Source organism: Lacerta agilis, chromosome 12 (assembly GCF_009819535.1).
Source record: "Lacerta agilis isolate rLacAgi1 chromosome 12, rLacAgi1.pri, whole genome shotgun sequence".
Classification (NCBI taxonomy): domain Eukaryota; kingdom Metazoa; phylum Chordata; class Lepidosauria; order Squamata; family Lacertidae; genus Lacerta; species Lacerta agilis.
In genome coordinates, this window is record NC_046323.1 from 55,861,989 (window position 1) to 56,000,203 (window position 138,215).

The following is a 138,215-nucleotide window of genomic DNA, read 5'->3' on the forward strand; positions in this document are numbered from 1 at the left end:
CTTGGGCTTGCCAGTCAGAAAGTTGGTGGTTCAAATCTATCTGACAGTGGTGAGCTCCAATTGCTCTGTGCATACTAATGCAAGTAGACAAAGAGGTACCATTGCGGCAGGAAGATAAACTGTGTCTCTGTGCACTCTGGCTTCTGTCATGGTGTTGCGTTGCTCCAGAAGCGGTTTAGTCATGCTGGCCACATGACCTGGAAAAGCTGTCTGCAGACAAAATCCAGTGAGATGAGCGCCGCACCCCATTGTTGCCTTTGACTGGACCAAACTGTCCAGGGGTCCTTTACCTTTACCTTTTTATACACTTACTAAGTTTTGGGAGAAAGTACTGGATTGTATAATTATGGCTGATCAGAAGAAACTGAATTTCAGCGGAGAATATTCTTGTGAACTATATGCAAGTTAAAGTGACAATGAAAATGGTGGCCAAGCGACTGATATTGATGAACTGGAAGAACAAAGACATGATCTCCTTTAATCAGTGGATTGATAATATGATTTGTTGTTGTTGTTTAGTCATTTAGTCGTGTCTGACTCTTCGTGACCCCATGGACCAGAGCATGCCAAGCACTTGCAATTTATGAATGGACTGCTTACAGATGTAGACTACTTGTAAATGACAATATTTGGAACAAATTAATATAACATGTAGTAGGCTAAATATATTTACATTAGTATTATGATAATATCAGGTTTATGGGTTAGGCTATACATATAACCCCCCCTTTTAAAAAACAACATACAAGTTGTCTCAGGGGTGGCCTGGAATTACCAATGGATGTGGCTCACTATTCACGAACTTTAGGCTCCGCCCCTTGAATGCTCCACCTGGACAGTTAAAGCCTGTGCTGCCTCTGCAATCACTGGCTTCCTCTAGGACAGTCGTCCCCAAAGTGAGTGACACCACCCCCTGAAGGGTTTGGTTCCTGGGGGGCACTAAGCGGCAAAGGGGTGGCAGAGTACACAACTCCCAGATTCTGAAAAGCTGGTACCACATGATCAAGTTCATTGGTTTGTCATGAATTTATTAAACTACATATATTTAATTGGATTTTGAATAAATGTATAACTTGCCGTTTAGTATTTTCTTGTGTTTTTATCTTTCTTAGTGTGTTGGGCAAACAGCTTTTCTGAATAATGCTTTTATATGGTAGGGGGCACTGGGGATGAATGGGGGGGCAGCGGCCCAAAAATGTTTGGGTACTGCTATCTATAGCAATATGTCAGCAAGTTTGGAAAACTCAGCAGTGGCCAGAGGATTGGAGACGATCAGTCTACATCCCAATCCCAAAGAAGGGCAGTGCCAAAGAATGCTCCAACTACCGCACAATTGCACTCATTTCACATGCTAGCAAGGTTATGCTTAAAATTCTACAAGGCAGGCTTAAGCAGTATGTGGACAGAGAACTACCAGAAGTGCAAGCTGGATTTTGAAGGGGCAGAGGAACCAGAGACCAAATTGTGAACATGCGCTGGATTATGGAGATAGTTAGAGAGTTCCAGAAAAACATCTACTTCTGCTTCATTGACTATGCAAAAGCATTTGACTGTGTCGACCACAGCAAACTATGGCAAGTTCTTAAAGAAATGGGAGTGCCGGGTCATCTCATTTGCTCCTGAGAAATCTCTATGTGGGACAAGAAGCTACAGTTAGAACTGGATATGGAACAACTGATTGGTTCAAAATTGGGAAAGGAGTACGACAAGGCTGTATATTGTCTCCCTGCTTATTTAACTTATATGCAGAATTCATCATGTGAAAGGCTGGACTGGATGAATCCCAAGCCGGAATTAAGATTGCTGGAAGAAATATCAACAACCTCAGATACGCTGATGACACAACCTTGATGGCAGAAAGTGAGGAGGAATTAAAGAACATTTTAATGAGGGTGAAAGAGGAGAGCGCAAAATATGGTCTGAAGCTCAACAACAACAAAAAAAAACTAAGATCATGGCCACTGGTCCCATCACCTCCTGGCAAAAACAAGGGGAAGAAATGGAGGCAGTGAGAGATTTCACTTTCTTGGGTTCCATGATCACTGCAGATGGTGACAGCAGTCACGAAATTAGAAGACGCCTGCTTCTTGGGAGAAAAGCAATGACAAACCTAGACAGCATCTTAAAAAGCAAAGACATCACCTTGCCGACAAAGGTACGTATAGTTAAAGCTATGGTTTTCCCAGTAGTAATGTATGGAAGTGAGAGCTGGACCATAAAGAAGATTGATTGCCAAAGAATTGATGCTTTTGAATTCTGGTGCTGGAGGAGACTCTTGAGAGTCCCATGGACTGCAAGAAGATCAAATATTCCATTCTTAAAGAAATCAGTCCTGAGTGCTCACTAGAAGGACAGATCCTGAAGTTGAGGCTCCAGTACTTTGGCCACCTCATGAGAAGAGAAGACTCCCTAGAAAAGACCCTGATGTTGGGAAAGATGGAGGACACAAGGAGAAGGGGACGACAGAGGATGAGATGGTTGGACAGTGTTCTCAAAGCTACTAACATGAGTTTGGCCAAACTGCGGGAGGCAGTGGAGGATAGGGGTGCCTGGCGTCCATGGGGTCACGAAGAGTCGGACACGACTGAACAACAACAACAATCTAGGACCTGGCGCTTCAGGCTGTAGACCAGTGGATTCCAGTGGCAGGTGTCTTCCTGGGCTTCAAAGAAGGAGGTGCAGATTCCAGAGACTCTGGTTTCACCTGGGACGGGCCATTGACAGCTAAACCACAACTAGGAGGAAACCTCCCTCCTGCCAGCTCCCCAATCTCCTCTCCCTAAACTTAAGGATGTGTGGAGCCCCAACAACCCCCCACCCCCATTTTTGTACAGTGCCCTCTCTTTCTAACTACCAGTAAACTAGCTCACTCCTAGAAATGACTAGACTCCCCTTCTTTTTTTGCAGCCCTCTCTGCTTCCCTTGCGAAATTCCCCCTCTGTCCACTCCCATCATCCTTTACAGTATCCCAGATGAGCGGCAGGGGCCTCCGTGTCTTCCCAGCCGGTGGAAAGGGGGGCGGGGGCCGGATCAGGCAGCAGCAAAGGCTTCTCCGCCTGCCTGCCTCCTCCCTTTCTGCTCAGGTCCCCTGTTAAGCCTCACGCACATCCCCAGCTGACCAAGGCCCTCTCCAAAGCACCGCAGCCAGGATCAGGCCCCCAGAAGACTCGAAGGAAGGAAGGAAGGAAGCGGGTGGGACAGGGACGCTGCCTTGAATGGGTGAGACACCCCCTTCAACACACACACCCCGTTCAACTCGCCATGCCCGCAGCCTTGCGGATCAGAAGGCAAGGATGGGCATGACAGGAGATGCAGCCCCTGCAAGCTTTTCCTGCTGTTTCAGGCCAAGGGAGAGACCAGTTCAGATCCCTCAAAATACAGCATCTCTGGGACGGGGGTGCAATGCGCGGTGCTCTTCTTGCGCTTCTGCTCTGGAGGAAGAAAACGCAGGGGGGGGGCGAGCTTGGGGCCCTCGGCTTACCAAGGGTTAAAAGGAACTGAGCTGAATTCCTAGAGAGGAGGGGACAGAATGGTGGGGTGGGACAGGTCTTCCAGAACAAAAGCCCCTCCCTCCCAAATCACTTCCTGCAAGTGGCGGGGGGGGGGGGCGGCGATGTTTTGTCTGTCTCCTTTGCAAGCGCTGCCTCAGTGGCTCCTGCAATCTGGTGAGTCTGCTCTCTTTGCTCCCTTTGGGTGGATGGGGGAGAAATCCCAGGGCTGCAGGCGAGGATGCATGGGGGCCGTGTTCAGATCATGCGCGGGGGGGTGGGGGGCAAAATCAGCGAGTGGAGGGTCCTGCACCTCCTCCTTGGTCTCTGCAAAGCCAGGGGGCGGGTGATTTGGCAGGAGGTCTGCAATTCTGTTCTTCCTTTGTAACAATGGATGCTCAGAAAATAGTGGCTAGCAAATAAACGGCGTTTAGATTTATGCAGGAGTCACAATTGTTAATAGAGGTTGCAGCCAGACGGAAACATTCAGAAATAAGATATGCGCCAAAAATAAAAGACGTTTTGTCTTTTTCCTGCGCAAGCGCTGCCTCGGCGAGTCTCCTCTCTCTTCCCCGTGTCGGGGGAGAATGGACATCTTTCCTTGTTATTGGTTTATCACAAAAATAGCGCAATAAATTTATGGGAATATCTACAATGCATGCTTCATTATTAATTGTGAGACAGTGTCTGAGTTGTTGGTTCGTGAACAGGTTTGAGCAAAAGCAGAAGGAGGGCAAACAGGACAGGGCACTTAACAGATCACATTGAGCATCGCAAACACCTCGTCAGGAGCCCCTGGCCGGGTTGTGCGTAGATGAAGTGTGGTGAAATAGTCCTTTTTCCTAGTTACCAGTGGAAAAATATATAAAGTGTTGGTCTGTTGATGAACGTGGGAGGGGCTTCCAAGCAAGGATAATGATTTATGTTTCCATTAAAATCAACCCGATGGAGCCAAACGCTCAAAAAACTGCTTGAGGCTTTATTTAGTTGTTTATTTTCCATGCTTGAGGCTGCAGGTTGTTATTATTATTCTTGTCTGTTGTTATTATTACTATTGTTACCATTGTTACATTTGTTACCCAGAGCAGCTTACAACCATTTTTAAATATTTTTAAAGGTCAAAACAAAACAACGATCAGAGGAATAGGCAACATGTCTCTGTTGTCAGAGGCCATGGGAAAGAGGGGAAGGTGCCTCTGTGGGGAGGGAATCCCCCAGTGGAGGATCTGCCCCCAGGGTGCCCTCTCTTGGGCCACTCCCACAAGACTCTGAGGGGGGTGGAACTACCAAGATGAGGACCAGGATGTTAAATTCACTTGGCATGCATGTCTATGCCATGGTAAAGCTAAAATACATAAGAGTTATTTGAATCGGATTGCGCTGTGGGTTAAACCACAGATCCTAGAGCTTGCTGATCAGAAGGCTGGCGGTTCGAATACCCGCGACGGGGTGAGCTCCCGTTGCTCGGTCCCTGCTCCTGCCAACCTAGCAGTTCGAAAGCACGTCAAAGTGCAAGTAGATAAATAGGTTCCACTCTGGCGGGAAGGTAAACGGCGTTTCCGTGCGCTGCTCTGGTTCGCCAGAAGCGGCTTAATCATGCTGGCCACATGACCCAGAAGCTGTACGCCGGCTCCCTTGGCCAGTAACGCAAAATGAGCGCCGCAACCCCAGAGTCGTCTGCAACTGGACCTAATGGTCAGGGGTCCCTTTACCTTTAGTGAGGAAGAATTTCTATGGGACAAATATTAAAAACCTGCTTGAAAAGAAGACAGCACTTTGTCTCTCACCTGCTGAAACAATATCCTTGAAAAGACATAACATGGTCAACACAGAGAGACATTTTGAACGTTACAGAGCAAGAAAGAAGAAACTTGAAGATGTTAGCTCTGTGGTGACAGACTGGTTTTACTGTTATCAACTAAATGGAATCCTTAATGTGGATAAGAAATATGGTTTCATGACTCCGAAGTTCACAGTTTGAAAGGGAACTTAGAGATATTACAGGAAAAAATAATGTGCAGAATGTATAAATTATTGTTGGAGTGGGAAACAAAGGATGAGTTGGTTAAATTTGCTATGATATCCTGGGCAAGAGATAAATGACATGACATAGAATTGAGGGGGGGGATATGGAAAAAGGACCCAGCCAATAACCTGGCCGCTGCATTGTATTGTGCTTTTAATATTTAATATTTGGTTGGGATCCGTCCAGAGGGTCTGGGGAAACCCAGCCAGATGGGCGGGGTGTAAATAAAAAATTCTTCTTATTATATTATACCCCTGTGAGCACTTTGAATTGGACCTGTATATGAACGGACCACCAATGCAGCTGTTTTAAAACAGGAATTAAATGTGTTCTCAGGGGTTGTAATGGGAGGGATTCAATGAGGAGGAGGAGACCCATGGATGCTCCTTGGGAGAAAAAGAGGGGGAAAGGAATTCCCTTCATGAAGAAAGGGAACCCAGCCAACAATACGGCTTCTACAATTTGGAGCAGATTCTGAACCATCTTCAAGGGCAGTGCCACATAGAAGACACGGCAATAATCCCATGTCATCCTGGGGATGGAATACCCTGGCCACGTCATCTCTGTCCCAAGGCAAAGTAGCCGGAGCTGGAAATGGTCCCTTACAATCCCAGTAGGAATGTGAGCCCTTCTTTTACTCACTTTTTTGTGCTTTCCTTTGGCCCTCAGGGGGTGGCTAGATAGGTATCTGGCCCTCAGAGGAAAGAAAAAGGGATCCCACCCCAGGAGTCTCCCTTGAGAATTTTTTCACAGATTCCAGATGCTAGAAAATGAGACAGAAGCAGGAAGGAGATGGGCCCTGAAGTGGGGATGGGACAGAGAGCAACACTTGAGGACCCCAGGGATGGTTGGTATCCGTCTTGTCTCTGGAGACAATGGAAGAGTGTGCCTTTGAGGGCGAGATCAAACTGTACCAGCTGTGGCTCCAGAGCCTAATGTCAAAATTACACTCCTAGAAATGCCTCACTAGTCAGTCACAGTTCTGACTTCATTCTTTGACTAATAAACACTGAAAGGCAGGAGCAACCGGGCGGATTCATTCAACGACATTTCCTGTTTCCTGCACATTTTGTAGGGCTAGATGCTGGCTTCTCCTTTTCCTTTTTTGAAAAGGAAGTTCAGAGTCTGGGCTATGTTTCAGTCCAGCCCTGGTTCCTAGCAAGATTCACCCACACTTTCTCAGGGAGCCTGTTTATTCTCTTGACAGTGTATCTGTTTCATATCAGAACAATATTTGCTTTGTAGGATTTGCAAACGCCTCTACTTACTTAGGACAGACGGAACTGGGCAGAAGAACAAGGGAATCCTTCTGATCTCTTGGAGGCTTCCTGAGAGCCCAGATGCATGAGCAAGACTCAGCTGGCCCTGAAGAAGGAAGAGGCCATGCCATCAACACTGGGAGCAGTGGTGGAATCTGGGAAAGCTCCATGCAGAAGATTCTGGGTGAGGAGGATACCCTCGGCTCAGATATGCAGAGAAAAAAGTTCAGGGAGATGTGCTACCAGGAGGCGAAAGGACCCCGAGAGGTTTGCAGCCGACTCTATGACATTGACTGTCATTGGCTGAAGCCAGAAAGGCACACAAAAGCTGAGATGCTGGACCTGGTGATCTTGGAGCAGTTCCTGGCTGTCCTTCCCCTGGAGATGGAGAGCTGGGTGCGGGAATGTGGAGCAGAGACCAGTTCCCAGGCGGTGGCCCTGGCCGAAGGTTTCCTCCTGAGTCAGGCAGAGGAGAGGAAGCAGGCAGAGCAGCAGGTGAGAGAGAGTATCCCAAAATTCCCTCTTAATCCCCCAATCTTTTTTGGAAAGCACCCAAGGAATGATATGTGATACCACTAAAGCTTTTGCCTCTCCCATTCTTTTTCTAATCTTTCTCTCTATTCTCTTTCTTCAATCCTTGTTGCTCTTTCAGGAAACGATTATCTTTGCAGAAATGGGCCTGGATTCCTCTGAGGCAGAGAGGACTGCGTTGGACACCGAAGAGAGGCCAATGGGTAAGGAGGAAGGAGTTTTTTTCTCCATTTGGTTATGTTCTGTGGATTTGGAAACTAATCCGAGGGTTATTTTCATCTTTTGGGGTAGGATACCTGGGGCCAAGATCTCAAACGAGGGACATGTATTTTTACTTATCTAAAATACAAATGTTAAAAGGCACACAGTAGGTGAGACTTTTTCTAAGGCCCATCTGTAGTTAGAGATGCACTGCTTCACCTCTTAGAAAAGCATGTGCTAATGGCCTGCCTCTTGAATTTTGTAGCGGTAGCGGGCCGACATTCTGTCGTTAACTCACGATTTGGGTCCGTGCGCTTCCTCCTGTGCATATGTTTCATAGTTCTTAGCAGAGCAACACAGCTTAGTCCCTGATAATAAGGCTTCTGGAGTCTGTAGTTTTTGTTCTACAAACTACTTTATTACAAACTATATACAGATCAGCCTGGAGCACACTCTTCTTGCATGGTGCTCACAGAAAAGCGAAACCGAAAGTGTGATACAGACAATAGCATCAGTTCAACAGATGCACATATCCAGTTGTGAGACGTCATATCCTTTCCAGGTTTAACCCTGTGTTAACCTGATACTACAACACTGCCACTTACCATTTTTTCTTAAAGGTGACAGAATGATGCCAGGAAGACCTTTTCATCCATCTTTGCATGGAGGCAGAGGAGAAGCAGCATCTATGGAACCAGATCAGGTAGGGAGAAGGAGCATTGCAGTCAAAGAGGCTGTGAGAAGGGGCAACCAGGCAGAAAACAACAGAGAAATGTGTAGTAGATAATTTGTATGTTGTCTAAAAAGGGAACTTTCCCTTTTTATTTTAGGCTCCAGTGTGCTTTGAAGATGTAGCTGTCCATTTCACAGACGAGGAGTGGGCGTTGCTGGATCCTGACCAGAGAGTTCTGCATAAGGCAGTCATGGAGGAGAATCGTGGGATCATGGACTCTCTCAGTAAGGCTGTCTTTTGGATTACAATCTCTTTTGAAATTCAGTATGGATCTCTATGAGATGAACCTCAAGTATTTTGATGGAGCTAAACAAAAACACCCACAGCATCTGGGGTTCTGACAGCCTCATAGTGAACTGTGAATGGAACGTTATTTACTGTTTTGTATGTGAATATTCTTCCTCCACTTTTGCTTTTTAAATTAATGATCTGGCTGGTTTGAACTGTTTAGGTTTTGAAATTCAGGCTTCAGAGACGTTCGGGAAGTTGAAGTACCTTCTGTCAGTTTTTGATTTACCAAAGATATGACTGATGTTGGAATCATAGAATCTTAGAGTCATTGGGGCAAGATCTACTGAGAAGTGTTGCTGTGAAGCCTGACACTACTGAGCAGCCTGTTTCTTCTCATAAAGAGTTAACTTCACTTACTCCATGCAATTTATTGCTGCCCCACTCCTGACACTCAGGTTCCCACAAATATGTTCATTAATGCCTGTCAACAGCAGTGAAGCCTGTTGTAAGACCTTCCTTTAAATTCCCTTCAGTTCTTCCTCTGTCCCAAGCATTACTTAGCATTGTTCAATAATCGAGTGCTGCCTTTCTTCCTAAAGCTGTTATCCATTTCTCTCTTGTTACAGATGGTGATGTTTCGGAAATGAAGAACAATGGAGACCATGACAAAATCTACACAATGGAGAAGCGATACACATATATGGAGTTTATAGAGAACTTCAGTCAGCGCTCCCATTCCACTCCCCTCCAAAGAAATCTCTGTGGGAAGAAATCCTATCAGTGCTTGGAATGTGGGAAGAGCTTCAGTCGGAAGGATAGTCTCACTCTTCATCAAAGAATTCATACGCAGGAGAAACCATATCAGTGCTTGGAATGTGGAAGGGGCTTCAGTCAGAGCACAGGTCTCAGGTCCCATAAAAGAATTCATACTGGAGAGAAACCATATCAGTGTTTGGAATGTGGAAAGAGCTTCAGTCAGAGGGTCCATCTCACATCCCATCAAACAACTCACACAGCGGAAAAGGCATTTCACTGTTTGGAATGTGGAAAGAGCTTCACCCGGAAGGAAAATCTGACTTTCCATCAAAGAATTCATACAGGGGAAAAACCGTATAAGTGCTTGGAATGTGGAAGGAGCTTCAGTTGGAAGACTAGTCTGACTTTACATCAAAGAACTCATACAGGGGAGAAACCATATCAGTGCTTGGAATGTGGAAAGAGCTTCACTCAGAAGGAAATTCTCACTTCCCATCAAAGAACTCATAAAGGGGAGAAACCGTATCAATGCTTGGAATGTGGAAAAAGCTTCAGTCGGAAATCCTATCTCAGTTCCCATCAAGTAACTCACAGTGAGGAGAAACCATATAAGTGCTTTGAATGTGGAAAGAGCTTCACTCAGGTTGTCAACCTTAAAGCGCATCAAATAATTCATACAGGGGAGACGCCATTTCAGTGCTTGGAATGTGGGAAGAGCTTCACCAAGAAATTAAATCTCACTTTCCATCAAAGAATTCATACAGGGGAGAAGCCATTTCAGTGCTTGGAATGTGAGAAGAGATTCAGTCAGAGAGCCGGTCTCATGTCCCATCAAAGAATCCATACAGGTGAGAAGCCGTTTCAGTGCTTGGAATGTGGAAAGAGCTTTAGTCACAGTGCTAGCCTTAAGAACCATGAAAGAATTCATACAGGGGAGAAGGCATTTCAGTGCTTGGAATGTGGGAAGAGCTTCACCATTAAATTATCTCTCACTTCCCATCAAAGAATTCATACAGGGGAAAAGCCATTTAAGTGCTTGGAATGTGGGAAAAGCTTCAGTCGGAAGTCACATCTCAATTCCCATAAAAGAACTCATAGCAAAGAGAAACCTTATTCGTGCATGGAATGCGGTAAGAGCTTCACCCAGAAGGGAAGTCTCACTTCCCATGAAAGAACTCATACAGGGGAGAAACCGTATCAGTGCTTTGAATGTAAAGAAAGGTTCAGTCACAGCGCCAAGCTCTCAGTCCATCAAAGGATTCATACAGGGGACAAATGATACCAGTGCTCTGAATGTGGAAAGAGCTTCAGTCAGAGTGCCGTTCTTAAGGTGCATCAAAGAATTCATTTAAAAAAGAATGTGGGAAAAGCTTCACCCATAAAGTAACTCTCACTTCCCATCAAATAATTCATACAGGGGAGAAACCATTTCAGTGTTTGGAATGTGGGAAGAACTTCACATAGAAATTAACTCTCACATTCCATCAAAGAACTCATACAGGTGAGAACCCTATCGGTGCTTGGAATGTGGAAAGAGCTTCAGTCGGTACTCCCAACTCAGTTCCCATCAAAGAACTCACAGCAAGGACAAACAATATCAGTGCATGGAATGTGGAAAGAGCTTTGCCTGGAAGGAAAGTCTCACTCCCCATCAAAGAATTCATACGGGGGAGAAACCATATCAGTGCTTGGAATGTGGAAAGAGCTTCACCCAGAAGTCTGACTTCTCATCAAAGAATGCACACCAGTAGTAGTAGTAGTCATTTTATCACGATTAATGACCAGTATCAAGATAAATATGCCAATTACAAAATTGAAAAGCTTAGAACAAAATAAAATAATATAAAATCACATACACATAAAAAGTAGCTCTTGTTTGTCATTTATCTGTCAGAAAGGTGTTTATTCTGAAACGGACACTTTAATCAGCAGGTTTACGGAGACACTCAGAAAGGAGATTCACTGGAGAATAAAACCTTTTCTACCCAACGTTTTGAGAGCCAGATATAAGGTGCAGAAAATGAGCTCTAAATCACGAGAGATTACAAGGTAGTGGAATGAAAGAACAACATCACTTGCTGTCAAAGTTGCAGAACAGTGAATCACAGGAAGGAGCAATGGAGAACTTCTGAAACTACAGTGGTATATTAGCTCTGCCCAAGGCATGACGGAGAGCAGCAACAGCTGGGAAAAAGATAGATATAATATTTTACAAGGACAGGAAGGAACAGAGACAGAATAACTGACACACACAGGAGGAATAAGGACATAGTTGTAACATTTCACTTATAACTTTTTAAATCGTATAATGAATTAACACAAATGGATGTTGATTATATTGCACTTATTGTAAAAGAGATTGTTATTTCAACTGGAGTGTAATTGAGATGAATAAGAATTTGGAAATCAGAAATAAAGTAGATCATCAAACCATCAATTCTAGTATGCAGGAGGTCACCTAAATTATGTAATTTGGCATTTGAATGATTGGGATTGGTAATTGCATTATAATTTGTCACTGTTATAATGAGGCTTTCATTCAATTAGTGTAATAAATATAATTATTGTAAAAAATATGCATACATGACAGATAGTCATCCAATCTCTTGCTTAAAAACCGGCAAGGAAGGAGAGTCCACCATCAGAATGTTCTGCCTGCTGTTTAGTCTGAACCTATTTCCTTGTAACTTGAAGCCATTGGTTTGGATCCTACCCTCTGGAGCAGCAAGCTTGCTCCATCTTCCATGTGACCCTTGATTGTCTTGGTCACCCTCCTCTGAACATGTAGTAGCTTGTCAATATCCTTCTTAAATTGTGTTGCACAAAACTGGACACAGAAATCTAGTTGGAGTCTGACCAAGTTAGAAAGGAGCATGACTATTTCTTCCCTCATTATGGGGAGTATACTTCTGTTGATGTAGCCTAGAATAAAAGGTAAAGGACCCCTGACAGTTAAGTCCAGTCGCAAACGACTCTGGGGTTGCAGCGCTCATCTTGCTTTACTGGCAGAGGGAGGTGTTTGTCCGCAGACAGCTTTTCCAGGTCATGTGGCCACCATGACTAAGCCGCTTCTGGCGAAACCAGAGCAGCGCAAGGAACAATGTTTACCTTCCCGCCGGAGCGGTACCTATTTATCTACTGCGCTTTGACATGCTTTTGAACTGCTAGGTTGGCAGGAGCTGGGACCAAGCAATGGGATTTCACCCCATCGTGGGGATTCGAAATGTTGACCTTCTGATCAGCAAGCCCTAGGCTCAGTGGTTTAGACCACAGTGCCACCCGTGTCCCTTGCAGCCTAGAATAGGATTAGCTATTTTTGCAGCTGCATCACACTGCTGAAGAGAAGTGAGAGTGAATGAATGAAAAACCTTGTGAGTGGTACATGGGTATTCTTTTATTTTATTTTATTTTTACAAAAATTTTATTGGTTTTCCACACAGTAAAAGACAATACAACAAAACAAATACAACAACACATACAACAATCAAAAAAGAATAAAAAAACAAATACAAACCACCACTAGAACACCAGTATTTCTTTTTCTTGGTTAGAAAAATAATAATTCTTGTTTTAAATCTACACAGGGTGACTTCCCCCGTTTTCTCTCCTTTGGTTCCAATTCTAATTTACTTTAATAACTTCTCATCTCTAAAATTTAAATCATCCAAAATATCTAAACAGACTTCTTAATATTCATTTTTACTTCATAATACAACCTATTACTTCTTAGCTCAAATCTTGCATCTTATTTTACTTAAACTGCTGCTGATAAACAATTCACATATCTCTTCACTAGTTCAAAATCTTAAATTCTTAACACACTGACTTCAGGGTACCATGGTGAGCCATCCTAATTATATTTTAAATATTCTCACCCTATCCCTCTTCTAACCATTTTTCTTTGCCATCTCGGGATCACCCCCCAGACATTCCTCCATCTCCCTCCCACATCATTGTCCAGAATGTCCTCTTTTTCTTTAAAACCAAAGGTCCAGACGCAGTCCATAAACATCCTTGCAGGGAACTCCAGGGAACACAAATCATCACCTTCCAGCATCTCCATTTCAGAATTCCAGTCATCTTCTAGTTGTAGTTTCACAAGTCTTTTCCCCTTCATTCCTGGGCTCTCACCCCAGAAATTGGATATAAATTGTGTTCTAACCCTGGGTCTCTCACACCAACAGGATTTTCCATGTTCTCGGAGTTGCATAGTCACTGTACTTTGTTTCTCAAAAAATTCCTCAAGTTCCCTAGCAAGGTTTTCTTCCAGTTTGGCAAAGTTCTCAAGAGTCTTTCCTGTAGCATATAACGTTTCCTCGACATCCTGCTTCAACAAATTTAATTTCTGGTTTAACATTTCTAACTTCAAAAAAATAATCCTTTGTTCATGGGTCAGTCCCGAGTCTAAAGCCAGTTTGAAAGCGAAACCAAGCATGGTAGAAGTAGGCAGAGGGTATCAAGTTTCAGTACTTTTCCATCTTTAACCATAAGTTTCAGCCGCCATTTCCCCCCGAGTCAGGGTGAAAAGATTGTAATCCATCAACTTCAAAGAAGAAATATTTCCAACAATTTAGTTCCCCTAAAAGGGGTTTAGCCAGTCTCACTTGTCAAAAGCTCCATAGAAACTTTGTATCCGCTACTGCAGCAGCAGCTAGAAACAATGTTATTTTCTTCATTCAACAAAGGGAGGAACGGGCTTCCTTTTTAACATTCCTCCCGGAGTGCCAATTGTTAAAAAAATTAAATCCAATTAACTCCGTACTCACGGCCTATGGGTTTCTTCTTTTTTTCTTCCAAATCAGGTAGAACGACACGCTCAGTGCGGGCGGCAGCCGCCGCTTCGCCAGCCCGGTTGGGGCATACCTCCACAGCCCGGCGCCGTTGTCCCTTCACTCCCGCGCCCCTTTTACAAGGGGAACGGGAGAAGGGTTCAGCGCCATAGTGAGCTCGCTGGAGAGCCCGTGCCGCGGGACGCTCGACCCGCGGTTTGGCGGAGCCCGCTGTGCGGTAGCGGAGCTCCTACCCCCAGGGCAGGCCAGGGTCGTCTCGCTGCCGAAACGACCCTCAACCGCCCGCAATGGCATCCTCGCCGGACGTCCGAGTGGTACATGGGTATTCTGTCCATGGGAAATTGACCACTGCACCGGCAAGAGGACTTCAATAGTGCCCAGATCCTCAGCTGTCAGGATGGGGTGGGCAGGCAGGATCAGTACCATGGAGAGGGACAAAGGAGTCAGCTTCAATACCCCAGCTAGCAACCCTGCAGCAGAGGCAGAGCAGTTATCTCAGCAGTGGCCTGGAGTTACCAATGAATCTAGCTTGCTATTGGCTGACTTGAGGCCCCACCACCTGAATGCCATACTTGGGCAGTTAAAGGGCTGGTACCTCTGCAACCACTGGCTTCCCCTTGGTCCCTAAAGTGGGTGATACCGCCCCATGAAGGTTTTTTTCCTGGAGGGTGCTAAGAGGCAAAGGTGTGACAGTGCACACAACTTTAACTGCATGATCAAGTTCATTGGTTTTGTGTTGTAGTAATTAAACTATGTATTAAAGAAGAAGAAGAGTTTGGATTTGATATCCCGCTTTTCACTACCCGAAGGAGTCTCAAAGCGGCTAACATTCTCCTTTCCCTTCCTCCCCCACAACAAACACTCTGTGAGGTGAGTGGGGCTGAGATACTTCAGAGAAGTGTGACTAGCCCAAGGTCACCCAGCAGCTGCATGTGGAGGAGTGGAGACGCGAACCCAGTTCCCCAGATAACGAGTCTACCGCTCTTAACCACTACACCACACTGGCTCTTTGCAGCTTTGCTGGTTTACTTAAGACAAGACTTTGTGATTAATATGCAAGTTTTGAAAAGGGACTTAAAAGGGAGTAAGTCTAGAAGTAGTTTAAGCTCAAACTTCAGGTGTTGCTAGACTTCAAATCCCATCAGGCTCAGCCAAGTGTGGCCAATGGATGAGAGTGATGGGAGCTGTAGTTCAGCTTTAAGCAATAAGCTCTTATTTTCATTGGGTGTTGTTGGGTTGTTGTTGCTCCTTTAAAACATACAGAAAACCCATTCTAACCTGCAGTGGTACTATATATATTTGTAACTAACTCACACTAACAAGACATTACCAGATGATTGTTTTTAACTGCAATTTTTAAAACCAGGAATTATTAGGGGAGGCACGGCATGCCCACTCCAAATAATCTTCTCTAGCTTCACTTCTCTTCCTTCACTCAAAGTCCCTCCAATGATCTGCTTGAGGAGGAATCTGCAAATTATTTCCAAATTTTGTTTTAGGAGGCATCTGTTGACAATATATTGACAAATGTACATTTGATTTTGAATAAATATGCAGCTGTTACCATTTAGAATTTATTGTGTTGCTATCTTCATTAGTGGGTTGTGCAAACAGCTTTTCTGAATAATGCTTTTATATGGTAGGGGGCACTGGGGAGGAGTGGGGGGCAGTGGCCCAAAAATGTTTGGTAATCTAGGACCTGGAGTTTCCGGCTCTGAGCATCTCACCCCAGGGTGTCTCAATTCATCTGAGGAGCCTGTAAACCAGTGGATTAGAGTGGCAGAGGTGTCTTCCTGGGCTTCAAGGGAGGAGATTACAGTGAAGCATTAGAGCATGAAAAGGCTTTAAAGAATCATGAGTCATTCGTTGCCTTCTAAATACTGTTTTTGGGTAAGATAGGGAAAATAAAATTTAAAAAAAGCAATTCGATAATCTGAATATATGTTATAATGTGTGTGTGTGTGTGTGTGTGTGTGTGTGTTAATACAACCAAAGTTCACTTTGAATCACATGGAGAGCTCTTTCCCCACTAGGTGGTCAACTCCTCGCCCTCAGGAAAATACAGCTGACCAGGCAGCTGGGGATACAGAAGAGAGAAAGCGAAGTAGAGGTCAATTGGTATTTATTTGGAGGGGGAGAGGCAGAAACCAGTATAAGCCCAGAAAGAAAGAAAGACAGATAACCACAACTAGGAGGAAACCTCCCCCCTCCCAAATCTGCTCTCCCTAAGGATGCGTGGGGATACCAGCAGCCCCGCCCCATTTTTGTACAGTGCGCTCTCTTTCTAACTATCCAGTAAGCTAGCTCACTCACAGAAATGACTAGACTCCCCTTCTTTTTTTTTGCAGCCCTCTCTGCTTCCCTTGCCAAATTCCCCCCTCTGCCCACTCCCATCATCCTTTACAATGTCCCAGATGAGCGGCAGGGGCCGACTTGTCTTCCCAGCTGGTGGAAACGGGGGTGGGGGCGGATCAGGCAGCAGGAAAAGGCTTCTTCGCCTGCCTGCCTCCTCCCTTTCTGCTCAGGTCCCCTGTTAAGCCTCACGCACATCCCCAGCTGACCAAGGCCCTCTCCAAAGCACCGCAGCCAGGATCAGGCCCCCAGAAGACTCGAAGGAAGGAAGGGGGTACATGGGACAGGGACGCTGCCTTGAATGGGTGGGACACCCCCTCTTCAACTCGCCACGATCCATGAACGTGGCTCCACGTGGGATCTGGTTCGTTCTTGTTTGGTTTTGGCTACAGCCAAGCGCGTCGCAGCCAATCAGGAGACAAGGATGGGGATGAAAGGAGATGCAGCTCGAGGAGGGGGACACGCCCCCCTGCAAGCTTTTCCTGCTGTTTCAGACCCAGCGAGAGACCCGCTCAGACCCCTCAAAATACAGCATCTCTAGGTTTGGGTTTGGGTTTGTGTGCGTGTGCGTGCGTGCGTGCGTGCTCCTCCTGCGCTCCTGCTCTGGAGGAAGAAAACGCAGAGAAAGCGGGGTGGGGTGAGCTTCGGACCTTTGGCTTGCCAAGCGTTAAAAGGAACTGAGCCGAATTGCTAGAGAGGAGAGGAAAGAATGGTGGGGTAGGATAGGTCACTTCCTGCAAGCGGGGCGTGGATGTTTTGTCTGTCTCCTTTGCAAGCGCTGCCTCGGTGGCTCCTCCTGCAACTGGTGAGTCTCCTCTCTTTCCTCCCTTTGGGTGCAGTGGGGAGAAAGGGGGTCCCAGGGCTGCAGGCGGGAATGCATGGGGGCCGTGTTCAGATCATGCAGGGGGGCAGAATCAGCGAGTGGGGGGTCCTGCACCCCCCCTTGTTCTCTGCAAAGCCAGGGGGCGGGCGATTTTGCAGGAGGTCTGCAACCCTGTTCTTCCTTTAGAGCAGTGTTTTTCAACCTTTTTTGGGCAAAGGCACACTTGTTTCATGAAAAAAATCACGAGGCACACCACCATTAGAAAATGTTAAAAAAATTAACTCTGTGCCTATATTGACTATATATAAAGTAATTTTTCCATTTTTCCCACGGCACACCAGGCAACATCTCGCGGCACACTAGTGTGCCGCGGAACAGTGGTTGAAAAACACTGCTTTAGAGCAAACGCTGCTCGCTGCTTTGTGGAGAAACAATCGCTTTCATCCACCCAGACCTTGAGTTTGCCGTAATAGCGGACGAGCCTCGTGGGGCGTCCAGAGCACAGTCTGGTCCTGTTGTGTTGGATGAGTTTCAGTTCGTGAGGCTGGAGGATGTGGACTAGGTGCTCGGATCAGTCAGCGCCACAACTTGCACTCTTACGCCCCCTTGGATGATAAGAAATAGCAGGGAGGAGGAGACAGCTGGCTGGGCCAGGGAGGTGGTCAGTGCCTCCCTGCATGAGTGGGTGGTCCCTTCCTGCTTGAAGGAGGCAGGGGTAAATCCACTCCTTAAGAAACCTTCCCTGGATTCAGAGAACCTAACCAACTCACGGCCAGTTCAGTTGCTAATCTCCCTTTCCTGAGCAAGGTTCTTGAGTAAGTGGTCACTGACCAGATCCAGGCGCTTTTGGAAGAAACTGATTTTCTGCATCCATTTCAATGATCTGCATGCAAGCGAACCTTCCCTTGTCCTTCAGTTAGAAGGAAAGCTTTCAGACAGGAGTCTTATCCAGACTCCTGGCTGACCCACGTGTGCCTGTTCAGACATGCAGCCTCTCAGGTGTCCAAATGATCAGGAGAACCACCGGAGGTCTCCCCATCCAAGGAATCCAAGGCAGCAGGAGAGGCCCTGCTGGGAAGGGAGGGAACCTTGGGAGGGATGGGGGTGAAAGGGGCAGCCCCCCCCCCAGTAGTGAGAGTTACTGGGAGACACTCTTCCCACCAGCTATAATTCCCTGAGTTCCCTGGCAAGGAGGACGGGTTGCCTGGCCACTCCAAGGGGGTGTCTCCTAGCAACGCTCAGCACCCTTTACAAACTATGGCTCCTGGGAGTCTATGGACTCTTTAAAGGGGTCTCATCCTGCTTTACAGATGCAGTGCAGAGGGGGACCTGGGAGTGTGTGTTGTCTTTTTGGAATAACGTAATTGAGTTTCATAACAAGGATCATGGGAATAATAAAGGATACTAATAAATTGACCCAGTCTTCTCTTATGATTGGTATATCACAAAAATAGCACACCAAGTTTATGGGAATATCTACAACATATAGTTCATTATTAGAGGTCAGACAGTGTTCTGGGTTCCTGGTTCATGAAATGTTTAAGCAAAAGCAGAAAAAGGGCAAACAGGACAGAGCAGTTAACAGATAACATTGAACATCGCACAGCCAAATGCCTAGTCAGTAGCAACTGTGGTTGTGCTTAGATTAAGTGTGGGGAAACAGTCCCTTTTCCTTTTTTGTTACCAGTGGAAAAGAATATAAAGTGTTGGTCTATTGATGAACATGGGGGGGGGGGGCTTTGAAGCAAAGATAATGATTTATGTTTAAATTAAAGTCAACCAGATGGAGCCAAATGCTCAAAACTCTCTAAATTCCAGCCTCTCCATGGCTGTTTCTTGAGGCTCTGGGTTTAACTTGAGGCTATTTTATCTCATGATTGAGGCTTTATGTGTTGTCCTGGGTGTTATTTTGATTACTTTCTTACTGCTACTGCATTTCTAAGATTATATTACACCATGGGTAGGCAAACTAAGGCCCGGGGAGGGCTGGATCTGGCCCAATTGCCTTCTCAATCCGACCCACAGACGGTCCGGGAATCAACGTGTTTTTACATGTTTAGAATGTGTCCTTTTATTTAAAATGCATCTCTGGGTTATGTGTGGGGCATAGAAATTCATTCCCCCCCCCTCAAAATATACGGCCCCCCACAAGGTCTGAGGGACAGTGGACCGGCCCCCTGCTGAAAAAGTTTGCTGACCCCTATATTAGGATTTATCTTTTTTTCCATGTGTAGCGGATTTACCCCACTAACTGCCCCCCATTCCGTGGCGTAGCGAGGTGGGGGCGATGGGGTTGGCGTGCCCCCCGCCCCGCCCAAGCCCCCCCGGCGGGCCCCGAGCAAGCCGGGGTGCGAGGCCGCTCCGCCCCAGGGCCCGCCCACCAGCGCCGCTATGGAGCGGCACAGTACACATGCGACACATGCGCCATGCGTGGTACGCAGCAATGCGCCGCTGCCATGCCCCCGGGTTTGCTGCCCCGGGTGACCAAGCGGCTTCCTCTGCCACTGCCCCCATTAAATATAGCAGACCCACCTCATGGTACGCCAATCACACCCTCCGCCTCTTTCCCCCCATGCTCCTTCTCCCCACCTCATCTGGTTCCACAGCCGCGACTTCTCCTCCGCCACCAAGAAAAGATGGATGAGGCGGTCTTGCCAGAATCACTCCGCCATCTGTGAGACAGAAAGGTGAATGAGAAGTCAGGAGCGCATGCTTCTGCCAGAGGTGAAGCTATGCGTGTTGAACTAGAGATGGGCCACAGAAAAAGCCTCACGTGCCGAGGGCATTTGGACATTGGTAGCCATTTCAGATTTTAGTTATGTAAAAATTGATGTACCCTGCTTAGGGCTCTTGGATCCCACCAATGACCATCAACTAATAATGCGGCAGACTCACCCCACTAACTGCCCCCCATTAAGTATAGTGGACCCACGGCTTGGCAGGCCAGTGACATGAATTTCTGCAATTTAGCACAGGCTACCTTGCGAGGATCTTGTGTGAGGGAAAACTTAGTGATTTAGAGTCTTAGGAAATTGCTGAACAAACAAGAACTTCTTTCTTTACAAAAAGAAGTGGTTTGTGAAATAAATTGGGGTCAGGAGGTGCGTTCTTTCAAATAAAAGTTAGCTTATTACTTAAACTAAATATAAAGATAGAAAATTCTTTCCAGTAGCACCTTAGAGACCAACTGAGTTTGTTCTTGATATGAGCTTTCATGTGCATGCACACTTCTTCAGAGTATATTTTGAAGGGGGGGAAATGAATTTTGGTATCTGAAGAAGTGTGCATGCACACAAAAGCTCATACCAAGAACAAACTCAGTTGGTCTCTAAGGTGCTACTGGAAAGAATTTTCTATTTTGTTTCGACTATGGCAGACCAACATGGCTACCCACCTGTAACTAAATATAAAGATGTCACTGTAGTATATGCCCAGCTTTTCTTAAACTTCTGTTGCTAAAAGCTTACATGTTGCACTTCAGTTGGAAGTTCAGGTTTCTACCATAGGAGATGAAATAATTAACTCTGTTTCTGTCCATTTACTTAGTTATGACCTGGGTTACAGTTAAATACTTTTAATACAGCACAGCTTCCTTCTCAGCCTAATACTTTGGTTCCTGAGCGAGGGGCATTTTTCGTCCTTCCCCCTCTCTCTTAGCCACTCCTGAGGGATTTCCCACAGACTCAGGGGATCCTCTCAGGCCTTGTTCTTGGTTTGGGGGTCTCCTTTTCCTAGGACGTCTCTCCCCTCCTGCCTGGAAGGAGACCCTGGTTTAGTCCATCTTCCCACAGCTTCTCCCTCTCCTTCCTCCTCAGACTCGGCTCTCCAGATTAAATCCTGCCTCCAGATTAAATCCCAGACCCTCCACTGGGTCGTCTTCCTATCTAAGCTGTGAGGCTCCTTCTGGCTAGAGAGATTCTCCTCTCAGATCAGAGCCAGTTCTCCCTCAGACAGAGCCTCTCTGAATATTAATAATAATAATAGTCTTGGATCAGAGCCAGTTCTCCCTCAGACAGAGCCTCTCTGAAAAATAATAATTACTATTATTATTATTATATAATAATAATAAAATCCCCACCTCCCCTCTCAGATCTGGCCCTGCCCAACTCTCTCCCTCAGAAAGGGCTCCTTGGATTTTCCCTCCAAAAGGGCTGGTAGCCAATCAGAAAGAGAGAGAGGCTCCCGCCCTCTGGTGGAACCTCGGAGGCACTGCAGCCCCACACTCAGCTCTGGCTCTGAGGGAAAATACCTCCTGGGAGAACCTGGGTTGAAGCAAAAGGAGAAAACGAGGAATAAGAAAGGATACAGATAAATTGACGGAGTCTTTTCTTGTCATTTGTATATCACAATTAGTTTACGGGAATATCTACAACATATGGCTCATTATTAGAGGTCAGTGCCTGAGATGGAGCCAAATGCTCAAAACTGCAGATTCCAACAGGTCCCCGTCCCCCCTCAGGATTTGACATCTTTCCGCAGGGCCTGCAAGACGGAGCTGTTTTGCCAGGCCTTTGGTTGGGGCTCAGCCTGACTCCTTCTCTTTTTGTATAAGAACTAATAGGAAAGAGGCCTCACAGCATTCTCACAGGCCCATACGAGATCAGCGTAAACAGTTGGGCCGATGAGCACTTACTGTTCCCAACCCTAAACCTGCGGAAAGCCATCTAATTAGACTTTAATTTGATTTTGACCTGTTTTTAGGAGGTAATTTATATACCAAAGTTATATATCTGATGTTAGCCGCCCTGAGCCCAACTTCGGCAGGGAGGGCGGGGTATAAAATTATTATTATTACCGGTGTTATTATTATTATTATTATTATTATTATTATTATTATTATTATTATTAATTCTAGAATGTCTTGTGTAACTTGAGGCTTTCCCCCCATGCTTGAGCCTTTATGTTGTTATTATTATTCTTTGATGGTATTATTACTACTACCGGTATTACCAATGCTTCAGAGCAGACTGCAACCATTTTAAAATATTTTTAAACGTTAAAACAAATAATAATCCCAAGAATAGGCATGTCTCCGTTGTCAGAGGCCTTGGGAAAGGGGGGAAGGTGCCTCTGTGGGGAGGGAATGCCCCAAGGGGGGATCTGCCCCAGGATGCCCTCTCTTGGCTGATTCATTTGACAGACATTCCCAATGTTTCCTGCACATTTTGCATAGTAACTTCCCTTCCAGTAGGGCTAGACACTGACTTCTCCTTTTCCTTTTTTGAAAAAGAAAGTTCAGAGTCTGGGCTGTGTTGCAGTCCAGCCCTGCTTCCTAACAAGATTCAGGGAACCTTTTCCTTTCCCTGGCTGTGTATCGATGTCATAACAGAACAATGTATTTGCTTTGTAGGATTTGCAAACGCCTCTACTTAGGACAGACAGAACTTGGCAGTAGGACCAAGAACTTTCTTCCGATCTCTTGGAGGCTTCCTGAGAGCCCAGATGGATGAGCAAGACTCAGCTGGCCCTGAAGCAGGAAGAGGCCATACCATCAACACTGGGAGCAGTGGTGGAATCTGGGAAAACTCTCTGCAGAAGATCCTGGGTGAGGAGGACACCTTCAGCTCAGAAGTGCAGAGACAAAATTTCTGGCAGTTCTGCTACCAGGAGGCCAAAGGACCTCGAGAGGTTTGCGGCCGACTCCACCACCTTGACTGTCGGTGGCTGAAGCCAGAAAAGCACACAAAAGCTGAGATGCTGGACCTGGTGATCTTGGAGCAGTTCCTGGCTGTCCTTCCACCAGAGATGGAGAGCTGGGTGAGGGAATGTGGAGCAGAGACCAGCTCTCAGGCGGTGGCCCTCGCTGAAGGATTCCTCCTGAGTCAGGCAGAGGAGAGGAAGCAGGCAGAGCAGCAGGTGAGAGAGACTTTCCTCTGGGTGCTCCCAAAGGGCTTCGAACGTGAGAGAATGTACCCTAAAATTCTGTCTTAATATCACAATTTTTTTGGGAAAGCCTCCAAAGGAATGATATCTGATACCCCTAAAGCTTTTGCCCCTGCCATTTCTTTTCTAATCTTTCTCCCCATTCTCTGTTTTCAATCCCTTTTGCCCTTTCAGGGAAAGATTATCTTTGCAGAAATGGGCCTGGATTCATCTGAGGCAGAGAGGACTCTGTTGGACACCAAAGAGAGGCCAATGGGTAAGGAGGAAGGAGTTTTTTCCCATTTGGCCACACATTCTGTAGATTTTGCCACTAATCTGTGGGTCCCCCCCCAACATTTTGGGGAGGACATGTATTTTTACATAGCTAAGATAACAAAGTCAAAACGCACTCAGTAGGTGAGACTTTTTAAAAGGCCCATCTGTAGTTAGAGATGCACTGCTTCACCTCTAAGACAAGCATGTGATAATGGCCGGCCACTTACCTTTGTCTCTCACAGGTAACAGAATGATGCCAGGGAGACCTCCTCATTCATCTTTGGATGAAGCAGCAGCTATGGAACCGGATCAGGTAGGGAGAAGGAACATTGGGGGGGAAAGAGGCTGTGAGATGAGGCAGCCAGGTTTCTGTTGCTCTTGATTTCTGTCACAACTGCCCTTAACAAAGGCTGTAAATGCCATTCCAGGAGGCTTACCGGTATGTCCTGAGAATGACGAACCACCTCACCTTAACTAGGCTCCTGAATGTTGCTGGTATTACCGGTAATTACCAGCAGCTTCAGTTTCATTTCTAAGTTTATCATTTAATAGGCTTCTAAGCAGTTGACAAATCATAAAAAAACAGTGGCCAGGACTCCCCTAACCAACCCCACCAGTTGCACTAAACGGCTTTCCCCCTCCTTCCCCTTCCTGTGACATTGTGAAGGTTCCCCCTCCTCCAGAACAGTAGACGGGGAGAGTAAAGAGGGGAACTGGAATGTTTGAGCAGACAGAATGATCTGAAGAACACCATTTGGAGTTCCACCCATTCCCCCAAATATGAATACCAGTAATTAAAATACACAATAAAACAGTTTTGTTAAAAAGTTAAAATATGCATCCATGATTAAAATGTACAGTAAAACAATTCCATTAAAACAAAGCAGCAATGAACTGGCAGAAAACAACAGAGCAATGTGTAGTAGATAATCTGTATGTTGTCTAAGAAGGGGACTTTCCCTTTTTATTTTAGGGTCCTGTGTGCTCTGAAGATGTAGCTGTTCATTTCACAGATGAGGAGTGGGCGTTGCTTGATCCTGACCAGAGAGCTCTGCATAAGGAAGTCATGGAGGAGAATTGTGGAATTATGGACTCTCTTGGTAAGACTCCCTGTTGGCTCATGATACCTGTTTTGAAATTCAATGCGTATCTCTGTGTGACTAACCTGCGATATTTTGTTGGAGCTAAACAATAACACCACCAAGAGCATCTGGGATTCTGATACGCCCACAGTGAATTGTAAATAATAATAATAATTTATTATTTATACCCCGTCCGTCTGGCTGGGTTTCCAAGAAATAGAGAGTTATCCTCCAGTTTTGCCCTTTTAAACCTGGTTGGTCTGAACTGCCTAGTCCTTTTGAAATTCAGGCTTCAGAGATCTTATGGAAGTAGAAGTAGCTTCTGTCACTTTTTTCTGTTTCTGTTTTTGCTTCTGTCGGTTTTTGGTTGACCAAAGAGATGACAAACATTGGATATGGTGCAAATTCCATTATTTGGCCAGAAAAGCTAGGCCTTTCAAATCTCAGTCTCATGGACTGACTGGATGCAGAGCAATGGTGGGAGGAAGCAGCAGGGGGAGTTTGTGGCAGAGAGAAGTCCAGAAGCAGAAGCTGAGGAAGAGAGTTAGGCTGGTGAAGAAGCCAGGGTGTCTCCTTCCCTTGCTGTGACAAGCTTCCCTCCCCCCCTCATCTTCCTAAACCAGAAGAGGTATGAAGGGGGAGGAGCAGAGACAATTCCACTGGCAGTCTCAGATCACTTGGGAAGGATCCAGGAGAAGAGTTGCCTTAGTTAGTTGTGGGAAGGCAGGGACCTTCAGTTCCCATAACGTGTCTCATAGGGGCAAGGTCAGTTTCTGTAAGTTTATGGTTGACCAAAGAGATGACTGATGTTTGAATCATAGAATATTAGACTCTTAGAGGCATGGGGGCAAGACCTACTGGGAAGTCTAGCTGTGCTTGTGAGGCCGGACACTACTGAGCAAGCTGTTTCTTCTCATAAAGAGTTAACTTCACTTACTCCATGCAATTTATTGTTGACCCATTCCTGACACTCAGGTTTCCATGAATATGTTCATTAATGGCTGTCAACAAAAGCAGTGAAGCCTGTTATAAGACCTTTCTTTTAATTCCCCACAGTTCTTCCTCTGCCCCAAGCATTAATTAGCATTATTCAATAATCAAGGGTTGCGTTTCTCCCTGAGGCTGTGATCCGTTCCTCTCTTTGTTGCAGATGGTGATGAATTGGAAATGAAGAACAAGGGAGACCATGACAATGTCTACACAACAGAGACGGGAAATAAATATTCTGAGTGTGAAGGCAACTTCAGTCAATGGTCCCATTCCACTTCCTCGAAAAGAAATCCCTTTGGGAAGAAATTTTATCAGTGCTTGGAATGTGGAAAGAGCTTTAGTCATAGGGCTAATTTCACAGCCCATCAAAGAATCCACACAGGGGAGAAACCATATCAATGCTTGGAATGTGGTAAGAACTTCGCTTGGAAGGAAAGTCTCACTTCTCACCAAAGAATTCATACAAGGGAGAAACCCTATCAATGCTTGGAATGTGGAAAGAGCTTTACCTGGAAGGAAACACTAACTTCGCATCAAAGAATTCATACAGGGGAGAAACCATATCAGTGCTTGGAATGTGGAAAGAGCTTCAGTCGTAACTCCCAACTCATTTCCCATCAAAGAACACACAGTGGAGAGAAGCCATATCACTGCTTGGAATGTGGGAAGAGCTTCAGTCAGAGTGCCATTCTTAGGGTGCATCAAAGAATTCATACAGGAGAGAAGCCATTTCAGTGTTTGGAATGTGGAAAGAGCTTCACCCAGAAGTTAAATCTCAGTTTCCATCGAAGAATTCATACAGGGGAGAAACCATTTCAGTGCTTGGAATGTGGAAAGACCTTCAGTCGGAACTCCCATCTTAATTCCCATAAAAGAACGCATAGTGAGGAGAAACCATATCAGTGCATAGAATGTGGAAAGAGCTTCGCCTGGAAGGAAAGTCTCACTTCCCATGAAAGAATTCATACAGGGGAGAAACCATTTCAGTGCTTGGAATGTAGAAAGAGCTTCACCCAGAAGGAAAGTCTCGCAGCCCATCAAAGAATTCATACAATTGAGAATCCTTATCAGTGCATTGAATGTGGAAAGAGCTTCAGTCAGAATTCCAACCTCATGTCCCATCAAAGAATTCATACAGGGGAGAAGCCTTATAAGTGCTTGGAATGTGGAAAGAACTTCAGTCAGAACACCCATCTCACAGCTCATCAAAGAATTCATACAGGGGAGAAACCATATCAGTGCTTGGAATGTGGAAAGAGCTTCAATCAGAGGTCCAATCTCACAGCGCATGAAAGAATTCATACAGGGGAGAAACCATATCACTGCTTGCAATGTGGAAAGAGCTTCAGTCAGCAAGTCAATCTCACTTCACATCAAAGAATGCATACCAGGACAATCATAGAAAAATAGAATTCTATAGTTTGAAGGGGCTCCAAGGGCCATCTAGTCCAACCTCCTGCAATGTTGTAATTTCAACTGAACATGCAAGACATATAGCCATCCAACCTCTATTTAAGAACCTGCAGAGAAGGAGAATGCACCGTCGATTCCACTGTCAAACAGCTCCTACTGTCAGAAGGTTCTACCTGAAATTTACTCAGAACCTCCTTTTTTTGTAACTTGAAGCCATTGATTATTGTCCTACCCTCCAGAGCAGGAGAATATGAGCTTGCCCCATCTTCAATGTGGCAGCTGTTTCAATATTTCAAGATATTAGCAAACGTCCTGCTGGGGCAAGTTGTGAGACTGACCCCCCAAGGTAGGGACGAAGCCTGGGTGCACTCCTGGCTACTCGAGTCCAGTGGCACATTGATATGCGATTGTTCCCCAGTGTGAAGAACAACACACACAAGCCATTAAGGCTAAACTATTTTATTGTAGATAAGATGCAGAGCATGTCTCTGCTTGCCAGCTTAGTAAGTCAGAGCTGTGCATAAGGCATCTAGCATCTCTCTCTCTTGAGCCAGAACTGAAAGTGAAAGTAAAGATATTGTCAGGGAAAGGGGCAACTCAGGAGGAACAGGGAGAGAGAGAGGAGCAGGATAATGTTTCCTCCAGAGAAGGGGGGTCGCTCGGTTACAGAGAGCAGCCACCGATAATTTCCACTGATTCATCTTCCAGCTCAAGCCCACGTCAGGAATTGTCCCCGGAAGAGGGAGAGGTGCTAGTCTATAGGAGGGAAGGGCAAAGACCAAGAGCAGTCAGTCTCAGACAGGAGGAGGAGACAATGGGGGGGGGGAGGCGACGCAGACGACAATTCAAAGTTCCCAGCCGTTTTCTGTGTTGGCGGGCAAGACAGAGCCCGCCACTCCAAGAAACTGAAAGTAACTGACCAGACGTATATCAGAGACTCTGTAACTACATAATGAAAATAAATAGTTTTAGCTTACCGGAGAGCCTGTCGTTTCTCATGAGCAACATCTAAAGAGGGATGCGATCCCCTGACAGATATACAGTAAGTAACATTACATGGTTGAGAGAAAGACAAAACAGCTGTCTTATGGGAAAAACACAAGTCATATCAGCCTCGCTGCTGCTTTTGCAGCTCGGTCTGTACCAATATCCTAACAGCTATCAGACCTTCTCTCAATCTCCTCTTTTCTAGGCTTAACATACTGAATTCAGCCATTCCTCATAAGACTGTGTTTTTCTGAGCCTTGATCATCTTGGTCACCCTCCTCTGCACATGTTCCAGCTTGTCAATATCCTTCTTAACTTGTGGTGCCCAAAACCGGACACACAATTCTAGGTGGAGTCTGACCAAGTTAGATTAGAGCATGACTTCCTTCTATCCAGGCACTATACTTCTGTTGATGCAGCCTAGAATATCATTTTCTTTTTGCTGGTGCTGCATCTCACTGCTGAATAAGAGAAGTGAGAGTGGAAGAATGAGAAGCCTTGGAGTGGCACATGGGTGTTCTATCCATGGGAAACTGATCACTGCACCAGCTAGAGGACTTCCATAGCACCCAGATCCCCAGTTCTCAGGAAGGGGATCAGCAACATGGAGAAGGACCAAGGAGTGATCAAGACCACAGCTAGCGACCCTGCCACGGAAGCAGAACATACAAGTTGTCTCAGCAGTGGCCTGGCATTAGCCACGGATCTGGCTCGCTATTCACTGACTTGAGGTTCCACTTCCTGAATGCCACACCTGGGCAGTTAAAGGGCCAGTGACTCCTCATTGCTTTTCCCCTATCACCTTCCACCTTAGTTATGTCACACATTCATCACTTTATACAAGTTATATAGTAAGTTTAAAGTCTGAAGTTAATTCGTTAAAAGTAATGGAAATCCAATGAAATTTTTAGGAAGGAAAGGAATGTGTCTGATCATGGCTCTTTCAGACCTTGCCTACTGTGCAAAGCTAAAATTTACATTCATTGCTCCACCTACTTTTATCTCTGGTCCTGCCCATCACTCACATGTGGCCCCTGGAAGGTTCCTCAGAAGGGAATGTGGCTCTTGGGCTGGAAGAGAAAAGGCTAGGCAGGCTAGCTAGCTGTCTGGCCATTAACCCCCTACTGCCAATGAAGTTATGAAGACTGAATCAGAATGCTGGTCCATGCAGCCCAATGGTGTCTACTATGGCAGGAAGCAGCTCTCCAGGGTCTTGGGCAAAGAGAGGTCTACCCCAGCACTGTCCCATGATGCTCTTCACTGGAGGCGCAGGGGGGACCTACCATCTGGAGAAGCAGAAAACGAGCTTGCTCCATCTTCCATGCGACAACCCTTTAAGGTGAGTCTCATATCACCTCTCAGCTTTCTTTTCTCCAGGCCAAACCTCCTCAGCTCCTTCAACTGTTCCTCACAAGGGTCCGAACTAGCAGTGACTTGCCAGAAATGAGAACATAAGAACCTAAGGGGAGCTTGCCAGTGGCCTATGTAGACCAGCACCACGTCCTCGCAGTGTCCAACTAGATGTCCAGAATGGGAAACCCGCAAGCGGAACACAAGCGCACCCTTCCCTCCTGTGGTTTCCAGCAAATGGTATTCAGAAGCATCATTGCCACTGACTGTTTGGCCCCAGGAAAGTCCTCCTTCACACAGCACAGAGTTAAACCATGGAACTGTCTTGCCCAGAAAACCCAGCCAGATGGGTGGGGTATAAATAATAAATTATTATTATTACTAGTGGTTTAAACCCGTTAAATTAATGGGCGCTAGGACATATGTGGAGGAGGTGCAGCAAAGTTTTTGTTTTTTAAGACAGGCATGGTACCTTCTCCCCAAATAGAAGAGCAGCCTTCCACACACACAGTGTCCCTCCGCCACCTAAAAGCAAATGCCCGTTTTGCCGAGGACGTGTCTCTGTGTTCCCCTCAGCGCGGCCGCCGCCAGCGGTCTCGCCTCAGCCAGCCTCCCTCCCTCGCTGCCGGCTCTCCTCCTCCTCCGCCAGCTGCCTGGGCGAGACCTGGAAAGAGGAGGAGGAGGGCGGCAGCAGCAGCAGCAGCAACAGCGGGAGGGTGTCAGTTGCTGGTCCAGAGAGAAGAGTTTTTAAAGGCTCCTCTTGCCCGCTTTTTTACCTCAGGGGGGAGGAGATGAAGGAGCCGCTGCGCTTCCCGAGGTCTTTAAAAAAAGGAATAAAAACCACTTGCACGCAGACTTGCAGTTCGGCTCTCTCTCTCTCTCTCTCTCTCTCTCTCTCTCTCTCTCTCTCTCTCCCCCCCCCCCCCCCAGTTTCCCCTGCAATTGATTTTTCACGCAAACATCCCGGCTGGCGGGGAGGGAGAGCCTGCGCCTCGAGACTGGACTGAGGCAAGCAGGTCCAGGTGGCGCTGCCGCCGTGTTGTTTGCGTGAGGGGTTGAGGAGGCTGCACGGCGGCGGTGGAGGGTGTCCGCTTGCCTCCCTCTCTGGAGTCGCCACGGCTTTCGGAGATGCGGGTTATGGGGAGGAGAGAGAGCGGGAGCGATGTGGCTGCTGCTGCGACAGCCTGCCTTGACTTAGACCCGGTGGGGAGGGAGCAGCCGCTGGGGTGTGCGCGAGAGCGGGACTGCGAACCAGGCTCATGCGGGGTAGGTGAGGGGCCGAGTGGGAGGAGGAGGACGACGACGACGACAACAGCCGGGAGCCTTTTATTGGCTGTCGCGCGCGCCGCACTCTTCAGCCTCCGGAGCGTCGGAGCTCTACGGGGCGGGCTGTTCTGCGCCGCTCCCAGGCCGCTAGTCCTTGGGGCCCTGAGTCAGACGGCGGCTGCAGCAGCTGTGCCAGCGCAACGTCCCTCTTCGTCCTCCGGAGCATCGGCGCTCCGCGGGGTGGCCTGCTCTGGGCCGCTCCCGGGCCGCTAGGCCTCGGGGCTCTGATTGTAGCGGCGAGAGCAGCAGCGTGGCCTCCCTTCTCGGCCTCCCCTTGTCCTCTGGAGCGCCGGAGTTCTGATTCAACCGCTTCAACTGCCGCCACTGCTCCTGGCCCGATCTCTCTGCTCCAATCCCTGTGTCCGTGGGGCACATGCGCAGTAGCGCAAACCCAGAGACACAGCGCCTGGTCGCAGAGACACTTGGGTTTTATATATATAGATATGGTTATACGGTTTTATGGACTCTGTTCTGAAACCATATGCCATCAGTGCTCCCAGCTACATACGTTACACCACAGATTTTCTGAGGAAAATACAATCTTTGAATATTCTTCCTAACAATACTATTCTAGTCACTATGGATGTGGAATCTCTGTATGCCAACATCCCACACAACGATGGTTTACAAGCTATAAGGGACAACATTTCAGATAAAACCACAGCGGACTTTGCTACCAAACTCTGTCATTTTGTCCTTGTCACTTGTCACTTTTCCCCAGGATGATGAGGAACCATTCATGAGTCCTCTCTGGGTTTGGTCAGTCGACCAGATACATATCCATCATATTAGTTGAATTGCAACTAATCACCAAACTTAAAACCATGGAGAGACCTGGTCTGAACAAAGACATTGGATTCTTATCTCATTATACATGACAAAGCTATCTTTAGCCATCTCACCCCTTGCTTTTTCCTTTAAGACTAATTGCAGTTGTTAACAGTCATCAACAGGTTTTCCACACCCATCAGCCAATCACCCATTCCCACCACCCTTCTGAGTAATACCCCTCCTCACTCTCTCACTATTTGCAGGTGAAACTCGAAAAATTAGAATATCGTGGAAAGCTTCATTTCTTTCAGTAATTCAACTTAAAAGGTGAAACTAATATATGAGATAGACTCATGACATGGAAAGCGAGATATGTCAAGCCTTTATTTGTTATAATTGTGATGATTATGGCATACAGCTGATGAGAACCCCAAATTAACGATTTCAACTTTGGGGTTTTCATCAGCTGTGTGCCATAATCATCACAATTATAACAAGCAAAGGCTTGACATATCTTGCTTTGCATGTCATGAGTCTACCTCATATATTAAACTCCAGTAGCTAATGAAAACAATTGCTTACATAAACGGACTTTTCCACGATATTCTAATTTTTCGAGTTTCACCTGTATAAGTTTCAACCTGTAACATGTTGAGATATGTAAATTTTCTTAATAGGAAGATTGCTTAAAAGAGAGGCCTGCCCTCAACCCTCCAACCAGCCCTTTCAGTGGCATGGCCCCCCCTGCCCCCCCCGGTACCACCTGTTGGGGCCTTGCCTTCTGTAGGACACCTGGCTACAGCAAAACCACAAAACCAGCTGGGGAAGGTATGTTTGTTTTATGGTATGTATTTTTGTGGCTTTATATTGTAAACCGTGAAGGGCCGTATAGAAATTTAATAAATAATAATGATAATGTCATCCGGACGCCTCCCCTTCCATATATGCAATTGCCGACCACCCATCTCCAAACAGTGCGTGATTCCTGGGGTTCCAGGCTCTGACTCAAAGTCTGTGTCAGCAGAGACTATGGTGTCTTCAGGTTTATTTGCACATATAGACTCGCAGCACCCCAGTAGGTCTTGCTTTTCCCACTGCCACAATCCCGGATTCTAGCAAGAATTCAGCATGGATGTGTCTCTAGTTGCCGCCTGCCCCAAGCCCATCTCACCCACACAACTCTGGCCTTTGTCATTCTCACCACCAACCAGGTGAGAGGGGGGCACCCATTTGCCCTCTCACACAGAGAAACATCCTTTGTTATAGAAGTGGCAGTACTTAGGACCATTACTGTAACTCAGCAGGGGACTTGCCTGTCTCCTTCAACAATGGAGTCTTCCATTAGAATTTCACCCTTGCTAGACCCAGGACCCAGGAATCAGAAGGCACTCTGGTGTGATACAGACACCACTACCCCACCTCCTAATAATATGGTTTAAAACGAACAGGAATAACTTTTAAAAATTGCCCAGTAGCACCTTACAGACCAAATAAGTTTGTTCTGGGTATGAGCTTTCATGTGCATGCACACTTCTTTAGAAGAAGAAGTGAAGAAGTGTGCATGCACATGAAAGCTCCTACCAAGAACAAACACAGTTGGTCTCTAAGGTGCTACTGAAAAGAATTTTCTATTTTGTTTCGACTATGGCAGAAAAACACGGCTACCCACCTGTTTAAAAGTTTCCAGCATCAGCCTGGGGCCGAGCAGTCAGAAGTCTGGCTGTGCAGCTGCTAGTGGTGGCAGCAATGGGAGAAATGCTTGGCAAGGCCACAATCCCCTTGCTGTGAGATCACCATGCCCCATATATGACCGCTTGATCACTTCGATCTGCAGAACTTGCACAGTTACAACTCCCACATCATACTTCTGCATTTGTAACAAACCAATATTTTAGTGCGGCAGCAGCTACACTTTGAAACTCCCTGGCAGTGAGGTGCTCTTTTCAGCTCCCGCCAACAGCTTTAGAAAAGCCTAACCAGATATCTAGATTGCTGGGGTGTGTTCTAATTTGCTTTTAGTTTATCGCTGATTTTTTTGGGGGGGCGGAGTAATGCATTAAATAGTTGTTGTTAACTGTCTTTACTGATAATTTTATTGTTGTTGTTGTTGTTGTTGTTCAGTCGTTCAGTCGTGTCCGACTCTTCGTGACCCCATGGACCAGAGCACGCCAGGCACGCCTATCCTTCACTGCCTCCCGCAGTTTGGCCAAACTCATGCCAGTCGCTTCGACAACTCTGTCCAACCATCTCGTCCTCTGTCGTCCCCTTCTCCTTGTGCCCTCCATCTTTCCCAACATCAGGGTCTTTTCCAGGGAGTCTTCTCTTCTCATGAGATGGCCAAAGTACTGGAGCCTCAACTTCAGGATCTGTCCTTCCAGTGAGCACTCGGGGCTGATTTCTTTGAGAATGGATAGGTTTGATGTTCTTGCAGTCCATGGGACTCTCAAGAGTCTCCTCCAGCACCATAATTCAAAAGCATCAATTCTTCGGCGATCAGCCTTCTTGATGGTCCAGCTTTCACTTCCGTACATTACTACTGGGAAAACCATAGCTTTAACTATACGGACCTTTGTCGGCAAGGTGATGTCTTTGCTTTTTAAGATGCTGTCTAGGTTTGTCATTGCTTTTCTCCCAAGAAGCAGGCGTCTTCTAATTTCATGACTGCTGTCACCATCTGCAGTGATCATGGAACCCAAGAAAGTGAAATCTCTCACTGCCTCCATTTCTTCCCCTTCTATTTGCCTATAATTTTATTGTTTTATTCTTTTCTAACCGCTTTGAGCTTTCTTTCTTTTTTTACAGTCAAGTGCTGTATACATTTTAATGAAATAAATAGATAGATAAATAAATAAGCGTGTTGACGTTTTCAGAGTTTTTGAATTCCCTGTTTCAGCGAACCCAGATGTGTGGCTGCTGGCTGCAAATGCACAGCCATGTGGGCAGTGTGTGTGTGAGGGGGGGGGGGAGGGAGAGAGAGAGAGAGGTCCCTCCCGCCATCTCCCCATATCTCTCTCTGGGGCCGAACCTATTTTCCTTGGGTGGTTGGGAAAATTCAGGGCTCCTCAGAGCCACTTTTCTTTCAGTCCACTTGGGGAGATGCTGAGGGCGAAGCAGGGAGACCTCCTGGCAGCAGGAGGGAGGCAGCCAGGCTGCGCCATGGAGCCGAGCTGAAGCCGCTCCATCCGCGCGCAGCAGCCCCTTCGCTTGCGCACAGAGAGAGCAGCGAGGAGCGGGCCTTGGCATCCACGGCGTAACCTGAGCCTTCCGGGGCCGGCGCGCGCCGCAGGCAGCAGGTGAGTGATGCTGGACATGCACCTGGTGCCGCCTCCGGACTGAAGATTTGATGAAATGCCTCTATTATGATCCGGAGATCCATGGAGGAGAGCAAGCGGGCGATACCTGATCCCCATCACTCCTGGAGAGCCCGATTGCTGGAGCTTTTCATAATCTCCACAGCCAGACGCCTCTCTCGAAAGGCAGCTTCAGGGGCAGGAGCCATGGGACGAGGGGGCCCAGCAGGGCTCAGAGATGGGTAACAAGCAGACCATCTTCACTCCGGAGCAGCTGGACGCCTATCAGGTAAGAGCACCTGCGGACGCAGCGCGGGAGCTTCCTTGCGTGCGCGCTCAGCAGAGCTTTGCTAATGCCTGGGCAGGAAGCGGGAGCGGCTGCTTTTCCAAGCCAACATGCAGACAAGCCAGTGTGGGCAGGAAATGCAACAGGAGTGCGAATGCCATGTGCGAACGCAGCCCTGCGACGAGTGTGTCCGTGCAGGAGCAGTAGATGGAGTCAAAGCAGCAGCAGCAGCAGCAGCAACCTGCCTTTTTCCTGGATTCAAAGGGCTTATTTTTACGGCTAATGTCTGTACAGCACGGGGGTGGGGAGTGGGAGAGGATTTTTACGAGATGATCAGAAATCACTCCAGGGCGGGGGTCTCCAGCCTTTGCAGACCCCCCCCTTCTGTGCCTGATTTCATATTTCTTTTCTGTTTCAGGATGCAACGTTCTTCACACGGAAAGAAATTCTCAGGTGAGATGCGTTTCGCTACAGAATCCCAATATCTGCGTGCGTCAGAATTATCCATTGTTAAAAGGGGGGGCAGCTGAAGCAGAGCTGCCTCTCCCCGCCTTTCCCCAAGCTGAGGCAGGAGCTGCCTTTCACAGATGCCCATATGCGATAAAATGCGCCTGGCCCCCATCGCCCTTCAGCTCCGCATTCTGGAAATCCCCTCTGCTGAGCTGAAGGGGGCTTGAGGTGGCAGGATCAGTTTCGGGTCCCTGCAGAAGAGAAGCCTAAATCAGGGGGTGCCAAGTGGCTTTTTAAGACTCTCGCTCAACAAAACTGAGCCATTGGGCAATCCAGTGTGTGAGACAGAAGAAGGTGCTAGAACTCCCTTGGGATTCATAGTTTCCTTCTTAGTACGTTTATTCAGTTTCTTACTTTGAGATTTCCAAATGAGAAAGCGGAAAGGAGCTGACCACAAGACACTCGAAATACTTCCAAATAAACTCCAAACCATATGGTTCCTGTGGTTTCTGTAGCTTCCCCCAGCTGAGACTCTCCAGAGATAATGTGGTTGAGTGGTTAGAGTTTGAGACTGGCCCCTTGGGAGAAGCGAGTTCACATCCAGCTACCAGCCCCCATCTCCCTATCAATCTAGCCCACCTCACAGGGGTGTAATGAAGCTAGAATAGGACGAGAGCCATGGGCACAGCCTTGAGCTCCCCCAAAGAAATGCAGGGAATAAACAAATAAGTGCCCGGGAAGGGAGACCTAAGGCCCACAGGGCAGGGGGAGCGTCCAGCCCAGGAGAAATGCGCCCCCTCCTCTCTGCCATTTGCTGTGTGACATGGAGCAAGGGACACAGCCTGAGTGAAAGGGGCATTGATGAAACCTAAGTATGGGCATGTTTTCATGTCTGGAATGGAAGCCAAGACCATAATTGTATCATGAATAAGGCATTCATTATTGATAGGCAGCCCTTTTGAAACTTCTGCCTCTTTGTTCTCTGCCACTTTCTCTGATGACAGCCCATTGCAGAGTAAACAAAGGAAGCAAAAAGGAGGCAGAGGAGGAGGAGACCCCCCACTCCTGCTCCCACTTTTTAGACTTCCCCTCTAGTGAGCTCTTTCTGCTGCAGTGCTCTGCATGCAAATCCAAGAGGAAATCCTGTGCTTCTGAGCAGGCGGGGGCAAAGATCAAGCTGCCAGCTTAGTTAGGATTTATATCCTGCCTTTTTAAATGTATGTTTCGAGGCAACCAACAACTAGGTTGGAACAACAAAGCAGTAAAAAACCCAACATGCCAAAAGCAAACACAAGAAGCACATTTAGACAAAACCTTTTAGGAAATGGAAACGGGTAGATGCCCTTTAAAACCGACGGAGCACAAAATCACTTAGGCCTCCCGTGCCAATGCACGTTTACTTGGAAACGTTGGAAATATTGGTGCTACTGCATCCAATGGCGTCTGGGGATCTGGACCTAAGTAAATAAGCCAAGGATCGCAGCAGCATTCCCTGTAGTGAATTGGTGGGGTGATGATGCAGGGAGGAAGTACCTGAATGTACAGAATTATCAGCAAAACACACACAAAGACAACCACCCCAAAACAAACCCAACTGTGCCCCCTTCTCTTCTCTCGCACACAGACCTGCGTGGCAGTCTGAGTCCTCCTAACATTTTTAGATTCTTAACATAGCCTTGACCGGTTCTTCCTCTCCCTGTTGTTGTTTATTTAAATTTCTTTTGTGGGAGGAGGACACCCCCTGCCTGCTCCTTCCTCTAGGCAGCAGCTGAGAAGAAGACTTCTTGGCTTTGCTGACCCCTCCTTGCCTCCTGGCATTTACATTGGACTGTAAATAACAGAGCAGCAAAGGAGGTCCCTTCAGAGCTGCTTGGCCAAATGCTCTCTTTCTTTTGCCTCGCTTGGTGGGATGGCCAGAGATGCAAGCTGTCCTGATATTTGGAACAGGACAAGTCATCTTGGATGACGCCTTGCATTGGTGATTGGCTCCTGCCAGTCCATCCACATCCTCCCTCCACGACTTGGTCCTGGATCCCACAGGTGAGAAAGACTCCTTTCCTTGCTTGCAGGTTGTTTGACAGGTACCGTGACCTGGCCCCTCAGCTGGTCCCGCTCGATTACACGAAGAAGCCCAACGTGAAGCTCCCTTACGAACTCATTGGCAGCATGCCTGAGCTGAAGGTACAGGAGGAGGCAGGCAGGGGCTCCGGGGTTCAGTTCCCAGGGAAGACTATGTGGGCAGAGGCTGCCTGGCACCAGCTGTCTCACCTGCCCACGAAGTGAGGCTGCCGCAGGGGGAATGGGAGCTGGCCCTGAAGCCGGGCTGGTTCCCTTCTCACCCCCATCTCCTTCCTCAGGACAACCCCTTCCGGCAGCGCATCGCTGAGGTCTTCTCCGAGGATGGGGAGGGCAACATGACCTTAGACGACTTCCTGGATATGTTCTCGGTGATGAGTGAAATGGCTCCTCGGGACCTCAAGGCTTATTACGCCTTCAAAATCTACGGTGAGATCAGGGGGATATCTGCTATGAAAGTAATCATGTTAATCTCCTAATCCCAGAGGATCCCAGAAGCGACTTTAGTCTACCTTGCTTAAAGCTAGACCCAATTTGAGTTGCATTGATTTGAGTCAAATTGATTATTTATTTTATTTATTTAAATTTATTTATTTATTTCAACAATCCCAAAGTTTGAGAGTCAGTGATCTGTCATGGAACACCCCCATTGAATAGAATAACAGTGGTTCTCCAGTCCTCATTGCTGGTTGCAAAGGGCCCCCCCCATGAGAATTCAAGCTTCAGGCCGAGTGGCAGCCACAGGGAAGGGGTCCTGGGAGTTGGGCGTGGGCTCTTTTCAGAGGAGCATTGCCACACAAGTTCACTGGCTGGCTGCCAGTCACTCCAGCAATGGGAAAGGGAGAGAAGCGGCTCTTTGGGGCAGCCCTGGCCGGATGCTCTTCAAGGCAAGAGGCTTGGTGTAGTACAGGGGTCAGCAAACTTTTTCAGCAGGGGGCCGGTCCACTGTCCCTCAGACCTTGTGGGGGGCCAGACTATATTTTGAAGGGGGGGAAAAGGAACGAATTCCTATGCCCCACAAATAACCCAGAGATGCCTTTTAAATAAAAGCACACATTCTACTCATGTAAAAACACCAGGCAGGCCCCACAAATAACCTAGAGATGCCAGAGATGTAAAAACACACTGATTCCCGGACCGTCCGCGGGCCACATTTAGAAGGCGATTGGGCCGCATCCGGCCCCCTGGCCTTAGTTTGGGGACCCCGGTGTAGTAGCTGCAGGGCAGGAGAAGAGGCCAGAGGGGCAGAGATCAAGTGACAGGGGAAACTGCACCTCCTGAATTTATGCCTGCCATGATCTATCAAAAGTGGGCAGTGGGAATCTCACTGAAAAGCAGAGGATCCACCGTGTGTGTGTGTGTGTGTGTGTGTGTGTGTGTGTGTGTGAGAGAGAGAGAGAGAGAGAGAGAGAGAGAGAGAGAGCTGCCAGACAGGCCCTTTGCTGCTGCTGCATCCTCTCTGGCAGTGGTTTCTGGTGCTCCACAAACCAGAGGGCAGGTGCTTGAAGGCGCCAACACTGGCACCCCCACCACAGCCCCCATAGGCAGGCCTCCCCCCACCCTGCCTCCCTGCCATGGCTCTGGCACTACTCTCCCCACCAAAGCAGGGAGGTGACCCTCTGAGGGGATCATGTGCAAGTTCAGAGGCAGTGAAGCTTTTCCCTGCTCCGGCCCCGAGGTCCCCAAGCACTCCTCTTATCTGCAGATTTCAACGATGACGACTACATCTGCAAATCCGACCTGGAGAAGACGGTGAACAAGCTGACCCGCAAAGAGTTGACCCCGGAGGAGGTGTCCCTGGTGTGCAACAAGGTGATGGAGGAAGCCGACTTGGACAACGATGGCAAGCTGTCCCTGGAAGACTTCCAGCACATGATCGTTCGAGCGCCTGACTTCCTCAGGTAATGGAAACTGCCCGGCCGTGGCCTTCCTTCCCTCTCTGGGCTGCCGGGCTCAGGAACAAGGGGCACCGTGGAGGGGGGGGGACTTTTCTCAAAGCAGAGGGTGCCAAGAAAGCCAAGCAAGGTGAGAGTAGCCTGAGGTTGCCCTTCAGAGTAAGTCCCATCCATCCCCGTCCTGCCCATCTCTTGCAGAGCGATGAAGCAGGTTCCTCGCGAGGTGTGCTGGGCTTTTGCTCTTGGACACAGTCTGCTGAGCTCAGCCTGGGCATCCTTCTCCCCCCGGGACAGATTCACGCAGCCCGTCATCGCCCAGCCTGCCCTGGCTGTGCTGCCAAGTGTCTCAGCCAGGAGAGCCACATTTCCCCCTAAGCTAGTCGGAGTCTCTCTCAGCCACGAGGAGGCCTGGAGTTCCGCTTCCACCTGCTGTAGTTTGCATGTTAAACTCCCCATCTTCGCTGGTGTCCTTTTCTGACCATGGGTCACCAATGCTGAAGGATTATTCTTGTTTTTCAACAGCACTTTTCATATCAGAATCTGACCCAAACTCCAGAGACCCACCGAGAGCCGGAAACCCTCTTGCTTCTGCCGCCTCTTCCGGAGCTGGATCAGAGGATGAGGCCTGGAGCTCCCTCCCTAGGGCTCCTGCCAGGGGGGTTGGGGTGGAGCAGAGCTTCCTTTGGCCTCTTGCTGTAAACTTAACACATGGAGGTGTATCTTTCCAACTTGATATAACAATGCCGCTGGGTTTCTGTTTCCCCCCTAATCTGACATACAGAAAGGCAGGCAGCCTTGAATGAAAAGTCAACACTATGGACATTGGAAGAACCCTGTTGCTGGGTCAGACCCCCCCCCCCACTCTAGTGTGTGGCTTCCCTTGTGGCTGGCCAGGTCCCTCTGGGGAGCCCACAAGGAGACCTGAGCTCCACAGCCCACTCCCACCGGTGGCCCTGAGCAACTGGTATTCAGGGGCAAAATGCGTCTGATGCAGACACCCTCCAAGTGTCCCTGTTTTCCAGGGACAGTCCTGCAATTACAGAAGCCGCTCCACAGTTTCTGACTTGATCCTGGAATGTCCTGCTTTTCCTTATCCTCCCCTCAACGTGGTGGAGAGATCAGACTGCGCCCCCTCCTGTCCTTTTTGGAAACAGGAGCCATTGTGCTGTGTGTGTGTGTGTGTGTGTGTGTGTGAAGGTGCAAAAACAGAGTCCTGTTTCTACCGAAAATAAAATGAAGGAAACTTTGAAGCTGGCATAGCAAGCCCTTCCTATAATCCACTTCCCTTTCACATTCCTGTTCAGTAGAATTGGGTGAGTCCAGCAGCTGTGTTTTTCAAGCAAGGACCTTCTGGCCTGGTTGGCTACCTCAGCGGTCAAGGGGAGCTGGTCAAGCCTGTCAAGGGAGAGTCCACTAACAAGAGGCAGCCCCAGCCAATGGAGCAACTCCAGCCTGGCCTACCTCACAGGGCAATTTTGAGTGAGGAGACAAGGAGTTCCTGGGAGAAAAACTGGTCTGTAAATGCAAGAAACGCATAGACACCGTTATTAAAATGTGCTCAGTGGAAAGAGATTTTGTCTGCAACTACGAAGATAGTAGATGATATTATGATTAGCAGCAGTAGTGTTAGTAATTAAAAAATTATCTGCGTACATAATAAATCTATTTTAGCAGTTTCTTAACCAGTCTAATACACATTCATGATAATTCTTATTAAGATAAAACCTTTCTTATCTCTTTTTTTTTTAAAGAAATTTATTAAAGATTTTCCAAAATAGAAAAGAAATAAAAACATTCCACAAACAACTACACAACAACAAAACAATACAAAGAAACAAAAAAAAACAGAAAAAGGACAAAAAAGAAAATACTATATCAAAACAAAGTTGCATCCATACATATTAAACTTATAAAATCTTGATGAACTTCCCCCTACTCTCTCTTCTGCGTTCATTTCGAATATACTGTAGTAACTTTGTAACCTCTTTAAAACCTTCTTTAACAAACTTATCTACCTCATATTTAATATCTTCTAGTCACACTTTTATCTCAAAATTAAAACATCATAATTTACAATACTACCTACTTACATCCTACTTCACCTTAACAACTTATTACTATCGCCTATTTCTTTCATCTAATTCCCATTAAATCTCTATTTTTTCTCGTTTCTTTAGATAGTCTTTGAATTTCTTCCATTCTTCTTGCACCTTCTCCTCCCTCTGGTCACGGAGTTTCGCTGTCAGTTCCGCGAGTTCCATATATTCAATCATCTTAACTTGCCAATCTTCCACTGTTGGTAAATCTTCTGTTTTCCAGTTTTTAGCCATCAAAATTCTTGCCGCTGTTGTGGCATACATAAAGAAAGTTCTATCCTTGCTAGGTATCACCTGATTAACCATGCCCAACAGGAAGGCCTCTGGTTTCTTTAAAAAAGTGTTTTTCAACACTTTCTTTAGTTCATTATAAATTTTTTCCCAGAAATCCTTTACTTTTGGGCATGTCCACCACATGTGGTAGAAGGTACCTTCAGTCTGTTTACATTTCCAGCATTGATTACTAACATTATGATACATCTTTGCTAATTTTACTGGTGTTAAATACCATCTATACATCATTTTCATCATATTCTCTCTTAATACATTGCATGCAGTAAACTTAGTACCTTCCCTCCACAACCTTTCCCAATCCTCCATCATTATATTATGTCCAACATCTTTAGCCCAGTCAATCATCACCGATTTCACCATTTCATCTTTTGTATGCCACTCTAGCAACAGTTTGTACATCCTGGAAAGATTCTTTGTATTTGGTTCTATTAGTTCAGTTTCCAACTTAGATCTCTCTGTCTGAAAGCCTTGTTTCTTATCCAATTTAAAGACTTCATTTAATTGATAATACTGCAACCAGTCGGTCAGACCTTCCTTCAGTTGCTCGTAACTTTTCAGCTTAAAGTTCTGACCCTCCTGTTCCAGTATATCAGAATATTTCAACCACCTTGCAGACATGTTAGGTCTTTTAACCGCCTTAGCTTCCACTGGAGATAACCATCTCGGAGTTTTCCTTTCTAACAAGTCCTTATTTCGAATCCAAACCTTATACAAGGAGTTTCTAATGATATGATTTTTAAACGCGTTATGGGCCTTAACCTTGTCATACCATAAATAAGCATGCCAGCCAAAAACATTATCATGTCCTTCCAGATCCAAAACATCTGTATCTTCTAACTTAATCCAGTCTTTCAACCAGCAAAATGCTGCAGCTTCATAATAAATTCTTAGATCCGGCAGGGAAAATCCACCTCTTTCTTTCGAGTCCGTTAATATCTTATATTTTATTCTGGGTTTCTTTCCCTGCCAGATAAATTTTGATAAGTCCTTTTGCCATCTTTTAAAACAATCCAACTTATCTATAATCGGAAGTACTTGGAAAAGGAACAATATCTTAGGCAATATATTCATCTTTATGGCTGCTATCCTGCCCATCAAAGATAATTTTAATCTTGTCCATGTATCCAGCTCTCTTTTAATCTCGTTCCACAATTTCTCGTAATTGTCCTTGAAAAGGTTCAGATTCCTTGATGTCAAAATTACTCCTAAGTATTTTACCTTTTTAACGAAACTTAATCCAGTTTGTTCTTGTAATTTCTGTATCTGCAACGAAGACATATTCTTTGACAATACCTTAGTCTTTAATTTGTTTAGCTTAAATCCTGCTACTTTTCCAAATAAGTCAATTATCTCTAATGCTTTGGGCACACTGGTTTCAGGATCCTGTAAGGATAATACTAAATCATCCGCAAAGGCTCTCAGTTTGTATTCCTTCTCTCCCACCCTAATTCCTTTTATTTGTTTCTCTGTTCTGATCATATTCAAGAGGACCTCCAGGACCGTAATAAAGAGCAACGGAGATATAGGGCACCCTTGTCTCGTTCCCTTTTCAATTCTAATTTCTTCGCATATCACGTTATTTACAATAATTTTAGCTTTCTGTTCTTTATAAATGGCGTTGATGCCATTCATAAATTTATCTCCAACCTTCATCCTTTCCAAGTTCTTTTTCATGAACGTCCAAGATATGTTATCAAAGGCCTTCTCCGCGTCAATAAACATCAACACTGCTTCCATATTTATCTTTTTCTCTAATCTCTCTAATATATTCACAATATTTCTTGTATTGCTGCCTATATGTCTTCCAGGTAAAAAACCCGCTTGATCCTTGTGAATATATTCTTTCAGCACTCTCTTCAACCTCGTGGCCATGACATTAGCAAAAATTTTATAATCCACATTCAGAAGCGATATGGGTCGGTAATTCTTCATTAAAGTTTTATCAGAGTCAGGTTTCAAAATTAACGTGATATACGCTTCTCTCCATGAGTCGGGTGCCCTACCTCCTTCTAAAAGTCCATTGCAAACTTCTTTCAATGGTTGAATTAACCAATCTTTTAATATCTTGTAATACTTTGCAGTTAATCCATCCGGTCCTGGGGCTTTTCCTAGTTGCATATTATTAATTGCATCGGAAATCTCTTGTACTGTAATAGGGTGGTTGAGTATATTAATTTTGTCTTCTGGGACTGCTCGCAAGCCATTCTTTTCTAAGAACTGTTCAATTAATTCCTCTTTAATATTTTCCTCTTTATACAATTGTTTGAAGAATTTCTGGAAACATTTTCTAATCTCCTCTGGATTCTCCACTTCCTTATCGTTAACCTTCAAATTAGTGATGGTATTCATTCTTTGCCTTTTCTTAAGTTGCCATGCTAACATTTTTCCACATTTATTGGCTGATTCGAAAGTTTTTTGTTTCATCATTTTAATTTTCCACTCAATTTCCTGATTCAGAATTTTTGCATATTGGGTCTGCAACAATTTTATCTCTTTTTGGATTTGCTGATTTTTGGGATGTCCTCTCAACTTCTTTTCTTTATCTTTAATTTGATCTAAAAGTTTTTCTTTCTCCTGATTCTGTTTCCTTTTCTTCATTGCTTTTTCTCTTATGAGGACCCCTCTCATTACCGCTTTACTTGCATCCCACACGACCCTAGTTTCTACTTGAGCATTCAAATTTATTTGAAAATATTCTTTAATCTTTTTAACAACTTCTTCCACTACTTTTGTATCTCTCAACAAACCATCGTCCATTCTCCATCTGAAAGAATCCTTTGGATATAGTTTTAAATCCAATTGCACTGCATTATGATCTGAACAGGTCTTTGGGCAGATTTCCGCCCTTTGAATTTTGGGTGTCAACTCTCTCGAAATCCAGATGTAATCCAGCCGTGACCACGACTGTTGTGGTTCAGAAAAGTACGTTGCCTCTGTTACTGTTGGATTTTTCACTCTCCATGAATCTATCAAGTCCAAATTGTCCACCATGTCAAACAAAGTCCTAGGCAGTTTCCCTTCATTTGTAATTTTAGATCTTTGTGATCTGTCCATCAAAGTGGAGACTGCTCCATTGAAATCTCCAAGACAAATAATTTTATAGTCCAAATAGTCCAGCAATATATCATGAATCTTTTTATAAAACGTTGACTTCCCCTCATTTGGTGCGTACAGTCCCAGAATTAAAAATTTGTCACCTTGTGCGTTGATTTCAATTGCAATATATCTTCCTTCTTCATCCTTGAATAACTGCTTTGGGTTGAATTTTTCTCTTGCATATATTACTACTCCTCTCTTCTTAACTTTATCTGATGAAATGAATTCTTGGCCTAGCTTTTTATTTTGTAGGATCCTTCTGTGGTGCCGAACCACATGGGTCTCCTGCAAACAAATTATATCCAAATTTTTCTTTTCCAATGCATGATACACTCTGTGTCTCTTCGGCCTCTGGTTCAAACCGTGGACATTCCATGTCAGCACTTTCATTGCCATCTTACTTTCCAGTTCCACCTGTAGCTCCTTCTAGCTCTTCTTCTGACGAGGATGTCGCTTCGTCTTCTTCTAGTTCCTTGTCTTCTGGTCTCGCTGGGATTGAAGCCGCAGGGCCACTTGAAGCAACCTTGAAGTCGTCTGAGTAACGGTCCAGAAATTTCTTCTTGTCCTCAAATGATCGAATTCTCACTCTTCTATCTCTGTATTTAAATGTTAGGCCCTGCGGGAATTCCCAGCTGAAAGGTATCTTCTTCAATCGTAGAGCTGTTGACAAGTCGTTGTAGTTAAGCCTCAGGTTCAAAAAGTACCTTGGGACGTCTTTATAAATTATTACTTTCTTCTGCTGTACCACTAGGTTATTCTTGTAATGAAAGTCTAGGATCTGGTCTCTCTGGTGTCTGTTCTGGAGTATCACCATACAATCATTCACTCTTTTAGGGTTTTTCTTTCCCTTGACTCAAAATCTGTAAGCCTTCACGATGAATGACTGTAGGTCGTCTTCCTTCAGCTGCCAAAATGCCGATAATTCTTTCACAATAAAGTCCTTTAAGCTTCCCTCCTCGAGCTCCGGAAGATTTCTCAATCTCAGGTTAGCCTCTCTTTCCTTCAATTGCAAAAACGCCAGAGATTCTTGGACGTCTCTTTGTTGTGCCTCAACTCTCTCCACCTTTTCAAAATCCAGATTCTTGATTTTAGTTTCCACAATAGAAATTTTTTCTTTAAATTCCTCAGATTCCTTTTTCAATACTTTGACTTCTTTATTAATTGACTGAATTGCCACTCTATTCTCCTTCACCGTCTTTTCAATTGATTTAATTGAAGAGTCTAATTTTTCCGAAGATTCCTTTATCTCAGATTTTAAATTCTCTGACAGATCTTTAATTTTGTTTTCTAATGTATCTGAGACTGCCTGCAGCTTCTCATTAACTTTGTCAAAAGCAGCAAGCATTTGCTCCTCCAGACTTTTTGTTGTTGAGCCTTTTCGTTTCTTCTCCCCCTCCTCGTCCTTTAGCTTTAATTTAGTTCTTGTACTAGCTGACACCGGGGGGGTGGAGGTAGGCTCATGCATTTCTAAAGTTGGCTGCTGGATTCAAGGTCACTCTCACAGAAACAGTTCCAGTTGACCAGTTCCCAAACAATTCCTCAAAATAAACACCAGGTGGCCAGAGTCAAATTACTGCCAGAGAACAAAGAGACATTCAGAGCAATCCTGCTCTTTGTCAACAGGAGTCCTCACACAGTTTCGGTTTCCACAGAAGCTTCTCCACTCCAACTTTCCAAAAGTTTTTTAAACTACAGCCAAGTCACCAAAAAGTATTCCAAAGTCACAAAATAATCCAAAGAAGAGGAATCCAGCCCGATCGTTACTTAAAATCAAATTCCAGTGTGTCTTTTAGCAGTATTAGCCAACCTGTATCAGTCAACCCTCAAACAGAAAGGTCCTTTGGAAACAATCAAAAACAAAGTATCCATTCACTCTGTCGCCCGCTTACTGACCCGGCACTCCGTACTCCAGAGGGTGAAGCGGCTCAATTATAAATCCATCGTAAAGAAATCCACCATAAAATAGCGATATCGCAAGAAATTCCCCCCGAAATGGGGTTTTCTCAGTCAAAGGAATTTAGCTCCGTAACTTTAAAGCAAGTTCGAATGGCTCAAGCTCATTCCCGTTACTTTCTTGGTCGCGTTCCGAGGGAGAAAGGCTTCCTCATTTTATTTTCTCCCCGCAAGCCAAATTTCCAATTTAGGTCCAAATCAAAAGCAGTACTTACGGAGGTCTTTTTTGTGCCAAATTGAGGAAGGGTCGATCGCTCGCGAGTTGCAGTCACGCCGCTTCGTGTCTCCGGGTAGAAGATGGCTCCTCAGCGCCGTACCGTTGCCCAGCTCGCTCAGTCTTCCTCCTTTACAAGAGGTTCCTGAGAGCTGGGGCGGCACTTTCTGGCGCCCGCTAGAACCCTCGGCTTCTGAACTCCCTTTCCGAAGTTTTCGGAGCCCGCAATGCGGTTGCGGTCGCTCCACGTCCCGAAAAACACCGGCGCTGCCGCGGAACAGAGGCAGCACCCGACCGCTCGCTACGGCGATCAAACCGGAAGCCGTCAAGGGGAGCTGGTCAAGCCTGTCAAGGGAGAGTCCACTAACAAGAGGCAGCCCCAGCCAATGTAGCAACTCCAGCCTGGCCTACCTCACAGGGCAATTTTGAGTGAGGAGACAAGGAGTTCCTGGGAGAAAAACTGGTCTGTAAATGCAAGAAACGCATATACACCATTATTTAAATGTGCTCAGTGGAAAGAGATTTTGTCTGCAACTACGAAGATAGTAGATGATATTATGATTAGCAGCAGTAGTGTTAGTAATTAAAAAATTATCTGCGTACATAATAAATCTATTTTAGCAGTTTCTTAACCAGTCTAATACACATTCATGATAATTCTTATTAAGATAAAACCTTTCTTATCTCTATCTCTAATTCCCAAGGGAAGTCCTATAATAAGATTAGAAATAAGGTTACAAAAAATTAGATGAATTTTTTCTTTTTTGTATTGTTTTTTGATTGTCTTTTTGTTTTTCTTTTTGTAGTGTAGTCTTGTTGTTGTGTTTTTTCCTATTATGTGTTTTGTAAAATCCAATAAATTTTCTTTAAATAAAAAAAAGTAATTAAAAAATTAAATGCCCATCTTCACCAGCAGTTTACAATGATTCAAAACTCAAGCCAAGGTTGCAGGTTTGATCCCCGTATGGGACAGCTGCCTATTCCTGCACTGCAGGGGGTTGGGCTAGATGATCCTCAGGGTCCCTTCCCACTCTACAGCTCTAGGATTCTCTATGAAATTACAAGCCAGAGGTCCTGAAAATGCACATCTCAGGGGTCAGAGGCCAGGGCGGAGAGGACCGCGACCAAGTTACCGCTGGGGACAAGCACTCCTAGCCACTTGGAACTCTAGTGGCAAATGCGGATCCAGGAGTTTTCCCCAAGCTATGATCCTGCTCCTTCCAGGGAAGAGCAACCCCACCCAGAACAGGCTTGCGTTCCCACCTCCTGGACTTGAGAACTTGGAGCCCATCACAAGACTGTCAAGATCCAGCTGCCATTCGTTGGTCCACATCCGGCCACCTGAGCTCGTGCTGGCCGGCTACAAGCCCAGATACCTGCATCCTGAACCATCGCCAGGGTCATGTCAGAAACGGCACTTAATTAATGGGTGAACCTGCACCCACTTTTACAGCAGAGATCGGTGGCCAGAGTTACATAAAACCCAAGAGGATTGGAATGAGGTGGGTGGAGGGAGGGCAACAGCCGTGGATTCCCTGCCAGCCACCAGATGCCAGCCTCCCACTTATCTGTATAAGGGGGGGTTAGTGAACAAAAATTAAAAATCTTGGGGATGAATGTTGGAAGAAATGATTGCAGCATAGGACTGGGGGATAGGGGCGGAAACAAGGATAAATCTTCAAACAGTGATGGAGTTAGGAAGGGGAGGCATATCATAGAATCGTAGAGTTGGAAGGGGACACCAAGGGTCATCTAGTCCAGCCCCCTGCAATGCATATGTTGCAGTTGTGTATATATTTGCCTAGATAATTGCACCCCACTTTTCATGTCACAAAGTGGCTCATAGTACAACAACAGCAGGATTTTAAAGCACCCCCCCAAAAACCCGGGAAGAATAAAAAGGTAAAGGAGCAAAGGACAGGGAATCCCCGGCAAATACTTGACAGCCGCTGCGGAATCAACAGGAGAGTCTCCTCTGGCTGCCGGCAAAGTGGAAGGAAAGAGAGTGGGGGGCTCAGCGAGCTCTTGGGGTAGACAGGGGGTCCCTGAGGATTGGCGTGCTGGCGCAGAAAAAAACACCTCTTCACGTGGCCACAGATGGGACCTCCTCAGCCTCTGTGATGGCAATGAATAAAGATCCAGGTTTTAACAAGGGGCGGGAGGTTGGTGGTGCTACCCATTTACATTTATGGACTTTAGCACTAGAAATAAACTGCTGGGGGGGGGGGTCAGAGACGAGGGAAGCTCTCTTTCCCCAGCATAGCAGGGACCTGTGTTTGGGGTTTCCTGTGTGTTGATTTCCCCCATTTCCGTTTGCTTTCCAACGCCTGTTTCTTATGTGTGGAGCAAGAGACTTTGCTTTCGGGAATCCCTATTCCCACGTGCGTTGTGTTTCTTGGATATATTTATAATTAAAGTGAAGTGAAACAAAGCCAAGCGAACGTGGCCGCCGAGAACTTCTCCGGGGTCTCTCGGGGACACCCTGCCTGCCTCCCAAATGCCAGGGCAGAGCAGCGAAAGTAGGAGCGCCCTCTCGGCCGGCCTGCGGGAAGGGGAGCCAGCGCGGAGCAGGCCCTGCACCTTCGCAGTTGCCTCAGGTCTGCTGCTGCTGCTGTTGACATCTGGGCAAGAGAGAGGCGTGCCTGGCTGGCAGCGCGAAGGAATGTGACCCGCTGCGGCGTCTTCCCTCCTGTAAACATTTCCTCAAGAAACTTTGAGCTGCTCGGATCTCTTCTCCCTCCCGAGGGAAAGATCTGCAAGGAGCCTCCCCACCCGGGAGGACAGCGTGAGGGGGAGATAAAACGCCCCAAGCAAAGCATGAGGCCGATTTGCAGGACAGCCTCCTCCTCCCTCGTCGTCTTCTGCAGCCTTGCTTTACTGGGAGCAGGTAAGTTCAAGGGTAGTTCGCCTCTGTCTCGCGTCTAATCCGAAACAGGACAGTTCCAGCAGGTGGACCACCAGATTATGAAACTGCAGGCTGGGTGGGCGAACTGAGTGCGCAGCCGGATCCTGATGCTACTGACATTCAAACCACGGCAAAGGAGTCGAGCTTGTTCTCGTTGTTCCCTTTCGGCAGCCGGATTCTTCCCTCTGTTTTGCTTCCTTGTGTTTTCCTCTGTTCCTGGGACAATCCAGAGCAGGGATGGAATGAGAGGCTCCTCCGTCTGTCCCAAGGGCGGAAGACCCCCCCCCACCCCCGCTCCTGCCCCGGGGGGCTCTTGGGCTCTTCAGCATCAGCTCAGGGACCTCCCCAGGCAGGCAGGCAGCCAGAGAGGGAGGGTGGCAGCCACGGAGCGTTGGCACGGCCAGATTCAGAGGGGCGGCAGCAGCCAGGGAAGAGGGGGTGTTCCCATGGACTCGGGTGGTCGTGGTGGGGAAATGTGTGGTGGCAAAAGCAAGAGGCAGCAGCCCTGGGAGGAAGGGGCTGCCGCAGTGGGCAGGGTGGGAGTATGAAACATTCAGCCAGTAGTGCCCAGCCATGCAAAGGACCCCAGCTCTGGCAGAGAGGAAAGGGTTAAAACTGTCTCCTGTCAGAAGCGTCTTCCCAGCCGGCCAAGTGGCGAAAGAAAGGGAAGCACAACCTGGACCCACACGCTGGCCGAATGAGCCTAAATGGGGGGGCTTGCTGAGCCAGCCGGGGGAGAGGAGAAGCCATATGTGAGAGGAGTCATGGTAGAGGCAAACCCCGCCCCCCAGCTGTGATTCCTTCCTGCATTCCTGGGGTTTGGACTGGATGACACTTTGGGTCCCTTCTGACTCTACAATTGTATTACTCAGTGGAACAAGATCGAAAATTCTTTCTAGTAGCACCTTAGAGACCAACTGAGTTTGTTCCTGGTATGAGCTTTCGTGTGCATGCACACTTCTTCAGATACAAGGTCCAGGAGGGGGATCCAGGAGAACGGCTTGGAAGAGACCAAAGGTTTGCATGTAATCTTTGGATCCCTCACCAAGCAGGAGGGGGGGGGGACTTTGCCCCCTCATCAGCCCAGCCTGGGCTTGCAGGCGGGACAATGCGCATTGCACAACTCCGTCCACAGCTCCTCCGGGGCGCGGTGCGTGTTCAAGAAAGGCGGAAGGCGGCTTGTGCCTAACCTCAGTCGAAAGGTGGTAGCAGCCGGTGCTCAGAGAGTGGTTTCTCCGGGAGAGTTTCAGGCTGGGAGGAGGAAACCACGCGAACACCCACCCCTTCCACACACCCCAGCTTCTCCCAGGCCAAGAGGAAACACTCCCTCCTCCAAAGTAGGGCTGGGTGATATCTGGTTTTCAACATCGCGATATATCATCACCAGCTAAACCTCGCAATATATTGATATATCACAATGTCTGAAATAAGGGTGGAGCTATGTAGAGCCATTCGCTGGCTTCACCGTTCCCCCCCCCCCACACACACACCCTGTGATTTTTTTTGCATAGGACGCAAACACTCTCACACACATCATGATTCGTGATATATCCCCAGGTCAAAAACTACGAAACCAACATCACAATATGGACTTCATTTTTTTTTTGAAAATTTTTATTAAATTTTCCAATAAGACAAATACAAACAATAACAGACAAAAAACAAATATCAAAAACTACATTCTACAAACATACAAAAATACTACCAAAAGAAAAAAAAACCAAAAACAAAAATCTCATTGTCTTTCCTAGTTTTTTAACATTCCATTGGGACCTCCTCCCGTCCTCTCCTCTGTGTTCATTTCCAAACCTCTTTTAGTAACTTTGTAACATTGTAAAATCTACTTTTCACCCTCTCATCTTAGTCATAAAATCCTAACATTATATCTTAAATCTTAATTCTTAATTTTTCAACACATCTTAACTTCAAAAAGAAAAAGAAAAAAGTTTTTCTGTCAAACCAACCTCAAATTACCCCTCACTACCTCTTATATCCTTTTTAACTTAACTTAGTTATACTATAGCCTATATATCTTCTGATTCCAATTCTCAATCTATGAAAAAAATCACAATATAGACTTCAAACCGGTTCTGGGTGATAAATTGATACATTGCCCAGCCCTCATCCAGAGCATCCAGTTGACCAGTCATTGAGAGAAATGCAGGTCTCCGAGTGAGAGCTAGAGGAAGAAGGGTGGCTTCCCCAGCCCCCCCCCCACCCCCGGGGGAAATCTCTTTGCTCTGGTGCACAAAGGAGGCAACCCTCGCCCCAGACCTTTCTCAACTTCCTTTTGGTTTTCCAACCAGTAGCCCAAGACTCCTGCTCTGGTCACTGTGGGACACCTCGAAGCAGCTGCTCCTGCCACACAACCTGCGAATCCCTGGGAATCTGCTGCCCCGACTACTGGGAATTCTGCCTGAACGCCTCTCCCTACTCAGGAACCCTCCTTGGGGGGAAAGACTTTAGCCTCCTCAACGTGACCGCCAGCAGCTCTTCCGACGTGAATTGCAGGTGAGCTGAGATTTCCAGAAGGATTGGTAGCTCACGACATGTGCACTCGGGGTTGTTCTTGGCCTGGGATGCATGTTTGCACATTAATGCACACGTTAGTGGCCCCCCCCACTGCATTTCGGGTCACATTTTCATGCTGTTGGGGGAGGGTCTTTTCCGGATTTGCATGAGTGCTTGGATTTCCCTGGCCTTGCAATCCCCCCTTCTCCAAACTCTTATTTGCGAAACCATAACCTGCCCATGTGCAGTGGCTGCCACAAGTGTACACACCTCAGCTGCTTGAGGCAAAAAACAACAACAACAACAAAACAACCACATGGCCACCCCTACACACACACACACACACACACACACACACCACACTGCCTGGAGACAGCCTGGAGGAAAGAAGAGAGAAGAGGAGGCTGGAAAGGAGCAGGCAGTGTGGGGTGGGAGGCATGGCAGAGGGGCACAGAGGAGGTGAGCAGCACGCTCCCCAAACCCAGATCTGCTCCCTGAGGCAGCTGCCTCATGGGTGGCCCTGCCCTGCACCTCAGCTTAACTACGAAGTTAATGTGGCTTAAGATTTCCATTCAGAAGGAAGCTGGTTTGAGGGGGGGACACAGCACAGAGCAGTATTTCTCAAGCAACTACGCAGGCATAGGCAAACTCAGCCCTCCAGATGTTTTGGGACTACAACTCCCATCGTCCCTAGCTAACAGGACCAGTGGTCAGGGATGATGGGAATTGTAGTCTCAAAACATCTGGAGGGCCAAGTTTGCCTATGCCTGAACTCCAGGTGCTCACAGCCAGGGATTCTGCTTTCCAGGCAGACCTGCTCCTGGTGGGTTTGCAGCAGCGAGAAAGGGGAATAGCATGATGAAAACCAATAAGAGGGAGGGAAGAGTGCACATCACCTAGTGCTGCCATGGAGATCTGTGGTGTGCTCCTGTTTGAAATAGGGCAGGGCCCAAAGAGCCAGGGTTGGGAGATCCCTGGTCCCATCGCTGGAGCATCTTTCATTTCCCCATACCTGAAACAACAGACTCTTTGTTCTGATTTCAGTAAGCCTTTCAGGAAGTCCCCCATGATATTCTTGCAGAGAATACAATGTGGGCTGAACAAGGTAACACTTAGGTGGATCTAGGTAGGTAGCCGTGTTGGCCTGCCATAGTCAAAACAAAATAAAATAAAAAATTCATTCCAGTAGAGACCAACTAAGTTTGTTCTTGGTATGAGCTTTCGTGTGCATGCACACTTCTTCAGATACACTGAAACGGAAGTCACCAGACCCTTAAATATAGTGAGGGAGTGGGGAGGGGTATGACTCAGAAGGATGGTGGGAATGGGTGATCGGCTGATAGGTGTGGAAAACCTGTAGACGACTGTTAACAACTGCAATTTGGTCTTCCAGGGAAAGGCAAGGGGTGAGATGGCTAAAGATAGCTTTGTCATGTATAATGAGATAAGAATCCAATGTCTTTGTTCAGACCAGGTTTCTCCATGGTTTTAAGTTTGGTGATTAGTTGCAATTCAACTAATATGGTGGGTATGTAGCTGGTCGACTGACCAAACCCAGAGAGGACTCATGAATGGTTCCTCATCATCCTGGGGAAAAGTGACAAGTGGGGTGCCGGAGGGTTCTGTCCTGGGCCCGTTGTTGTTTAACGTCTTAATAAATGACTTGGATGAAGGAATTGAGGGGATGACACCAATTTGCAGATGACACCAATCTGGGAGGGGTAGTTAATGCTGCAGAAGACGGAATCAGAATTCAGTATGACAATAATGTTGAATGGGTTTAGATGAGTAGGAGAGGATATTTTATTTTTTATTCTTCTTCCTCTTCTTACTTGTGTAAGAATGCAAATACCTATTTCAGCTGAGTTAATTTGCCATCCGTGTGCAGCTTATCTCTAGAAGCTTTTAGAGACAACGTTGCACAATGCGGCATAATTATGAGTTCGATTTATTCTGCATTTCCCTCTTAACAAAGAAATCGTGCTCAGGCTCTTTAAGTAAACAAGAAAAATATAAAAGTTTCCTCACATCAAAAGACTTGCCAGGATTCAACAGATACAGTGATGAAAATTAGGCAGACAAAAATCCTTAAAATTTACAAAAGTCCATGTTGTTGTTGTTGTTCAGTCGTTCCCGACTCTTCGTGACCCCATGGACCAGAGCACGCCAGGCACGCCTATCCTTCACTGCCTCCCGCAGTTTGGTCAGACTCATGTTCGTAGCTTCAAGAACACTGTCCAACCATCTCATCCTCTGTCGTCCCCTTCTCCTTGTGCCCTCCATCTTTCCCAACATCAGGGTCTTTTCCAGGGAGTCTTCTCTTCTCATGAGGTGGTCAAAGTCTTGGAGCCTCAGCTTCAGGATCTGCCCTTCCAGTGAGCACTCAGGGCTGATTTACTTCAGAATGGATAGGTTTGATCTTCTTGCAGTCCATGGGACTCTCAAGAGTCTCCTCCAGCACCAGAATTCAAAAGCATCCATTCTTTGGTGATCAGCCTTCTTTATGGTCCAGCTCTCACTTCCATATATCACTACTGGGAAAACCATAGTCTGGTTCAAAATGCAGTGCACTCTCTGGACAAGAGGTAAAAAGAAAAGTGTGTTTTCTATTCTTGCTCCTCCTGCCCCAAGTTTAAAGGATCCTGTATGTTTCTGACTCACACACTTGTGATTTGGCTGCAGATCCTCCCACACTTGACAGATTGGAGAACTGGGCCAAAACTAACAACATGACTGTCAATAGGGACAAATGTAAGGCTCATGTACAGGAGAGAGCATGAAACCCTGAAGAACTCCAGAGCACAAACGGTTGTGGGGTCAACCAGTGATTTCCCCAGCACCAACTGACTTCTGGAACTGGTCCTTCAGATAGAGATGGAACGACCAGTGTTAAAACTAGATCCCGAATCAGGTTGAAATGGATCTTGATAATGAGTCTCATTCAGGAGACCCTGGAGTGGTCTAGTAACTCTCCACACAAATCCCTTCCTCCGGTCAATTGCCATTGCACTCTCTCGGGTTCAAGGGCGGTTTTAGGAATGGTTTTGTAACTACATCCTTCAATGCAGCTGGGGACACCCGAGGCCATCTGTCTGTCCTAAAGAGGCAGCGTTTACTCCTCCTCCGCTGGGATCTCTTCCCCCAAAGAGTCTTTCCTCTTCTGGAAACCAAGGACTGCCAGACTGCAGCTGTAACCTTACACCGCAGCACTGAATGTCAGCTTTCAATGAGCAAACAAGTTAGAAGTCTTTGGCGAATCTCACCAAGTGCCGATTGTTGTTCCTGCCTGTTATGGCCATACTCCACTGTGAACATGTCCAACTGCTTGCAGTTTTAATCCCTTTTGCTTTTATAAAATGATTCCTTACAGCTGGCCTTGGCAGGAGCCAATCATGCCGTGAAATGCCGGAAGGAAAAGACAGAGGGAGAGCAGGGAGAGTGACCATCCACCTGGCCTGCAGGGCCACCAAGGAATTAAGCGGCTGAGGTGGTGGGATTTGAACCCAGGGCCTCCAAGCCGACCCCATGCTCTGACTTTGCCCCTTCCTCCCTTGGGTCACACTGTGGTTTCTCTTTGGCGCTGACAGGTTTGCAGGGTCAGTCGAGACCAGTGGCTACGTGGCTGGAGATGGCCGAGTCCACTGCATCTCCCCCTTACTCTACCAGATCGGGATCCTGAAGCTGGAGGTTTCCGGCGATGGAGGACGGACATTTCCCTGGATGGCAACCTGGGAGTCAGGTGACTTGTTTTCCAGTTTGCAGGTTCCCTGATCTCCACAGAGCCCACGTTCTGTCTCCACGTACCTTGTCCTCTGCTTGCCTTGCCTGTTTCCTCAAGGGAGAGGGCTGAGTGTTCCCAAAGCAACTGGGAAGGGATTCTGAAACTGTGTCACGATCTAATGTGGGTGGCGAAGATAATGTTGGGCAGCCAGGCCTTGCTGCCTCTGCCGCTTCCTGCCTCACGGAGTTGCTGCTTAGAATAAGTCATTCGCAGCTCTGGGAGAGACTCGGCTGCCTGAGGAGCTCTGGGGCTTGCTAGGTCCCTCTTTGCTTTCATGGTCTGCTCTTAAAGAAGAATTTCAGGGATGCTTCTCTGCATGCCATAAATAGTGTCACAGGCCACCGCTATGTTTGAGTGTTAAGACATTCCTAGGGTTCCTGAGCTTTACTGAGAGTTTGGTTTCCTTGGAAAGAGGGTCAGCAGAGCTTATGGTGTCCTTAGGATATATTATTTATTTGCACGTACATATATATGCTGAGCATCAACAGACCTTGCTTCTCCATTAATGGCAGCTTTGGACCCAGCACAGAGTGGAATTTGCTGCCAAGGAGTGTGGTGGAATCTCCTTCTTTGGAGGTCTTGAAGCGGAGGCTTGACAGCCATCTGTCAGGAATGCTTTGATGATGTTTCCTGCTTGGCAGGGGGTTGGACTGGATGGCCCTTGGGGTCTCTTCCAACTCTAGGATTCTATGATTCAGAGCAAGCATGTCTCTGGGTTTCCAGCTTCCAGGCTGCTTCTAGCTCAGCTCACACACAACACACTGACTTTTGTTCTTCTCCCTTGCATCTAGGAGGGGGGGGGGTGGAGGAGGAAAGGCCTGTGGCAAAAGAGAGATGTCCAAGACCAGGGGCATAGCAAGGTAAATTGGTACCCGGGGGCAAAAAATTTTTTTGTCCCCCCCCCCAAGCCATGGGAAGGTCAGGTGGTACCTGGTGCGGAAAATTTCTTGTCAACCCCCCATTGATTCCCCCCCCCCGCAAAAAAATGGTTTTACATTATTTCATATTTTCTTACAAAGGAATAATAACAAGTAATAATAATAATAATAATAATAATAATAATAATAATAATAATAAACTTTTATTTATATCCCACCCTCCCCGGCCGAAGTCGGGCTCAGGGTGGCTAACATCAGATACATAACATTGGTATAAAATCAAACAATAATAAAATTACCCCCTAAAAACATCTCAAAATCAAATTATAGTCTGATTAGATGGCTTTCCACAGGGTTAGGGTTGGGAACAGTAAGTGCTCCACTGAACTGAAATTTCAGCCTTCATGACATAGGAAAACAGCTATTTTGGTGGAGGAGGGTCAAGATATTAACCAATATCCATGAAATTTCATATATAGCTATATAATCCCAAGTATAGTAAGATAAGACCTTCGGAGCAGGCATTAAAAAATAATTAAAAAAAATAATTTGTCACCCCCTCCATTATGGAACCCAGGGTGGCCCGCCCCCCCCTTTGCTACGCCCCTGTCCAAGACAGTCTCTCCCACCTCCTCCATTGCCAACTGCAACACAACAGCCCTGCAGTGCTGCTGCTTCCACCCTCCCACTTACACCTGCAGCCCAGATGGGAGGGAATCTGGGATGCACTAAAGGAATGACCGGTACTTTTAAAAGGTTCCAAGCCGGTGCCTCAGCTCTTCTCAACTCCAGCCTGCACCTTTCAGGTTTGCCTGGAGTGTAGCAGCAGCTGACACTCTCCGAGTCTCTCCCAGTGTGTGCTAGATAGATTACACCTTCAATCCTTAACTCGTAGCAGAGGTGGATTTCGGGCAGCATGACCGGTTCCCCCGCACAGGGCGCAGGAGCCAAAGGGGTGCCTTCCTGCCTTCTTCCCAAAGCCTAGTAGGTGCTGAGCTTTGGGAAGGAGGCATGAGGGCTCCCACAAGGTCCTAAAGCCCTCCTGCCTCCTTCTCAAACCCTAGTTAGTGCATGCCGAACCTGGGCAAGTACAGAGTGCCATGTTACCAAAGTCCGCCCCTTCTCCCAGTAGCCTGAATGTCAAGTGTTCATGGGGGGGGGGGAGGTGTCCTAAAACCCTGAGTTTGGCAAACATACACACTTTGGAAGCCATCTTAAGGAACCTTATGAAGAATAAAAAGTCAGGGGGGGGGAAGGTAAGAGCAGAATGCAGAAGAAATGCAAGCCCCGCAAATCTACAATTGAACTAATCCCAGTCTGTTCACAAAATTTGTTCAAGTTCACTCACAAAGAATCGGCAAGATTGGCCAACTTCCATAGAAGAGCCAGTCTTGGATCTCTGGTGCTATTTTGTTAGGGAAAGAGGTGCCAGAATTCACCCCAAACGCCTGCCTTGTTCTCTTATCATGGTAATGGCACCCACCTGAGAGGCGCTGGAGCTGAGTTCTGATGAATTCCAGCTAGGAAAAAAGCCCTGCACCTGGATCCCCTGAAGCCTCGCTCTCCTCTCATGGTGAGAGGGAGTCCTGGCTCTTTCTTCTGTTCCTCAGGTAGGCCCCTTAAGGACCCACTTGGCATAGGAAGAGGCTTGGCAGGAGATCCCTGGCACACTGGCCTGGAGGGATGGTGGGCAGATCAGGGCCTTCCTCACGAGGCCCACCCTTTAGCCCAGAAGACCCACCCCTTAGTTGTAGCTCCTGCAACCTGACCCATTCTTCCGGGATGCTGAGGAGGACACTTCCATGGCCTGCAAAGGTCCTTGTCATACAGAGAACCTAGTCTGACTGCTTGAGAACCCTCTATTTCTAACCCTCGCTGGGTGCAGGACCCCAAGAACGGGGAAGGACTCAGGGCATCATCCAAACTGACCCCCCCCCAACCCACAACATCAGCATCATTCAGCCAAAAGCACCCTTGCTCAAGGGCTGTGCAGAAAAAGTGACTCACCTTTGATAGTTTTTGCTCCGTCATGCAGTTCATCACAGCAAAGTGTCTCCTTTGGAGAAAAGCACGCTGGTGAATGAAACCAAGTGGCAGTACTATGGCACTCCTGGCACCGGGGGGAACCTGACAGTCACCTGGAACCGCCGGACGCTTCAAGCCAGCCACGTCAATGTCGAAGTCTGGGGCTATAACGAAACAGGTAAGGCTCTCCCTGTGACCACGCGGGTCTTGTGATGAGCGGGGCATTGCGGATATTAAGCTTGTGCAGCAGGAAGCAGCTGGATATGTGAAAACTGTCTCCTCTTTTTGGGGTAAAACATTGTCCAAGCTCATTTGTGAGGCATCTTCCTTGCAGGAGGCAGCGGTATTTTCAGCTTCTGGGCTTCTGTGGGGCAGCTGTTTTTGGCCACTTCTTGAGAGGTGCTGGGAACAGGCAAAGCTGGTCCTTTGCCTCATCTGAAATAACAGAGGCGAGATGAGGCTGGTTTCATTCATTCATTCAGAACTGACGAGACAATGTTTAACATAGCATAAGGATAGGATCAGTAAAACCTTCAGTGGTGCATGGTGGGATGTCTTAAGTCATACACGGCTCAGGACCTCAATACTTTAAGGCCCGCATCTCCCCATATGAAGCAACCTAGACCCTGAGCTTGTCACCCGAGGCCCTTCTCTACGTCCCCCCTCCCTGAGAGGTTCAGAGGATGGCAGCACAAGAACAGACCTTCTCTGTGGTGGCTCCCTGACTGGAATGCTCTCCCCTGAGAGGCTCACCTGGTGCCATCATTACATGTCTTGAGGAGCCAGGCAAAAACATTCCTCTTTACTCATGCCTTCAGACATTAAATAATCTATAGCTTGTTAAATGTGTAGGGTGGAGGGGACTGTTATTATTTCATTCGTATGCTGTCTATTATTATGCTCTGTAAAATATGTTCTTAACATTCTACCCCCCTGGGATATTTCAATAAAGGGTGGTATATAAAATGAATATATAATAATAAGAAGAATTGAATCCTAGAATTGTAGAGTTGGGAGGGACTCCAAGGGCCATCTAGTCTAACCCCTTGAAATGCAGGAACTGCAACTATGACAGGTGGCCAGCCAACCTCTGTCTACAAACCCCCAAGGCCATCTGTCATGGATGCTTGATTTGAGACCTCCGGCATTGGAGGGGGTTGGACTAGATGACCCTCGGGGTCCCTTCCAACCCTCTGATTCCAAGGAAGGAGAGTCCACCGCCTTCTGAGGGAGTCCACCCAGCAGTTGAACAGCTCTTACCTTCCAGAAAGCTCCTCCTAATGTCAACTCTTCCTCCCTCCCCTGGTCAGGTGAGCCTTATTCCAGCTCGTGGGTGGCGGAATGGAAATACCTTTACACCCTGAAGAGAAACCTGACCAACACAGGAGCCTTCACTTTCCTGCCGGTCCCCTTGGATCACTACTCTGCCTGGGAAGTGGGGGCTCTGAGGATTTCCTCCGCTGCTTGTTCTGACGGTCAGAGGTGAGTCCTTGGCCCTTGGGAGGGGGCATGTGTCCTCCTCCTGGGGCTCCCATGGTGGGGAGGGTCTCGTTCTCCTAGGCACCCCGGTCTCCGAGTTGCAAGAGAGCTCAGGGGGGCTGCCAGCACACGCCTCGGGTTGGGCTAGGAAGCAACTGTGCGTTTGCGATGTGTGGTTTCATGGACACAGACGTGAGACGGAAGAGCTCGCCAGCAGGCCTGCAAACCTCTTTGTGGGAATGTTGTGGGTAACAAGAAAGGATATATTGATTATATTATCCTTCCTCACTCAACGCTAGCAAGTTTCTTCATCTAGCAGGGAGTGCATTCCCCTATTACACAGCAGGAAGCTGGCTGCAGACTCGTTAGAATCTCTTATTCCTGGTAAGACCCCTTTGATTCCCTTATAAAAGAATACAGACACCAGAGTCTTATTCATAAGCAACAAAAAGTAGTTTTACTCACAATCAGGCAGAGCAGAGTGTGATCCCTGAAGGCAGGATTTAGGCTTAACGTTACAAACATGTACCAACAGGTTTGCCCCATATGGGCAGCCCTGTTTAGGGAAGTTTTTAATGTCTGATAGAATCATAGAATCATCAAGTTGGAAGAGACCCCAAGGGCCATCCAGTCCAACCCCCTGCCAAGCAGGAAACACCATCAAAGCATTCCTGACAGATGGCTGTCAGTAAAAGATCTTTTACTGATCTTTTTAATATCCTGTTGGAAGCTGCCCAGAGTGGCTGGGGAAACCCAGCCAGATGGGCAGGGTATAAATAATAAATTATTATTATTATTATTATTATTATTATTATTATTATTACCTGGGGGACTGCTGGCTGGTAGCCAGCAGTACAGTCCTGGCGAATCAGGAAGTTCGCAGGACAAAAAAGAAGATTGAAGAGAGGAAGATGGCCATGTGACTTGGCCTTTTACCAGGTCACATGCAAAGGAAGGATGCCCCAGCCAGGTGTAACAGGAAGTTCAAACTGGCTGGACCAACATCCCCCTAAATGTCCACTCTAGTCAAATGCCAATGTATCTGAAGAAGTGTGCGTGCACACGAAAGCTCATACCAAGAACAAACTTAGTTGGTCTCTGTAAGGACGCTTACTGGTTGCTCATGAGTAACAGTCCAAGGCAAAGAACTTCTAAAAACTAAGTTCTTTATTGTGCAAGCTATATAAAGCAAAGTCTCAAACGTCCTCTCCCTACTCATCAGTGTCCAGGAATGAACTCTTTCGGTTTCCCTTCCAACAGAGCAGCTTCGGGAGCCTGAAACCCCTCCTTCTCCCCTCTTGTGACTGACCACGTAGCGTGGGAACCTGACCTCTATCTCTGCTTTCCCTGTGGTGTTTCGGCTCTCCGACCCCTTCTAAGCCTTTGCATCGCCTTTCTGTCTCCCCCTCTCCTTCCCCGCCTGAGGAATGTGAAGCATGCGAGCTCACACTGGGGGAGGGGGAGCAGGAGCTCGTAAACAGCGGATGTGGGTCTCTGTACTCTAAAAGCTCCTGCGATGCCGGACGCAGTGGGGAGGGGGCTTTCCTGACAGTCTCTAAGGTGCTACTGGAAGGATTTTTTTTTATTTTTTATTTTGTTTTAGCTAATGTTGTACTTGACTGCTCCAGCAGACTCCACCCCACACTCTTTCTCTTCTGCTCCCCTCCTCCAGCAACGTGGCGGCCATCTGGAGCACGGAGCACGCCTTGGCCTGGCACCTGGGAGACGACTTCCGGAAGGACCCAGCCGCGTGGGCCACAGCCAAGTGCCGCCAGTGGGACGCCCTCGAGGCAGGCCTGCCCAATTTCCTAGAGGAGATCCCAGACTGCCCCTGCACTTTGGCACAGGCCCGGGCGGATGTGGGGAGATTCCACGTAGGTCCTTTGTGTCTTGCCTGAGGCGCTGGCGTGGCAGGGTGGGGCAAAGAAAACAGTGCAGGCCCAGCAACTCTTCCCAGTAGGTCTTGCCCCAATGAAGCCTTCCCACCGCTCTCCCTGCTTCCTTCCCCAGCAGCCTAAGACACCTTCCTCTTGTCCAGGCGTAGGCAAACTCGGCCCTCCAGATGTTTTGGGACTACAACTCCCATCACCCCTAGCTAACAGGACCAGTGATGATGGGAATTGTAGTTCCCATCTGCAGGGCCGAGTTTGCGTATGCCTGCTCTTGTCTCTTTGCTCCTCCCTCATCATTTCTCTGCATGTTCTGGGAGACCAGAGGGGAGGGGAGCTGGTCGCAGCAGGGCGGGGGGGGGGGCAGAGCTTCCCTGGCTTCTTCTGGAGTCTGCCTCTTGACCCCCCCTCCCCTGCTCTCTGCCTCTCCCTGCTCAGTAAAACCTGCTGCCTCTTCAGCTTCCAGTCTTCTCCCTCTGACCCTTCTCCCCAACCCCCTGGCTCTGAGCTTTCTTCCACTGGGGGGTCCCCCAGCTGTTGCCTCCACCACTCCTCTGCATCCAGATTGTCCATGACAGACCCCCAGGTCAGCCCCTGGTGCCCGACTCTCCTTCCTTGGAAGTTTTAAAGCAGAGGTTGGGTGTGTTCTGAATCCCAGTTGCTGGAAACCCACAGGACTGGGGGGAGCTGTTCTTGTGCTCGAATCCTGCTTGTGGGTTTCCCATAATGGGCATCTGGGAGGACGCTGTGAGAAGAACAGGATGCTGGACCAGGTGGGCCACTGGCCTCATCCAGCAGATGCTCTTCTGAGGTTCTTCTGACTCTCCCACTTGTTGTGGTTAATCCAGACAGCAAAAAAAGTGACCACAGATCTGGGCCAGGGAAATCTAGAACAGCAACGGGCCATAAAGACTCACACCCACAAACACACCCACACACCCCAATCTTTGTGCAGAGGAACCAGGCGCTCCGCACAAGCTGTTGTTGCGCCTCTCTGGGAGTGAGGCTCAGGTGGACTGGTGACCTGTGCCTTGACAGGCAGGTTCCTGAACTGTCATAGAATTTCCCAGCAAAAGCCTCCAGAACCTTCTCGGCCACACCCAACCGCAGGGTTCATCTGCTCTCTCTCTCTCTCTCTCTCTCTCTCTCTCTCTCTCTCTCCATACATGATGCAAGAGAGGACTCCCCTCCCTGCTTAGGAGTCCTTCTCTGGGCAGCCTCTGCCTCAGCAGCCCCCTCCTCTTCCTCCAGCCTGTGAGTTGGGATCCCTGCACTGAGGGTGGGTCTCTGTGTTGCCAAAACCTCACGAATTCCAGCCGGCTGTGAAACTGGCACCAGCCCGTGTTGTGAAAGTTCAGCTGATCTGCCTGCCCTTCAGAGAACAGGCTCAGCTGCTTCCCTGCTTCGAGCTTTGTGCTCATCCCAAGCTAGGGAGTGGCAGCAGACTTCTTCCTTCCTTCCAGGAACCAGGAATGGGGGAGCACCTTCCCCGGAAAGGTGTCAAGAAAACTTGGACACCTCATGGCACCTAGCACCCGGCTGCTGCAATCAGGATTTGGACATCCTGACTTGCCCTCTGGGGATACCCAGAGCTGCTGCCTTTGCAGATCGCTCACAAGGCACAGATGTGTCCTGCCAGAACTTTTTGCCAGCTGCTTAATCATTGCCAGGCACAAGGCGTGCTCTGGAACCAGGTCATGGGCTGCCTGCTCCCCCCCCAGTCTTTACCAGGGCACCTGTGGGATACATGCCACCCATTGAGCACCACACAAACCTCCTTCCTGCACAGGCACCTCAGGATTTCATAGAAGCATAGAGTTGGAGGGGACCCCGAGGGTCATCTAGTCCAACCCCCTGCAATGCAGAAATCTCAACGAAAGCATCCAGGACAGGTGTCCATCTAACCTCTGCTTGAAAACCTCCAAGGAAGGAAAGTCCACAACTTTCTGAGGCTCTTCCTTTCTGAAAGTTCTTCCTGATGTTCAGAATCGCCTTTCTTGTAACTTGAATCCATTAGTTTGAGTCGTATCCTCTGGAACAGGAGAAAACAATCTTGTTGCATCCTCCATGTGGCAGCCCTTCAGGTTTTTGAAGATGGCTATCCTATCTCTCCTGTCTCATTTTATAAGCTAAACACCCCCAGCTCCTTCAACCATTTCTCATAAGGCTTGGTTTCTAGACCCTTGATCATCTTGGTTGCCCTCCTCTGCACATGCTCCAGCTTGTCCATATCCTTCTTAAATTGTGGCGCCCAGAACTGGACACAGGGTTCCAGGTGTGGTCTGACCAAGATCTGCTTTGAGAACCACCTCTGAAGATGACCATTCTGGCAGATCTCACGTCTTCTTTTACGGCTTTCATGACTTGGTTTTAGGGCACCTTGAGGCCCTTTTGCTAAAAGGTGCTTTCAGCGACAATAATCTGCAAGTGGGGCACCCGTGAGTTGACCATCCTCTGCTCTCTCCCTTCCAGACTGACTACGGGTGTGACATAGAGAAGGGCAGTGCCTGCACCTACCACCCGGGGGCAGTGCACTGTGTCCGGGGGGTTCAGGCCAGGTAAGTCTCTCCAGGTGCACTCTAGGCTGGGCTCACAGTGGCCAAGACCTGCCGCCTTCTGTGGAAAGGTCTGCTGAGTCCCTTTGCCTCCTCTTCCAGCCCACGATACTCCTCAGGGCAGCAGTGCTGCTACAATGCTGCAGGGACCCAGGTCCTCACCGGAGACTCCATCGGGGGAAGCACACCGGACCGAGGCCACGACTGGGGGGCTCCCCCTTATGAAAAGCCCCCCAGGGTCCCTGGCTTTTCCCACTGGATTTATGATGTCATCAGCTTCTACTACTGCTGCTTGTGGTCCAATAACTGCCCCACTTACCTCAACCGCCGTCCCTCAAGTGGCTGCAGGAAGTACCGTCCCCCCAGAGTTGGTATGTTCTCCTGACCTCACTCAGCCCTTTGTATCCATAGCACAAGGAGAGAGAGAGAGGGAGGGGGAGGCAAGAGCCAAGCTGGGGGCGCCCAATTAATTAGATGTATTTTTTGCAAGGGAAGTGGACAGTGAAATGGGCTGGCTCTTGGGTAATGCAGATGCCATATGGCCTATGTACTCCATTCATCCCCCTCCCATCCACCCACCTGATTCCACACAGCCCCGGGCACTTGCAACCCCTGCTATGCCATTGTGTAGGGCAAGGCTTAGGAGAGGACTAGGCTTGGCCAGAGATGGTTCCCTGGCGGAGGACTTTCCTCAGGGCAAGTCTGGGCCCTCCTTCACCAGTGCAGTTTGGTTCTGGGTTGGAGCCGAGGCCAACCAATGGCAGCTCATTTCTTCCCCCCCCCCACTACCCCAGCCACTTAGAGAAGGGGGCAGGTGGCCCATTTGGGCACAGATGCCCGAGAACCCTATGCCAGCCCTGTCACTCAACATGCTGCATTATCCAGTCTCCGTTATGGCGCTCGTAATGGGTGTTCTCTGTCTTTGCATTTGCTGAACAGCCTCAGCTTTTGGAGATCCTCACTTTGTCACTTTTGACGGGACTAACTTCACCTTCAAAGGCCTTGGAGAATACACTGTGCTGGAATCCAGCCTCACAGCCCTGAGCATCCAAGGGAGAACCCACCGTGCCAAGCTGTCAAATGGTGAGGTCTTCCGTCTCCTTTCCTGCATTTCGGGGGGTTGGACTAGAAGACCCCTTGAGTCTGTTCCAACTCTGCAATTGAAGAATTCTGTGATTCTAATAGCCAGGTTTTCTTTGAAACTCGGAGTTCAAATCAAGGCTTGATTTTGGGGTTTCTAAAGCCCTAAATGACCTGGGGACATGTTAAGGAGCATCATCTATAGGTCCCACCCTGTAAATTCAGATAAATTGGGGTAGGTGTTGCTCGAGGTCCCCCTTGCTGCCTCTGCAAGGGGCTCTAAGAAGGATGCCTTTTCGGTGGTGGCACCAGTATTATGAAGCCCCTTCTCAAGTGGGATCTAGCCACTCTGTTGGGCATTTTACATTTGGCAAGGGGGTTACAGACGTTGCTGAACTCCCATCTTCCGTCATCTCTCACCATTGGCTATGCCAGCTGGGGCTGTTTGAGCTGGAGCCCAGCAACATCGGTGTGTGTGTGTGTGTGTGTGTGTGTGTGTGTGTGCGTGCAGGTTTGACTCTCCTGCCTTGCCTATTTGGTTAAAGCTGCTATTTTCTCCCAAACCTCCTGTGGTTCCAAAGCCCATTGATGTTTAAATTTCACTGTTGTTTCTAACGGTGTTTGACTTTTCCTGTTTCCTAACCTGGATAGAAGATGCTTGGGGGGGCTTTTGGTCAGAAAAAGTGGAGCATAGATTTAGAAATGAAATAAACGAGTCACTTTCTGTCTCTTGAGATTTGGTGTGCCACACTGATGTTTGCAATTGCCTGGCAGGAGCTGAGGCCAAGGTGACGGGCTTCTCTGCCGTTGCCATGCAGGAGAATCGCTCAGATGTGGTTGAGATACGTATCCCAGAGCACTTGGACGGGCTGGAGGTCCTGCTCAACCAGAAGGCACTCAACTTCTCTGAACAAACCTGGATGGATCTGAATGGTGAGACATGGAGAGCAGGGTTGGCCAGGGAGGGTTTCAGAAGCCCTGCAAGTCATTCCTTTCTGCTTAGGCCTGGGGGCAAAACATGTCGCCTCTGACTGCTTACCAGGGCCGTAGGTGGGAGCTGGAGTTCAGCAAAGTCTGGAGGGCCTCAGGTTAGCCCATGGATGTCTGCTGGAGCCCAGCTCTAGTAGCCTTCGTGATAATACTAATGAGTTAAGACAAGAAACCAAGGAGGAAAAAATGGAAACGAAGCCTTATGAGGAACGGTTGAAGGAGCTGGGTATGTTGAGCCTGGGAAAGAGGAGACTGAGAGGAGATATGACGGCCATCTTCAAATATCTCAAGGGCTGTCACATGGAAGAGGGAACAAGCTTCGTTTCTCCTGGTCTGGAGGGCAGGACTCGAACCCATGGCTTCAAGTTACAAGGAAGGAGATTCTGACCAAACATCAGGAAGAATTTTCTGACAGTAAGAGCTGTTCGATCGTGGAACCTCTCCTTCGGGAGGTTGTGGAGTCTCCTTCGTGGGATGATTTTAGGCAGAGGTTGGATGGCCACCTGTTAGGGATTCTTTAGCTGATATTCCTGCATTTCAGGAGGTTGGACTAGATGACCCTTGGGATCCCTTCCAACTCTACAGTTCTAAGATTCTGTATCAGTCACAAAAACCAAAGAACCAAGCAAAGCGGATTAGCTGGTCCAGCATCTTCTTTCCCACAAAGGCCACCCAGATGCCTCCAGGAGAAGCTCACTGCCCCATTCTTGGTTCCTCCGAGTTTCATACGTTTTAATCTTCCCTGAGGCTTTGATGTGACTGCAACTTAAACTTCTGCAGAATTTACATCTAAGGCCAAGAAGCCTTGCAACCAAATAGTTGGTTGGCATCTGTCTCGGGAGACAACGGAGGAGTGAGCCTTTGGGGGTGAAGTTAAACCGTTGGAAGGGTTACAGCTCCTGCTGTGGTTGCAGAGACTGATATGGGAGAGACAGGTATTGTTGCAGCTGGGGCAGGTGAAGGTGTCTGGTTGTGCTGCTGCAGATGGACCATGGTGCTTCTTCTCTCGGTCATCCCTCCTCTGGTCACTGCTGTGGATACATGACCTGACTGTCTGTCTCCAGGCACTGCGGTCGTCTGCAAGGGATTCCCACATGGCAGGGTTGATGTTGCCAGCCTTCGTGTCACGTTTGCGGACACCTTGGTAATGCAGCCAAATAGGCCCGTCAATATTTGCTCCAAAACAAGCAAACTGCAGCATAGACCGACTCATGGAGGTAGAGAGAGAGTTATGGAGGGCTACTAGCCAAGATGGCTCTTCTTTGCCCTCCACGGTTGGAGGCAGTGATGCTTCTGAATCCCAACTGCTGGAAACCGCAGGAGGGGAGAGTTGCTCTTGTGCTCGAATCCTGCTTGCTGGTTTCCCATAATGGGCATCTGGTTGGCCCCTGTGAGAACAGGAGGCTGTTCTTAGGTTCTTACGACTGGTGTCCCTCATGGATTCTGTGAATCCCGAAGAGCAGAACTGAGACATGGAGGAGAAAACCAAATCTTCTTCCCAACTGCCTCTCAACAAACCAGTGTGTGGTGGTGCACGGCACATCGAGTTAGGGATGCAAACATTTTCAAATATTCCCGCTGGATTTGTTTGCAGCCCCTGCTGTGCTGTGCAGATGCCCCATAATATTCATACTTACACTTGCCTGCTTTCCCTCTTTCCCCGGCAGGCCTCTTTCTCTCCACTGCCCCTGGGCTGAATGTCACTGCCATGTTCTCCTCGGGAGTCGGAGTCGAAGTGAGGAGGGCGCGGAGGATGCTGAGCCTGACTGTTTTGCTGCCCGCAAAGTTCCTGAATCACACACAGGGGCTCTTTGGGGTCATGAATGGCAACCCCCGGGACGACTTGACCCTCCGCAATGGGACCATCCTAGATGCCAACAGTTGCAGCCCAGAAGAGCTGTTTGCATTTGGCGCAGACTGTAAGTGAGCGTTCAGCTTCTCCCAAGGAAAGGGGCAGAGAGAGAGGATCTGGCCTGGCCCTTGGCTGGGAAAAGATCTTAGTAGACCACAAGCTTCACATGAGTCAAAAGCTGGTGCTGTTCTAGGCTGCATCCACAGAATTCTGGCGTCCAGATCAAGGGAAGTCATAGTCCCACTCTATTCTGCCTTGGTCAGGCCACACTTGCAATACTGTGTCCAATTCTGGGCAACACAATTTAAGACGGATATTGACAAACTGGAAGGTGTGCAGAGGAGGGCGACCAAGATGATCAGGGGTCCGGAAACCAAGTCTTATGAGATGCGGTTGAAGGGGCTGGGTATGGGAAAAAAGGAGACTCAGAGGTGATGCGATAGCCATCTCCAAATATCTCGAGGATTGTCACATGGAGGATGGAGCAAGCTTGTTTTCTCCTGCTCCAAAGTGTAGGACCTCTGATGGTGCCCTCCAGTTGAATGGGTAGGTCTCCCAAACCCTCACCTGGTTGGTACAATGGAGGGACTTAAAATGTGCCCTTTCCGTTGAGTTTGAAAATGTCCCCTTAGAAAGTTTATTTCCAAAGTTTCCCTCTTCCCCTAGCATAGGAAAAGACAACATATCTGGTAAGTTAAAAATAGTTTACTTACAAATTCTCCAAAGGTCAGTTTCACATGCTCTTCAGATGAAGTGTGGTATGGAAATTTAATTAAAAATATAAAACAAAATGTGCTTTTCCATATAGCAGTCAGAAAAAAAGACTTGCAGGCAGTGAAATGTAGCTTAGTTACAAAGAGGCAAAAGTTCCTAAATTACTGGTATTGGAAAACGTTGGTTTCAGACTCCATTCTTGTCTGGAACAAAAGAGGCTGGTTAAAGCCATGTGGCTGAGCTGGGGCAACTCACAACTCCTCACACACTGAAGTTGACATGGGCAAAACCTAGCAGGCATCTTACTCTATGGCATTAACCCCTTCATGCACTAATTAGACTTAAACATGCTGGTTAGATGGAGCTGCTGCCCTACAAGAGGTTGGTCTGGTTCAAGGGAACAACAGCGCTCCCCATTCCTCTTTGCAGGGGCCGTCAAGAACGAAACCTCCCTCTTCACCTACGACAGCCAGTTCCTGCTGCAGACCTTCTTCTACGGGCCAAAGCATGACCCCTCTTTCCTGCCCATCTTCCGGGCCCCTGAAGATCCCACCGATCCCCTCACTCAGGAAGCGGCCCAACTCTGCCAGTCGGACCCTTTCTGCAGGTTTGACGCACTGACGACAAGAGACCTCACAGTGGGGAACAGCACCAGGTGGTCCCACCGGATCTACAAGCACCTAGAAGAGAGCCTGCAGCCAGGTGAGCCAAGGGCAAGCTCAGCCGGGGAAGTGGGGATCCGATGGAGGGTCACAGGGAAAGGAATTGCCATGTGCCTGAATGGGATGGGAGCACCACTTTCCCCCTCTTCTTCCTGATGCCCCAGGGGGCCTATTTCACCTCACCACCACCACCCCTTTGGCCTCTGCCCACCCCTCTCTTCATGCCCCATTCCTCAGATCTTGCAAATACAGCTGCTTCCTTGGGGAGAGCTTGAGAAGGGGACTTTGGTTAGGAGCAAGCAAGTGCACAGGCAGAGAGGAAATTGAAATTCTACTCAATTTTGATCCACAGCAGAACTCCAGTGTACAGTTAGCAGAGTAAAAACTTAAACATGTTGCAGGATTCCCAAAAAAATAGACCAGAGGCAATTGAATTTCATCCAGCGGAGCTTTACTGCTCCTGAAGGCAAATGAGCAGAATGGTCACAACTCCAAAACATTCAGGATTGGCACAGTCAATAAGAAATCCAGTTGCAGCAGACTTAACTCAAACTTACAATAACTTATATACATTTCTGAAGAAGTGTGCATGCACACGAAAGCTCATACCAAGAGCAAACTTAGTTGGTCTCTAAGGTGCTACTGGAAGGAATATTTTATTATTATTATTATTTTATTATTATTGTTGTTGTTGTTGTTCAGTCGTTCAGTCGTTCAGTTGTGTCCGACTCTTCGTGACCCCATGGACCAGAGCACGCCAGGCACGCCTATCCTTCACTGCCTCCCGCAGTTTGGCCAAACTCATGTTAGTAGCTTCGAGAACACTGTCCAACCATCTCATCCTCTGTCGTCCCCTTCTCCTTGTGCCCTCCATCTTTCCCAACATCAGGGTCTTTTCCAGGGAGTCTTCTCTTCTCATGAGGTGGCCAAAGTACTGGAGCCTCAACTTCAGGATCTATCCTTCTAGTGAGCATTCAGGGCTGATTTCTTTGAGAATGGATAGGTTTGATCTTCTTGCAGTCCATGGGACTCTCAAGAGTCTCCTCCAGCACCATAATTCAAAAGCATCAATTCTTCGGCGATCAGCCTTTATTATTATACTAAGACTAAAACTTAACACTAAGCATACTGTGTTCAGAACAGCACACAGCTGGAAAGAGAGATGGAAAAGGGTGAAACCCAGGCTCCTTCTGGTCTTACTTTTATAGTCAGCATGACCTTGACTGAAAGAGATAACAGGACCAGTTTAAGCCAGCTGGACTCAGCTTCTCTGAAGGAATAACCCAAACATGAGGAACCTTCTGCTTGTTTCTTTCACACAGAGAAACTTCCCATACCCTCCTTGAACTAATTAGAAGGGGAAAGATCTCTGCACATCAGATCCATACTTTCTGCACTAAGAAATGCAAATGGACAGTTTCTTTGGGGAGGGGGCTAGCAGGGCTCCCGCATCCCCTCCCCCTGTTCCGCTTTGGAGAAGCACAGCAGGTAGGGAGCCTGCAGGGAGAGACCCCCAGGCAGGAGGATGCTCTGCCAAGCCCACCCTGGCAGGCAGCTGCTCTTCCTGGGTAGCCCCCCCCCCAGGCAGCCACCCACCCCAGTCCTGCCGTGGGGAGCCTGTGAAGTTGAGCAGCGGCAGAGGCTGGGTCTGGCCCTTCTCTCTGCTCTTCTGCTGTGCTCCCCCTCGCAGGCCATTCTCCTTGTTAAGTTGTGGGTGGACACAGCAGGCGACACAGTGATTTCCAAGCAGCTCTTGTTTATTCTCAGGCTGGAACAGAAGTGAGCTGAAGGGCTCAGCAGCCTGCTTATATAGAACTCAGCTACAATGCAACAGTAACAACTTTCTGTAGTTACCCAATCCCTGAACGTCACTTTTCAATCCTTCATTTGCATGTGCGGACCTGAGTGAGAACTGCAGCAGAATGAACTATATACACACACACCCTAGTGGCCTAGGGTGGGAACTTCAATGCACAACACTCCTCCCAGCGTGGTTTCCCATGCCATGCAGATGCACACTTGCATGGCCCCAAAGACACCACTTTTTCCTCCCCCAGTGGTTTCTTGTGGCTGGCTGGCACCCCCCTCCAACGGCAAGAAGAATGGAACCAGTTACTTAGCAGGATCCACCGTCCGCTTCGACTGCAGTCCTGGGTTCAGCCTTGAGGGATCCGCAGCCAGGACATGCCAGGAGGACGGGCTCTGGTCAGGCGGAACCCCCAAATGCCTGCCAAGTGCAGGTAGGCAATCCCTTCAGCCCCATTCCTATGGGGTGCTTTGCATTCACATGCTGTGCCCCTGCAGCAGTCTTTCCCCACTCACCCACCCACCCACCCACCCCCAACCAAACAGACACTTTTACTTTGCATTTGGGGCGTGAAGGAAGTCTGCTTGCTACAAGTGCTTTGAAAACCCGTGAAAAATATACCAGGGCGGTTTTCTTCTAATGCAGGCATGTCCAAAGTCCGTTTCGGGGGCCTAACCCAGCCCTCTGGTCAGTGGTGTACGGAGCCGCTTGGCCGCCTGGAGTGGCAAACGCGGGGGTACCCCCTGGGGGCGGGGTGCCGCTCCGTAGTGTTCATGCCAGGTGTGAGCAGCAGCATGCATGGGGTGCCGGGCAGCGGGGCCCGGCTTGGGAGTTGCGGGGGGGTGGCGCTGAGTATCACCCCCTCCAGGGTGGCACCCGGGGTGGGCCGTCCACAACGCCTCCCTTGCTCTGCCTCTGCCTCTGGTCACTTTAATCTGGGCCCTGTGGCAGTTTATCTCCTGGGTAAAATCCTAAAAAAAAAAGCTCAACAACTTCAAAAGGTAAACAACTTTGGTCGGCCCTCACGCATGTTCACTTCATCAAATCTGGCCCTCTTTGGGGGGGGGGGGAAATTGGGCAGCCCTGTTCTAATGCATCTCACTGGCTTGGGAAGGGAGAACGGCAGTTGGCTGTGGCGCTTGCTGGGATCTGACAACCCTCCAAGCAGGCCCACAGAACTAAATGGTAGAACTTGAGAGCTGGAGGGGGCCCTCGCAAAGGTCACCCAGTCCAGCCGCATGCAATGCAAGGCAGGAATTGCAGCTGAAGAATCGCTGGCAGGGGGCCACCCACCCAACCTCTGCTTAAAAACCTCCATAGAATCATAGAATCCTAGAGTTGGAAGAGACCCCAAGGGCCATCCAGTCCAACCCCCTGCCAAGCAGGAAACACCATCAAAGCATTCCTGACAGATGGCTGTCAAGCCTCTGCTTAAAGACCTCCAAAGAAGGAGACTCCACCACACTCCTTGGCAGCAAATTCCACTGTCCAACAGCTCTCACTGTCAGGAAATTCTTCCTAATGTTTAGGTGGAATCTTCTTCTCTGGAGCAGCAGAAAACAACCTTTCACCCTCCTCTATATGACATCCTTTTATATATTTGAACATGGCTATCAGATCACCCCTTAACCTTCTCTTCTCCAGGCTAAACATACCCAGCTCCCTAAGCCGTTCCTCATAAGGCATCGTTTCCAGGCCTTGGACCATTTTGGTTGCCCTCCTCTGGACACGTTCCAGCTTGTCCGTATCCTTCTTGATCCTTCACCTCCAGTGAATGAGAGCCTGCCACTTTCCGAGGGAGTCTGTCCCTATCTTGTCTCTCCTTCCCAAAACAGTCACAGGCAGGAGTGAGAGGGGGAGAGAGACAAGACGGAGGAAGCCAAGCGTCCTTCCGCTCCAGGGCAGCATCTTCGCTCTGCTTGCCAGGTTGCTTCCTCCTTAGCACAAAAGCGGCTCAAAGGCTCATGCAGGGAGGTGGCGGCTGCCCTCTGGAGGCCATGGGGATGAATGGCTCCCTGCAGAAGCCTCTTTGCAGCATTGTGGACCTCCCTCCCTCCCTCCCCAACCACAGAACCCCCAAGGCTTCCTCCCTGTTTCCAACACACACACCCCTGCACAATTATGCAGGTGCTATAATAATTTCCGCAGAAAAAGCCCACTTAGGAAGCCCAAGCCATGCTTCGGTCGAGGGGGCGGCCATTCCCTTTAAGGTCGTGTCAATGGCTCCTTCCAGTTAAATGCTACCCCTGATCTGAGATGAAGCGAGACTCGACTTCGTGTGTGTGTGTGTGTGTGTGTGTGTGTGTGTGTGTGTGTGTTGTGGCTTTGAACCCCCACCAGACCCAGCCAACCTGTCCAATGGTCAGAGGCCAGGGAAGCTGGCCACATACACTCCCAGTGTGTTTGGTTTGGGCAGAAATGTCCATGGGGACAACCCCAGTGCATTTTGGGTAGTGTGGCCAAGTGCCATTTTCTAATCTAGTGTAAGGAAGCCTGAGAGAGGCCCCAATCCCCCAATCCCCAAATGCTTGCTTGTGGCAGTGCATTGGCTTGAGCAGGGACCCTACAAACATTGTTTACTGGGTGGAAAACACCTTCCTGGGTATCTTCTGTTTGTAAAGAAGAGCATGGTGTTTATTTTGCACAAAAGGGGGGGAACTGTGGTTTAAAAGGTGGCAAGGACCCAGGGAGTCTCCCCTGAAGAGCTCTTCAGGCCCCTTGGGCTTGGTTGCCTCATGTACACCTGCAGGGAAGGCAATCTCCCCTGACGCTGCAACCCTGGACTGAGCCTGGCTTTGTCTTCCCCCACTTCTGCAGGGAGCAGGACACTTCCCTGGGGCTCCACGGTTGGCATCCTGGGATTCCTGGGCTTGGCAGCCACCCACCGGATCATCTAGCCTCCTTGGAGCACGGGAAACCCGGAGAGGCGGCCACAAAGCTGCGTTTCTGGCCTTTGGCTTGTGATGGAATAAACCTGCAGGTTTCTGTTGTTGTTTGTCAAAAAAATATCTCCATGAGCAATCGGACTCCAGGGATGGGAACATCACGGAGGGGCCAATGGGGGGCCACCTGTGTCTCCCAGGACACTTCTACTCCAAGGGAGCAAAATGGGTGGACAAGAGCCCAAGGGGGAGGGCGGCACTGGGGTTCCCAGGCGGACAGAGTGCCCTTCTTTCAGGCTTGAACCATCACCCAGTGGTGGTTTCATGGAAACTGGGACCCAGCGAGGAAGGAGAGTGGGTGCTGGAGCCTCTGACCATCTCTTCATTTTCAGACCTCTAGTTGTGGCTGGATTTTCTTCAGGCACCTGGTTCCTGGGCGATGTCCTGCTCTGCTCTGCCATTTCCTCTCTCCAGGCATTCCACCTGGTGACCGGACTCTTGCCCAAGGATGCTCATGCCACACAGTAAATGCTGTTTGCCTTCAGGGCTCTTGGTGGTTCTGTTCTGCCAACAGGCTCTCTGCTGGGGTTTTAGAGGTTCTGTGCTTGCAGACTAAAGACTCGCTGGAAAGGGATGCGGTTCACTCTCTGGGCAGGAAGATTGCGAGAGAGAAAGCAACAGCCCAAGAAGCTTTTGCATTTACAGTCAAACCTCAGATCCCGAACACCTCCGTTTTGGAACGTTTCGGCTTGTGAACGCCGAAAACCCAGAAGTGAATGCTCCGTTGAGTGCAGGAAGCTCCTGCAACCAATCAGAAGCCGCAATTTGGTTGTCGAACGTTTCGGAAGCCGAAGGGGCTTGTGGAACGGATTGTGTTTGGCAACCAAGGTTTGACTGTAGGCCTACTTGCTTTTGGCAGCCAAGACAGCCTCACCTGGATCTTGCCGTAGGAGTTCAGAGTGAAATCATTTCAGCTCAAGGCTGAAATAATCGTCCTATAATGTAGCCGCACACTTCAGGGTTCATAGTGGAGCCCTGGCCTGTCTTGCAAGGAAACGGGCAGCCACGAAAGGGGCCTTTGAGCAAGCCTGCAAAGAGGCCCAAAAGACAAGCAGTGCCCAGGCAGGCAGGGAAGTCCAGATCCTCTTCAAAAACACAGAATTGGAGGGCTGGAAGGGATCCCCCAAGGGTCATCTAGTCCAGCCCCCTGCAATGCAGGGATCCAGCTAAGATCCAAACAACACATTGGTTTCAGGTCCTTCACAACCAAAACATCTTTTTTAAAAAGCTGTTTTGCGATGACAGCAATTCTTTGAAATGTTGCATTTAATGGTTTCTTCCTACCTTGAAGTAATTTCAAGGGAGTCACTCCTAAAACCACCTGACAGGTGAGAGAATCCAAAGGTGATGATTAATGGCAAGCCGGGCAGGTGAGGCCTCTGAAGCCCAGCCACCCCACCCTCGAGGCCAGGGGACAATGGGGAGACCCTCCCTCTTTTGGACTCGGACCAATTCTTGTGGGCAGCATTGGTGCTCACAGCCTGACAGCGCGATGGGTCAGTCGATGTCCCACAATAGATCATGGCACAAAGGTGGGATGGGAGGGGGATAGACGCCTAGCAGTCTTGGCAGAAGGGAAAGCGTCTTAAAGCGCCAGATGAATAAAGCATTGGCATCACTCCATCGTATCTCACAGAATCCTAGCAGTGTGGAGTTGGAAGGGTCATCCAGTCCAACCCCCTGCAACGCAGGATACCTGTTCCCGTTTTGTTCCCTCTTGTCCCCTAAGCAGAGAGTTTTGCACTTGCCTCCGTTCCATTCCCATCCGACTCGATGAACCAAAATGGTTCTGCAAAGGCTGCAGTTCTCTCTCCGACACCCAGCTGCTCAAACCCACAAATCATGCGCAGTGGATACAAAGGAACAAAATCTTTATTATTTAAAAGCTTCTCTACGAATCACTCAGCACCCGACGACAAAGACACAGCAGCCATGGAGGAAGAGGAGGGTGGATGAGGTGGGGGGGGGAGTTTGGGTCTCACTCTCCACCCCACCCAACTCCCAAAGATGGGTGACCAGGTGGACCTGGGTGCAAGGGAGGGTTTGTGGGTGCCCCGGAGGAGGACGTGTGGAAACAAGACGCTGGAAGGGGAGAACAACAGAGCCGTGGTGAAAACAGGAAAAAACACAAACTGCGCCCCAGAAACAACATCTGCCTTGTCATCTGAAGTGGGGCTGGCACTAAGAAGCAAGAGCTCCCTGGGGGCCAGGCATGCAGCAGCACTCAGGCACCCCTGCCTTTGGCGCCCCCCCCCCACTCCACAGGACAGCATCCCTTTTGTCTTTTCTGCTCCCCCCTCAGCCTGGGAATTGCTGTGTCCTTGTAGAATTTGAAGGGACCCCCAGAGTCATCTAGCCCAACCCCTGGCAATGCAGGCACCACAACCAAAGGATCTTTGACAGACTGCCACCCAACATCTGTTTAAAGACCCCCAAGGAAGGAGAGCCCCCCGTGGGCAGACTGGGGTCCGGGGCATTTGGATGCTGGGCTCAGCACATGGTGGGTTTGCTTGGAGCAGGCACATCCTGGCCAAAGGGCAGGACCAGAACCAAGCCAGGACTGGCACCAGCCGAGACTCCCAGGGGGAGCTCAGAAGGGCCCCTCACCAGCCTCAGCCAGGCACAACACACCCACCCTGGCAGACCCCCAGGAGCGGCTGGGCAGTGGCTCAAGCCCAAAATAAAATGCCCAAGCCTAGACAGACTGAAAACATGAGAAGCCCACAGAGCAATGAAATCTACAGGCTGGCCGTTGCATTTGGGGGGCGCCAAGATAGAGGGGCAGCTGCTGCAGACAAGAGCCAGGTGTGGTCTCCGTCTGAAAGTGGCATTGCCACCCAGTGGTGAGACCTTACCCAGGGCAGGCAGCATGGAAGGAGGGTGGTGAGCAGGGCTGCTGCTGCTGCTGCTGTGGCAGGAGAAGAATAATCCTTTCATGGTCTGGGGGTGGGGGTGGCCCTGGAAGCCCCCTGCCAAAATCCCCCAGAAGTTTGGCACCAGGCCTGCGAATGCAGTGCGGAGGGGCAGCCCAAAGCGGAACCTGGGATCTGGCAGCTGGCCTCTTATCACTGAATCACAGGGTTGGAAGGGACCCCAAGCGGGCATCTAGTCCAACCCGCGCAAGGCAGGAATCGGGATTCCTGACAGATGGCCGTCCGACCTCTGTTTAAAGACCTCTGAGGGAGGAGGGTTCACCGCCTTTTGCTAAGTCTCTCTCTCTCTCTCTGTGTCCGTTTTGGCTTTGCTTAAATCTGCCAGAGGCCTGGCTAGTGAAGAGCATGAGAACGTAAGGAGAGCCTGCAGGATCAGGCCAGTGGCCTATAGCCCGGCATCCTGTTCTCATGAGAAGGGGAGCCTTTTGCCACCGCAGGGCTCCTCCTCACACTCCCTAAGGGGTCCCACGGACAGCAGGAAGAGGCAGACAGCAAGACCCTCTCCAGCGGCTGCCTTGGACATGGGTCTGAGCCTGCCAGAGGGCAGACAGGAGCGCAGACAGCCTCTGGGGCTGGCCAGGGGGCGGGTCTCCATCTCCATCTCAGCAGTGGGGGGGGGGCTCTGTTGGGAACTGCCATTGCCCACCACACCCCACACTCTTGCAGAGATAGATAGGAAAGTCAGGGCGGTGGGACAGGGCTTGTCGACAGAGGGGGGCCTGTAGCCTCTTTGGCCTTGCCAGAGGAAGAGGGCAGGGAACACGGGCGACGCAGCTGGCAGCCTGGAGACAAGGGGGCAGATTTGCAGGGGGCTCCACCCCATAGCCCACCAGGTGAGCACTGCAGCCCCCAGACCCAGGTCTCTCTGCAGCCTCCATCTGTCCAGAGATCCGGTGAAGTGGGGGGGGGGATTTGCTACTCATGTGGCCAGAAATGGCCTTGCAAAGGGGCATGAAGCCAGAACACCTGGAGGGCACCAGGACAGAGAGAGGAAGGAAGGAAGGAAGGAAGGAAGGAAGGAAGGAAGGAAGGAAGGAAGGAAGGAAGGAAGGAAGGAGGCAGGCATAGGAGCCAACTCCTAGGGGCCAATGAAATATTTGAGGGGGTCTGGGCCCCCCAAGGTTAATGGACATTGCCCTTCAAATAGTGTGCATGTGCCAGGACTTGTGATCAATTATCGGGGGGGCTTAGTTGGGTACCCCAATATTTTCTTCAAGTTGGCACCCCTGGAGTGACGGAGGGGAGAGAGACACACAGAGAGATTTAGGAGCACCTGGCCAATCCATTGGGCCCCTGCTCCCCTTCCAAGTCTAAGTCCAGGAGGGGGTGTCCTTCATTCTCCAGCATCCGATGATCGGCGTGAGCGACGTGAGGGGAGACCTCGTCCCCTTCCGGCCTGGGAGGGTCTCCGCAGCCGCAGGAGCAGGAGGAGAAGGTCGGTGGGGCAAAACACACTCGGAAGCTGGCCAGAGGTTGGTGGCACTGGTGGCGGTGTAAGGCAGACCTCCCTCCTTGGCCAGTCGTGAAGGAGGCCCACCCTCTGTGGGATGGGGGGGCACACGGGGAGATGGGTCAGTCCGCTGGCTCAGGGGCCGGCCAGCCAGGCCGGGGACCCCCGCTTAGGTGTTACGCACCCCCAGAGACTGCTCCAACTCCTGACGGCGCTGCTGGATCTGAAAGGGCAAAAGGAGAGAGTTGCGGGGAGGGTGTTGGAAGGGAGCACGGCCCTGCCAGCCCTGCCCAGCCTGCCTCCAGCTTAGTCCTCTTACCTTGCAGTAGAAGTACCTGCTCACGGCCTCCTGGGACCACGGCTCGTGGTAAAACTCTGCCCTCCGCTCCTCCTCGGGATTCCCCACCACGTCGGTCATCACCTGCCATGCAGAGGGGACAAGGTGGCGTCAGGGCAGCCCCCCCCCAGCTCTGGGCATTCTGCCGCGTTCTGCACCAAGGGCAGTTTCCAGACAGCAAGTACTGGAAGCCCCCCCACAGAGTGACTTGGAGAAGTCCATCAGGGGGCATTTTGGTGGGTCCCAACAAAGGCATTGCCTGACTAGGACCAACACGACAGGCGCCGATGAGATTGTGCGTGGCATGGAGGAATCAGCAAGCAAGGGAGGTTTCCTCCCTCTCTCCTAAGGCTGGAACGAAGCTGGTTGTTGGGAGGAGGTTCAGGGCAGGGGAAAATAAGTCCTCCTTCATGCAGCGCAAACTGTGGAACTCCCTCCCACTGGATGCAGTGGTGTCCACGAACTTGGATGGCTTTTAAAGAGGTTTGGAGGAGGAAGGAGCTACTGATGGCTCTGTCCTGGCCACAATGGCTACGGTCTGCTGCCAAAGCTTTTATACCCTGCTCTATGCCGCCATTTCGCTGGCTAGTGAGCCACAGGCTCCAATCCATCCTTCTGAACAGCCACTGGGAGCAAGGCCCCCGCAGGATCCTTTTGCAGTGACTTCGAGGTATTTTAACATGTAAAAACAGCCACAGACGCGGTCTTCTTACCCTCCCAATAAGACCCTATTTCAGACGCCCCATCTGTCCCAGGCCCTTGTGCACTTAGGACCCCCCCCCTCCACACACACACAATAGACCTACCTTGAGATCCCTGCTCTGGGATCGGAGGAGATCTTGGATGTACCCTTTGGGATCTTTGGAGAAGCTGAGCATAAAATCCCTCTGTATCTTCAGCTGGTTGATGGATTCAATTGTCTCGTGAATCTGAGCAGGGAAGGAAAACAGAGGCTCGTTTCTCCTCGTGGGAGCAAGGATTTGCACCCAGTCCCCAAAGGGAGCCCTTCAGTCTTCACACCAGACCGTATAGCCATGCTGTGATTTATCTGTGATGGCAGGGGGTCAGACTAGATGACCCTTGGGGGTCCCTTCCACACCTACAGTTCTACAATTCTACAATGCCCCCAGTGGTACTGATCCCCTCAGCTGGCCATAGTTCCTCCAAACGAAAAGCCCCTGAGCCTCCTAACTGAGTCCCCCCCACCACGTGCCACATCCTGGGAGCCCCTCCCCAGCACCCCAGGCCCCCAGTGCAGATGCCTCTTCTCCCCACACACCCGCCCTGACCCCTAAGCACCTTGTTGTCCAGGGCTGTGATCTCCTGCTGGTTTGCTGTCGAGAGGAGGAAGCTGCTCATCTGCCCCTTCAAGGGGTCCTCCACTTCCACGTCAATGTCGTAGCAGGCCGTCTTCTTCTGGTCATTGGGGTCCACACTAGGAGGGGAGTCAGGGGGGGCGGGATCAGGCCTCTGGCCAAGGTGAGGCAATGCTTCCAGAAGGAGGCACCTTGTAGCCTGGTACGCAGGATGAGACCCTCCCTGCCCGCAGACTGTCTCTCCAGAGTGGTGCATGCTCTGGTTATCTCTCGCTTGGACTACTGCAATGCGCTCTATGTGGGGCTACCTTTGAAGGTGACCCAGAAACTGCAACTAATCCAGAATGCGGCAGCTAGACTGGTGACTGGGGGCGGCTGCCAAGACCGTATAACACTGGTCCTGAAAGACCTACATTGGCCCCCAGTACGTTTCCGGGCATAATTCAAAGTTTTGGTGCTGACCTTTAAAGTCCTAAACGGCCTCTGCCCAATAGTAATAATAATAGTAATAATTTATTATTTGTACCCCGCCCATCTGGCTGGGTCTTCCCAGCCACTCTGGGTGGCTTCCAACAAATATTAAAATACATTAAAATATCACAGATTAAAAACTTCCCTAAACAGGGCTGCCTTCAGGTATTTTCTGAATGTCAAGTAGTTGCTTATCTCTTTGACCTCTGATAGGAGGGCGTTCCACAGGGCGGGCGCCACTACCGAAAAGGCCCTCTGCCTGGTTCCCTGTAGCTTTGCTTCTCGCAGCGAGGGAACCGCCAGAAGGCCCTCGGAGCTGGACGTCAGTGTCCGGGCAGAACGATGGGGGTGGAGACGCTCCTTCAGGTATATTGGCCTGAGGCCGTTTAGGGCTATCAAGGTCAGCACCAACACTATGAATTGTGCTCGGAAACGTACTGGGAGCCAATGTAGGTCTTTCAGGACCAGTGTTATGTGGTCTCAGCGGCCACTCCCAGTCACCAGTCTAGCTTCCGCATACTGGATTAATTGCAGTTTCCGGGTCACCTTCAAAGGTAGCCCCACATAAAGCACATTGCAGTAGTCCAAGCGGGAGATAACTAGAGCATGTACCACTCTGGCGAAACCTGAAGGAGCGTCTCCACCCCCATCGTTTGGCCCGGACACTGAGATCCAGTGCCAAGGGCCTTCTGGTCGTTCCCTTGCTGCAAGAAGCCAAGTTACAGGGAACCAGGCAGAGGGCCTTCTTGGTGGTGGCACCCGCCCTGTGGAACGCCCTCCCATCAGATGTCAAGGAAATAAACAACTATCTGACTTTTAGAAGACATCTGAAGGCAGGTTTAGGGAGGTTTTTAATAATAATTACCACCTACATTTCTGACTGGTGCAGAATGGTCTACCCTCACTGGCAGAGGTTTGGGGCCCCTCCCAGCCCCCCAGCCCCAGAGGCCTTCTGCATGCAGCTCCTTGTGGCTTTGGGGTCACAACTCTGCCGCTACTTCTCAGTGAGCACAAAAAGCGCCTCCGGCCCGGATGGTCATGGGGAGATGGCCTTCATCTGGCCCTCGGCGCCCTCTTCCTGGACCCCACATGCTCATCCCCCTTCCTACAGACCTCTTGGGGAGCAGGCACTCCATTAGCCTCAGATCTCCTCCTTGCAGAGTCGGGACCCTTCCTCCACATTGCGCTCGCTAAGAAAACCCACAAGGGGGCACAACGGAATCTCAGTCCTGCCCACGGCCCCTGAAGGAGTTAATGCACCCTAGGAGGAGGGGAGGCAGGGTTTCCCCCTCCCCCCACCCCAGCAGCCCTGAAGGGCAGGGGACCACAAGCCACCAACTGCCGTCCCACCAGGATTGCGGGGGGTTGGACTAGATGACCCTTGGGACCCTTTCCAAGTTTGCACTTCTCCGTGCTGGAGGACAAGGTGGGGGCCGCCTGACCTGATGATGTGGTTGATGACAATAGGATCCGGTGGAAGCAACAAGTTCGTCAGCCTCTGTGGGATTTCGGAAAACTTTAGCCGTGGGCAGTCAAAGATCTGAAACCATAAAGGGAGGAGTGGCTGGGTGTCAGGAGGTGGGTGGCCCTCAAAGAACAACCCCAGTCCCCCCCCCCCCGATGCTGCAGTGCCTCCCACCCACCTCCGATTCAAGGCAAAGGAGCTTCCCCTGCAAGGGAGCCCTTTGGGGCTCAGAAGAGAACAGAACAGGGGGGGCAGCCTAATAGGAAGGCCTTCTTCCGGCAATGGGAGATGGTGGCCCCATGGAGCCCAGCCAAGGTTGGAGGCCTGGGAAGGGGCTCCAATTCATGTCCAACGCCCCCCTCTCACCCCCCACATGGGGCGGACTCCCTCAGAAGGAGGTGGGCTCTCCTTCGTTGGAAGCTTTTAAGCAGAGGTTGGCTGGCCATCTGTCATGGATGCTTGAGCTGAGATTCCTGCATTGCAGGGGGTGGACTAGAGGACCCTTGGGGGTCCCTTCCAAGTCTACCATTCTATAATTCATGTGCTCCAAGGAAGGGCCTGGCACTCCCTGGCTAGGGCCGGGTAAGACAGCATCCCAAACCAGCTTGAAGTCCATATTGTGACATCAGTTTCATAGTTTTCAACCTGGCTTTATATTGCAAGTCATGATGCGTTATGCAAAAAGCACAATTTGGGGGGAAACCGTGAAGCCAGCTAATAATACGTCTGCATAGCTCCATCCTCATTTCAGACATCGTGATATATCAGTACAGTGGCACCTTGGCTCTCGAACTCAATCCGTTTGACTTCCAAAACGTTCGCAAACCAAGGCACGGCTTCTGATTAGCCGATTGGCCCCGGAAACAATGTCGACAGCCGAAACGGACATTCGGCTTCCAAAAAACGTTTGCAAACCGGAATGCTTATTTCTGGGTTTGCAGCGTTCAGGAGCCGATTTGTTCGTCAACTAAGCCGTTGGGGAACCAAGGTACCACTGTCTACTGCAGTGTTTAGCTGGTGATACATCACGAAGCTGAAAAGCAGACATTGCCCAGCCCTATCCGTGGTCCCTGGGGATAAGCCAAGATGCTCCAGGAGGTCCTCTCCACTCTCCCTTGAACTCCAGAGGGACAGGAGAGGCAGGAACGTTGGCAGACACCTCTTTTCCCATGCTTCCTTCTCAGTCTAGGTCCCTCCTTCCGGCACCCAGAGCCCCCCAGGCCCCCTAGGGCAGCTGCTGGGTGGCTCACAGCTTCTGCCCTGCCAGCCCCTCCTGGGAGGTGGGGTGGGATGAGGAGAACGGACTCACCTGCTGGAAGTACTTGTCGCAGTTGATGTACTCCTTGTCGTGGGAGTCCTGCAGCTTGTTGGTCTTGATGTACTGCCAGAGGGCTTGGATGATGGCCGAGCGTGTCTGCGTGTGGATGCCCAAGAGGCGGGCGAGGCGGGGGTCCAGCTTGAACTGGGGGGGCTGCAGGAGAAAGAGGGGCCAGGAAGCACCAGGGGGTGAGAGGCTGGCTTGGGCTCTGCATCGAAGCCGGCCGGGTCCGCTCCCTCAAGCCCACCGCCCACCCTGGGGTGCTGGTCTCATCTCTGGTGGCCAGGGGTGTAGCAAGGGGGGGCGGGCCACCCCGGATTCCATAATGGAGGGGGTGACAAATTATCAAGGAACAATTTGGGGGGGGGGAATTTTTTTGAAACTTTTTTTTTGGAAATGCCTGCTCCAATGGTCTTTTCTTGCTATACTAGGGATTATATAGCTATATATGAAATTTCATGTATATCGGTTAATATCTTGACCCTCCCCCACCACCAAAATAGCTGTTCACTTGGCTGTTTTCCTATGTCATGAAGGCTGAAATTTCAGTTCAGAGAACACTTACTGTTCCCAACCCCAACCCTGTGGAAAGCCATCTAATTAGACTTTAATTTGATTTTGAGATGTTTTTAGGAGGTAATTTAATTATTGTTTGATTTTTATACCAATGTTATGTATCTGATGTTAGCCACCCTGAGCCCGACTTCGGCCGGGGAGGGCGGGATACAAATAAAAGTTTATTATTATTATTATTACTTGTTATTATTCCTTTGTAAGGAAATATGAAATAACGTAAAACCATTTTTGCGGGGGGGGGATCAATGGGGGGGGTTGACAAGAATTTTTCCGCACCGGATACCACCTGACCTTCCCATGCCTCGGGGGGGGGGGTAACCCTAACCCCCGGGTACCAATTTACCTTGCTATGCCCCTGCCGGTGGCGCTGAACATACTCATGTGCCCAGAGACACACACCCCCCATGTGCCACTGACCTGGTAGTCCAGCATGAGCAAGAGGGTGCAGCGCACAGTGACGTCCCCCGGCCTCTTCACCTGGAAGCCGTCCGTCTCCTGGGTGGTGGGGGTCCTGTGCCACTGAGAGGGAGAAGCAGAGGGCAGGTCAGGGCCAAGGCCAGGGGCAGGGCGGGGCTCTCAGCAGGGCTCATCCATGCAAAAAGACATTGCGGACACCTCCAGGTGGATGCAACAAGGTAGAGGTTTAGAAAAGTGTGCGTGGCACGAAGAAAAGTGGACAGAGAGAGAAGTTCCTCCTCCCTCCCTCATAACTGGAACTCGTGGTCGTCCCGTGAAGGTGAATATTGGACCATTCAGGGCAGATCAAAGGAAGGACTTATTCACGAGGCACAGAGTTAAACTGTGGAACCCCCTGCTGCAGGAGGCAGGGATGGCCACCAACTTGGACGCCTTTAAAAGAGAGTTGGACCAATTCATGGAGGGGGAGGAGGCTTTGGACGGCTGCTGGGCGATAATGCTGGGAAGCCCTGGAGGGGAGAGGGCTCTTGTGCTCGGGTTTCCCATAATGTGCATCTGGTTGGCTACTATGAGGACAGGATGCGAGGCTAGACGGGTCCCCATTGGCCTGATCCAGCAGGCTCTTTTTAGGGCATGACGTTCTTACGCTCTGTCTAAACTGGGCGAATGGGCGGTAAAGGGGTAAATGCAAATCAGTGTCCACACGGGTAAAGTGATCTGTGCCTGGGCAAAAAATAAAAATCTCAATTTCACGCATATACGGTCCTGGGGTCTGAACTGGCAGGGACTGACCAGGAAACAGACCTTGGTTCTTAGTGGATAGCTTGACGGAGATTTCGACCCAGTGTGCAGCAGCTGTGGAAAAAGGTGAATTCCATGCTGGGCGTCATTAGGAAAGGGACTGGAAATCAACTGCCAATATCACAACGCCATTATGCAAATCTCTGGTGGGGCCACATGCAGTTCTGGCCCCCTCGCCTCAAAAAGGGTGTCCTGAAAAGATTCGGAAAAGGGCGACCGAGATGCTCGAGGGGGTGGGGGGGGCGACTCTCCCAGGAGGAAGAGCTGCACCATTTGGGGCTTCCTAGCTTACAGAAGATGCAAGGAAACAGAGGCGTGGAAGAGGTGTCTGGAATTATGCACAGCCCGGAGAAACAGAGGAGAGAGGAAAGGTTTTCGCCCTCTTCCATGAGACTGGAACTTGTGGGTGTTGGACGACGAAGATGGATCTTGGGAGATCAGGACAGGAGAAGGAAAGGGCTTCTTCAAGCAGCAAAGTGTTAAACCGTGGAACTCACTCCCACAAGAGGTAGCGACAATGGCAGCCACCAAGGGCAAATCCATGGAGGAGCAGGAGGAGGAGGAGGCTGCCACGGGCTCCTAGTTATGAGAGATGCCTCCAGGGTCAGAGGCAAACATGGGAGGCCAGGACACTGGACTGGGAGGGATCCTTTGGCCTGGTCCAGCTGGCTCTTCTGCTGCTCTTCTGTGCATATTAAGAGGGCTTGAGAAGGTACCATCCCTGTCTGAATGGCCACAGGCAGCATCCCTGGTGGGACTGAAGGGACCACCTGGGAGATGGGATGCAGCAATGGGATGCAGGGGCGGGGAGGAGCTCCCTTTGCCTTGCCCAGGCAGGGCCTGCTTTCTACCTGGGACCGAGGGCACCACTCACCTCCACCAGGTGATTGTCTGGTCCATACAGGTCCTTGTCCAGTTCAATGACCAAACTCTTGAAGAAAGAGGAAAACTTCCTTTTCTGCTTGCTGAGCTGCGGAATCGAGAGGGAGAGATGTCAGAGCATGGGCAACTTCCCACAGGGAACGAGGAGCCGCAAGGGTCTCAACTCTAGGCCGGCAAGAATCATACAATTGCAGAGTTGGGAGGGACCCGAAGGGTCATCCAGTCCACCCCCTGCAAGAACAAGGGATGAGGCCCTGGTGGGGAAGGAGGTGGCTCCCAGTCCCACAGATGGTTGGGAACAACATCCAGGCCCCACTGAGCCCCAAGGCCAGCACCAGATGCTCTCTGGGGACTCCTTCTTCCCCATCATGTCTGCCCCCTTTGGCTTGGGGCATTTCCCCAGATATTTTCCTTTTCTCGGACCCCCTCCTCCCCCTTCTTCTGGCCCTGCCTCCCTCATCCTTCATGCAAGCTCCATGGATGCACTGCTGCAAGGGATCGTGGCCTTGCCTGGCCCGGGACCCTGGGCGCTCCCCTCCCCCCCCCACCTCTGCACCTCACATTTTGGCTTTTGCACTCCGGGAGTGAACCAGGAGCCCACTGTGTCAACTGCCTTGGCTCTCCAAGGGGAACTGAGGCCCACAGCAGGTGCCTCTTGCAGCCCTGGCTTCCCTCATCCTCTGCCCCTAAGCTGCTTTCCCCAAAAGCTGCCACACCTGGCCAGGTGGCTCGGCCGGACTTCTTCCCCGGCCCCACAGAGAGATACAAGAGCAGGTAAGTCCACCTGCCCAGAGCTTACATCGTCCAGCAGTTTGCCTTCCACCCGCAGCTCCCACGAGGCGATGCTGCCGTCTGAGTCGTCTGCGTCCGACTTGGCCGGGTTGAAGGTGTTGGAGATGTAAAGGCGCAGCTTCCGCTTTTGCTGTTGGAGGGAGGAGAGTCTGAGCTGGGGGGGGGGAGGCAAGGAAGGAGGGAGACTCCTGCTCAATGAGGCACCTCCTCCCCGCCCCTTCCTGCCTGCTCAGATGACAGGAGCGAGCCAGCAGTAAATCACACTGAGCAAGTTGGAGTTAACTCTTTATTAGCAAAACCAGGATCTGGACAGATGGGTCAGGCCTCATGAGCACAGCAACTCAGCTCAGACAAGTCTGGCTCCCATGAAGCAGCTGCCAAGTCCCCAGCTCCCCACAGCCGTCTATGTCCCCTCCTCTCTGGGGGGTTTCCCAAGCAACTGGAGACTGTTGCATGAAGCCAACCTCTCCTTCTCCCTCTTCATGCCTCTCCTGGTTCTGGGAGACAGACTGGAAGGAGAGTTTGTCACAGCAGGAGGGGGAGACACCCATGCCTCTTTGTGGGATGTAATGCCACTGAAGCAGTCAAGTACAACATTTCCTGTTTGCCCAGAGTGGACACACAGGGGAATGTTGCTCCAGCCAGGAGGACTTCCTGTCACACCTGGTCTGGAGCATCCTCCCCCTGCATGTGACCAGGTAGATGGATGTGACCCTGGCAGACGCTACAAAAGGGTCAGTCATGCAGCCATCTCTCTCTCTTGATCCCTTCTCTCCATTTTGCCTTTTGCTGTCTGCTGGCTCTCAGCCAGCAGCACATGGGCTCATCCCTCACAGAGGATGAACCCACACTTTTCTCTGTAACTGTAACTACAAGCTAAAGCCGGCCTTCAGGACTATACTGTGAACTGAATGTAAGTAAACCTTATCATTACTTTTAAAAGAAGACGGTTTTGTCATTATTGTTTTTAAGAAGGAACTAAAGGGGAAACTTATCAGGAACAAGCCAGACTGGATTGCTTAACTCAAATGGTTCTGACAAATCCATCAACCAGCTTCCTGCAATGTACAAGGGAATGTGCTCTGCTACTATCTCACTTATGTGAGTGAGGAAGGATAATATTTAATCAATATATCCTCTCCTACTGTCCTCAACGTTCCCATACTCTTCACCAGCCAGACTCCTCTCCTGCCTCAGCTTCTGCCTCTGAGTCCGAGCTTCTCTCTGCTACAGATTCTCCCTCCTCACTAAACCCTGTTGCCTCTTCAGCTTCCACCTCCTCTTCTCCCCAATCTTCTGCATCTGACCATTCATCGTCGCCCCACCACCCCCCCTGGGCTCTGAGCCTTCTTCCCGGGGGGGTTCCCCAGCTGGTTCCCCTCCCCCCCCATTCCTCTGCATCCAGCCAGTCCAGGACATCAGAGGGGACTGCGCTGGGCTCTTCTCCAGCACTGGGGAGGCCCATCTGCTCCTACCTTCATGGGCCTCTTCAGGGCCTCCTGGATGTCCACTCGCTTCCTCATAATGGTCTGGTCCAGCTTCCGCTCAAAAGCCAGCAGGTCCATGTAGGCTTGAGACTCTGGCACCAGCTCCCGGATCTGGGAAGAGAGCAGAGCGTCGTAGAGGGACCCACTTGGGATGCAGGAGGTCTCTGGTTGAACCCCTCTCCTCTCAGGGGGAATGTCAGGAAACAGGCCTGGGCAAGGACCAGCCCCCCCCCCTTCTCGAATCCCTGGAGGGCTGCTGCAAGACAGAGCTGGGGTGGGTGGAGCCCTGGCCAGGCTCAGTAGGAAGCAGCTTCCTTCGTGCAGAGGAAGTTTACCTTCCAGAGAACGAAGGAGAGCCAGAAGCAAGGAGGTGGAAGATGCCCCCCCCCAATTCAGGTGGGGGGCCATTTATGCAACGGTTTATTTGTTTTCTTGGTTGCTTAATACAAAAGAAAAAAAAGCCTCTAAGTGACCTGCAAAATATTAACACCGCAAGGCTTTGTCAAGGGATTCTGGAGGAAGCAGGACAGACGTAATGATATTTGGAACATGTTTATTGAAACCACAGCAACAAATATGGGAGGGAAACAATAAGATTACCCATTTACATAAATACTATATAGTTCTGTAACCTTGGTTATTTTAGTTACAGGTAGGTAGCCATGTTGGGCTGCCATAGTTAAAACAAAATAAAAAATAAAAAAAATTCCTTCCAGGAGCACCTTAGAGACCAACTAAGTTTGTTTCCGTGTTCTGAAGAAGTGTGCATGCACACGAAAGCTCATACCAAGAACAAACTTAGCTGGTCTCTAAGGTGCTGCTGGAAGGAATTTATTTTATTTTTTTATTTTTGTCTTGATTATTTCGTTGTTGTTTTCCTCTGCCTTTACAAATGTTTTTTTTTTTAATGTAACCTTTTACTTTTCCCCTTTTCTTATTTACTTTAACTCACTGGAATACTTTCCATAATATATAAATATTTTTCAAAGGGGGGAAACGAAGCACTTTCGCCACTTAACGCGCGTGAATTCCTCGCGGGAGGGAGGGGAGAGGTGAAGCAAGAGAAGGAGGACTTGCCTGTGCTTCCCTTTAACTTTACACACAGAGAACATGGGGGGGCGGTGCTCAGGTGAGCGAAAGGCCTCCCACCTGGGAGACAGGCAGGTAGACAGACACCCAGCTCCTCACAGCGCAGAAGCCAAAGGCCTGCCTTACCAGTGGGCTCCTAGCATCATTCAACTGCAGAGCTGGAAGGGACCCCAGGGGTCATCCATCCTGACCCCCCCTCAAGGGAGGAGTTCTTGCTGTGCTGGCTCCAGGTCACCCACAACAAGGAGCCAGAAGACCTTCCTTCCGACGGAGAGGAGAGCCCGTCAGGGTCCAATGAGGAAGCAAAATGGGAATGAAAGGAACTCACCCTCTGCGGGAGAATCTTGTCAGCCATCTTCCTCCTCTTGGTGCTGCAGGTTTGTTGGAGGGGAGGGAAGACACGTGTTACCATGGCAACTAGCCCAGGTCACCTGCTGTATTATACTGACCCCTCTGCGGGAGGGTCTCCCCTCCCCACCCACCCTGAGCCTCAGGAGGCTGGCTCTGCTTCCCGGGAGGTACCTGCCCAGCGCCCGCCCCCTCGGCCAGGAGGGTCCTTGTGGCGGAAGCCAGGGCCTTTTCCCACCTCAGGTTGCCCTGACTGAAGAGCGGGCACAGGACCGCTTGTCTGCCAAGGGTAGCACAGACACAGCCTGGCAAGTGCCTCGGTTGCTGACCTGCCACACAAAGGGCTGCGAAGGAGCCCCCATCCGCACCCCTCCCAACCAGGGCCTTGGCTGCCCCCTGAAGCATGCGGCTTGGCTCACTTGGCTCAATCCCCACCCTTGAGTTGAACCCTGGCATTGCCGGAGATTGGACTAGATGACCCACGGGGTCCCTTCCTGACTCTGCCAGCACAATCCTAGCAGAGGCCTCACAACTGGCAGCATCGTAGGTTAACAGAATGGTAGCGCCATCTAGTCCAATCCTCGGAAATGCAGGAATCGAACCGAGAGCTTCCCTGGCAGAGAGCAGCAGCCATGTCCAACCATCCCTCAGCCCCGTCCCCTAAATAAAAATGTCCTGGCAGCAAAACCCAGGAAGGGAAGGGCCACGCAGGTCTCCTGTGGGGGCCACCCCTCAGGCAGCTGGTACAGAGGAACAGTCTCCTCAGCAGCCCACTCCCTGACCTCAGGAAATCCAGAGCAGTGGATTGGGGCCAGGGGGGCTTCTCCTGCTCCGAGCATTTACCGCCCCCCACTCCCCCCGCGACCAAGTAGGTGAGGGTGGCATGGGGACGGCTGCTCAGGGAGCTCCTTCAAGGAAGGAGGGGGGATTTGCAGGGCTGTCCATCTGCACATGCAAAGGCCTGGGCAGAAACCCACAAATGCAAAACATTCAGATCTCCCTCTCTCCATAAAACGGAAGGGGGGGGGGGACTCCATTTAATATTTATTTCACAGGCTTACTTCTTCCCTCCCAAAAATTTATTCACCGCTTGACTGAAAAGAAAAAACCTCAAAGCAGTTTAGAAAACAAAAATATGAACTTATCAAGATTTTTCCCTTTGTTATATTCTTTATGATAAATTTAATAAATAATAGTAATGAAAAGGGCTGGTGCTGTGCTGTTTTCTATTGTAACTATCTGTATATCTTTAATGGATTACATAGTTTTAAATCTGCCAATGTTTAATTGTTATTAATGATTCCCCCCCCCCCGATGTTCTGAGCTGTTCTTATTTTTATTTTAAGCTGCCTGGAGTTCCTGTCAAGGAAAAGGACAGGGATAAATTAGATATATGCAATCAGATAAATACTGAACTGTAAATAAATTAATAATAATAATAACAGACTTGGAGCACTGAGGCTTTCGCCTGGGGTTAGCGTGAGGCATCAGGGATGCTCTGCCACAAATGCATATATCTGTATATTTTGCACAAGGGTGTCACCAGATATGGCTTAACACTTGTTTTCCTTTGTGTTTATGCACTTAGGTTGGTGGGGTTGGTTTTTTTTTGTAATATTGATTTTATTGTGCGCTTGCCAAATTGCTGCTTTTTGCCATTTTTTGAATTCACCGACATGCTCTGCATCTTGCACATTTGTGTTTCCAGCGCTCTGCTTTCAGAGGTTCCGAATGCTTGCTGGGAGCCACTTTGGGCACAGCTCGTTGTGGAAAAGGGGCAGATAAGCAAACCCACTCCATCCATTCATAAATACGGATGTGTTTGCTCAACACCTTGCAGTTTGCAAGAAGTTCGGAGACCCTTGGAGGGTCTTCCGGTGTTGGGCTGCAGGCTGCCTCAACCTTCCTCTTCCCCTCAAGCCAACTCCTCTCCAAAATGGGGTCCAGCTCACTCACTCTCCCCCACCCATTGCCAGGGATGAGGTCAAGCAAGTGGCCAGGCATTTGCTCAGGGAGGGGCCTTCAGGGGGTGGCTGCTCAGTCTCAGGCTGCCTGCAGCTTCACAGGCACAGAGGAGGAGTAAACCCCCTTCTGTAGCCCAAGGCTGGCCAAGTGGCCCCCAAGAGACAGAAGGAAATGCTGCAGGTGCCCCCTCAGGCCCCAAGCCTACTCCCCTAACCCCCATCCTGACAGGTAAATCAATATTAATATTTGTATATTAATTTAGATCTTATTCTGCTTTATGTCAGAAACAGTTCAGTTTGGTTGTGTGCTTTTTGGTGTACTTTATTGTTTATGCCTACTTTAGCAGTCAGGCAAATCCTTCTATGTTGTGAGCCGCCTTGAGCGTGGTTTTAGCTCTAGAAAGGCGGCATACAGATCAAATCACAGTGGGGGTGACGATGCTCCGCCAGCTTCTCTGAGCGTCAAGGGCTCTTGCGGAGACGAGAATCCGGCCGGACAAATCCCCCCTACCGACCACCAGGGGGCCTCCTCCCCTGCGCGGAGCTGCGAGAGGACAGCTGCGCTACGCGAGCCCGATCCTGAAAGGGCGCCAGGCGGGATAGAGGCGCTGCCGCGGAGAGGGAGGCTGCGTGCCCCAGGGAGCAGAGCGGAAGCCTGCGGATTCCAGGTCTACACACACGCGCGGAGGAACCGAGAGCCTGGGACGGAGGGCTGCCGGATCCTATAACTCTGGGAAGGAGAAAGGGGCTTCACTCACCTCCTGGGCCGGTTCTGCGTGGCGGCCCCCGCCTGCTGCTGCTGCTGCGCTTGTTGCTGCGCCGCCTGCTGCTGCTGCGCCTGCTGGGGCGCTGCCCGCTTGCGCGTGGGCTCCATCACGGCCTGGGGCATCCCGGGGCGCACGGAAGGGCTCCCGACGTAGGGGGGGCCTGGGGGACCCATTGGAGCCCCCTGGTGGGGCATGCGAGCGCCTGATGGCATCCCAGGACGCTGGAGAGGGAAGGAGGGAGGGAAGAAGCGAAAGGCACGGATGAATGCTTGCTCCTGCTGCCGACAGGAGGTGGCGGCACACAGATCTGAGCCAGCGCAGGTCCTCTCCCCGGGCGGGCGGGGGGGGGGGCGCAGGTATCCAGGCTCATTGCAGCAAGGGAAGGGTCCTAAGGACATATGGTCGTCACCTGCCACAGCTGGAGGCAGGATGCGTCTGCAAGCCGGTTGCAGGAGGGAGAGGGGTTCTGAGAGAACAGGGGGCTGGACTAGATGGCCCCCCCCCGCTTGGTCACTGGCTCTTCCTGTGTCCTTATCTAGTTCTCGCCCACCAGGCGCCCCAAAGCTGGCCCTGAGCCCCACATCCTCTTCCCTCCTTGCCCTTCCCATCATCTGGTACCCAAGGAGCATCCTTGTCTCTGATCCTGAGGGTAAGCCCTGGCGACTCATGGACAATGACAGCCCTCTCCTCCTCCTCCATGAATTTCATCCTCTTTTGAAGCCACTGCTGGCTCCTGAGGCAGGGAGTTCCACAGTTCCACCCTGCGCTGCGTGACGAAGGACTTTCTTTTATCCATCCTGAATCTTCCAACATTCAGCTTCACAAGTTCGTGTGTTAGGAGAGGGAACTTTCCTGTCTCCACTGTCTCCATGCCAGGCACAATTTTATAAACTTCTATCATGTTGTTTCTTGTTTGCCTTTTCCCTAAACTAAAAAAGAAAAGAAAAGCAAGCCCAAATGTGGCAACCTTCCCCTTTGGTCATTCTGAACACTTTTCCAACTCCACAATATCCTTTTTAAGGTGAGGCAACCAGAACTATTTACATTATTCCAAATGTAGCTTCACCATAGATTTCTATAATAACCTCATGGTATTGGCATTTTATTTTCAATTCCTTTCCTACCGATCCCTAGAATGGAATTTGCTTTTTACCACAGCTGCCACATGCTGGGCTAACCTCTTCATCAAGCTCTTCAATGACCCCAGGGCCCCATTCCTGGTGTCCAGGGCAGCTGTCTACCAGCTCCATCTGGTACGCAGGATGAGACCCTCCCTGCCCGCAGACTGTCTCACCAGAGTGGTGCATGCTCTAGTTATCTCCCGCTTGGACTACTGCAATGCGCTCTATGTGGGGCTACCTTTGAAGGTGACCCAGAAACTACAACTAATCCAGAATGCAGCAGCTAGACTGGGGACTGGGAGCGGCCGCCGAGACCACATAGCACCGGTCTTGAAAGACCTGCATTGGCTCCCAGTACGTTTCCGAGCACAATTCAAAGTGTTGGTGCTGACCTTTAAAGCCCTAAACGGCCTCAGCACAGTATACCTGAAGGAGCATCTCCACCCCCATCATTCAGCCCAGACACTGAGATCCAGCTCCCAGGGCCTTCTGGTGGTTCCCTCACTGTGAGAAGCGAGGTTACAGGGGAACAGACAGAAGGCCTTCTCGGTGGTGGCGCCCGCCCTGTGGAATGCCCTCCCATCAGATGTCAAGGAAATAAACAACTATCAGACTTTTAGAAGACACCTGAAGGCAGCCCTGTATCGGGAGGTTTTTAATGTTTGATGTTTTAGTATGTTCTGATATATGCTGTGAGCCGCCCAGAGTGGCTGGGGAAACCCAGCCAGATGGGCAGGGTATAAATAAAATAATAATAATAATAATAATAATAATAATAATAATAATAATAATAATAAATTTATAATAAGGGATTATTATTATTATTAGAACATGGGGACATAGTAGCAACCCTTGTTGTTCTGACTGTTGAAGAGGTCAGTGGCCCCATGGCTGACCCACAGAGTGTGGGTGAGCCTGCAGTTCAGGAGCTGCCCCAGCTGATTCTGACCAAGGAAGTCTTCACAGGAGCAAGACCCTGTCAGCGCATGACTCCTCTGGTTACAGGTGGGTAGCCGTGTTGGTCTGCCATAGTCAAAACAAAATCGAAAATTCTTTCTAGTAGCACCTTAGAGCAGTGTTTTTCAACCACTGTTCCGCGGCACACTAGTGTGCCGCGAGATGTTGCCTGGTGTGCCATGGGAAAAATTGAAAAATTCAAGAGAATTACTTTATATATAGTCAATATAGGCACAGAGTTAAATTTTTTAACATTTTCTAATGGTGGTGTGCCTCATGATTTTTTTCATGAAACAAGTGTGCCTTTGCCCAAAAAAGGTTGAAAAACACTGCCTTAGAGACCAACTGAGTTTGTTCCTGGTATGAGCTTTCGTGTGCATGCACACTTCTTCAGATACACTGAAACAGAAGTCACCAGATCCTTAAATATAGTGAGGGAGTGGGGAGGGGTATTGCTCAGAAGGGTGGTGGGAATGGGTGACTCCTCTGCTCAGAGACCTGCACAGGTCACCCATTTGCTTCCAGGCTAAGTTCAGGGCGCTGCTATTAGGATATTGCAACCAGGGATTTTTTTTCAGGCGTTCTTGGTGAGTTCCAGCACCTCTTTTTTTAATAGAAAAATAGCACTGTTTGCAACCCACCCTGGGACCTCAAGGTGAAAGGCAGATAACAAAAAAAAGTATTAAAATAATTAAGGCCCAAAGAGCTCGGGACCAGTTTACGTCTGGGACTGCCTTCCCTTTATATGTCTAACTAATGAACTGCTTTGGTTGGCGGAACTGATGTTGTGGCTGGTGCCACATAATGCTCATTCCAATCTTTTAGTGTGGCCACCCTTACACTACGGAACTCCCTGCCACTTGACGTCAGGCAGGTGCACCTTCACTGCACTCTCCTTGGCACCCGTGTTTAGGCACCCCTATGCAGACATGGAGAAATTACATGCGCTTTCTTTCTTTTAAACTACTGTTGATTTCAATCATCCTTTGAACATTTTAAATACCTGCTCTTAACTGTTTGTATCGATAATTTTTCATGCTGCCCTCCTTTCCACCTCCAGGCTCCTGCAGCCTTTTGCACCCAATTTCTCCAAGGCCACCTTCCCCCCACTCCCACCCCCAATGCCCCCCAAACTGCAAAGGAGACCAAAGAGGAGCATGGCCCCTCCTGGCCACGCAGAGCCACTTGCCCACCACAACCGGCCTCCGTGGCTTGTGCCTGTCCTGGCCTTCACCCCCTTGCCCTGCCAGCCTTCAGACTGCAAGCCCTTTGGGGCAGGGACCTGTCTCTTCTCCTTAGTTGCTGTGTCAGGCACATGTTCGTGGGCTGCACCATAAACCTCATCCTCGCCCCACTCCAACGTACAGAGAGAGCCAGGGGTGTGAGCTGCAAGGGAGACAGGGGGTCCTTTCATTCGAGGGCACCTGTTGCAGCCACAAGCCCAGCACCACCGGGGGGTGGGGGAATGAGGCCCACCCCAGCTAGCCAAACATCTCCACCCCTGGCAGCAACTGACCCTGCAAGCATGCCTCACATTTAGGGCCACCTGCTGCTGTCTCTCTGCCCCACAGGCCTCTGCCCCCCCACCCCCACCCCGACTCAGCTGCTGCCCTCAGTCAGACCAAGAGGCCGGTGAAGTATGGAAATCAAATCGTGGCACGCTCCCCCCCCCCAAGCTCCTCGCCTTTAAGGAAGACCTTCCATCATCCCTTGGGGGGGGGAACCCTTTCAGTTTGTTTAAGATTTTCTCTCTTTAGCCCCAGAACCTCTGTACAAAGATGCCGGGAGCAGGCAGGGGCTCTCCTGACTGCAAGGGAATGAATTGTTTTGAGCTAGTTTTGCTGCAAAAATAAAAAATAAAATAAATGACAGAGGAAGCAGAAGGGATTTGTGGGGCGGGGGAGGCCAGGTGTAAAGGCCAGCGTCTGCTGAATGGAGCTGCCCCCCCCCACCTCCTTGGTTTTCCAAAAAGTGCACAAGAGGCGGATCAGATACTTGTGAAATCACAGAGCCGGAAGAGGCTGCGGAGACCATCTCATCCCTGCCCCACAGAAGAGGCTGCAGTGCAGGAGACAGAGCTGCCCCATCCCTGACACCTGACCCCATCCTTCAGCCTCTGCTTAACTATCTCCAGCCCCAAACAGACCACCTCCTCCCCCTGCCATTCTGCACTGGAAGGAAGATTCTCCTCCTGCCTAGCGGGTGCCTGCCTTGTCCGGCTAGGGCCTGTCATTTGGGGAGTGACAATTTCCCCCCCAAAAAAAATTTCTTCCATGAGGGGACTTTAAAATATGTTTCTGGGCATGAGGATCTAAAATCTGCTATTATATTTATGATTTAACAACATTTAGCTTGGTAGTCTATGTTTGATGAAGAAGCACATCAATCTGCTTTCGGAAAGGCAAAGAATTTTAATTTTACCTTATCAAAATGCCAAGTAATGCTAAATATTAATATCTACTGTAACTGCAAGTACTTGGCAACCATTTTTATGATTTCTACGCAATGTTACACACATTTCACTTACAATTGTATTAACTTAATCAAACTATATTTTGATTTCCCAAATCATGTTACGACTTTTTAGCACCCCTCAGTTTGGGAATTTGAAAGTTGGAAAATCCAAAACACCCGACTGCCCTGCCTTTTGTCCCAGTCCTGCCCTCGGGAGCAACAGGCTGCATGCCCGCTCCATCTTCCCTTCCCGTATTGGAAATGCACCTTGTGTCTCCCTTTAAGCTTCTGCTCACCACCCTGAACAGAAGGAGAGCCCTGCGGCTGGATCAGGCCCAAGGCCCATCTAACCCAGCCCCCTGAAACGACAGCAATTGTGGGGAGGGGGAGAGGAAAGGGTGGCCACGAGGCGAGCCTTCTCTTCCTGGAAGAGGGCAAAGTTCTTTCATTTACTTTAAATCTACACACAAGGGAGGGTGGCAGAGAGGCAGCCATCAAGGGCTATGCCAGTTGGGACCGCAGCTCAACCGGCTTGGAGCAGAGGCTCTCCAGGCCAGAGGAGAACTTCCTTCTCTGGTGGAGGCAGGAACTGGGTTTCCAGGGACGCCTCCATGGGAAGTCCACAAGCAAGACCTGAACTGCTGCTGCTGCTGCTGCAGCTCCTTCTACCACCCATCACAGGACTTGGTCTACAGAGCTTCCACCATTCCAGTTGTTCTGCTTGACACACACTAGCTGGTTAATGCCTTCCTCAGAACTGGACACAGCACTCCAGAAGTGACTCAGCCAGGACACAGCCCTGAGCTCCCGTCCGTTGCCCTCACTTGTGTCTTGTGTTGCGTTGTGCGCACGCACTCCTTCATGATCTGTTTTGAACCCAGCTCATTCGCGATGAATTCTGAGCGCCACCCTTTTGACTTCCTTGGATGGTTTCTGTCTGCTGCGCTTTCGAAACACCCGCTGAGCTCCGGGGTCAGGAGCAGTAACGCTGAGCACCTGCCTTGCTGAGCCAGACTCGGGTCCACTGAGCCTAGCGTGAGATTCCCAGCCATGACCAGGAAGATACAACCACAATCAGGGCACTCAGGGAGCCCTTCAAGGCTCCTTCTCCCCTTCTCCACCACAAACAACCCTCTCCCTGCCCCATTTTGCCATGACGAAGAGCCCTCGCCTCTTTCGCCTACCCTTCCCCGCTCACAAACACTGCAGTCACCCCTCTTTCTGCCCCGTTCCCTGTCCTCTCCAACCCTTTTGGAGATGGGGCAACCAGACACCCCACCTGCATTTCAGGTATTCCAAGTGAGCCAGATACCCTAATCTAAGAAATTCAGCCATGGGGTCCAGAGGAGGGAATGAAGGACTTGGGGAGGGGAGAGGCAGCCATTTTTACCTTTCCCCCAGGAAAGAGAGGTAACCTGTTGCAATACCAGCACATGTCATTTCCATCTGGGTCCTCATTTTTATGAGGAACCTCAGGAAGTAGCTGGGGGCCTGAGCACTTCATTTTTGCCCACAAGGGAGGGTGAGATGCCTCAGTCAGCTCAGCCAGGAGGTCAACTGTTCTTGACTTTGGGGGGGGGTCTCTTGCCCAAGTACCGGGACTATCAGAAACTTAGCACAGTGTTGTGCCAGTTGGGCAGGACTCTCCACACACCACCTCCTCATAGAATAATTAAACTGGGAGGCAGTGGAGGATAGGGGTGCCTGGTGTGCTCTGGTCTATGGGGTCACGAAGAGTCGGACACGACTGAACGACTGAACAACAACAACAAGAGTTGGAAGGGACCGCCGAGGGTCATCTAGTCCAACCCCCTACAATGCAGGAATCGCAACTAAGGCATCCAGGTCAGATGAACATGCGGCCTCAGCTTAGAGACCTCCAAAGAAGGAAAGCCCACCACCTTCAGAGGGGATGTCTCTCCCCCCGCCCCGGAATCCCCTAGAAGCACCAGGGCTCATGAGACCAACACTGACCCACCTTCCTGATGCTCCAGGGAACCTGCAGACAGGAGCGCAGCAGGGGGAAGGCTACAGAGAGGCTCCCTGAGGCCTCCATGAGGGGACACAGGAAGATGCCTGGGGTGGAGACAGCAACACTTGCCGCCCTCTCTCTCCCTCAACACTCGAACCCAGTGAAGCCCAATGTTGGGAGACTCGGCACAGACAAAAAGAAGGGCGTCTTCACACTCAACAACTGAGGCACAAGTGTTCGGGGCAGGAAGATTTCAGGCTTGTCAGACTCACTTGGGTTTTCTAGTGTTTTTTTTTTTTACTAGAACCCCAAAGCCAGGCACCAAAGATAGAATTAACGGACAGAGTGCCTCTGAGCATGTTCTAGGAATTTGTTTTCAGTGCCAGAACTGAACTGAGTTCACAGTCCTTCCACACAAAAGCCCACTTCTGTCTAGCTTTCTTCATTTCGGCAACGTAAAAGGGAGGGGGGAGGTTGTTGTTTGAAATACAGGATGTTGTCTTATACTGAGTCAGAACACTGGTCCATCTATTGCTCAGCAGTGTCAACACGGACAGGATTTCAGGCAAGTGGGTCTCCCCCAACCCTACCTAGAGCTGCTGCTAGGGTTGAACCTGAAATAGTCTGCAGAAAAAGCAGGTGCTCTTAGAATCATAGAATCACAGTGCTGGAAGGGACCCCAGGGGTCATCTAGTTCAACCCCCTGCAATGCTGGAATCTTTTGTCCAACATGGGACTTGAACCCACAATCCTGAGATTAAGAGTCTCATGCTCTACTGACAGAGCTATCACAGCGAGCTACGGCCCTTGACACCCAACTGCTGCTACTGGGAGTCAGAAACACGGGCCAATCGACTATAACTCACCCATAATTCTGCCAGTAGGCTTCCATCTACCATCTGCCCACCCCTGAACTCTGGAATTCACTGCTGCAGGAGGCAATGGAGGCCACTAATCTGGGCAGATTTGAAAGCGTGTGTGTGAAGCAAATATCAGAGAGGGAGGGCAAGGCTCTGAATGCCAGTTGCTGGGGAACACAGGGAGGGAGGTGGCAGCTCTTGCACTCAGGTCCTGTGCACCTGGGGGGGGGGGCTTTCCTCTGGGGCACCTGCTTGGCCACTGAGAGAAGAGGACGTTGAGCTGGGTGGTCCTTTGGACTGAACTGAAAAGAAGACTTTTGGAGGTCATCCCCCTGACTGTCTGTGAAAGGCAGCTGCCAGGTTGTGCCACGGGGCAAGGAAACTATCTGGGCATGGTGGCCTGGTAGCCAGAGCAGCCAAGGTTTTGCTCAGGGACCCTCCCAGTCGGCTCCACATCCTGCCTGGGGCCCTTCGGGAGAGGGAGCCAAGAGTGGCAGGCAGCAGGAGCGGGGGGGGGGCACGCTTGGGATGCCAACCTACAGGCCAGAAACTCTGAAGGTCCAAAACACTTGGAGGGGACATCGCCAACCCCCTGCCACCTACATGGCGCCCTTGATGGACAGGGGGCCAATGGGGCGTTGGCCACACTCCTCCTCCTCCTCCTCCTCCCCCTCCCGCGCCCGGGAGGGCTCCCAAAGCCCCCTGCCCCTCTGAGGCGTCCCGCTCCGCCGGTCTCTTTCCCGAAAAAGGAGCGCCTTCAGACAATGGTGCCAGAGCGCCCTCGCGCCAGGAGGGATTCCTCGCGCCTAGCAACGTGAGAGAGGAGTGCCCGGGGCTGGCACGGGGGTCGTGCCACCCACGGGGGTCCAGCAAAGCCAACCTGAAGACAAGGGCCTGGGATACCTCCGGAGCCCGGCCCCTCCTCTTCGGCCCCCCCCCCCCGCGCTTGCCAAAGTGGCCCCTCGCCGCTCCCTTGGGGTCCGCTGTGCGCACCTGTTTCCGAGCCAGGCCCGGACCCTGCGCACGTGCTGGGGGGGAGGGGGCGTGTACCCCCCCTTACACACACACACACACACACACACACACACGGGCCCGGGCCAGAGCTGCCCCCCTCCCCCCCCCTCCCAGGCCGGCTTTCCCGCTCCTCGCCGGGCAGCCTGCAAACTTTCCCCACTCACCACCCCATGGACCAGAAACTCAAAAAGTTTGCTTTTCGTCGCCTTTCGCGCTCCGCCCGTGACTTCCTCCGCGGCCATCGGGGTCGGGTCTGCACTGCTCCGCCTCCCCTTCTCCTCCTCCTCCTCCTCCTCCGTCGGTCCGTCTGTCTGCCTGCCTTCCTGCCTTCCTCCGCTCGCCGCCTTCCCTTCTGCCTCCGTCCTCCCTTTTTCCTCCTCCAACTCTGCCCGCGCTCTCCGTCTTTCTTCCCTCGGAGCCCCGCTGCGCGCTCCGCTCGCTCCGCTCACACTTCTAATAGCTCCGCCGGCCGACGGAGGAGGGGGCCCCGCAGGGCTCCCGCGACGGCCCACGGCCGGATTCCTCCGCCGAAGCGCCCACAGAAGCCTGCGCGCCTCGTTGCTCGGCGGCGCCGTGGCCGAGGCCGGCTGAGCCCAAGCGCCGCCCGCCGCTCCTTTCCGCGTCCCCGCGCAGCCTCGCCAGGCGCTCCGCCTGCCCGTCCCCGGCGGCCGCGCAATGCCTTGCCGCCGCGCCCCTCCTCGAGCCGCTTCCAGGCCGCATCCCCCGGGACCCTCCAGGCGGCCCGGCTACCGAGGGAAGCGGAGGGAAGGAGCCCGCCTCCCCCCACCCGTCGGAGGCTGGACGGGGGCGGGGGAAGCGAGGAGGGGCGCGGGGAAGGCCTGGCGGCGCGGGAGACCCTCTTCCCCGAGTGCCCGCAAACCATGACACCGGGGAAACGGCGGGGGTCCCCACATGGGATGTCGCGGGTCCTTCCCCGCAGCCCCCCCCCACCCGGTCCACGTCGGGCGGCCCCTGCAAGGCCGGCCTAGGCTCCCTCCTCGCAGAGACGTCCGGCGGAGGCGTCACCGTCACCTCGTCTCTCCCCCCCCCCGCTCGCCTGTCGGTCACTCTCCCGTCCTGCCCTGCGTGGCGCTGGCAGGGAATGAAGAGCCGCCGGCATCTCCCGGTGCGCGTCTCCCTGGCAACAGAGCCAGTGTTGCCAGGTAACGGGCAGGGCGTGGTACCCAGGAGAGGCTCCTTCTGCACCCGGCGCAGCCCGGTGCGGAGTTGGTTAGAGAGAGGGAGGGAGGACAGGCGGGGGGGGGGGTTCCTCCCAATGCATGATGGCGGAGCGGCGTGTTCACACGTGCAGATGAGGACGCCCGGTTGTCCCCGGGTCTCCCCACTCACGGCCAGGACGAGGAGTCTCGACTGTCTAGAGGGGCGATGGGGAGGCGGGCGAACCCCTCCCCCGCAGGCTCTTCTGTAACCCACCGGGGGCGCGACCACTGGATCTCCAGTCCCTGCCCAACGGGTTGCGGTTGTGGGGAACCCCCCCGGGGGATCCCCGCCGCCCTCCTCGTCCTGCCCCCTATGGGACGGAGCGAGGGGAGGAAGGCCGAGAGGAAAGGAACCGTGGCCCCTCCCCCCCCCAAGAATCCCGGGGCTTCACACTGACCGACCCCCCTTCTCCCCCCCCCCGAGTTACCGGGCTCCTCCCGGCGGGGAGGGGGCGCGTGGGGCGCATGCGCAGCGCTGCCTTTTCCCCCCTCTTGCCGTGAAGGTCAGCCGAGCGGACTGAGGGAAAAGGGGCGGGTGTTAACTCCTTCCGCGCCGCTTCAGTGGAGCCGCGCCGCCGAGCGCAGCTCTCCCCTCCCCGCCGGCGCGCCTTCCCGGCTCGCGGCTCCGATAGCCGCCCTCCGCCGCGCAGCAGACGCGCCTCCGACGTCGCGCCGCTTCCCCCGCCCCTTCGGAGAGCGGTCGGCGGAGGAGGGAGGGAGGGAGCGGCTGTCGTTGCCACCGGCTTCGGCCTCAGCGGGGCCTGACCGACGGAGGGAGCCAAAGGCGCGCGGGGCTCCCGTCTGGCCGGCCTTTCTCGCCGGAGGAAGGAACGGGGCGGCGGCAGCAGCTGCAAAGAGCCCCGCGTCCCTCCCCACGCGCTTGCCGAGCCTTCTCCCGCCGCGGGTGCCCGAGCCTCAGTCGGGGTGGCTCTTCAGCTTTCTGTGCCCGGAACGGGTCCCCGGGACAGGGGGCGCGAGCGAGCGAGCGAGCGCCCTTGCCGGACGTGACCCCCGACGGCGGGAGGAGCTGCTGAGGGCGCCCGCTTGAGCCTGGCGATGTCTGAAGCGGGGTGCGGGCCTGAAGGGCCCCTCAGCTCGGCCAAGGGGCCCCTGGTGCCGGCCTCGCTCGCCCCCTCCTCGCCAGGAATTAACAGGAGAGCAGATGCAGCTGCCTGGGCCGACTCGGAGGTCCCCTGCCCTGCGACGGAGCTCGCTGAGATTCCGGAGGCGGTGGGCAGTCGCCTCCCTCTTTCCCGAGACGGTCGAGGGTCGCCTCTAGCCCAAGGGATCTCCTTAGTGGGTCCAGGATCCCTGCGGCGACCCCAAAAGCAGCCTCGCCCCGAAGCCGCCCAGAGGCCAGGCGACTGTAACTCGCTCTGTTGCTTCGTCTATGTAGGCTGCTGATCCTGTTTGTCTTTTTCGGGGGGAGGGGGTCCCGGAGCAGAGCCGGGGCCTGAGGCAAATTCTCCCGCGCCCCTGAAACCCCAGCTCGGTGAACCCCACCCTTTGCATCAGGAGGAGGTCCGAGAGGGGCGGCCCGGGGGCTCTGCCTCCGGAGTCCTGTCGGGAAACACCCAAAAAAGTGTGCATGCACACGAAAGCTCATACCAAGAACTTAGTTGGTCTCTAAGGTGCTACTGGAAGGAATTTTTTTATTTTATTTTGTTTTTACCCAAGGAAGGGTCTGGGTGGGCGGGCAACTCTCTGCAAAGCAGCCTGGCACTCACACACCCCTCCCTAACCTGCAGAGACACACAGGGCCCGACTGGCCCCCAGTGAGGCAAGGCCCACCCGGGCAACAAGCTGGGTCTTCTCCTGCTGGAGAGCCACATTTGTGCCTCCCCTTTGGGGGGGACAGGGGAGCCCACCGAGAGGGGCACTGTCTATGACACTCTTTTGAAGTTCCAGGTGTGCTCAGGGGCCCCAAAGAACTGGAGAGCCTGTGGCGTTCCCCAGAAAGGGCTTCCTGGAGAAAGGGCAGTTGGAGGCTATAAAGCAGGGGCTACAGCAGCGGGGACCCTGCTTCAGCAGGAAGAGGCTGGGCTAGGAGACCTCTGAGGTTCCCTCCAGCTCAATGGGATGCTGCTCAGTTGCATTTATCTGGCTCTTCAGAATGATACGGCTTTTGAATAGCTTTCTTCTAAGACCTCTGGGGTCCGATTCTGATGGATCCCAGGCCAGCCCACATTCCCAATGGATCCCAAAGGTCGCTTGGGAATGGGTGTGTTCACACACACCGCTTGTGAGGGTTGCAGAAGCTCCCAGCGCATTTCTGAGGCCACTGAGGGGGGGGAAGGTTGGACAATAAGCAGCCCACCTTGAATCCCCCCCCCATGCCCCTTCAGAAGGAGGAAGCACTGCGGCAGCAAGCCATTCACTCTTTGCAACTGGGGAGACAGACATGGCCCTGCTGAAGAGAAGGGAGGGAGGGAAGGAAGAAGGAGCCCACATCTCTTCTGGTAAGTGCACACACAGAGTTAGGAAACAGCCATGCAGGTGTGCATGAACCTAAATGTTTTCTTGCAGGAGCCTTCTGTGACTGGGGCTGCAAGTATTCCAAGCGCTGTTATTGTCAAAGCTGTTGGTAGACATAATAAATATGTGATTTTAAAAAAGAATAGCCTAAATAACCTGCCCTCGTTCTCTATCCCACCTCTCCCTGCAGCCTCTGGCCTGATCCAACAACCCACAGCGCAGGGGCAGGGAATCCCCCCTCTCGTTCATTTAACCTGCTTGCTAACTGTAGGCTGCAAACACCAGATTCCCTACTCCCCCCCCCATGCCTTGCCTTGGGGAGAATGGGCTGTTCTACTCTGGTCCTTTTTGAGGGCTTCTTCCTTTTAGGGCATCTGGTTGGCCACGATGAGAACAAGAAGCTGGCCTGATGATGATAATAATAATAATAATATAAAAATAATAATTTATTATTTATACCCCGCCCATCGTTTCCCCAGCCACTCTAGATCCAGCTAGAGCCAGGTTCTTCTGATGTTCTCCTCATCCCCCAGGAGGACCAGGCTTAGAAGAAGCTTGATTAATTTGTTTTTGGGAAAAGAAAGGGCTCCGTTGGCCTCTCTTCTTCCCACCCCTTGCAATTCATGGTGGATCCCCAGATGGTGTCGTCAGGAAGAGTTTGGCTTCTTGGACCATGGTCTCCGCTTCCACAAGGAAGGCCTTCAAGTTCTGGCAAGAGATGGGCTGCACCTCACAGCGGTTGGCAAGAATGTGTTTGCTAAGAGTCTCTCCAAGCTGTTCAGGAGAGGTTTCAACTAGAACTTGAGAGGGAGGGAGGCGGCATTACAGACGACACCTGGTACTGGGGATAATCGCTTCATTGATGCACAGGAAACTGAAGTGCTGCTCCAGAAACCTGCTAAAGGGCAGGAAACTACAAGAAGGAAGCAGCTGGAGGGAATGACTTGCGGTTTCAGTAGACTCTAAAGTCTTCCATGAGATTCTTGCAGAGGAGCTGGTAAAATGCGGGTTTAATGAGGTAATTGTTAGGTGGATTTGTAGCTAGTTGACTGACTGAACCCGAAGAGTACACATTCATGGTTCTTCACCAACCTGGGGAAAAAATGACAAGTGGGGTGGGTACCACAGGGTTCTGTCCTGGGCCCATTGATGTTCAACGCCTTTACAAATGAATTGAGGGGGTGCTCTTCCAACCTGCAGATGATATCAAGCTGGCAGGGGTAGCTAATGCCACAGAACACAGAATCAGGGTCCAACAAGATATTTGCAGAATGGAGAACTGGGTCCAAACTAACAAAATGAATTTCAATAGGGACAAATGCAAGGTTCTAAGTTAAAAGACACTTAGGCAGAAAGAACCAGCTGCACAAATATAAGGTGGGGAACACCTGCCTTGGCAATAGTACAGGTGAAAAGGAACTAGGGGGTCTTCGTGGACCACAAGCTTAATGTCAGTCGACAGTGTGATGCAGCAGCAGTCAAGAAAGAGAAAGAAAGAAAGAAGAACAGTTTCAGGTTAAGAACAGACCTCCAGAATGAATTCAGTTCTTAACCTGAGGTACCACTGTATCGAGATCAAGGAAAGTCACATTACTGTTGTATTCTGCCTTGAACCACACCTGGAATACTGTGTTAAGCTCTGGGTGCCACAGTTTAAGAAGACTATTGACAAGCTGGAACATGTGCAGAGAAGATCAAGGGTCTAGAAACCAAGCCTTATGAGGAATGGTTGAGGGAATTGGGGATGTCTAGCCTGGATAAGAGGAGATAGATTGTAGATATGATAGCCATCTTCAAGTATCTTAAGGGCTGCCTGATGGAAGATTGAGCTAGCTTGTTTTCTCCTGCTCCAGAGAGGAGGACCTGAACCAATGGAGTCAAACAACAAGGGAGGGGTTTCCAACTCAACATCAGGAAGAATTTTCTGACAGTAAGAGCCATTCGACAGTAGAACAGACTCTCTCGGGAGGTTGTGGACTCTCATCATTTGAGTTTTGTAATCTGGTTAGATAGCCATCTGTCATGGATGCTTCAGTTGCAAATTCTGCATTGCATGGGGTTCGATTAATGACCCTTGGGGTCCCTTCCAACTCTATCTTACATCTGGAGACTCTCTGGCCTTCTTGAGGAAAGATGCCGTCATGATAAAGAAGAGAGGGGCCAACTTTTGTTTTTGTTTCCTGCCTGGCCCCCCCTCCTTGTGAGTGGAGGTGGCTGAAGGATGAGGGGGAGGGGGCACTGGCCACTCATGGTGGAAACTCATGTCAGGAGGCAACTGCCTCTCTTGGGGAACATCCATTTCTCCAGCCTTGCGGAGATGCCAAGGGACAAATCCAGCAGTTTTCCTATATTTGTCATCCTTCCTGGGCTAAACGCCATCGTTTATGCATCTGTGGTCTCCTCTCCCCACTCCCCCCCCTTTTTAAAGTGAAATGGACAGTCTGCTGCAATGGTGCCTTCTAAGGACCCCTCACTCTCCTAAGCCCCGCGTTACTGTCATCAAGCATAGATTAGGAATTGGACGTCTGCATTGCGGGAGGTTGTACTAGTTGGTTGTTGGGACCCTTCCAACTCTGTGATTCTGTTATTGTATGAAGCTTATCACTCCAATGGGCAACGATCAGAAGGTCAAGTCACAGCCCCCCCCACTTCCTTCCGGTTCCCTAATAATATAATCAATGAACTGTAGAGTTGGAAGGGGCCACAAGACTCATCTAGTCCAACCCCCTGCAATGCAGGAATCTTTTGCCCAACATGGGCCTCGAACCCACAACCCTGAGGTTAAGAGTCTCATGCTCTACCAACAGAGCTATTCCAGATCTGAAGCAATGCTCCTGAGGTTTACTCTCAGGGTTAAGGGGCTTAGATAGCTACTGTTTACCAGTCTCCAGCATTTCTGGAATATTTTGAATCTGTATAGAAGAGAGCCCCAGGGACACCACAGGGGGCCTCCATGGGTCAGGGGAGAGAGAAACCACAGAAACCACAGCTTTGACCATTTGGCAAGGCATTTTGAAGGCCAGGCCTCTGCAGCAGCTGCTGCCTGAGCACTACTGTTAACCCAAGCCCCAATGAGGGGTCTGTTGCCCCCATCTTGTCCGGTTTCCATGGGATCAATTGACATACTTTCATACTTTGAGTGCAGCTCAACATCTATATGTAGCCGTTGGGAGTGGCCAACCCAGATCTTCAGTAGCGGCCCTGTTAACCTTGCCACCTTAGGATGCTGTGGGAAGGAGACTCCCTCTCTCCCTTGGAGAATAAAAGGTAAAGGGGCCCCCTGACCATTAGGTCCAGTCGCGGACGACTCTGGGGTTGCGGCGCTCATCTCGCTTTACTGGCCGAGGGAGCTGGCGTTTGTCTGCAGTTTCCGGGTCGTGTGGCCAGCATGACTAAGCCACTTCTGGCGAACCAGAGCAGCGCACAGAAATGCCGTTTACCTTCCCGCCAGAGTGGTACCTATTTATCTACTTGCACTGCATGTTTTCGAACTGCTAGGTGGGCAGGACCCTTGGAGAATAGGCAGGCACCAACTGTTAGCTGCTTCCAGCATGCATTAAAAACACATTTGCTTAGGCATTGCCAGGCCAATAAAGCTAGTTTTCAGCATCCTAGTCACTGTAATAGTATAAATATTTTACTGGTGTAATTTTTTAAAATTATTATGTACTGGTTATTTTGCTGGTTACAAATATTCTTAGTGATCCCTGGAGAGAAAGGTGGCATAGAAACAGTTTTATAAAACAGGCAGCATAATTAATGCCTCTGGCCACTGGGATGTGAAGGGTGGGGGGTGGGGACACCAGGGTGAGGAGCCCCCCCCCCCCAGCCAAACACGGACCTGCACGTGTTCTCTGGATCAGAGCTTCAGGTGCCTGGCTGTGCCCTGGGCCTCCCGCGAAGGATTCATCCTGCACTGAAGAAATGTTCTACTGAATTCCCAAGAGGCCAAACACAGTTGCATCACCATGGGCTGCCTCATACATTGGAGCCAAGAGCCAAGAGCTCACTTCTCAAGGAGGGCGAAAGGGGTTTGATGTGAGTTCAACGTCCAGTCGCCCCAGGGTGGGGTGGGGAACAGCAGCAGCAGCTCGACCCAAACAAAGGCAACAGCCGGAAAGGCCTCTGCCTGACCTCCAGGGTCAGAGTCTCAGGGGCATAGCAAGGGGGGGCGTAGGGGGCGGATCGCCCCATGCTCCATAATGGAGGGGGTGACAAATTATCAAGGAACAATTACTGCCCTACTAGGGCGGCTCATAAAAAACTTTTTTTTTAAAAAAAAATGCCTGCTCCAAAGGTCTTATCTTACTATACTAGGGATTTTATAGCTATATATGAAATTTCATGCATATCGGTTAATATCTTGACCCTCCTCCACCAAAATAGCTGTTCACTTGGCTGTTTTCCAATGTCGTGAAGGCTGAAATTTCAGTTCAGTGGAGCACTTACTGTTCCCACCCTAACCCTGTGGAAAGCCATCTAATTAGACTTTAATTTGATTTTGAGATGTTTTTAGGACGTAATTTAATTATTGTTTGATTTTATACCAATGTTATGTATCTGATGTTAGCTACCCTGAGCCTGACTTTGGCCGGGGAGGGCGGGATATAAATAAAAGGTTTTTTTTAATTATTACTTGTTATTATTCCTTTGTAAGAAAATATGAAATAATGTAAAACCATTTTGGGGGGGGAATCAATGGGGGCGTGACAAAAAAATTCTGCACCAGGTACCACCTGACCTTCCTACACCTCGGGGGGGGGGGACAATTTTTTTTTGCCCCAGGTACCAATTTACCTTGCTACGCCCCTGCAGACTCTGGTCCATCTCCAAAGGCCAGGAACCTCATAAACTGCAGAGAAGCCCCAGTGAGTGGCACATACTGTACCAGAGTCACACTCTTCTCCACGCTCAGATATTGTTGTGAGATGCACACACAGAGTTGGGGGAGCAGGAGCCCCAGGGGACACAAAGCAGCCCCGGACTCCCAGATGTGTCTGAAAGGGCAGCCTCAGCCAGCAGGGGGTCCTGGGGCCCACACAGGAGGCTCTGAAGGGAGCTGCTGGGAGGACTTACCGTCATCTACCAGAGGGCCCTAGAGCAGACCCCTCTGTCCTTGCCTCTGCCACCAGGCTCCCTCCCCCAGCCCCCTTTCCTGCCCCTGCCTCTCAAGGGGGGCAGTGACCATCTCCACTAGCTCTGATGGCATCAGATGGCACGCTGCCACCATGGGAGGAGGACGCCGCCACTGGCAAGGGAACACCAGGTGCCAGGTGAGGTTCTGGATTCTGAAGCAGATATTGCTGGGGCTGGAGACTGCAGGGGGGGGGGAATCCAAAAGATTCTGACCAAGGAAGTAACTGCTAGAGGGCTTCATTTCCTTGCACTTCGCAGGGGCGGCGTTTGCCGGTGGACTTTCCAAAGCCCACGGGGAAGGGGAACGGAGCTGCTCCTGCCCACCTCTGTTTTCAACAGGTAGGTCTCCCATTAAACTGCCCAGGGCTTGGAGACAATGCGGACGACTCCTTAGAGGCACGGATGTATTCAGTGGGATTGTGTTTCTTTAACAGCCATTAGCGGACCAGGATTGGAACCACGGTGCATGGGGAGGAGAGAGGGGCGCCCCTTCCCCCACCCCAGCAGTCGCAACGAGATTGCCCCCCCCCCCGCCCTCCTAGCCGAAGTTGGAGCAGGCAGGGGTCCTGCGTGGGGCTGATCATTGCAGCATCCATGTCTTCTCCAAGCTGAGGGGGGGGGGGTGCTCAGCCTGCCCAGGAGGCTCTGTGAATGTGCTGAGGGGGGGGGGGGCACCGCGCCAACCTCGCCCTGTCCGGACGCCAAGAGCTCTGGCATCCATAATACCCGCCCCCTCCTCCTGATTGCCAGCCTCACACACCAGCGTCCGAGCAGATGGAGGTGTCGGGGAGGGGGGGGGAGGCAGCAGGTGAAGGCACTGGTGGGGGGCGTCACTCACTCCAGGCAAGTTTGCCTTCGGCACAAGCAAATGAGCCGCGGGGGAGTCCAAGACGCCTCCTCCTCCGAGAGAGAAGCTGCAGCATCTTAGTAGCAGCCCAGCCGCGGAAGCCCCCCTTTGGGCCAGCAAATGGCTGCCCTTCCGTGCCCCCCCCTCCCCGCATGGCTGACCCATTATTCCCCCTCCCAGGGCTTCGGCCGGCCCTTTCTGCTGCCGCGCCCCCGGCCGCCTTGCGCACGTGGGCGCTCAGAATCTGCGGAGAAGGTGGTCTCCACGGTGGGGCCGCCCCCCGTCCACACACACACTCGCACTTACCCGGCTGCCCCGGTCCTCGTCCGGTCCGCTCTCGGGCTCGTGGGTGCCTCCCTGCCTCGCAGGCCAGGCGCGGTAATGCTCGCGCGCTCCGCCGCCTGCAGCCACCGGAGCTCGGGACTGGGGGGCTGCGGAGAAGCGGCGGGAGTTGCTGGCCGGGCGCGCCGAAGGGCGCCTCCCCAGGAGCCGGGGCTGCTGCTCCTCCTCTGCCCTTCCGTCCGTGTGGGCTAGGAGCAGACAAAGAAGCTCCGCCGCCGCCGCAGCCGCCGCGACGGGGCTGCCAAGACCCACACGGCAGCAGCTCCTTCCTTCCTTCCCCTCTTCCTTCCCAAATGCTTCTGCCCGAGTTTCCATGGGAACAGTATAATGCCTTTCGCGTTGCTGGGGAGATGCAGAGGCTGAGCAACCTCGCTAGGCCTGCCAAGAACCTCGCGGGCTTCGGGGGGCTGGTGCGAAAGCCGGGGGAGGATTTGGCAACCGGACGGGGCGGCCGAGGCCATCTCCACCCGCCGCAGCAGAACATCCCATGAGCCTGGCTGCCGGATCAGGCCAAGGGGGGCCCCCTCTGGTCCAGCACCCACTTCTCACCAGGGCCACCCAGGTGCCTCGGAGGCTGGGGAACCAGCAAGCAGGATCCGACCCCAAGAGAAACTCTCCCCTCCTGCGGTTTCCAGCAACCGGCATTCAGAAGCACAGATCGGTGCCTCTGACCGTGGAAGCTGGACAGAGCTGGGAGGCGGTGGGGTCTCGGAGGTTTCTAAGCAGAGGTTGAGTGGCCACCTGTCAGGGGTGTTTTAGCATTGCAGGGGGTTGGGCTAGATGACCCTTGGGGATCCCTTCCAACTCTACAGTTGACCATTGATAGCCCCCTCCTCCATGATATAATGGAGAGTTTGCTGGATCTTGCCCAAGGGTCCCTGTTGTTGCCCAGCTTCCTGTTCTCCCGGTGGCCAACCAGATGCCCATTATGGGAAACCCGCAAGCAGGATTCCAGCGCCAGAGCAACTTTCCCCTCCTTTGACGAGCCAGGAGACTGAGCAGCCTCACACGTGGATTTTTGCCCTAACAAGAAGCACTGCTGGATAGAATCGTAGAGCTGGAAGGGACCCGAGGGTCATCTAGCCCAACCCCCTGCAATGCAGGAATTTCGGCTAAAGCACCCCCGACAGATGGCCATCCGACCTCTGCTGAAAAACCTCCAGGGATGGATGGGGAGTCCACAACCTTCCCAAGGATAGCCCCCTCCTGCTTCATGGATTCGTCCCACCCTCTTTCAAAGCCACCCAGGTTGGCGACCATCCTTGCCTCCTGTGGGAGAGATTTCTGCAGTTTGCACAGAGGAGGACGGTCTTTCATCCGTCCTGAATCTTCCAGCATCACCTGTCACCACGGGAGGCCTACCTGTGGCCCCAGGGAATGTGGGCTGGGGCGGGTGGGGGCGCTTGAGCAAAGGGCCCCTTGTTCTGGAGCGGGAGGGAGAGCAAACGGATCTCACCGGCTTCAGGAGAAAAGGAATGGAAAACTACAGCAGCCAGGTCCTGGCGTGATTCCACGTGGCTCTTGCAGTGCGCCTGAAGGAAGCGCGCGAGGGCCCAGCCTCGGAGGGAGACTCGGGCAGCCGCTTCATCCATCCTCCGCGGGGAACCTGAGACGCTTGCACCGCCAGCCTGCCTGCCTGCCTGCGTTTGGCACATGACGGGGCGCTGCTGCTGAGTCCAGATCATTCGCCTATTTTGCTTCCAGGACCCTTTTGCAACACGCCTTTCAGTCGCTCAGAACATCAGCCCTTATCACTCCCTCCTAATAATTAACCCGGTTCCTAAGGATCGGATTGAGAGGACGAGGAAGAAACCAAGGGGAGCCCTCGACACCCTTGGGGGAGACCTGAAGTTTGCAGAGGGAGGAGTCCTCTCAAAAGAGAAAACTGGAGGGGAAAAGGACAAAACTTCTGGTTCTTCTCCTTTTTTCTCTTTCCCCCTTTATTTTCTTTCTCCCACCCCCCTTTTTCCTTTGCCTCCTTTTGGCTTGCGTTTTTATTTAGTTTTTCTTATATTTGACAAAAAATATATTTGATATTATCCTTTTTAATATTTCTCCCCAAACTTCAACAAGATCTATTGGGGGGAAAGCAAGAACAAAAGAGAAAACCCGAGAGTGCGAAAAATAGGGAGGCCACCCAATCCCATTCTCCCAAAGAGCCCCATGGGAGCTGGGGGTGGGGGGTGGGGGGGGTTCAGTAGTGGCAGAATGTGAAAGACACACACGCCTGCAGTCTGGCCAAGGCAGGCCAGAAGAGGACCTCTGTCGTGTTGCGTTCTTCTAATGTGCTCAGGTCTGGTGCTGCTGGCCTTCTGGTGCATGAAACTCATGATGCTTAACCATCAGGGCCCCTAATCCTGGAGGATTAGGCAACTTTAGTCCACACTGCATTAAAAACAACAACAAAACAAAGTGTTGTTGTTGTTGTTCAGTCGTTCAGTCGTGTCCGACTCTTCGTGACCCCATGGACCAGAGTACGCCAGGCACGCCTATCCTTCACTGCCTCTCGCAGTTTGGCCAAACTCATGTTAGTAGCTTCGAGAACACTGTCCAACCATCTCATCCTCTGTCGAGTGGCACAGTCCGGAGCTGCAGTTGGTGTTGACAGGAGTGAGCCCTGTGCTCAGAGATCTGCATCAGCTCCCAGGCTGAGATCAAGGTGTTCCTATTAGTATAAAGGTAAAGGGACCCCTGACCGTTAGGTCCAGTCGCGGACAACTCTGGGGTTGCGGCGCTCATCTCGCTATATTGGCCGAGGGAGCCGGTGTACAGCTTCCGGTTCATGTGGCCAGCATGACTAAGCCGCTTCTGGCGAAACCAAAGCAGCGCACGGAAACGGCTCAGTCGCGGGGATTCGAACCGCCGACCTTCTGATCGGCAAGCCCTAGGCACTGTGGTTTAATCCACAGTGCCACCCACATCCCTCTCCTATTAGTATAGAAAGCACTTAATAACTTGGGGCCAGCTTCCCTCCCCACATGCACCCACTCAACTGCTTTGATTGGCAGAACAGACTCTGCTCCAGGTGCCACACAATGCCCATTTCCCGCATTTGTAAGAACACCATCATTTATTGTAGCAGCACCTGCCCTTTGGAACTCCCTGCCTCTTGACATCAAGCAGGCACCCTCCCCGTACTCTTTCCGCCGCCTGCTATAAATACGCTTGTTTCAACAAGCCTGCCTGGATGCTTTGAAAGTTTATGTGAATTTAAGCATTTCGTACGTTTTAAACTAACACATTTTCCTTGGTTTTCTTATCTTTTTGTAAACTGCTTTGAGGGGTGGTTTTGACCATTGAGCAGTGTGTGGATTTTCTTAAATAAATAAATAAGAGAGAGCCAGCCTTGCTCCAGCAATGGAACCACTGGGAGCCAAGTCTAAGCCCCTGGTTGTTCCTTTGAAGCCCTGCCCTTAGCCACCCCACACCTGTTGTCACGGCTAGGAGGTTCCCCACCCCACCTGTCCTAAGGGTGGGAAGACACGGCTACATTTCCTTGCACACCTGGCTTGACATGTTTTATCAACTAAGGACCTGACCGGATTGGTCCTGGATTTCCAGGACTTCATAGCCACCAAAGGGCCTGCCACTTTGTCTGTCAGCCAAGCCAGATCTTTAGGAGTGCACTGAGGAAGCTGGAAGAAAAACACACACACACACACACACACACACACACACACACGTGTAAAAATGCACAAGATAGTGAGATGCTCTCCACCCTGAAGCAACATATCCCGGTGTCCCAAAAGCAAATAAATGCTCAGTTACAGCTCCTGCCTTAACGTTGGCACCTCAGAAGTGATAAAGGCAACCATTTTTTGTGTTGGGCTTGCTGGATGCTCCGCTTCCCTGCAGAGATGGTAGAGTTGGAAGGGACCCCCGAGGATCTTCTAGTCCAACCCCCTGCAAGGCAGGAATAACAACTAAAGTATCCATGACAAATGACCATCCAGTACCTGCACTCACTCATACTTTCCCTGGGTCTTTGGGCCCCGATCCTTTTCCCCTGCAGACTGGGAGACACAGCAAAGAAGAACTCCTGGGGTGGAGGCAGTGGCGGACGCTGGGCTTTCAAATTTCTGCGGCACTCTCTGCGACACCAGAATTTGGCACGCACACACAGCCTCTTGCATTCTGTTGCTCATCATTGTTGCAGCGTCTCCTGCGTCGCCTTCTGAGCTTGGCACCCAGTGCAAGCGAACCGGCTGTGCTCCCCTAAACCCACCTATTGATGGAGGGCTCCTTCACAGCCAGTGAATCTGGAGAGAAGGCTTCTCCTCTTGGGCTCCATACCTGCAGCCAGCAAGGAGAACAGACCTAGATGCCAAGGAAGGTGTGTGGGGCAAGGGAGAGGGCGAGGAAGAAGAAGCCCCTCCATGGCAGAAGCGTGGCGTGGGGGGGCACCATGGCCCTGGGCACACAGGTGACCCCACAACAGGCCCCCTCATGGCCACAGGGAGGCAAGCCAAGCTGTGCCTTTGGGGCTGGGATGGCGGCTCCTTCTCCTTGAGGTTTTTCAATGTGACCATGGGAGAGAGGTTTGGGAGTTTCTTCATTATGCATTTTGTGTGCCCATTTTTTTTTAATGTTTCAAATTGTCCTGTGATATTCGGATGAAGGGCATTATAAAAATTTAATAAATAATGGCTTGAGAGCAGTGCATGTGAAAAGGATCTAGGAGTCTTGGTAGACCACAAACTTGACATGAGTCAACAGTGTGATGCAGCAGCTAAAAAAGCCAATGCAATTCTGGGCTGCATCAATAGGAGTATAGCATCTAGATCAAGGGAAGTAATAGTACCACTATATTCTGCTCTGGTCAGACCTCACCTGGAATACTGTGTCCAGTTCTGGGCACCACAGTTCAAGAAGGATACTGACAAGCTGGAACGTGTCCAGAGGAGGGCAACCAAAATGGTCAAAGGCCTGGAAACAATGCCTTATGAGGAACGGCTTAGGGAGTTGGGTATGTTTAGCCTGGAGAAGAGAAGGTTAAGGGGGGATAGGATAGCCATGTTCAAATATATAAAAGGATGTCATATAGAGGAGGGTGAAAGGTTGTTTTCTGCTGCTCCAGAGAAGCGGACACGGGGCAATGGATTCAAACTACAAGAAAGAAGATTCCACCTAAACATTAGGAAGAACTTCCTGACAGTGAGAGCTGTTGGACAGTGGGATTTGCTGCCAAGGAGTGTGGTGGAGTCTCCTTCTTTGGAGGTCTTTAAGCAGAGGCTTAACAGCCATCCGTCAGGAATGCTTGGATGGTGTTTGCTGCTTGGCAGGGGGTTGGACTGGATGGCCCTTGGGGTCTCTTCCAACTCCAGGATTCTACGATTCTAATGATGCTGCTGAAGTTGGGAAGCCAGTCTAGGATTGGAAAGGATGTGCGGTGTATTCAAAAACCCCACCCACCTCCACAGGAGGCAGTTGGACATGTGTTTGTTCACAGCAGGTTCAGGAGAGAAGCTGCTGCTCCCCAGCATCAGGAGAAGCCTGGAGGAAGCAGACACACACCCCCCCCCGCAACACACCTGCCTCCCTCCGCGCTGCCATTCCCTGGGCATTTGCCACAGGGCACGGCAGCCCCCGAGAGCCCAGCCACTACTGCAAAGGGCTGCTGGATCAGGCCAATGGCCCATCCAGTCCAGAGTCCTGTTCTCACAGTGGCTGACCAGATGCCTGTGGGAAACCAGGGAGGGGAACATGATGAGAGCAAGAGCGACTCTCCTCTCCTGATGTTTCTTGCAAATGGGATCTTGAAGCATTTCCTGCCTCCAGCGGTGAAGGGCAGAGCACAGCCATCCTGGCTAGGACCCACCCATGGCCCTTTCCCACCTCCAAGAATTTATCTAATGCTCTTTCCCAGTCGTCCGGGCAGGTGGCCACCCACCTAGCTCCTTCCGGCCAATCAGACAGAGAGCTTTGCCAGCCTCCCACCTTATCAGCTCTCCTCCTGGCTATCCCTGCTGGCCCAGAGTCTGGGTTGCTGGCTCAGTCTTTGAAAATGCAGCAACAAGGAGGACCCAGGAGAGAACACTCACAGACACCACAACCAGCAGGGAACTGGGCAGGAAGGCTGCCTGTCCTCACTCCCGACTTCCAAAGTTGTGATACACACACAACTCCTGCTATGGCAGAGGTGCAGGATAGGCCCCGGGAGTGCCAAGTGGGCCCCGTGATTTATTGATTTCAGCAAGGCCTTTGACAAGGTGCCCCATGATATTCTCGTAAAGAAGCTGGTAAAATGTGGGCTAGACAATGCTACCATTCAGTGGATTTGTAACTGGCTGACGGACCGAAACCCAAAGGGTGCTCATCAATGGCTCCTCTTCATCCTGGAGAGAAGTGACTAGTGGGGTGCCACAGGGTTCTGTCTTGGGCCCAGTCTTATTCAACATCTTCATCAATGACTTGGATGATGGGCTTGAGGGCATCCTGATCAAGTTTGCAGATGACACCAAATTAGGAGGGGTGGCTAATACCCCAGAGGACAGGATCACACTTCAAAATGACCTTAACAGACTAGAGAACTGGGCCAAAGCAAACAAGATGAATTTTAACAGGGAGAAATGTAAAGTACTACACTTGGGCAAAAAAAAATGAAAGACACAAATACAGGATGGGTGACACCTGGCTTGAGAGCAGTACATGTGAAAAGGATCTAGGAGTCTTGGTAGACCATAAACTTGACATGAGTCAACAGTGTGATGCAGCAGCTAAAAAAGCCAATGCAATTCTGGGCTGCATCAATAGGAGTATAGCATCTAGATCAAGGGAAGTAATAGTACCACTATATTCTGCTCTGGGCAGACCTCACCTGGAATACTGTGTCCAGTTCTGGGCACCACAGTTCAAGAAGGATACTGACAAGCTGGAACGTGCCCAGAGGAGGGCAACCAAAATGGTCAAAGGCCTGGAAACGATGCCTTATGAGGAACGGCTTAGGGAGCTGGGTATGTTTAGCCTGGAGAAGAGAAGGTTAAGGGGGGATATGATAGCCATGTTCAAATATGTAAAAGGATGTCATCTAGAGGAGGGAGAAAGGTTGTTTTCTGCTGCTCCAGAGAAGCGGACACGGGGCAATGGATTCAAACTACAAGAAAGAAGATTCCACCTAAACATTAGGAAGAACTTCCTGACAGTGGAATTTGCTGCCAAGGAGTGTGGTGGAGTCTTCTTCTTTGGAGGTCTTTAAGCAGAGGCTTGACAGCCATCTGTCAGGAATGCTTTGATGTGTGTTTCCTGCTTGGCAGGGTGTTGGACTGGATGGCCCTTGGGGTCTCTTCTAACTCTATGATTCTATGATTCTATGCTTCTGTGACCATGGGTGCCATGCAGCATACTATGGCCCTGGCACCAAAATTTGTGGGTGTCCGGCCCCCTCACAGGGGATTTTGCGGGTGCTTGGCATCTGTGATAGGCCTGCTCTGTGGTCTCTTCCACCCTCCCCACTTCAGTGGCTGAAGCCTAGACAAGCCAGGCAGGACTCCCCCACCCTGGAAACACACATAGAGGTCAGACCGCTGAGGACTTTTCCCTGGAGTAGCAGGAAGAGAAAGGAAGACCAGGTCTAGGGGCAAAAGGACCCAAACACTGCTGCCAGAAAGGATGTGGCCAGAGTCAGGGGCGTAGCAAGGGGGGGCGAGGGGGGCAGGCCACCCCGGGTCCCATAATGGAGGGGTTGACAAATTATCAAGGAACAATTTTTTTTTGAAAAAAAAATTGTTTTGATTTTTTTTTTAATGCCTGCTCCGAATGTCTTATCTTACTATGCTAGGGATTATATAGCTATATATGAAATTTCATGCATATCAGTTAATATCTTGACCCTCCTCCACCAAAATAGCTGTTCACTTGGCTGTTTTCCTGTGTCATGAAGGCTGAAATTTCAGTTCAGAGAACACTTACTGTTCCCAACCCTAACCCTGTGGAAAGCCATCTAATTAGACTTTAATTTGATTTTGAGATGTTTTTAGGAGGTAATTTAATTATTGTTTGATTTTATACCAATGTTATGTATCTGATGTTAGCCACCCCGAGCCCGAATTTGGCTGGGGAGGGTGGGATATAAAAAAAAGTTTTTATTATTATCATTACTTGTTATTATTCCTTTGTAAGAAAATATGAAATAACGTAAAACCATTTTTTGCAGGGGGGGGAATCAATGGGGGGGGGGTGACACGAAATTTTCTGCACCGGGCACCACCTGACCTTCCCATGCCGGGGGGGGGGACAAATTTTTTTTTGCCCCTGGGTACCAATTTACCTTGCTATGCCCCTGGCCAGAGTGAGTTAAGTGGCTTAAGAAGGTTGGACTGCACCCCCACCCCTCCCTGCCTTCATTCCACCCCATTTCAGGGAAGGGAAGGGGTCACACAGAGCAGGGAAGCCTCTCTTCCTTGCCCCTCCCCTGCACAAAGAACCAGACAGCTCCTACAAGTGGTTTTCTTTTTCTGTCTGCTCAGTGGCAGGGGGTTTCAACTGGAGCTAGGAGCCAAAAGCAGAGGTGGTCAGGATCCTGCCTGCAGCCAGGCCAGAGAGGCTCATTGCAGATTTGCCAGACACAGACTCATCCCCATTCTGCCTCCTCCAGCCCAGGAGGAGAGAGGACGGCATCGGCCTTCAGAAAAGCCCTTTGCTTCGTCCAAGGCAACTAGGCACCCAGCTGACTCCAGGGGGTCAGATCCAGGCTTCGGGGTGGGGGTGGGCAGCCCCATCATTGCCGCCTTGACCAGTCTGCTGTGATTTCCCAGGAGGGGGGACACACCCACACACACACACACACAACACGACTCACCATCAGGCAGAGGCTGCCAAGAGATGAGCTGCCTCCTTCGGAAACTTCATGCAGCTGTGATGGCAACGCAGCAGAGAAGAAGACCCCCGAGGAGGAGGAGGAGCTGCTGGAGGCAAAGGCCAAATCATTCCCACACAGTGGCAGTGGTGGGTTACAGATCCCTGGGGAAACGGAGTCTAGAATGGTAGAGTTGGGGGGCACCCAAGGGTCATCTAGTCCAACCCCCTGCAATGCAGGAGTCATCGTCCAAATGCTTGGCTGACTGCGAGGCCGAGGGAGTTGCCCACCCCCCACCCACCCACCTGGCAGAATCAGCACCCACCTGCAGGAAGGAGGCACCCGCATGGCCCCATTGTGTGGGGCAAGATGTAGGGGTGCCCAACTTAACCCTCCTGGGGGAAAGGGGAGTTTGCCAGCAGAGGACGGAGGAATTGGCTAGGTGTTGTTAATAATAATAATAATAATAATAATAATAATAATACATTGATTTATTTACACCCCACCCATCTGGCTGGGTTTCCCCAGCCACTCTGGGCAGCTCCCAACAGAATATTTAAAACAGAATAAAACATCAAACATTAAAAACTTCCCTAAACAGGGCTGCCTTCAGGTGTCTTCTAAAAGTCAGATAGTTGTTTATTTCCTTGACATCTGAATTGTGCTCAGAAACATCCTGGGAGCCAATATAGGTTTTTCAGAACCGGTGTTATATGCTCTTGGTGGCCACTCCCAGTCACCAGTTAATGCTTGCAATTCCTGCATTGCAAGGGGTTGGACTAGATGACCCTTGGGTGCCTTCCAACTTTATGCTTCATCCAGGTCCCGGGATATTTGAGACTTTGGGGGGTACTGGAGTCATTCCAGGGCCTCCCCAAGCGCGGAGGAGGAGGGGAGGGCTCAGCCGCTGGCGTTTTGTGCCTCCCCCCCCCCCGCCCCGCATCAGCACGTAGGAAATTGCCAGAAACGGAGTCAGACCCCCTCTGGTTCAGCTCAGCATTGCCTCCTCTGGGTTTTAGGCGGGAACTGACGTTCTGCATGCCAAGCAGCTGCTGCTTCACGCTGCGCTGCCCCGACCTGCCGAAGCCGGCAAGTCGCGCAGGCAAGGAAACAAGCGCAGCCAGGGAGCAGGATGAGACCCCTCCGACCTCCCCTCTCGAGAGCCCGGCTGCGCTTTTGAACTACACACCACCACCACCCCGGCCCGCGGGCGCCCCCGGGGTCCCTTCGCCCTGCAAGCGGCGGCCGAGCCTACCTGCTCCGGGCCAGGTAGATCTGAAAGGTCCGAGTGCGGCGGGGTCGCTCAGACTTAAGCCGCCCGGCGCCCCCATTTTCTCACGCCGCGGCGGTGGGGCAGCGCTGGGCCGGCGCGCAGCGGAGCCGCGGGATCCATTTCTGGAAGGGAAAAAGTAAACGGGGGGCAGGGGCCTTTCTTCGGCCATGCGCCCCCTGATCTGCCCGGGGTAGGGCAAGGAGAGGCCGATGCCCGCCGCCGGCTCAAAGGGGAGCCCAACTCGGCGGAGGCGCGCAAGATGAGGGGCCAGGACGGGGGGATCTCCGCGGGAAGGCTGCGCCCCAGAAGGGTCCCGGGACTCCGCCGGCCCCAGCACAGCCCTTCTCCGCCTCGGGAAGAAGGCAGGGGGAGGGGGCTTTGTCTCGGGCGCAGGTCGCGGCCCCTCCTGGGCAAGGGGGCGCGCAGGGTGAGAGACAGACGACTGGCACGCGCGGAGAGTAAGGCTGCCCTCCCAAACAGCCCCCCGGGAAAACTAAGCGCGAAGGGCCGCCGCCGGCGCTGCACCCATCTCTCGCTCGGCCGGACCCGCGTACCTGGCGGGGTCTACGGCGCGGCCGGCGCCAGCTCGGGCACACGCGTTGCTCCTCCGTCAAGCGCCTGCGCGGTGCTGCGGAGAGAGGGGGAGAGGCCCCCCCCCAGCCCTTATATGCGCCGCTCTAACGGCAGGGCAGCCAAACCTCTCGGAAGTGGGGCGCTTCTGTGGCACGTGGGGATGGAGGCAGCGTCAGACTCCCAACCCGAGGCGCCCCGCAGAGATGGGAAGCCCCCTCCTCAAAAAAAGAAGCCAGAGACAGTCCCCGCTCAGAGCCCAGCGCGGTGAATTTGCACCCCATCCAAGGCAGCTTAGATCTGCAGGCCATGTGCTCAACAGTCCTTGGGGAGTTTTTGCTGGCGAGGAGGACAGCGGGAGAAGGGAGGATGGAGAATGGCGCATGGCCACCAACGCTGGGAGTAGCCAACTAGGGAGCAGAGAAACCGTGGGAAGTGGGGGCAGGTCTTCTTTCAGAATAATGGCTGCCAAGTGCTGGGACAGCTCAGTCGGTAGAGATTGAGAGCCTCCAGATCATGGGTTCACATGGGGCAAAAAGAGACCTGCATTGCCAGGTGTTTGGACTAGATGACTCTTGTGGTCCCTTCTGACTCTACGCTTCTGATCCTATGATTCTAAGGCAGGGGTCAGCAACCTTTTCCAGCAATCGGCCAGTCCAACAAATTCCTACGCCCCACAAATCACCCAGAGATGCATTTTAAATAAAAGGACACATTCTACTCATGTAAAAACATGCTGATTCCCGGACCGTCCATGGGCCAGATTGAGAAGGTGATTGGGCCATAACCGGCCCACGTGCCTTAGGTTGCCTACCCCTGTTCTAAGTTCTCTCTGGTTCCCCCCCCCCCCAACACACAAACAGAAGGAAAGACCCAGGTGACACAGGCAGGGCAATTGCAGCAGCAAGGAAACGTTTAATTGGTTTTCTTGTGTATTTTTTTGTAAAAATTGGGTCATTGGGTCCTCTTTTCTGCTGCCAAGCACAGCAGCCTCCCTCCTTGCTCCCCCCCCTCACCCCCCGTCAGGTGCTGTTGGCCTGCTCCTGCTCAAAGAGTGCCATGGCCAGGTGGGATCGGGAGGCGAGTCCTTGCAGGTTGCTGAGGACGCAGCGGTGGTAGAGCTCCTCGCTCAGGCGGGGGTTGCAGCCCCGCAAGACGTACTTCTGCGCCAGCCCCGGCTCCGCTGCCCGGAAGACGTGCAGCTCCGAGTAGCGCAGGAAGACGTCAAAGGCCTCCAGGCCCTCCAGAGCCTCCTCGCGGTCCAGCACGTCGGACGCCAGCCTTGCCCGGGCCGCCATGTAGTCCGCGTTGTAGAAGCAGGCCTCCGAGAAGGCCTGCCGGTCGAAGCGCCCGTCCCGAGGGAAGTCGGAGGCGGCCGAAGCGCCGCCGGCCGCCTGCTCGCCCCCGCGGAAGGCCAGCGCTGGGTTGAACTCCTGGAAGTGGACGGGGAAGAAGACCTGCCAGTTGCTGATGGCGTTCATGCGGCAGCGGTTGAGGACTTCGGCATTGACCTCCGTCCAGACGCTGGCCAGGAAGAAGAGGGTGTCCACGGGGTGCTTCTTGGAGACGATGTCCATCAGCTTGACCTGGGAGGGGACCTCTGTCTTGACGCTGATCCAGGGAATCTTGACGTCCGAGTAGCGCCTCTCCAGCTCCGCCACCATGGCCTTGGCCCCAGCAAAGACGTCCACCTGCCCCACGCGCTGGGCGTCGTAAGGGTCGTAGACGAAGAGCAGCGTCAGGCGGGAGTTGTCCCTGGCGTCCAGGGCGTTGGTGGCGAAGGCGTCCAGGAAGCCGCCCAGGAAGTCCAGCTCCTGCACGGTGAGGGGCAGCACCAGCTGCAGGCGGGTGGCCTCCGTGACGTAGGGCATGGGGATGATCTCCACCTGGCTGAGCGGGCGCAGGAGCTGCACGCGCTTGGAGAGGAGGTGGCTGTGGCCCTTCTGGGTGACGGCCTCCAGCAGCAGCTCCAGCTGGTACTCCATCCCCCGCGTGGGGTCGAAGCGGCGGTAGCCGTTGAGCAGCCGGCGCTTGCGGAAGCGCAGCTGCGGCTGGTAGCGCCGGTTCAGCTGCTCCAGCGCCGCCTGCAGGATGTCGCCCACGTCCGCCTTGCTGGCCCCCTGCAGCTCGCACTTGGGGGCCCCGTCGGGGCAGGAGAAGAGGTGCTGCTCCGTGAAGTAGTCCCAGCCAATCACCTCGAAGCGGGTCTTGGGGGAGAAGGGGGCGCTGACCCCGACAGGCCACGACAGCTCCGCCTCCCCCGACGGCATCAGCGCTGTCAGGTTGCGGATCTGAGCCTGCCGGGGAGAGAGGGGGAGAGCCCCTGTTAAGACGTCCCCCGCCCTTCTCCCGTGCTGCACAGCTAGACCACCCCGTGACAGGGGCTGGGAAAGGGGGTTTCCAAAAAGTATCCCTCAGCCCGAAACAAAGGATGCTGGAGGAATCTACAAGCCCTGGTGTGTCATGGACTGAAGCAGTTGGGGTCAGAGGGAGAAGATGGGGAGGAGAAGGTGTGGGAAGCTGAAGAGGGAACAGGGCTTAGTGAGCAGGGGGAGTCTGTGGCAGAGGGAAGTACAGAATCAGAGGCTGAGGCTGAGGCTGGTGAAGAAGCACAGGGTGTCTCCTCCTTCTGCTGCAACACACTCCCTCCCCACCTCGTCCCCCAGAACCAGAAGAGGGCTGAAATGGGCGGGCAGCAGTAGGCTGCACGCAGGCACAGTCTCTAGTTGTCTGGAAAAAGCCCTGGAGAGAAGGAGACTGGCTGTGGGAAGCCAGGGACTTTCGGTCTTGGTAACTGATTTAAATTATTGTGACTTTTATGCTTTGGATCACATTGTTATTACGTGTATGATATTTGCTGTCTATTTTGTTGTTCCTTCAGCTTGTAAACCGCCTTGTGCATAGTAATATCTAAAGGCGGTATACAAACAAAAAGTGAATTGAAATGAAATTCATGGGGGCAGGACCTGCTGGGGATGAACTGCTGGTTCATTAGGCCTGAAACTCATTGTGGTCTTGCTAATGAAGAGTTAACTCCAACTCTGAGAGGTGCCACTACTGCTGGCTTGACCCACGACCCACCCGGTGGTCTCCAGCCCCCCAGGCCCAACATGTGATGACTCTCCTTCATTGGAGATCCCTAAGCAGAGGTTGGAGGAATTAAAGAACCTTTTAAAGAGGGTGAAAGAGGAGAGCGCAAAATATGGTCTGAAGCTCAACATAAAAAAACTAAGATTATGGCCACTGGTCCCATCACCTCCTGGCAAATAGAAGGGGAAGAAATGGAGGCAGTGAGAGATTTCACTTTCTTGGGTTCCATGATCACTGCAGATGGTGACAGCAGTCACGAAATTAGAAGACGCCTGCTTCTTGGGAGAAAAGCAATGACAAACCTAGACAGCATCTTAAAAAGCAAAGACATCACCTTGCCGACAAAGGTCCGTATAGTTAAAGCTATGGTTTTCCCAGTAGTAATGTATGGAAGTGAGAGCTGGACCATAAAGAAGGCTGATCGCCGAAGAATTGATGCTTTTGAATTATGGTGCTGGAGGAGACTCTTGAGAGTCCCATGGACTGCAAGAAGATCAAACCTATCCATTCTCAAGGAAATCAGCCCTGAGTGCTCACTAGAAGGACAGATCCTGAAGTTTGAGGCTCCAGTACTTTGGCCACCTCATGAGAAGAAAAGACTCCCTGGAAAAGACCCTGATGTTGGGGAAGATGGAGGGCACAAGGAGAAGGGGACGACAGAGGATGAGATGGTTGGACAGTGTTCTCGAAGCTACTAACATGAGTTTGGCCAAACTGCGGGAGGCAGTGAAGGATAGGCGTGCCTGGCGTGCTCTGGTCCATGGGGTCACGAAGAGTCGGACACGACTGAACAACAACAAAAGCAGAGGTTGGGGGGGGGCACCTGCCAGGGATTCTGGAGCTGTGGCTCCTGGCACTGAAAGGGGGCGGACTGGATGACCCTCGGGGTCCTGTCCAACTCTGCAGTTCTGTGATTCTATCAATACACTTCAGCAGCCCCCAAAATGTGATAGAACTGTATTTATCTATGCCATAATAGCTAAAAACTGGAAGACAGAGGAACTACCAATGACTGAAGAATGGCAGATGAAAATGATGGACTATATGGAACTTGCTGAGATGACCGGGAAGCTTCGTGACCAGAGGGACGACGCGGTGGGAGAAGAATGGAAGAAATTTAAATTGTATTTAAAAACGTATAGTAAGATTGAAATGTAGAAGGAACTTGGGAGGGAAAGTTAGACTGCAGATTTAGAATTATGTTAAGTGTTAAAGAAATGGGAAATAATGAATTAAGATTATAGTTAAAGAAATAGATAGGATTTTTTGAAAAAATAAGGTTTGCATAATGTAAAGAAATTACTAAAGATGAATGACAATGAACGCAGGAAGGGCAGACGGGAGGAAGTCATTTTACAATGTTAAGGGAAGAATTAGCTTTTAATGAATGGGGTTTTTTGTTTTTCATTTTTGTAGTTTGTAATAGTTTTTTGTAGTTTGTTTGTAATAGTTGTATTTGTATTTGTTTGTTGTATGTATTTTTGTTGATGTTTTGAAAAAGTCAATATATATATATATATATTTTTAAAAAAACACTTCAGCAGCCAAAGTGGGTGGGGGCTGGGGGGGAGGGAAGGTGCCCTGAGCGGAGCCAAATGGACTCATCCGGTTCGTGCTCTGCTCCCAGGGGGTGCGTCTGAGGCAGAGCCCAGAAACCCCCCCAAGGCTCTCCTCAGTCAGGAGGGCAACTAATGGCTCTCCCTGCAACTGCACTGGATGCCGGGGGGGGGGGGGGGAGAGAAGAGCCTGCAGGTCTTTCCTGGGCAGCAGCAGGGCAGGCCAGCCAGTTCCTCACCCCTCAGCCCTTTTGCAGGAGGGGCAGCAGGGAATTGGCCCAAACTAGCCAGCAGAGTGTTGCCTGCAGGCAATCCCAGAATGAAGCCGAGCTGCAAGGACTTCAGGCTCTCAGCCACCAACCCCACACTCCCAGCCTGGGCCCAGCAGCTGCTGCAGGCACCCCGAATCCCCTTCATGCACCCCACCCCCACTTGTGAGCACCCAGAAGCCTCCGGCTGTCCCTACTGGTGAAGAAGGTAGAGCTTGCAGGGTCTGATCCTGCCCAGCAGCTCCTTTGTAGTCTGAACCAAAACAACAACAACAACAGACTTTCCGTTCCACCAGGTGCTGTGGAGAGAGAACCGTGAGCAAAAGGACAGCAGTGGGTGACTTTGCAGCCACCGCCAGGGACCCCCTGAGAATCAGGGGCGCTTGGAACCTCTGATGTCTCCCCCTTTGCTTCTGTGGAAGTGACCCTGCCTTAGAAATCCCAGGATGCCGGGGACCCCTCCCTGCCTTGCCGGAAGGTGACCCAAAGCTGCTCCCCACCCTCCACCCTCCCTGCCTGAGACCAGCACCCAGCGGCCTCCATCCTCCCCACCACCAGCAGTGAGAGAGACTGGGGGTGTGTGGGGGGGCTCTCTCTCCTCTTTACCTGCAGCTCCTCTATCTCTTGGTAGGTCTGCTCCAGCTTCATTCTGCTGAACCTCTTATGCAGGCGGTACATGAGGGTGGGCTCCGTGACGGGGTGCACGGCAATTGCTCCCCAAAATTCTTCTCCCTCCTCCTTCTCTGGGTCCGCATTCTTGGCCAGTTCATAGGACAGGTAATTCTGACCCTAAGAGAGAGGGAGGGAGGGAATGATGGTCTCCTGGTCCTTCTCTGCAGAAGTATTTGAATCAAAGACTTAATCAGCTGCCTCTTCTTCCATCCCCAAAAGCAGGTGTGGCGCAGGTGCTTAATCCTCATCACAACCACCCTGAGAAGCAGGTTAAGCTGAGAACATGAGACCTAAAGTCTACTAGCCTGTGTTCTCACTGAGTAGGAATTTGAACTCGCCTCCAGGCTCCAATCTCCCGACATGCTCCCTGCGGCCACAGGGCAGGGAGAGCCGGACAAAGGCAATGACCAACCGGCTCCCTTTGCTCTTCTGCACAAACCCTTCCCTGCTTTTCTCTCCCCCCCAACTTAAACTTATCAGAATGTGGAAATTTGCCTTGGGACTCGGCGTTGTCCCCTAAGTCCAAGCAAGCCACTGCTATGGGGCTATTTGGCAAGCGCAGGCCTCTTTGAAGCAGGCAAGGACTGCCTTAACCAACCCCTCTCTCCCAAGTCCCCCTAACTGCCTCCCCAGATATTAAAAGCTGGAAGGGGTCCAGAGGAGGGCAACCGAAATGGTCAAAGGCCTGGAAACGATGCCTTATGAGGAACGGCTTAGGGAGCTGAGTATGTTTAGCCTGGAGAAGAGAAGGTTAAGGGGTCATATAGAGGAGGGTGAAAGGTTGTTTTCTGCTGCTCCAGAGAAGCGGACACGGGGCAATGGATTCAAACTACAAGAAAGAAGATTCCACCTAAACATTAGGAAGAACTTCCTGACAGTGGAATTTGCTGCCAAGGAGTGTGGTGGAGTCTCCTTCTTTGGAGGTCTTTAAGCGGAGGCTTGACAGCCATCTGTCAGGAATGCTTTGATGGTGTTTCCTGCTTGGCAGGGGGTTGGACTGGATGGCCCTGGTGGTCTGTTCCAACTCTAGGATTCTATGATTCTATGATTCCAGGCTCTGCTGCCCAGTTCTGAACACTGCAGCACCACGGAAGAGGGTTTTAAGGGTATCTGTGGGGCCACGGAAGAGGGTTTTAAGGGCATCTGTGGGGCCAGAGGGTCCTGCTTGGCAGGGGGTTGGACTGGATGGCCCTCGGGGTCTCTTCCAACTCTAGGATTCTAAAAAATCCAGAGAGACAGAAGTAGCAAGTAGGAGGCTGAGCGAGCCCATCATTCGCTCAGATGTCCCGCATAAAGAGGGCACTGGCTTCCCTGGAGCAGCCTCTGGCTCTGTGGGGCTCCTGCCTGACTGCCTGCCTTGCTCCATCTCCTAGCCTATTGGCCTGTGGGAGTCCTGTCTGCCTGGCCTCATCTCCCGGTCTCTTCACCCTGTGGGACTCCTGCCTGGCTTCATCTCCCAGCCTTGGCCCTGTGGGACTCCTGCCTGCCTGCCTGCCTCCCTCCATGCCCCATCTCCCAGCCCCTTGGCCCTATGGGACTCTTGCCTCTAGCCCCGTGGACTCCCGCCTGCCCACCTGGTGCTGGGAGGTGCAGCTGGTCCCCAGGAAGTCTGCGAGGCAGCGGCCCAGCCACTCGTCCGGCCGCAGGCTGAGGATCTCGTTGCGGCAGCTGTCCAGGTGGGGGTGCAGCTTGAGGAGGAGGCTTCGGGAGAGCAGGTAGCCGAAGCCGCCGTGGCAATAGCGCGCCTGCTCGTCCCCCCCAATGAACTCCTCCGCCCGGCCCAGGTAGACGTCCTGGTGGATGCTCAGGTGGGCCACCAGCGCCTTGAGCCGCTCCGGCTGGACGTAGGTGTCGTCCTGCATGACGAAGAACCAGTCGAAGTCGCCCCCGAAGTGCTGGTGGACGTAGCGCACCGTCTCGTACATGAGCCACACGGGCCGCTCGTCCCCGTGCGACACCAGCGCCAGGCCGTGGGGCACCTTGGCCCCCCGCAGCCCCGTGAAGTAGAGGAGGTGGGGGAAGTGGTGGGCCGCCGTCTTGTTGACGGCCACGGCCAGGGTGCCGAGGGTGGCCTTGGAGGTCAGCACGGCCACAAAGAGCCGCTCGCGGAAGCCCAGCTCCGTCTGGATGTAGCGCGTCCTGTGCATGGAGGAGGAGGAAGAGAAGGAGGAGGAGAGGTTTTTGTCTCAGGTGGAAAGCGAGAGAACTTAAAAAGGCACTTGAAACTGTGATATGATGCAATGCAACACAGAGATATTGTCAGGGCTGGAGTCAGGTGCAGGTCAGCAAGAAAGGAAGCAAATCTCCAGTGCCAGTGAAGGTAACAACGATGACAACAACAACAACAACAACAACAACAACAACAACAACACATTTACCCGCTGCCCATCTGACTGGGTTGCCCCAGCCACTCAGGGCAGCTTCCAGCAAATTATAAAAGCACAGTGAAGCATCACACATTAAAAACCTCCCTATAAAGTGTTAACTCTTTATTCAAGGAAACAAAATACAGTGGTACCTCTGGTTACAGATGCTTCAGGTTACAGACTCCGCTAACCCAGAAATAATGCTTCAGGTTAAGAACTTTGCTTCAGGATAAGAACAGAAATTGTGCTCTGGCGGCAGGAGGTCCCATTAGCTAAAGTGGTGCTTCAGGATAAGAACAGTTTCAGGTAAGAACGGACCTCCAGAACGAATTAAGTACTTAGCCAGACCTTGGTTCTCAAAAGGCAGCTGATGAACAAATCAGCTCCCAAACACTGAAAACCTGGAAGTAAGTCTTACGGTTTTCAAGCGTTTTTGGGAAGCTGATCATCCGATGCAGCTGTCGGCTATTGTTTCCGGAACTGATTACGTTCGAGAACCAAGGTACCACTGTAGACTCAGCCTAGTGGTCTCAGCAACCCTCCCCTGTAGGTCTTGCCACTATGGAGCAGCTGCTATGACCGAAGGGCCCTGCCTCCCCCCCCCCATGGCTCCTCCCCTCCTGGATGTTTCCCAAGCAGCCTCCAACTGTGCCTGGGTACCTCTAACCTCTGTTTGGCTCTCCTCAGTATCCTGCGCTTTCTTGGACACCAGGGAGGAGCAGAGCTTGTCAGTGCAGGAGGGGGATCCTTTCAGTGTTAGACACTCAAGATATATAAGCTAGGCACTTAAACCAGAGTTACAGTCGCCCAAACAGAATGCCTAGTTGCCATTTCTGGACTCTATAAAGTCTTCTTTTTCAGATGACGGACTGATTGTGCTTGATTCTCAGTTAAGCATCTGGCTAGTTCAGAGGACAAACCTAGACAGCATCTTAAAAAGCAAAGACATCACCTTGCCGACAAAGGTCCGTATAGTTAAAGCTATGGTCTTCCCAGTAGTAATGTACGGAAGTGAGAGCTGGACCATAAAGAAGGCTGATCGCCGTAGAATTGATGCTTTTGAATTATGGTGCTGGAGGAGACTCTTGAGAGTCCCATGGACTGCAAGAAGATCAAACCTATCCATTCTCAAAGAAATCGGCCCTGAATGCTCACTAGAAGGACAGATCCTGAAGTTGAGGCTCCAGTACTTTGGCCACCTCATGAGAAGAGAAGACTCCCTAGAAAAGACCCTGATGTTGGGAAAGATGGAGGGCACAAGGAGAAGGGGACGACAGAGGATGAGATGGTTGGACAGTGTTCTCGAAGCTACTAACATGAGTTTGGCCAAACTGCGAGAGGCAGTGAAAGATAGGCGTGCCTGGCGTGCTCTGGTCCATGGGGTCACGAAGAGTCGGACACGACTGAACGACTGAACAACAACAGTTCAGAGGACCACCTTCCTTGAGCTCGGTTAGGAGCTTTGAGAACTTAAAGAAGAAAAGCCCCGTTGATATCGGCCTGGAGTGCGCTGAGGGGTCCCGCGTTTCTGGCCGAGGTGCTGCTCCTTGCCCGCTGACCACCAACGGGGCAAGAGACTTCTCTGGGTGCTGCTGGGAGCCTGAGCTAACGCAACTCGGGGGAAGACTTACAACGCTGCTCCTGGGCCCTCACACACCGCAGGTTCCTTGGGGCGCAGACAAAAAGAGGGAAAGCTCCTTGTGAGCGTGAACGCTCCTCCCTACCCACAGATCTGCATCGCAGCAGCAGCAGCAGCCCCTGGATCAGGGTGCATGGGGCACTCAGCCCGTTCTCCCGGGGAAGGCCACCACCAGCTCACTGCAGCTGAGCCATGCTCTCCCTGCCTCCACTCCCTCCTGCAATGTGGGGAGCAGCAGCAGCAGCACCCAAGCGGGGTTGTCCCCAGCGCACAGGGAGCACACCAAAGGAAAGACCTGACCGAAGGTTAGGAAATCATGCATGGCGTGGGGAAAGTAGGAAAGAAAAAGTTTTCCTCCTTAGTCTCATGACACTAGAACTCATGGAAATCCTATGAAGCAGAATGCTGGAATACTCGGGATAGAGAAAAAGAAAAAGAAGAATTTGTTCACGCAACACAGAGTTAAACTGCGGAACTCCCAGCCACAGGAGGCAGGGATGGCCACCAACCTGGATGACTTTAAAAGAAGATTGGACGAATTCATGGCGGAGGAGAAAGGGCCATGGAGGGCTCTTAGCCAGGATGGTTATGCTCTGCCTTCAGTGCGAGAGAGCAGGTGCTCCTGTGTTCAAATCCTGCTTGCAGGCTTCCCATAATAGGCATCTGATTGAACCCCATGAGAAATGGATGCTGGATTAAAGGGACCATTGGCCTGATCCAGCAGGCAGACCCATCTTATGGAGCCTCCAAGTACAGAGGCAGTCTATCTAGATTCCTAGTTCTCTCCTGAGATTCTTTGCTTCCCCCAAAGCCAGAGGGACTGTTGGCAAAAGCCCTCCTTACCTCTGGCACGACAGTCCCCCTCCCCAAAGCCCCTGGAACCCAGCTCTGGGGAGGGGGAGGAGGTTTGCCCCCTCCAGGTGAGCGCCTTACCTGAGCACCTTCTTGTAGGGCTTGCTGGGGTCCCTGTAGTAAGGCACGATGCGGGGCTTGAACTCCTCCTGCGACTCCTCGCCCTCCTTCCTGCCCGGCCCCGCTCCTCCTCCTCCGCCATCCCCCGGCAGACCCTCTCCGTCGGGCTGCCGCCCATGGCCGAGCGCGGCTCCTCCGGCCGCGTCGGCGCAAGAGTCTCCGGCGTCGCCCTGGATCCACGAGACGCGCAGCAGGCTCAGGCTGCAGCCCAGCGACAGACCCAGCAGCAGCGGCAGCGCCGGGCGCAGCACCGCCAGCACCGTGGCCACGCGCATGGCCGGCGGCGGGCGCCCGGACGGGGCAGCCGGGGCTCCGCGACCATGGAGCGGCGAGCTCGGCGGCAGGGGCAGCGGGGCGCCTTCCCGGACGCGCCGTCAAGGGCCGGGGCTAAGCGCAAACCTGGGAGGGAGGAAGGAAGGAGAAGTCACCATTGCGCGCCTGTCCAACAAGGAAGACAGCAGCACCCACCCCGCAGGGCGACCCCCAAGGGGCAGCGAGGAAACGGCGCGCCCGGTCGCGCCGTCTGAATCAAGGGCTTCGGGCAGAGCTGGGAGGGAGGATGGGCGCCTGGACAGCAAGGAAGACGGCAGCCCCCCACCCCACGAGGTGCCCCCAGAAGCGGGTCAAGGGGACCATCCCGACCGCGCCGTCTAAGGCCGGGGCGAAGCGTAGAACTGGGAGGGAGGAGAGAGATCGGGACGGATGTGCGCCGGGGCAGCATCGCTCTCTGGAGGGGCACGAAGGGGCCATGGGGGGGCAGGGGGTCCCTTAGCAGGAGGGGGCAGGCGCAGAGAGGACGGCAGGCGTCAAGTAGACGCCCGGGTGCGCCCGGTGGGGTAGTCCAGCGGCCCCGAGGCCGGAGGGGGGCTGCCAGGCTCCTCTCCGCCGCTGCCCCCGACGGGGCGGTCTGCCCCTTCCCCTCGGATGGAGGCGGCTTCCCCTCCAGCCCCGCGCGGGCTCCGGCTCCCCGGGCTCACCTTCCGCAGCTCTGCCGCGACACGTGTCTCGCGTTCACACGCTCCCCCCCCCTCCCCGCAAGGCGGCCTCCTGCGCTTCCTCCTCCTCCTCCTCCTCTTCTTCCGCCCCAGCGGCGCCTCCCTCCGGGGAAGAGGGCGGACTCCATTTCCCAAGGTTCCCTTTTCCCGCGCTGAGCCTGCCGGGCGCCGTAGTCCTCGCAGAGCGCCGGAGCAAGGCCGAGACTCGCTTTCCCGCCGTGCTCCGGGGCCCGGCGTGCGCTGACGTCTCCGTCGGCCATTGGCGGAGCGGGCGAGGCGTCGCGGGGCGGGGCTTGGTGTGCACGCGGCGGCGGCGGCAGCGGCAGCTGCTCTGTTGCGACAGGAGGGAAAGCGCGGCGGAGGGAAGGAGGGAGGGAGGCCGGCCGGAGCCCGCGAGGGAGCGAGGAAGAGGCCGGGCGAGGGAGGGAGGCAGGCCGCGAGGGACGGAGCGAGGGGTCCGGGCGTCTCCTGCCGCCATGCCGTCGGACCTGGCCAAGAAGAAGGCGGCCAAGAAGAAGGAGGCGGCCAAGGCCCGGCAGAGGCCCCGCCGAGGCCCCGAGGAGAACGGCGACGACGCCGGAGGGGAGCCCGACGCCGCCCGGGGGGCCCGCGAGGCCAACGGGGGAGACGCCGAGCCGGGTGAGCCGCGCGAGGAGGCTCCCCCTGAGTGGGCCGCTCAAGCAAGGCTCCAGTCCTCAGCGAGGAGCCGCGGGGGATCCCGGAAGGAGGGCCGCTCCTCCATCCCACTCCCGCTTCTCTGGCACGTGGGCCGGCGTGGGGGGGAGGGGCACGAGGCTGCCCTTAAGGGAGGGCCCCCCCCCCAGCACCACCGGGATGATTCATCGCCTTCTCCAAAGCAAGGCTCCAGTCCTCAGTGTCGCCCTCTTCGGGCTTTTCCCTCTCCCGAGTCCTTTTTCTGGGTGGGGTGACCCCCCCCCTTTATTCAGAAGTCACGCACCCTGTAAGCAGAGGGGTGTCATCCCAGAAAGCGGCTTTCCTTTTCTCTCTGCCTGTGAAAGGAAGGGGGGGCTTAGCATTGGGGGGGGCACCCTCTCTTCCCTCCACCCCCCCCCCTGAGACGAGCCCTTGGTTCCCCCTCCAGATGTGGACTCCATCTCCAAGGCCATTGAGGATTTTGAGCTGAAGAAGGCGGCTGCCCGCGCCGTGACGGGGGTCCTCGCCTCGCACCCCAACAGCACCGACGTCCACATCATCAACCTCTCCCTCACCTTCCACGGACAGGAGCTGCTGAGCGACACCAGGCTGGAGCTCAACTCAGGGCGGCGCTATGGCCTCATTGGCCTCAATGGCACCGGTGAGGCCGAGGGCGGGGCGGAAGGAGCCGGAAGGGGGCGGGACTAGCGTGGGGGAGGGGGAGGCAAATGTTCAGACCCAAATGGAAGCGAGAGGGATAGCTGTGATAGCTTCAGCGCTGGGGGTTGGACTAGATGGCCCTTGGGGGTCCCTTCCAGTTCTACAGTTCTGTGAGGGGGCCAGAGCACAAATCCCTCCAGGTCCTGAGGGCCAGGTGGGTGGGTGCCTCTCCTTTCTGGGATGGGGGGGTGGGAGACTGTGGAGCTTACTGTAAAGCCTGGCATGGCAGGGGCCAGACTCAGCCTTCCAGTCCTTGCCAAGGTGGCACCGATGTTAGTGGCACCCTGGGAGGCTTTTGGGGGGCCCCACTGGTCTGCTTGCCCTTCTGCCAAAGAGGTGCCTTGGAAAAACCAAGGCACTGACAGCCTGCCAAAGGGGAAACTGGCACCTCTCCCTCAGGGGCTGTTGGGGTGCAGTGAGAGCTCAGTTTGTGGGCACTGCCTGGCCTCTTCTTGGCAGAAGGTCAGCCTCTTTGGCAAGCATCCCAGGAGCAGCTCAGTGGCCCTGGATCCGTCTCCTGGGGACTGTTTTTGTCAGCTGCGATGCGGAGTCTGTTGGACAGCAGCTCCAGTCAGCCCCACGTCCAACCAGGCAAGAGGATTTCTGCGTGATCCTGCCATCTCCCTCGGGTGCTGCCTCAAACTCATCTGGTCAGGCAGTTTGCAAAGATGGATGTTTAGGGGCCACGTAGAAGATGTGTGTTTTTGCTGGTAGATGCCCTTTCTCTTCTGTCATGTGCTTGGCAGCGCAGGAGATCCTGGGTTTCGTTGACTCAGTCGTTTGGGGGTCTTGCTGCGCAGGGGCCCCACCCTCCTGCCACCCTTTTTTTGCTTTCCAAGCGGCACAGCTGTCCTTCAGGGCCGGAGAGACAATATCAGCCCTAATCACACACTCACCATTTCTATTTTTATTTCTCATCTGATTCTTGTCGAACTAGATAAGCCTTGGGGGTCCTTTCCAACTCTACTGCTTTTGTGTGTGGTAGTTTGCATAGGCAGCCAGGCATTTATGCGGGCCAGTAACGTAAATCTTCCTCCCCCCCCCACTTTTTCTTTTTCTTTTTTTACAAAATTTGAAGAGAATTAGTATACCTACATTGTTGTGGTCCAAGACGATTATAGGTACAGGTGTTGAGTCTTCTACACAGTCGTCCGCATGGCATTTAACCAAACTTGGGAAGCTTCCTTCCTGAGTATTCATGCCATGGCTTCATGTGTGCTGGGACTTCCTTTCTTTTGGGGGGTTCCCTGGCTGGGGGTGGCGCTGTGTGGCAGCCCTTTCCCCATCAGGACCCTCTCCTGCGGGGGCCGCAAACTCCAGGTATGGAGGGGAACCTAAAGGAGTCTCCTCCTCTGGAGGTCTTTAAGCAGAGGCTTGACAGCCATCTGTCAGGAATGCTTTGATGGTGTTTCCTGCTTGGCAGGGGGTTGGACTGGATGGCCCTTGTGGTCTCTTCCAACTCTAGGATTCTAGGATTCCAGGCTCTGCTGCCCAGTTCTGAACACTGCAGAACCACGGAAGCGGGTTTTAAGGGCATCTGTGGGGCCAGAGGGTCAGTTCACCAGGCATCTAGGAGCGGCCTTCCTTGTGGCTCCCTTGGGAGACAGCTGCACTGCTAGAGATGGCCAGAGGGCTCTTGGAATCCTGGAAGGGACCCCGAGGGTCGTCTTGTCCAATAGGCTAGGAGATGGAGCAAGGCAGGTATCACAGCTTCCGAGGGAGTCCGTCCCACCGCCGAACGGCTCTCGCCCTCGGAAATGTCTCCTTGGGGTTCATTGGGGACCCCTGCTTCCCTCCCTCGCCCAGGGAAGTCCATGCTGCTGTCGGCCATCGGGAAGCGGGAGGTGCCCATCCCGGAGCACATCGACATCTACCACTTGACCCGCGAGATGCCCCCCAGCGAGAAGACGCCCCTGCAGTGCGTGATGGAGGTGGACACGGAAAGAGCCATGCTGGAGCGTGAAGCGGAGCGGCTGGCGCACGAGGACGGTAACGGACGGGGCTCTTAAATTGGCCCACCGCCCTAAAACCGCAGGCCTCCCAGCGGAGCAGATTGGGGGGGGCCCACATACAGCTCCCACTGCAGGTGAGCGCAGGGGCCCAGGGCCAGGTGGGCTGACTTGCTCTCTCTCTCTCTCTCTCCCCCCGCCCAGCTGAGTGTGAGAAGCTGATGGAGCTGTACGAGCGCTTGGAGGAGCTGGACGCCGACAAGGCGGAGATGCGGGCATCACGGATCCTGCACGGCCTGGGCTTCACCCCCCTCATGCAGAGGAAGAAGCTGAAGGACTTCAGCGGGGGCTGGCGGATGCGGGTGGCCCTCGCCAGGTGGGTGCTGTGCGGGCGGGGCAGGGCAGGCTCCTCTGCGGCTGGGCAGGCTCCCTCACACCAGCCTCCCCATCTCTCTCCCCCCTCGCAGGGCGCTGTTCATCCGGCCCTTCATGCTGCTGCTGGACGAGCCCACCAACCACCTGGACCTGGACGCCTGCGTGTGGCTGGAGGAGGAGCTGAAGACGTGAGTGCGTGCGGGAACCCCAAACACCCCACCCCCTCCCCACTGAGCTTGGCCTTCCCTTCCAATTTCCCTTTCCTACAACACTTCTTGGTCAGGCCAAGCATCCTGTTCCAAATGCCCGTAGGAAACGAGGAATCGAGATAGACTGCCTCTGGACCTGGAGGTTCCATAAGAAGAGCCTGGCTGCTGGATTAGGCCAGCGACCCAACTAGTGCAGCATCCTGTTCTCACAGTGGCCAACCAGAAGCCCCCAAGCAGGACCTGAGCCCCAGAGCAACTCTCTCCTCCTGCTATCAGAAGCATTGCTGCTTCCAGGTGTGCAGGCAGGGCAGAGCCATCCTGGCAAGTCAACTTC

The 138,215-nt window shown here is 51.4% G+C and overlaps 7 protein-coding genes and 1 long non-coding RNA gene across 14 annotated transcripts in view; 6 read left to right on the forward strand and 2 right to left on the reverse strand.

Moving 5' to 3' along the window:
• The first annotated feature begins 3,609 nt into the window (after positions 1-3,609).
• LOC117055482 (zinc finger and SCAN domain-containing protein 32-like) lies at positions 3,610-8,292 on the forward strand. The gene is made up of 4 exons (XM_033165017.1): positions 3,610-3,665; positions 6,760-7,268; positions 7,426-7,507; positions 8,126-8,292. The coding sequence occupies exons 2-4, from the start codon at positions 6,855-6,857 to the stop codon at positions 8,290-8,292; spliced, it is 663 nt and encodes a 220-aa protein (XP_033020908.1). The 5' UTR covers positions 3,610-3,665; positions 6,760-6,854.
• A 79-nt stretch (positions 8,293-8,371) lies between these two features.
• On the forward strand, positions 8,372-26,919 carry LOC117055484 (zinc finger protein 850-like). The gene is made up of 8 exons (XM_033165018.1): positions 8,372-8,462; positions 9,096-9,868; positions 9,953-10,501; positions 23,248-23,329; positions 23,571-23,641; positions 24,302-24,428; positions 25,561-26,096; positions 26,169-26,919. Exons 1-8 carry the CDS (start codon positions 8,429-8,431, stop codon positions 26,808-26,810), a joined length of 2,814 nt encoding a protein of 937 aa, XP_033020909.1. The 5' UTR covers positions 8,372-8,428; the 3' UTR covers positions 26,811-26,919.
• LOC117056207 lies at positions 11,002-20,363 on the forward strand. The gene is made up of 3 exons (XR_004427706.1): positions 11,002-11,364; positions 18,809-18,811; positions 20,346-20,363. It is a non-coding gene; the product is annotated as an uncharacterized LOC117056207 (long non-coding RNA).
• A 7,556-nt stretch (positions 26,920-34,475) lies between the features above and the next one.
• Positions 34,476-39,846, forward strand: CIB3 (calcium and integrin binding family member 3). Its single transcript, XM_033166385.1, has 6 exons — positions 34,476-34,826; positions 35,242-35,276; positions 37,343-37,454; positions 37,631-37,778; positions 39,055-39,250; positions 39,767-39,846. Exons 1-6 carry the CDS (start codon positions 34,776-34,778, stop codon positions 39,786-39,788), a joined length of 564 nt encoding a protein of 187 aa, XP_033022276.1. The 5' UTR covers positions 34,476-34,775; the 3' UTR covers positions 39,789-39,846.
• Positions 39,847-49,567: 9,721 nt separating this feature from the next.
• On the forward strand, positions 49,568-75,031 carry SUSD2 (sushi domain containing 2). The gene is made up of 14 exons (XM_033165713.1): positions 49,568-49,784; positions 52,109-52,313; positions 55,901-56,052; positions 59,008-59,175; positions 60,308-60,479; positions 62,149-62,350; positions 64,838-64,923; positions 65,023-65,291; positions 65,860-66,003; positions 66,775-66,933; positions 68,658-68,909; positions 69,986-70,258; positions 72,276-72,458; positions 74,843-75,031. The coding sequence occupies exons 1-14, from the start codon at positions 49,715-49,717 to the stop codon at positions 74,920-74,922; spliced, it is 2,415 nt and encodes an 804-aa protein (XP_033021604.1). The 5' UTR covers positions 49,568-49,714; the 3' UTR covers positions 74,923-75,031.
• A 4,380-nt stretch (positions 75,032-79,411) lies between these two features.
• SMARCD3 (SWI/SNF related, matrix associated, actin dependent regulator of chromatin, subfamily d, member 3) lies at positions 79,412-120,638 on the reverse strand. Of its 7 annotated transcripts, none has more exons than XM_033165540.1 (14): positions 103,407-103,514; positions 93,372-93,601; positions 90,630-90,672; positions 89,201-89,323; positions 87,733-87,855; positions 86,926-87,021; positions 86,043-86,105; positions 85,251-85,352; positions 84,249-84,410; positions 82,917-83,014; positions 80,987-81,122; positions 80,494-80,616; positions 79,670-79,771; positions 79,412-79,573 (listed from the first exon to the last, which is right to left on the reverse strand). In XM_033165540.1, the coding sequence occupies exons 1-14, from the start codon at positions 103,443-103,445 to the stop codon at positions 79,520-79,522; spliced, it is 1,494 nt and encodes a 497-aa protein (XP_033021431.1). In that variant the 5' UTR covers positions 103,446-103,514; the 3' UTR covers positions 79,412-79,519. The 7 variants fall into 7 exon arrangements, with proteins under 7 accessions (XP_033021431.1, XP_033021429.1, XP_033021433.1 ...); XM_033165538.1 differs by lacking the exon at positions 103,407-103,514 and adding an exon at positions 101,923-102,095; XM_033165542.1 differs by lacking the exon at positions 103,407-103,514 and adding an exon at positions 120,576-120,638 and having other exon boundaries at positions 79,413-79,573.
• A 2,769-nt stretch (positions 120,639-123,407) lies between these two features.
• Positions 123,408-133,312, reverse strand: CHPF2 (chondroitin polymerizing factor 2). Its single transcript, XM_033165537.1, has 4 exons — positions 132,941-133,312; positions 129,577-130,141; positions 127,937-128,119; positions 123,408-124,712 (listed from the first exon to the last, which is right to left on the reverse strand). The coding sequence occupies exons 1-4, from the start codon at positions 133,252-133,254 to the stop codon at positions 123,438-123,440; spliced, it is 2,337 nt and encodes a 778-aa protein (XP_033021428.1). The 5' UTR covers positions 133,255-133,312; the 3' UTR covers positions 123,408-123,437.
• Positions 133,313-134,416: 1,104 nt separating this feature from the next.
• The window catches only part of LOC117055681 (ATP-binding cassette sub-family F member 2), a 10,284-nt gene continuing 6,485 nt past the window's right edge, over positions 134,417-138,215 (forward strand). Inside the window, exons 1-5 of the mRNA XM_033165415.1 lie at positions 134,417-134,613; positions 135,077-135,289; positions 137,155-137,337; positions 137,502-137,673; positions 137,765-137,860. Coding sequence (XP_033021306.1) covers positions 134,451-134,613; positions 135,077-135,289; positions 137,155-137,337; positions 137,502-137,673; positions 137,765-137,860 — 827 coding nt within the window. The 5' untranslated portion in view covers positions 134,417-134,450. The remainder of the gene's footprint in view (positions 134,614-135,076; positions 135,290-137,154; positions 137,338-137,501; positions 137,674-137,764; positions 137,861-138,215) is intronic.

Bases quoted from the DNA above. Each gene is read 5' to 3' on its own strand.
- LOC117055482 (XM_033165017.1), top strand. From the start codon at position 6,855: ATGCATGAGCAAGACTCAGCTGGCCCTGAAGAAGGAAGAGGCCATGCC. The intron at 7,269-7,425 runs GTGAGAGAGAGT...TTGCTCTTTCAG, and splicing joins GGAAGCAGGCAGAGCAGCAG to GAAACGATTATCTTTGCAGA. The intron at 7,508-8,125 runs GTAAGGAGGAAG...TTTTTCTTAAAG, and splicing joins CACCGAAGAGAGGCCAATGG to GTGACAGAATGATGCCAGGA.
- LOC117055484 (XM_033165018.1), top strand. From the start codon at position 8,429: ATGGAGGAGAATCGTGGGATCATGGACTCTCTCA. The intron at 24,429-25,560 runs GTAAGACTCCCT...TCTTTGTTGCAG, and splicing joins TGGAATTATGGACTCTCTTG to ATGGTGATGAATTGGAAATG. The intron at 26,097-26,168 runs GTGCATCAAAGA...TTCACCCAGAAG, and splicing joins GTCAGAGTGCCATTCTTAGG to TTAAATCTCAGTTTCCATCG.
- CIB3 (XM_033166385.1), top strand. From the start codon at position 34,776: ATGGGTAACAAGCAGACCATCTTCACTCCGGAGCAGCTGGACGCCTAT. The intron at 34,827-35,241 runs GTAAGAGCACCT...TTTCTGTTTCAG, and splicing joins AGCAGCTGGACGCCTATCAG to GATGCAACGTTCTTCACACG. The intron at 37,455-37,630 runs GTACAGGAGGAG...CTCCTTCCTCAG, and splicing joins GCAGCATGCCTGAGCTGAAG to GACAACCCCTTCCGGCAGCG.
- SUSD2 (XM_033165713.1), top strand. From the start codon at position 49,715: ATGAGGCCGATTTGCAGGACAGCCTCCTCCTCCCTCGTCGTCTTCTGC. The intron at 68,910-69,985 runs GTAAGTGAGCGT...TCCTCTTTGCAG, and splicing joins GTTTGCATTTGGCGCAGACT to GGGCCGTCAAGAACGAAACC. The intron at 70,259-72,275 runs GTGAGCCAAGGG...TTCCTCCCCCAG, and splicing joins AGAAGAGAGCCTGCAGCCAG to TGGTTTCTTGTGGCTGGCTG.
- SMARCD3 (XM_033165538.1), bottom strand. From the start codon at position 102,000: ATGGCCGCGGAGGAAGTCACGGGCGGAGCGCGAAAGGCGACGAAAAGC. The intron at 93,602-101,922 runs GTGAGTGGGGAA...TTCCCTCTCCAG, and splicing joins AGTTTCTGGTCCATGGGGTG to CGTCCTGGGATGCCATCAGG. The intron at 86,106-86,925 runs GTGAGTGGTGCC...CTTTTTCCACAG, and splicing joins CAGACAATCACCTGGTGGAG to CTGCTGCACACTGGGTCGAA.
- CHPF2 (XM_033165537.1), bottom strand. From the start codon at position 133,254: ATGCGCGTGGCCACGGTGCTGGCGGTGCTGCGCCCGGCGCTGCCGCTG. The intron at 130,142-132,940 runs GTAAGGCGCTCA...CTCCATGCACAG, and splicing joins CCCTACAAGAAGGTGCTCAG to GACGCGCTACATCCAGACGG. The intron at 128,120-129,576 runs GTGGGCAGGCGG...CCTCTCTCTTAG, and splicing joins GCTGCACCTCCCAGCACCAG to GGTCAGAATTACCTGTCCTA.